The sequence below is a fragment of the Hylobates moloch genome, unplaced genomic scaffold (assembly GCF_009828535.3).
Source record: "Hylobates moloch isolate HMO894 unplaced genomic scaffold, HMol_V3 SCAFFOLD_17, whole genome shotgun sequence".
NCBI classification, from domain to species: Eukaryota; Metazoa; Chordata; class Mammalia; order Primates; family Hylobatidae; genus Hylobates; species Hylobates moloch.
Genome location: NW_026652292.1, coordinates 82,370,077 through 82,487,863, shown reverse-complemented (window position 1 = coordinate 82,487,863; position 117,787 = coordinate 82,370,077). Strand labels below are relative to the sequence as shown.

At 59.7% G+C, this 117,787-nt stretch overlaps 2 protein-coding genes across 11 annotated transcripts; one reads left to right on the top strand and one right to left on the bottom strand.

Moving 5' to 3' along the window:
- Positions 1–47,601: 47,601 nt before the first annotated feature.
- FGFR3 (fibroblast growth factor receptor 3) lies at positions 47,602–63,178 on the top strand. 10 transcript variants are annotated; one of them, XM_032135490.1, is made up of 18 exons: positions 47,602–47,783; positions 48,154–48,364; positions 53,605–53,874; positions 54,098–54,163; positions 55,727–55,896; positions 55,976–56,099; positions 56,191–56,381; positions 58,051–58,195; positions 58,675–58,865; positions 59,170–59,315; positions 59,701–59,822; positions 59,905–60,015; positions 60,096–60,286; positions 60,381–60,503; positions 60,589–60,659; positions 60,878–61,015; positions 61,160–61,265; positions 61,447–63,178. In XM_032135490.1, the coding sequence occupies exons 2-18, from the start codon at positions 48,256–48,258 to the stop codon at positions 61,591–61,593; spliced, it is 2,421 nt and encodes an 806-aa protein (XP_031991381.1). In that variant the 5' UTR covers positions 47,602–47,783; positions 48,154–48,255; the 3' UTR covers positions 61,594–63,178. The 10 variants fall into 10 exon arrangements, with proteins under 10 accessions (XP_031991381.1, XP_031991379.1, XP_031991384.1 ...); XM_032135488.1 differs by having other exon boundaries at positions 59,167–59,315; XM_032135493.2 differs by lacking the exon at positions 58,051–58,195 and adding an exon at positions 57,272–57,422 and having other exon boundaries at positions 47,620–47,783; positions 61,447–61,749.
- Positions 63,179–67,977: 4,799 nt separating this feature from the next.
- Positions 67,978–108,552, bottom strand: LETM1 (leucine zipper and EF-hand containing transmembrane protein 1). The gene is made up of 14 exons (XM_032135766.2): positions 108,180–108,552; positions 101,489–101,549; positions 93,814–94,264; positions 88,908–89,051; positions 87,268–87,405; positions 85,160–85,363; positions 79,762–79,881; positions 77,898–78,029; positions 77,223–77,366; positions 76,415–76,546; positions 73,552–73,686; positions 71,459–71,646; positions 70,412–70,550; positions 67,978–69,307 (listed from the first exon to the last, which is right to left on the bottom strand). Exons 1-14 carry the CDS (start codon positions 108,259–108,261, stop codon positions 69,158–69,160), a joined length of 2,220 nt encoding a protein of 739 aa, XP_031991657.1. The 5' UTR covers positions 108,262–108,552; the 3' UTR covers positions 67,978–69,157.
- Between the last annotated feature and the right edge of the window lie 9,235 nt (positions 108,553–117,787).

Genomic DNA, 117,787 nt, shown 5'->3' with positions numbered 1-117,787 from the left:
GGAAGTTCTGTCTCCACACGGCAGGGCTTCCTCCCCGACCCTAACCCTGTCTCCAGCAGTCCCGTCGTGCGGCTCAAACTCGGACAGGCGCACTGGGACCCAGGGAGCCCTTCTGGTCAGGCAGAGGCTTGGCCCAGCTGGGGCATCCGGAGAACCCTGGGCACCGAGTTGAGAGATGCTGGTCGCTGGGTTCAGCCATGGCACCTAGGACCCCAGCACCAGCCAGAGGGCCAGGGCCTCTTGAGGGGCCAGGCAGGACCAAGGGTTGACGCTGTAACCTGTTCCCAGGGGTCGGTGCTGCTGCTGTGCCCAGATCGTGCCGTCCAGTAAAGCCGTTTTCTCCCATCAGTGAAGAGTGGGGCTCCCCACGTAGGGAGGGACCCAGGCCGAGATCCGGCCGCAGTCACCTGCCCCCAGTAGTGTCTGAGCCTGGGGGTTGCAGTCCCAGGACCTGCTTCCAAGGCTCTGCAAGTCTGCCTCTGGGCCTGGTGAGCAGCACTCCAGTACTGGCCCTCAGGTGGGCGCAACAACACCCCCAGCCACCGCCAGGGGTCGCTGCCGCCATGGGCCATGCAGGGACCAGACCGGGTGGGTGACACCCTGAAGGGGCGGGGCTGGGGTGCCAAGAAGCCGCATGGACCGCCAGGGAGGCTGAGGAGCGGGTGGGGGCTTCGGCCTGGGTGGCCAGTAGCATGTCCCCAAGGGCAGGAGGGTGCGTTTGTTCTTAGCACATTTGGAGGAGGGAGCCTGGCCCAGGGATGGGCGGCCACAGCGGGCCATGGCCAGTCACGGCTGGGGCAGGGAGGGCAGGTGGCTGGGGCCACCTGGGCCAGGCCCCTCAGGGGGTCCTGGGGGCCACTCCCCTCCCCCTCCACGGCCCACCTGTGCTCCTGCAGCACCTCCTGACTGGCCTCCCGGGACCATCGCACCCCTCCCTCCCCTGCGCAGCAACCCCCATCTCAGCTGTGAGCCTGGGTAACAATAGGGTGCAATCCCTGGCTGAGGGGCCTCTGAAAGCCTTCCGTGGCCCACTTCACAGACAAGAAACAGAGGCCCACAGACCAGTGGCCATTGGCTGGGGGAGACGGGCCAAGCACAGGGTGTGGGGCCCCCTCTCCTGCTTGGGGTTGAGGATATGGGGGAGCAGAAGGGCCTTGGAGCCTCCAGAGCTCACCAGCTGCCCCATGGGCAGCACGGCCCGCCTCGGCCTCCCCGCTGCCCACAGGCATGTCCGGCCGCAGGACTCCCACCTCTCTCTGCAGGGTCAGCTCTGCTCTGACGCGGTCTCAGGACACAAGGCGGCTGCCAGATCCTCCTCCTCACTCAGCCCTGCCGGTCTGGCCTTCTGGCTCCTCCAGCAGCTGCCCAGGGCCCTGTCCCCCGCTGGGGCCTCTCTGAGCCAAGCCAGGAGCCTGCCCGGAGAAGGCCGTGCAGGGCGGCTGGACGTGTCAGGGCACCCGGCCGGGCCTGGGGCCGCGCCGAGGACACCGGCCACCAGGCAGCGTCCTGGGCCGGGAGCCTCTCTCCCAGGACAAAGGGGCCTTGTGTGGCTGAATGGGTGTTTATCCTGGAGCCTGAGTTAACTCAGGGCTGCGAAGCCGGGCGGGGGCCCTGGCACTGGCCTGCCTGGTAAACATGACCTGAGCTGGGCACGCAGCCGTGGCCTGGACTTCCGCAGCCCCGGACCCCCTGCACATCCACGCCGTCGCCTTGTGAGGGGCTCAAGGAAACAGGAGCTGTCCTGGGGGCTGCCTCCATGGGAGTCCTCATACACAGTCGTGGAGGCAGCGCTCGGCTCTGCCCTTCCCACAGCTCAGGGCAGGGCTCAGAAACACCCCCCCGTGCGCCCCATTGGAAGGAGGGGTGAGGGCTAGACGAGATCGTGAGGGTGAGGCCCTGGTCTGCTGGGATTAGTGTCCTTGGGGAAGGCGGCAGGCCGGGAGAACACTTTGGAGGAACTGACTCGCCAGCACCCTGATCGCGGACTTTGCGCCTCCAGAACCGGGAGAAACACGTGTCTGTGGTGCAAGCCATCTGGTCCCAGGCAGGATGAGACCCCACCATCCGAGGGGCTGTCCAGCCTGATGCCCACCCACTGCCCAGCTCCCCCTGCAGCCAATATCCGAGTCCCGAGGGGAGTGCAGGGCTCAGCCCACGTGGAGAAGCTAGGTCTGTGGGGCACCCCCACCCCTCTAAGGCCACCTAGGAGTGGAACCTGCAGCTGCTTCCCTGGGCTGGTCAAGACCCTTTCAACAGGGCTGGTGGGACTGTCCCTCCAAGCTCACTCCCATGCCCCCATGCTCCCTCCAGGGGCCGCCAGCCACCGGGCTGGATGCAAGAGGGGGTGGGGGGGAGGGAGATATGCCAGGACAAGCTGACCACAGCCCGAGCATTCCCTGCCAGGCACCCCCTCTGCAGCCCCCACCCTGCCGTATCCAACCTGAGCCCCGGGAGAGAGTTCACCCAGCCCGCAGGCAGACCCAGGTCACCCTCCCATGGACTCAGGGGCTGTCCCCAGCCCAGGCTGAACCCCAGACCCCTTTCGGTCCCCCAAGGTCCACGCCAGTGAGGGTTGTTGCAAGTCCACGTGGGTGCCAGAGGTCCCTCCTCCAGCCCATCACTCCACTTTCTGGGAAGGACCCCCGGAGGCCTGGGGACTAAGCCCTGGCGCCGGACTGCCCTGGTGAGCTAAGCGCACACCCCTTGTCTCTCTTAGGGAGCTCTGTGAGGGGCAGGACTGGGCCAGCAGCTGCCCAGGAAGCTGGAGCACGTTGGGGAAAAGCCCTGTCCCCACAGGGCTGAGGCTGGACGAGGTCCAAGGAGGGGCTTCTGCCCCAGCCCAGGCCTTCCTTGGGGTGTGCTCAAATAGCAGGTGCGCGTGCCGCCTGTGCCGTGGGTTGGAGGGGTGGAACGTGTACGTCCTGGCTGCCCCTGAGCTCTGCGGACCCCGAACTCCCGGGGCTTCTGCCTGAGCCTTTGGACCCCAACAGCCTGCAGGGGGCGCCATTGGGCCACCGGAGCCCCTTCTGCAGACCCGGCGCGACCGCACTCCTGCCAGGCCGTTCCTACCGCCCGGCCACAGGACTCCAAGAGGGGCCCCCACCCTGGGGCGACGAGGAGCCACCTGGGCCCGCACCAGGCCTCCCCACAGGGCCTCCCCACCTGCCCCCTCCCCACCGTGCTCCCTCCGTACCACGACCCCTCCCCAGCGCGCCCCCTCCCCACCTGCCCCCTCCCCACCACGCCCCCTCCCCACCTGTCCCCCCACCACGACCCCTCCCCACCTGTTCCCTCCCCCTGCCCCCTCCCCACCACAACCCCTCCCCACCTGTCCCCTCCCCACCTGTCCCCTCCCCACCTCCCCCCTCCCCACCATGCCCCCTCCTCACCTGCCTCCTCCTCAGCATGGCCCCTCCCCACCTCCCCCTTCCCCACTACGCCCCCTCCTCACCAGCCCCCTCCCCACCAGCCCGTCACTGCAACTTTGCCTCCCCTCTGTTCCCTGGACCCTGCACACTCACCAGACCCCTGGAGGTTTGTGGAGGGCAGGGCTGGGGACTGGGAGGTTTCAGGCCATGCAGGGCTGGAGGCAGCACACCAGGCACCCTCGCTAGCTGAGGGCCTGGCCTAGCCTGACAGGGGGACTGCAGGACAGGGGGGCCCTGGAAAGGCTCAATCCCTCCCTCCCCACCCAACTCTGCCCAGCTGGGTTCTGGAAACACACCCTGTAACTGGGTGGCTGGGGATACGGCACCTCTACAGCCTGAACCACCAGCGGTACTCACTGGGTCCTCCAACTCTGCAATTCTGCAGGCATGGACCAGACTCCAAGAAACAGCCCCGCAAACGCGCCTGCCCCAGCCCGGTTCCAAACACCAGGCTGAGGCTGCACGGTTTGCAGGTGTGTCAAATTAATGAAGAGACAACTGTCCAGGCTCCAGGAATCCCCGCCCTACAGTCCCCGCCCCCGGTCCCCACCTCCCTTTCACTCAGGCCCCTCCCTCCAGGCCAGCAGGGGTGAGGTGAGGGCTTAGAGCCCCTGCAGGAATTGGGGGTGGCGGGGCCCCTGCCCTGTGTCCCCTCTGTCCCTCGATGTCCATTCGCACCTGACATGGACGGCCCCACCTGGCTGAGCTCACAGGACCTCTGGAGCCCACTCTGCAGAGAGAGAGGAGGGGGCAGGGGGACGCACTTATGTTTGCTTCTGAGGGACAGTGGGCAGAGCAGGGCTGTTTGTGAGTGAGACACTCAGGCCCCGGGCCTCTGGACCCTGAAAGAAAGGGTTCCTGTGTGGGCCGGGGGCTGCCTCAGCTGAGAAGTGGTGGCCCAGCCACTTGGTGTCCAAAGGCCCCATGTCCGTCCACATTTAGGGACTGGGAATGTGGGAGGCTGTTCCGGCACAGCCACAGTGTGGACACCATCCCAAGGGGGCATCTGCAGGGGTGCACCTGTATGGGCAGAGCCGGGGCTGCTGTGAGCCCAAGGGGCTCCCAGAGGGAGTTCCTTCCCAGCCTAGTGGGGTGGGTCCAGGGCAGTGCTGGGCAGGCCAAGCTGCCAGCATCCCACAGGGCCCAGCGGCAGAGGGGAGTGTGAAGGCTCAGGGCTTCTGCCCAGGGAGTGGGGTGACCCACACTTGCCCCCTGCATGCCCGGTGGCTGAGGCCACACCCTACCTAGAGCATCCTGACAGCAGGAGCCCCGCTTGGTGCCAGGCAGTCCTGGCTGGGGTGGGGCAGCTGCCATACGGTTGGCCTTGGGTAGACCCTCACCCCGACCCCCCTGTGCCCACACTGAAGCCCAGTGTCTCCATCGGTCAAGGTGGAGGTAGAACCCTGAGATTCAAAGGTTTCTCCATGGGTCAAGGTGGAGGTAGAACCCTGAGATTCAAAGGTTTCTCCATGGGTCAAGGTGGAGGTAGAATCCTGAGATTCAAAGGCTTCTCCACATACACTCATTCGTTCACATGTCAAATGTGTACTGAGCAACATCTCTGTTCCCTGCACTGTTCCAGGCTCTGGGCATGGCAGGGACAGAACAGTCACAACAGGCCTGTGGTGAGAATCTTCTGGACAGGGGCGGGGTGGGGAGCAGCAGCATGAAGGAATCAGTAAACACACAGGCGCCGGCACACACACCCACTCCCATGGAACATACCGGTTGGTGACAAGGCTGTGGGGGCTGGGGGGTGAGGAGGAGAGAGAGTGAGCATCTTGGGTGGGTTCCAGATGCCCCTCAGAGGGGTCCTGCTGCTCCCATCGGGGTCCCCTGCCCCCACCCCACGATGGGGGCTCACCCACCTCTGTCATGCTCTCCGCTGGGGCCCTGACAAGCTCAAGGCCAGAGCAGCAGGAGCGCTCGGCGGGTGGGGCTGGCCTGCGCGGTCCTACCTTCCTACAGGTGTGGGGCTGCATCGGAACTGGCCCAGCTCACGGGGAGCAGATGGGAGCTGCGTCCACGCTTCGAAGGCCAGTGGTTGGGCTGGGCCTGGCTCTGTGCCCCCTCTAGGACCACAGGCGGCCCCAGGCCCTCTCTGTCCCGGGCCCAGCAACCCTGGGGCTCTTCTGGGCCAGGGAGGCGGCCTCTTTACCCCCAGGGTTCACCCACAACCCCTACCCCAGATGGACAGGGGCCGCCTGGTGGGTGGTCCTGCTCCAGGCCAGGCAGCCCGGGACACTGAGTGGGCCCGGGGTGGGGGCGCCTTGCACACGCACCGCGCTGGGGAGGCCTCCAGGAATCAGAAACACACGGCCGAGCAGCCCAGCGCCACGCCAACAGCCCACAGGTGCTCACCCACAGCCACCACAGAGCAGACCCAGACAGCAGGGACCTGCCAGGCGCTCCTCCCTCCACCCGAACCATCCCTGCTGGGGACGCCCATCTGTGTCCCCACCACCCCGCCAGGCTCACTGGCTATCCAGGCCTGGAGGCTCCTGCCTGTGCACCCAGCTCTCCAGGTTAAGGCGCACCTGCCAAGCAGGGAACTGCTCCCAGGAGAGGGTCCCCTTCCCAGCCCAAACCTGCGACCTGGAGGAGCTTGGCCTCCCTGAGGTCCACACCCGCAGAGCTCAGGGGCCTTCGTCACCCCCAATGCTGGTGACGAGGTGCAGGCCCCGGGGCAAGGACATGCTGCTCACTCGCCTCTGTGTGGTCAGCACTCTGGACAGCCCAGCATGATGGGGACGGAGGCGGCCCTCAGCATTGAGGGACTTCCTGGAGGTGGGGGCTCCTGAGCTGGGCCCCAGTGTGGGAGGGAGCATGGCCAGGCTGGGCCCTCTCCTAGAGAAGGCTGGGAATCCTGGTCAGTGCCCAACCTGCCCCACCTCTCAGCTGTCAAGAGGGTCCACAGTGTTCCCCTGGGAGGCCACACCTGGCCGGAGGGCAGCCCAAGCTGGGCGGATTCAGGCTGGATCTCCCCCGCCCCAACGTGCCCACGGCACAGCTCATTTCCCTCTGCGCCAGGTGCTGGCTCCTTTGCCAGGAACATGAGCTCATTTCATCCTCTCAGGCAGGGTAGGGCAAGGCAGACCCCAACCCTCAGGTGACGTGCCTCTCTGCCCTGCCCCAGGTAATCCACTCAGCTGGGGAACGGTGACCCCCCCCTCAGCCCAGAGGCGCTCTGATTCCGGAGCCCAGGACAGCGGGCAGGGTCCTGCTGGGCAGCCGGATGGGCACGGTGCAGGCACAGGCTCAGGGGCAACACAGGATGCCCGCCCTGCCCACCAGCCAGGGGTCAGGCCTCTGGAGATCCCGGGGGAGGGCGCCCTCCTCCACATAGGCCTGGGAAGAGGAGGGAGAGCGACGATGGTTGTTGTTGTTGACTGGCTTCTCCCACTTCTCCGAGCTCAGGCTGCAGAGGCCAGCCTCCTAGCCAAGCAGGAAGCGCCCGGGGCTCTCCCCTCGGGCTGCCGGCCAGGCCTCCTCGGCATTTCTGGGAACCCCCTCCCCACACGCCCAGAAAGCAGGAAGGCACCTCTGCCCCGAGCCCAGGCTTGTCTGGCCCCAGGTGCCCCTCCTCTGGCTGGGGACTGCTGGGTGTGGCTGATCTGCAGGGGTGGGAGAAGGCTTCCTGGAGGAAGTGCCCGGGGCCTCGCAGGGCACCAGCCTGTGGGGACTTGGGGTGCTGGTGGTGAGGCCTCTTGGCAAAGGGGAGGAGGCAGAGGAGACGGGAACCAGGTGGGGGTCTCTCCTGCTGTCCCCTCATCCATGGCCAGGTCCTGGCCTGTCTTCTCACTGAAGTCCCCAAGCCCCAAACTTGAAACCCAGGCCCCTGACTCCACCTGCGAGAGGAGACACTCTCCAGGCCAGCCACCACCCGATGGTGACAGTCATAGACCCGTGACCTAGGGCTGCAGGAGGCCCTAGCTCTACCTCCAGCAAAGCCACAGGACCTGCACCCACTCCTGTGGAGACCTCAGAGGGAAGCGTGGCAGGGTCCCCACCTGCTGGGGGCTGGGGGTGGGGAGTCTTAGAGGACCTCAGATCCCAGGAGCCCCTCGCTGGAAAAACCCACAGAGCAGTGCTGGCCCCACCTGGGAGCCCCTTCAAGCACTTCCTGCTCCCGGGCCCACGTGGAGGAGGGCGCCCTCCTGGGGATCTCCAGAAGCCTGAGACAGGCACCCTCCCCGCTTTCCAGCTGGGACCTGAAACTCCAGGGTCAGGGGCTCAGCATGTGGGCGGCAGCCCCTGGGCACTGGGACCCAGGTGGGTGCCCTGCCCTGGGACCCGAGTCAGAAGCAGCGAGTCTCCAGCCCATGAGGGGCCCAGGTGTGGGGCAAGGGGCACCCGGGGGTGGCCTTGGACAGTGGCCTTTGAGATCTGTGCTGTGGAGTATGCAAGGGGGCTGGGGACCCCTGGCCAGGGTGTGGGCACCAGACTGGCTTGGGGAAGGCATAGTGGGAGCCGCCACTGCCAGAGCCCGGGAAGTGGCCACTGGTCTCTGAGCCTCCACAGATAAGACTGGGCTGAGCCCAGCCATGGCCACACCGAGCCGTCACTGGGGCCACTGCCAGGTCAGGCATGCTGCCCCCAGCCCGACACCATGGGGAGTTGTGTGTCCCAGGCACCAGCTTGCTCCTCCCCGGCAGACGACTGCCCGGCCCCGTGCTCCTCCCCAGGGCGAGCCTGGCACCTGGAGTCCTCTGGGCTTCAGGCACTGCTGCCGGCAGGTGGGAGGGGACAGGCAGTGAGGATCTGTCACCGGTCCTGAGGTGGGACAGGCAGCTGGGGAGAGGAAAGCTGCCCATCCTGGGGGCATATGAGGAGCAGGGCTGGGGGAGCCCTGAGCCTACCACCCGGCACCCGGGAGAGCCCAGCCAGGCTCACGGCAGAAGCTGCCATCTCCTCGGGCCACGGAGCTGGGCTGCGTGTCTTTACTGGGGCCACTTGAGGCCCTGAGACGTGAAGGGAGACAGGGGCTGTGATGGGGAAGCCTTGGGCTCAGGCACAAGAGAGCTGCTCTGAGCAGGGCTCTCCTGGGCGCCACCACCCACAACAGGGAGAGGCCTACAGACAGCCCTGTGCTGAGGGGCTGGGAAGGTGGCTGCTGCCTGAGGCCAGGGAGGGGGACATGACTTGGAACCTGAGCTTTTAGGACAGGATGAGGGACGAACAGTGAAGGCCGAGGCAGGCGTGGAGGGCTCCCTGGAGGAGGTGTTCAGGCTGAGAGGCCTCAGAGCAGGTGTGGGCAGCCTCCAGGCAGCAGACGGCCAGGCGGGGCACAGATTCGAGAGACAGCTGCCGCTGGCTGTTCCACGTGTGGCCCGGCCCTGTCCCAGACCCAGCACCTGTCCCACACCTGTCAGAGGGCTCCCTGGAGAGCAGCCACCAGTTCCCAAGGCTGAGGTGTGGTTTTCATCAGCCACCGAAGCCTGAGGCCCAGCAGAGGCACTTAGGCTGGGGCAGGGGCCAGGCAGGAGCCAGCCACGGCGTTAGGTGGCCCTCCAGGACCCCCTTGAACTCCAAATCTGCCCTGGGCCCTCACACTCCCTGGGGGCCAGGGTGACTGTCAGATGGATCTCAGATGGGTCATATCGGGGGCATCCACCAAGGAGGCTTCCTGGGGGAGGTGGGGCCCGGAGGACAGAGAAGTAGAGGTCACGTTGGCACAGAGCAGGGCGGTCCACACGAGTCAGGCATGTCCTAGGAACTGGGCAAGGGCAGGCGTGGGAACAGGCCGGGTGCCTCCTGGGCAGCTCTGGGTCCAATCCTTGCCCCCCACCATGTAGCAACACTCCTGGAGGACACAGGGCAATGGGCGCAGCAAAGCCCCCCCACACTCGCCCCCACCGCCTCCTCTGTGCCACCAGCTTTCAGGGAAGCCACGAAGGCAGCTTGGGCGGGGGTCGGACGCCCTCCAAGTCCGCGGCCTCCATGCCCAATCAGCACGATCCGATTTCATAACCAGCCTGGATTCTGCCCCAGCTGAGGAAGGAGCATAAAACCCAATATATTTTAATTATATCTTTGAGGGCCATGAGCACAATCGTTTCCAGATGGGGGCCCCGCTGAGGGCCTCGCTGCCCGCAGGGCCTGGGCTGGGGGAGGAAGGGAGCACAGGCCACAGCCACGAGGCCACAGGGCCCCGGACGTGGCTCCTGCCCAGCACTCTCTGCGGGGCCACTGCCGAGCTGGGACTGTGATGGGTCATGCTTTCCATCTACAGATGGGGGAACTGAGGCTTGGGGAAGCTGGCTTGGAGCTGACTTGTTGGGATGGTACCGCCGGAAGCAGAGAGGCTAGTGCCCCAACCTGGAGGCCCTTCCAGACTGGGACATCTCGGGGGTGGCCTCGCCCAGGCCCTAAACCAGGGGCCAGCCAGCTAGAGCCCAGGGTGTCGGGATCTTGGGTCACACACCCAGGCCCCGGGGGCAGGGGAGGGGCCCAGGCCATGCCACGCCCATGGATGGGCCAAGTTGCCATGCCCCTGGGATGGCGCCGACTCTAGCCACACTCCAGGCAAGTGGGGGGCACGTTCCTGAGGCCCAGGCTGCTGAGTGGAACCCCAGAGCTGGACAGGGCCCCCAACACCCATGCTTCAGCTCCATCCAGGCCGGGAAAGTGCCCAGACACCCCAGGGCCTTCTCAGCCAGAGTGAAAACGGGGCCAGGCAAGGACCCAGTGGGGGCTTCCCCGGCCTGTTCAGGGACAACCTGGCCCCTGGGGGGTGTGATACAGGCACAGCAGTGGCGGCCTCAGGCTTCCCCCACAGCCAGGCAGAGGTGGAAGGTCGCTGGGCGGTCAGCGATGGGGCCTTCGGAAGTCTGCTGGCTAATAAGATTTGCCCACTCGGCCTTCCCGGCTCTTCCTGTGGTGGAGGCAGGCCTGGCGTCTGTCCGGAACCCCTCCCTTCCCCAGCAAAGCTGCACCCCCACCTCAGGAGGGGCTGATGACTGAGCTCGAGTCCTGTGGAGGCAGGACAGCCACAGGCCCCCGCCTGCGTGAGGACCGGCATGGGTGGCGCAGCAAAGGCTGAGAGGGGCCGAGACTCCATTCCTGCCTCTGTGCCAGCCGGAGCAGGAGCTCTGGCCCCGACCTGGGATAGAGGCGCCTGGGCATGGGCTCAGGGCTATGGAGTCTGCACCCCAGGCAGCCCCAGCTCACCCGCTGCCTGCCTCAGTGCCCCCACAGTAAAATGGGCATACAGCAGAACAGAGGCCTGGGGACTATACACCACGCCCACCAGGCACTGAGACCCCGCTCTCTCTCTCTCCTGACCCTGCCCTGGGTGGGGGATGATCCACCGCAAACCCCCACCTCTTGCTGCAGCCAAAGACCTAGAGGTGACCCCAGCCCTGGCCTTGCTCCTTGCAAGCCCCCACATGGACTGAAGGGATGAGAAGAACTTGGCCCTGGAGAAAGCCCGGCCCCCATGGCCAGTGTGGGAGCTCCGGGGTACCTCAGGTCCTGGCCAGGCTGTCCAAAGAGGGGTCCCTGAGGGCTGGACAGGTGGGCCAGTGGTGTCTCTATGCCATCCTCCTTCCTCTTGGTGCCCGCCTGGTGACCCCAAGATGGCCCAAGCGAGTGGAGGTGGGCAGGGGCAAGGACCTGCGAGGCCCTGGGCTCCGTGCCTCTGGCCCAGGGGCACCCTCAGCAGACGTGACCTCATCCTTGGGCCTCAGCCTGCTTGGAGCGGGAGGGGTGGGGGTGCCCACAGGGCCCCTTGAGGCAGGTGTGGGTGCTCATTCACACCGGGCTCCCCAGGGCTGGTGAACAGCTCGGTCCCACCGGAGGCAGCCCCCAGCGCTACTCCAGGCAGGGGGAGGTGGCAGCACACGGCCTGTGCCAGGACCCTGGAGGCTGGGCTCTGGCCCTGGGTGCACCCCTGGGGCCCCAAAAATCACTAATGCCAGCGGCACAGGCGATGATGAAGTGGATCCCCTTGATGGGTCCCCCTCCCACACCCAGCCGCCTGCCCTTAGGGTTTCATTTACAGAAGGGCTCAGAAAACCCCACACACCTTCTGGTGCCAGCTCCCAGGATTCAGGGAGACGCTGACTTCCATTTCAACTCCCAGCTCCACGTTCCCGCCTCCCACCTGCCCACCCACTTCCTATCCACCCATCTCCCTCCAGCCTCCATACATCCACCCTTTCCATGCCCCCATAATCCCATCCCCCCACCCAACCCCCACCCCCACCCTGTCTCCACTCCCACCTCATCCCCACTCCCACCCCAGCCCTCCCCCTTCTCCTGCCTTGAGCATGAGCATTCTGCCCTCTGCACACCAAGCGGCCATCCACAGACCTCTCGACTTCTCCAGGCCTCCGGCCACCGCCTCGTCACCTCGGTACCCCTCCCACCCTCCACTGACCCCCCCATTCTCCAGGGCCAACCGAGTGCCCTTCCCCCCAGGCATGCTGTCCATCTGACCCGAGTCCTGCACCACAATCCCCGCCCCATTCTGTCACTCCTCCTGTCCATCAGTCTGTCCGTCCATCAATAACCATTTACTGACCACGTTCCTTGTCCCAGGCATTTGGGGACATAGCTGCATTCTCACCAAGCTCCCACTCTGCCCCGGGGAGAAGGAAATACAGGCCAGGCAGCAGCTGGTGGTGATGAAATCGGGGGCGATGTGGGGGGCAGGAGGGTGACAGGAAAGAGCCAGTGGGGACAGCGGGCAGCAGGGCGAGAGAGCAGAAGGCTTGAGGGGGCCCAGTCGGACCTCATGGGCACCTGCCGCATGCTGCGCTGGTCTGAGAGCCAGAAGAGGAAGCTGAGGGCCCACTTGGGGCCACTGGGCATGGGCTGCGGGAGGGAACAGCGCTCCCATCTGTTGGGACCTGGCGGGTCTCAGAGGACACTGCGTTCCCGGCCAGAAACCACCCCTGGGGCAGGGAGGGTAAGGCAGGCCCCGGCTGGAATGGGGCGGGGAGGGGAGCGGCACAGCCCCAGGTGCCTCAGCCTCAGCCTAGGGCTCTGGGGACGCCCAGCCCGGACAGGCCTGGGCAGGTGGATGGAGGTGGGCTGACATCTTCATGGCACCAGCAACTGCCCCGCTGATGCCTGCCACCACCTAGTGGCATCTGGCCACTGTGAGCACCACAGAGCTCCAGCCATCCTGCATAGCTCAGGCTGCCTCAGCCCTGAGTCCAAAGCCACCATCAGGGAGGCCTCTCCTGTCTAGTGGTGAAGGGAGACTCAGTGTGACCTCAGTACGCCAGCCCCTTCCCTGCACGTCCCAAGGCCACTGGCTCAGAAAGCCCCTCCCTTCGGCTGCCAGGGCCCTGCCCGAGTGTGGGGCACTCCCAGGCCCTGGGCCAGCGGAAGCAGCTCTGGGAGACTGCGCAGGCCAGGAAAGCCCAGGTGGCCCTGGGAGGTCAACAGCCACTGGCAGCATCTACCCCAGGCCAACCCTGTGCCCTCCTCTGCTGGGGTCTGGGCTGCAGGCTACACGGTGGGGTGTGAGGCTGTGGCAGGTGAGCAGGATCTCTTTCTTGGCCTCCCTGTAGCCCCAGCCAGCTGAGATAGAACTGGAGAAACACAAGTTTACACCAAGAAGCTTGGCCAGGGTCCCCGGCAAGCATGGGGGAGCAGCAGGCTCCTGGAGTGGGAAGTGGGGTCCTGGTGAGGTTCCGGGCCCACCACTCCATTCCCCTCCCTCTGGGTAGGCACAGCGTTGGGTGCGGGGGTTGGGGGGGGGAAGGCTCCTCCTTCCCTGGCACCCGCTCTGTGTGTCTCATTGGTGCCTACCTGTCCCCCAGGCCACAGGGCAGCTCACTGGGGAGAAGAGGGACCCGGGATCCTGAGGGGGTCAAGCCAGTTTCCACCCACCAGTCAGGCTCCCCAGAGCTGACCTCGGGCTGGCGCCCAGGGCCTACGGAGTCCCCTGCCCTTTCCCTGAGAAGGAAGGACCTGCCCAGGCTCTCAACAGCCCACCTGGGCCCTTCTGGGCCCGGTTTCCAGGGCCCTTGTCCCACCCCTCCCCAGCTCCCAGAATGCTGGCCAGATAGACTGAGACCGTGTGACCAAGGCAAAGATAAACTGTGGCCGCCCCGGGCCCTGATTACAACAAATCCCAGGAAGTTTCCGCCCCATTTTCCGCCCTGTCCTGAAACCCCATCTCCGCAGCCTGACAGCTGTAATCCCACCAGTCACCCATTGGGCTGGGTCTGGGCCTCCAGCCGCCACTGCTTCCCACTGCACCTCAGCCGTCCCCACTGGAGGGGGTGATGCCCCCACTTTAGAGACGAGCTGACCGAGGGGCCGGGAGCCGACCCTGCCCACGGAGGCCCTCTCCACTTGGCGTTTGCTCTAACACAAGTGGAGACTCTCCAGGGCACCCAGCTTGGGAAGCCCTTCTGCGGCTGGGGCCGGAGCCCACGAATGCCTGGTGGACCCACGGGCCTGACGTTAGGGGTCTGTGAGAGAGCATGTGTTTCTTGAGGTCCCTCAGGTGCCGAGACAGCCTCCCAACCCCGGTGCCCCCAGGATCCCCACCAAACTGGAATCTTCCCTCCAAGTCGTGTGGGGGCGCCTGGGAGCCCTCAACTCCCAGGAGGTGGGGCAGGCAGAGCCAGCCCAGCAGAGGCCCCCGGAAGCGTCAGGAACATCAGGAAAGGCAGCCAGGGCACAGGGACTTCCCACACTCGTAAGCAGGGTGACCCTGCACCCACCCCAGCTGGCTCTCCTTAGCCCTCCAGCTCCGGGAGCTCAGGGTAGGAGCAGGTAGGAGGGGCTGCAGGCATCAGCCTCAGGCCTAGGGGAGGCGAGAGGACAGTCGGATGCTTCTCCAGCCGAGTGGTCCCTAGAACAGAAGGGTACACTGAGGCAAAGTGTCCTGGGAGGGGTGAGAGGGTGACAGGCCCTGGGAGGACATCGTGGGCAGCTGGTCAGTAGAGGCCACAGCAGGGTAGAGGGAGGCAGATACCCCCACCATGGCGGGGTGGACCGACGCCTGCTGCAGGGCCAGGGGGCCAGGCTGATGGCAGTAGCCCAGGGGTGTGGGCAGGCAAAGCTCTCAGCCATGGTTGGCTGGGCTGGGGGCGTTGGGCAGATGACTTAATCACAGGCGGGCTTTGTCCCTGGGCACCCGCCCCCTGCCCGGATCCTCCGCCTGGTCACACGCCCCCCACCCCTACCCGGCTCCTAGCAGCCTGCAGCCGAGCACGAGGAATCGAGGACGGCGGGGGGCTCTCCACCCTCGCAGGGCCTGGGAACGGCTCGGGGGTGGCCGTGGGGTGCGGCCAGGGCAGATCTGTCCTGGGCTGGGCTCAGGGGATGCCCGCCCAGCCTGGCCCGTGCCAGCCCCCAAGGAGGGCATCCTGGGAGTGGCTCCAGGCTGGCATCCTGGCAGAGGAGGCGCCAAGGCTGGGGGCCAGGGGGCCGGGGGCTTTGTATGCTGCAGGCCCCCCTCTCTTCCTGGGGCCCCCACCCTCCCTGGTCCTGTCAGAGCCTTAGAAAGTGAGACAGAGGCCCTGGGAGGCCCCGGACACAGGCAGGAGACAGAGTTTTAATGGCCGAGCTATCATGGTGGGAGCGGAGGCCGCAGGTTAACCCTGTCGGTCCCTTGCACCGGGCCCACCTGACCTCCAGCCGGGCCCCCTCCCACCGTGCAGCTGCCCATCCCCCACCCCCCGTCTCCTGTCACTGCCCCCGGAGACACTGGGAACAAAGTGAAAATCTTGCTCCAAAGAGATGGAAGCAAAGGTGTTCCGGGCCCAGCACTCCACCCGGCCGGCCACCTGTTCCTGTGAGGTGCTGGGCAGGGCACTGGCTAGACACTGCCCATGCACCCCGTGCACCTCGTCCACCCTGTCCACCCCGTCTGCCCTGCCTGCCCCGTGCGCCCCCCCACCCGCCCCGTGCACCCCGTCCACCTCATCTACCCCGTGCACCCCGTCCACCCTGTCCATCCCGTCCACCCCGTCCACCCCGTGCACCCCATCTGCCCCGTCCACCCCGTGCACCCCGTCCATCCCGCCCACTCTGTCCACCCCATCCGCCCCATCCACCCCACGCACCCCGTCCACCCCATCCGCCCCATCCACCCCATCCATCCCGTGCACCCTGTCTACGCCGTCCACCGTCACTTCCCTCTGTACTCTCAACTTTCCCGACTCTTGACCTTGGAGGAGCCGAACTCTGGCCTCGCCAGCTGTCTGCAGTGTGGGACCTTGTGCTCCTCCACGTGGGAGCCCCAGGGTGCCCACTCAGTGGGGCTCTGTACCCTGCCCCTCACAGGGATCTGCCATGCAGAGGTGGGTGGAGCTTGGAGCCTTGGGGGCCACAGAACTGAGGCGGAGACCCTCCAGACTCTGCCACCTGCTCATTCCCTCATGTTCAAGGGCAGCCCAGGCCCCCAGAGGACGTCCTGCCCCACCTCCGTGTCCTTACCTCTGACTGGCTGGGCATGGGCTGGGGTCTCAGGCTCCTTGGCACATGTGGTTGACCCCAGGTCTGGAGCTGGGTGGCACAGGACGGAGGGTGTGGCATCTTGAGTGAAAGGAACCTGGAGGGAGAACCCCGGCCCCCCGACCCTCCACCCCTCACCCTCCCTCAAGACCTCAGATTTGCATGGGACCCCAGCAGGCCCCTGGGTCCGTTGAGCCTTGTTTGGTGGAGGGGCCAGACGTCCAGGGACCCAGTGTAGAAATCAGGAGCAGGTACAGGGGCCCAGCACGGAAATCAAGGAGCAGGTAGAAGGGTCCAGTCAGAGCCCCTGGGCCATCCACAGATGGCACTTAAGGGCCAGGGTCTGGAATTGAACAGCCCCTACCAGGAGGCGAGCAGGCTGGGCCTGTCCATGCTGGGGAGACTGGGAGAGTGCCAGCCCTAACCCCAGGAAGCTCACAGCAGCCCTCAAGGTCAATGCCAAAGAGATGGAGGCCCAGAGAGGGCTCCTGCACTCACCCCCGAGGTTCCAGGCTCCTGTTCAGGATCTGCTTCCTCTGCCTGCACCCCCCGACCCCGGCAGGCATGGCACTGGGCGGGAGAGGGGCAGACTCCAGGACACAAGAGGTCCCCCTACCCATGAGCCAGGGCAGAGGGCAGAAGGCAGGGCTTCTCTGTTCCTCTGCCCCTTCCCTTGGGAGCCCAAGCCGGGGAGACAGGAGGGTGCTGAACAGAGGACAGTGTGCCCCACTGAGACCTGCAGGGGTCTAGACCTGGCAGAAGGGGGGCCAGGGCGGCACAAGGAGAGGTGGGAGGAGCCGCTGCCGTGGTCCAGAAGGGTATGGAGAAGGTCTCGTCCTGCAGGGTGCCCTGGCGGCTGGATGGGTGACCAGGAGCCCTGGAGAGGCTAGGCCTGGGCGGCTGGAAGGACAGACAGAGCTATAGGTGCCTGAGGCAGGGAGGGGCGGGGTGCTGAGTTCAGGAAGCCCGGTCAGGATGCCTGTTACCCTGTCCAGCACAGACACTGAGTGAGTGAGCTGCGTGTGTCTGGTGCAAGGTGTGCTTGTGAGTGCGGGCAGCCGTGTGTGTGCCCACCTGGGAGCCTGGGAGCCTGTGAGCCTGCGAAAACCCACACAGAGTGGGTGGGGCCAGGGGCTGCCCGGGTGGACCTCTGAGGGATGCCGGCACTGAGGCCTGCACCAGGAGCGACAGCCTCTCCAAAGGGTCGTTGCAGGCCATAGCACATGCCATCCGGGTCCCCGAGCTGTGGGTCACTAGGACCCCCAACCCCCATACTCTATCGGAGGTCTCTCCCACTCCCAGGAGGCCTGGTCCTGGTTCGGGCACCTCACCCCTTCCCCACGCCCCCTCGGGTGGGGGTCCTGGGGTGAGGGTGGCCTTAACAGGGGTCCTACACTCACTGGCCGCTCAAAGAGCACATAAGCTGCCACTCGGAGGGCAGAGATGCCTGGCCCGAAGTGCACATGCCTCTGCCTCGGAGCCCCAGACAGCACTATGCTTCCTGGGCCCCATCGTGTCCTTGGAGGAAAACTGGGTCCCACTGAACACAGAGAGAAACTCCAGCGCCTCTGCTGTGGCCTCGGTCTCCTCACCTGTGCCTGGGCGGCGGGGCCGGGGAGGGGCCGGGGAGGGGCCGGGCCAGGGGGGTCGGAGAGCGGCCGCCGCCACGGCACAAACAGCACAGCTTGTCTTCACCCACCGGGTGCCGCGGGGCTTCCAAACGCCTGCATGAGGGACGTGGCCAGGCGGGAGCCCGCGGCGGCCGTGAATGGAGCCTTGAGCCGCCCTGGCCCCGGGGCCGAGATAAAGGGCCCCAGTCATGCCGCCCTGGCCCGGGCAAGTGTGCTAAGTTGAGGCTATAAATTACCCGCGGCCAGGCCAGCGCCACCGCAGGGCGGGCGGGTGGGCGGGGTGCCGGGAGGGGGCTCCGGCTCCGTAAATCGGCCCTTTCACCACTGGAGGCCGCGCACGAAAGAAAAACTTTGTTTTATTAAAGCAACATCAGGGCTGTGGCCGCCGGCCGAGAGGCGCCGGCAGCGAGGCTGGGCAGGCTGGGGCTCCTGCCGCACCCGGCTTGGAGAAAGGCCCCTTCAGGAACGGCTGTCTCTGGCCACGGGGCCGGGGCCGGGGGCTCGGTGCTGCACCCCCGACCCACAGGCCCACCCTGACCCTGGCCCCAGAGCCCTCTGGGCGGCCTCGCCCTTGCCCCCAGACCCCACAACACCAGCTGGCCTGTGCTCATCCAGGAGTCGTGGCCTGGAGCGGGCGTCCGGGCCATCCACCTCCACAGTCAAGAGCCAAGTCGTCCCTTCAGGGGCTGGGCTGGGTGCCAGGATGGTTGGGGGCAGAGGAGGAGAAAGAAGAGAGACCCAGGCCCAGGGCTTGCCCCGCTGGGCTCAGGCCCCGCTCAGCAGAGCAGGCATTCGGCTCTGGGGGGCTGCAAACACAGGCCAGCCCTCAGGTGCAGCCCTGGGGAACTTCGAGTCGGAAGGAGGGGTGTGGGTCTGGAGCTGCCTAGGACAATATTTAGAGAATTTTTTTTTCTTTGAGATGGAGTTTTGCTCTTGTTGCCCAGGCTGGAGTGCAATGGCACAATCTCAGCTCACCGCAACCTCCGCCTCCTGGGTTCAAGTGATTCTCCTGCCTCAGCCTCCCGAGTAGCTGGGATTATGGGCATGCACCACCATGCCCAGCTAATTTTGTATTTTTAGTAGAGACAAGGTTTCTCTATGTTAACAGGTCAGGCTGGTCTTGAACTCCCGACCTCAGGTGATCCACCCACCTCAGCCTCCCAAAGTGCTGGGATTATAGGTGTGAGCCACCATGCCCGGCCAATATTTAGACAGTTTAAGTGAAACTGAATGAAAACCAGGCAGCTGGCATCTGTCCCTCTCGTGGCCATAGGCGATGGGGCCCTGCAGACCCCAAGGGCAGGTGATTGAGACCTGGGGGCCGAGTGTGAGCCTGGCTGGCCTCCTGAGCCTGCTCCCACCCATATCATGCCCCTGCAGGGGATCCCCCACCCTCCGTTCCTGCTCCTGCAGGGCCTCCCTGAGACCGGCCCTCTGCCCTCGAACCCCCAGCCTCCTTAGAGCCTCCCCTGCACCGCAGACCATGGTGGGGGCTGTGGCCTGAGGTTGGTACCGCCCCGTAAGGTGTCCATCCTCCCCTCCCTCCTCCTCTCCTCGGGGCAGGCCTGAGCCTCCAGCCCTGCGAGGGGTGCGGGCAAGATGGGTGCCTGGCACCAGAGCAGGGGCCAGCAGGACATCATGGCCTGGGACTCAGGTACTGAGGCAGGTGGCGGGGGGCTGCTATGGGGCTGAGGGCATCTTCTGACTTCCTCCTTTGAAGGTGTGGCTGGCTTTGGGCCCAGACCCCTCAGCTGAGAATGGGACTGGGCGGTCAGGGCTGGGTTTACACTGTGCGCCTCTGGGCGCTGAAACCCACCTCTCTCCAGAGACCCCTCTGCCTGCCTCTCCCCACTGGGGCTGCCTTGTCCCTGGCCCCAGTGCAGCTTGCAGCTAGGACACTCCTGTCCCCCAGCCCCGGCTCTCAGATGAGTGGAGTCTCCATGGGGCACAAAGAGTTGGGTGGCACTGAGGCCCGGTGCAGGGAGGGGACTGCCAGGGACTGGAACTTGATGTTTGGGGACAGTTTCTTGTCCCCAGGGTCCCTGGGCCACAAAAAGCTGCAGGGTCAATCCAGAGACCCCAAAGCCCAGGCCTCCTGCCCAGCCCAGTTCACATTGCCACCCCTGCATCCCTGGGGTCTGCTGGGCGCTTCTACCTCCTCCTCCATCCTAGCAAGCTCCTGTTCACCCCTGAAGACTCGGGCAGAGGAAGCTCCCCTGACTCAGGCTGGCCTCGTCCCCTGCCCTCTGCTCAGGCTTGTCCCCTGCCCTCTGCTCCTGAGAGATGGCAGTGTGCAGGGGTTCTGCAGGCAAAGCCCGTGGCGGGCCTGGGTGTGGACCCTCCTCTGTCTAGGCCTCCCTAGAGGAGCCAGCTCTGCACCACCTCAGCCCTGTTGTGTCACGTGACTGTGCCCTGAGGGGATGCCCAGAGGGGTGAAGATGAGCAAGGCACCTGCATTCCAGCAACGGAGGAGGCACAGAGTGGGGAGAAGGGAGGAGGGAGGAGGGCGTGGAGCACAGGACACTAGTGCTGCAGCCTAGTGGGCACCAGGGAGCTTTGGTTCTGACCTGGAGGTCACAGGAGCCACTGCAGGTGTGGGGTGGGGCAGGATGTGGGGGACCCCCTGGCTGCCATGGGCACAGGGGACAGGAAGCCACCCAGGACAGCAAGGTCCCTGTGGGGACTGGGGCTGGGGTCAAACGTGAGGAGGGTGTAATTTTACGCCTTTGTATGTGGCCTTGGGCCTAGGTGCAGGCTCACACCTTCCTAACCTCCCGCCCTGCCCTGGGGCCCCTCCCTGACATGGTGGGCAGAGCCCAGGCTGGCTGGGGTGCCAGGTCCCACCAGGGTATTAGGGGGCAGGGCCTGGGAGGCCAGTACCCCTGGAATCACTCAGCTCTGGGCCTGCCACCCAGGAGATGAAAGGCCCTGCCCCTCTCGGGGCCCACATGCCCTTTGAAGGCTGTGGGAATGCCCACAGGGCAGGCGAGTGCCAGGCGTGAGGAGGCTGCTGGGGCCATGGCGGAGGCCCAGGGGACGGCCCAGGCCTGCAACGCCTCCTGGCTGAGTCCCGGCAACCCTCCCAAGGCCACATTGTCATGCACTTCCCAGCTCTGAGGTGCCAGCTGAGGAGGGAGGGGAGGGGGCCGGGACGTACCCACCTTCTAGACCTGGGACCCTGTCTTCCATCTGGACCGCCTCTAGAGGCAGGGGCCCCGTGGGCGGGTGCGAAAGCAGGGTTCACCCACCCAGTTTGGGCCTTAGTGACCTGCGCTCAGCCACAGCCACAGCCACAGGGCCCTTGAGCAGGTCGCCCGAGACCCCTCCCCCACCTCCTCTCCAGTCCAGGGTCCGAGGACGGGTCTCCGGCCATCCCCTCCTCAGGGGTCAGCACAGAAGCTCCAGCGAGAGCCTGGTCCCTGCCCTCTTCAGACCAGGGCTGTAGGGGGATGTGCTGCCACTGGCAGGGGTCCGCCGCCTGCCCTCACCCTCCTGGCTCCGGCGGGCGCGGCTGGAATGTTTGCCTTTGCTGTTTGCCGGGGGAAGGGGGGTGGGGTGAGCGCGGCCCCCCGGGGAGCCCTGTCCCGTCCAGCTGGGTCCGCGAGGCCAGTCGGCCATGGAGGGGACCCTCCGGCTCCGACGGGGAATTCCAGGGCCGGCGGTGGCACAAAGGGTGCTTCCTGCCCGCGGTGGTCCCTCGCCTGCTCCGGCCCCTGCGGCCCCGACTGGGAGACCCAAGCCCAGAGGCGCGCTCGGCCCCGCCGCCCCCTCCGCCTGCCCGCCTCCGGGGCTCCCCGCGCGGCTCGGAGATTATGCAAATCCCCGGCGTCTCCTTAATTAAATCCCTAACGAGGCGCTGGGGCCGGGCCAGGGGCGGCGCTGAAAGCCGGGGTCACGCTCCAGAGGGGCCCGGCCCGTCTGCGACCAGGGGGCCCCCGCGCCCCTCCCGGCCTGGGAACCACGGCGCAGCCGGAGGGGGCGGGTCTCCCCCTGCCTCCCCCCTCCCCCCCTCCTTCCCCCTCCTCTCCCCTTCCTCCTTCCCCGCTCCGGTCTGCCCCGCTCGCCCGGCCGCTCCCGGCCTCGGTGTCCCCACGGGGCGGCGCGCGCGGACCCTCCGGGCGCCGAGGGCTGGGGTCCCGGGCGCGAGGCCGCCGGGTCGGGGGCGGGGCCGGCGGGGGCAGCGGCCCCCAGCGCCCCGCGCTCCCCTTTCAGCCGCCTGTTGTTGGGCCAACAGCTCGGGCCGCGGCCGCCTGAAAGGCCGGGATTAGCGAACATTAGCGGCCTTTGAGCGGCGCCCGGGGAGCCCCTTCCGCCCGCCACGCCCGCGCCGGCCGGAGCCCCCCGCCCCGCGCCCCGCGCCCGGCTCTCGACCCCGCTCGCTCGCAGAGGCCCGGAGCTGCCCTTTGTGGAGAGCTGGGGCGGCCCGTACCCTCGTGCCCTTCGGAAAGACCCAAGGGTGTTCTCCAGGTGGGAGGGGTGCCGCCCCCGCTAGGTCACGGCCGCCGCCCCCCAGCCCACCCCGCCTTCCACCCCCCACCCCCCACCCCAGGCCCCGGCTTCCAGCCCTTCTCCGCAACCCCAGCACCGCCTCCTCCCGGCAGCCTGCGGGAGTTTCCTGAGCTCAGCCCTAGGTCGCTGGCTCCCTGCACGCCTCCCGTCCTCCTGGAAGCCCTGGCTCCAAGGTTCCATAGGCAGGTTAGCACCCCTTCCCCACCCCCCACCTGGCCTCATCCTTTTCTCTCAAAGTAGTTTCTGGGCCCTGGGGCCAGAGGAGAGGCTGCTCATGAGATGTCGCTGTCCCCAGCCAGAGCTCGGGCCGGCTCACATATGCGGAGCGCTGTCTGAATGCCCGGCCCTATCCCGGGACGCCTGACCCAGATTACATTACAAAAAGGTGTTGTTATTACCCTCATTTTACAGGGGGGAAAATGAGGTGCAATGAGGCAGCCCAAGGTCACCCCACAGCAGCTGTGGAGGGGGAACTTGACCTCAGCCCCAACACCAAAGGTGTCCTCGCCCGTTCTCACCCGGCCCCGCCGTCTCTGGGGCCGCCTGTTTAGGGTAATTGCTGGCGCAGGAGCCCAGGGGCTCTGCACATCTGCCCAGCCCTGCAGGGGCCTAGGGCAGGCGTCCTGGCCTGGACCACACGTGCGTGGCTGGCCCTGCGGTCCGCAGGGAATGGCCTGGGCCGGGCTCCCCTCTTTAATCCTCCGTCTGTTCCTGCTCATTCTGGCCCAAAGCGCAGCTCGACCCTCGCTGCCGCCCAGGACCCGCTTCCAGCAACCCAGCCACAGGGACACGTGCACACATGCACACGCAGGCACACACAGGCACAGGCACCCCAGCAGGCGCCCCGGCCTCAGGAGAGTAAACATCTTCACCAGAGGAAGCAACAAGCCCTCTCCCAAGAGAAAAAATGTGGCCAAACCTGACCCAGGCAGGCCTGTGGGGGGCCGGCTGAGGGCCCCATTCCTGCTGCCACCCAGAGTCACGTTGGCCTCTAAAGTTTGGTGGTAAAACATTGACAGTCCCCTGCCCCCCACCCACAGGCCTGGCACCCACACTGGTTGCATTCTGGGAGGAGCGTGGGGCCAAGCAGGCCAGCACGGTTAGGCAGGTGGGCACCAGGTGGGCACCTACAGGTGCTGTTGCCCCAGTGCACGTGTGGGTGGGCTGCAGTGAGTCCCTGGAGGGCTGTATTGGCGGGCCCCCTCTGCCCCCCACATGCCCACAGCCCCATGTCTCCTGATGCCCCCACCCTGTGCCCAGATAGTTCAGGACCAGTTCAGGCAGGTGTGGGGCCTGTGGGGCTTCAGGGGGCGGCCGTGGCTGTAGGGGGCACCCGTTGGAGCCTATCAGTGCCCAGGGCAGAGGCTCTGTAGGTCATGCCTGCCAGAGTCCTCTGTCCTAGGCCCCACGGTGATGGCCCTGAACTCAGGAGCCCCGTCTTTGCTGGTTGGAGGAGTTTTTGGCCAGCTCTGACCCCTTTGCCTCTGGAAAGGTAGAGTCCCGAGTCCCCCATGGCTTCCACTCTCCTGGCCAGGACAAGGACAGGCCTGGCCGGATCCTGTGACTCTGAAGAAACCACAGGAGCCTGGGGTTTGCAGCGGGAAACCCGATCAAGTAATGACAGGGTTGATGTGGGGGCGACTGGCCAAGGGGGGCCGCTCCACCGTGGGGATCCCATGGCCTCCACTTCCCACTGAGACCAGGCAGCAGGGCTAGTTCTCTGCCTTTGCTCTTGTACCTTCAACCCTGGAACTTTCGGCAGCTTCTGGGTCAGTTGGGACTGCTCTTCCGGAGTCAGCCCCAGGAGGGGTGTCAGGCCAAGGGGATGCCAGCCTGCCTCTTTGTCTCATCCCTGAGCCACCTCCAGGCCCAGGTCCCAGGTGAGGGCTGGTACAGCAGGGAAGTCAGGTGGAGTGAGGAGGAACCACGGTTCCCAGGGGCCTGCACCCCTTCAGGCCCCCGAGGCAGGGCTCAGCTGGGCCTCCCAGAGGCCCCCCCTGAAGAGGCGGCCCCACTCAGGGTCTGGGCTGGACCCCTCAGGCCTGGTTTCTAGTACCTGGCCAGGCCTTTGAGCAGCTCCCAGGAAGCCCAGTGCAGAGATGGACGTGCAGGAGTTCTGGATGGTTCTGCAGTGGCTGGCCACACCCCTGCACCCGCTAATAGACCAGAATCCACCCACGACCCTTTCCCACCACCCCAAGACACTCCATGGCAGGACTATGTTCGCCCAGCTTTCTAAAGGGGAAACCGAGGCAGGCAGCAGCATGCAACGACTACCTTGGTCACCCTGGCAGGAAGGAGGAGAGCTGATGAGGAGGGGGATGTGGCCTCCCAGCACTCATGGGCGTGGGGCGCTACTGTGCAGGTTCAGGCGGGGCGGGCTCTGGGGTAGAACCGGGGCGGGCGCCAGAGCCTCCCTGGGCCCCGCGGCAGCCCGGGCGGGCAGCTTTAATTACCGCTCGCTGGGCCCATTGAGCCTCGTGCTAATCCGGGCCGCCGCCGCGGGCAGCCCAGGCGGGTGTCCCCTCCCCCTGCGGCCCGGGCACGGGGTCCCCGGGTTCTCACGTCCCGCCGGCCCCAATTAAAGCGAGCTCGGCGGGGCCGCTGCTGTGCTAATGAGCTCTGTAGGCCTCTGGGCTCTGTGCCGGGGGTGCAGAGCGGGTGGGGGTGGAGCTGGCTCTGAGAGGGTGACTTGGGACCATTCCTGGGAAAAAAGCCCCAAAGACTCCCCCACTCTGTGCCCACCCCCCAGGAGAAGCACCTGATGGGAGAAAGGCTGGCACAGCACAGAGCCCTACAGGGTCTGCAGGACTCGCCCCCAGAAGTCAGGACGCCCACCATCGGGCAGGGGCGGGGGAGGACGGCTTCCAAGAGGGCAGTGTAGCCAGGTGGGGGGCACCAGCCTTGGGGTCGGGTGGAGTCTGCCCACTGTCTCAGCTCCCTGAGGGCTTCCTCTCCTCCGGACAGTGGTGGTCGTGGGCATTGGTGGCCTAGGGACGAAGGCCATGCTGGTGCATGTTCTGGCATCCACCTGAGGCTTGACTCCTGTGGGACACAGACACTAGGAGGGGGCCCTGGGCTTTTCACTCGGAGGAAACCTAACCCCAACCCTAACCCTGGGACCTGAGAGGCAAAGGGCAGGTGAGGGCTGAGGTCTCTACGGCCCGGGGGCTCCAGGCTCTGCAGCTCTGGGTAGCGGAGGAGGCAGGGCAGCAGGACCAAGCACATCTCAGGCCCACCAGGGGTGCCCGGCCTCAGGCTGCACTGCACGGGGCAGCCCTGTGAGGTCCCTGGGGGCTCTGTGGGTTTGCAAACCTCTCCCCACCCAGGGCCTTCAGGTCACTCTGGAGCTGTGATCTGAGCAAAGACTTGGGCTCAGGCTTGAGGCCTGGCCATGGCGATGGGGAGCTATGGTGACGAGGAGGCCCATGGCGATAGAGGACCTATGTCAATGGGGTGGTGGCACAGCACACAGGACTCACCAGGGTGAGAAACTGGAGGGTCCCGGGAGGGTCCCTGGCCAGACTGCGTGCCTGAAGGCCATGAGGACAGCGGGTGGGGGCCGGGAAGGGGCTCTCTGTCTCGGGTGGCGCGTCACTGCCGGGAGCACCCTCTCTACTCGCCTGGCCTGGTGTGCTGTGTGCAGCCTGGGAGTGGCCACCCCTCTCTGGGTCCACTTGCCTGTCTGGAGGCCAGGCTGGGTGTGTGAGGACCCTGTGGGGGCTGGAAGTGTGGGCCGGGACCCCTCCTCCCCCACCCCAGCCGGCCCGGTGCTGGGCCTCGCGGTTTTGCTGGGGCCTCCGGGTCTGGCTTGTGGCGCAGCCCCGCCCCCGCCCTCCAGTTCTGCACCGCAGCTCGGGGCCCCAGACTCCGAAGGGGGGTGAACGGGGGCCTTGGCAGGCAGAGGCCCCAGCTCAGCCCACAGAGGCCCAGAGAGGAGCCACTGGCAGTCTACGGGGGGGCTCGGTGCAGGCATCGGGAGGGGCTGGGAGCACGGGCCTCGGTTTCCTGGTGCCAGCAACTTGTGTCCTGATCCCTAACCTTTCCGATCTGACCGCTTGCAGGGGGGCCTGGGGCCTGCTCAGCAGGGCACTACCAGGGACTCTGCCCTGGCCCCTCTGTGCACACAGACACACGTGAGCATATGCCTGCGGGTGTGGGGCACACCCATGAATACATGGCCCCTGGGCAAACATAGGCCCCAGCCCTGGGAGGGGTCCCTGGGAGGGGCCCTGGGTCTGGCCCCTGGCAGGGTCTGGGCTCAGTGGGTGTTTGTGGTGCCTGGCAGCGGTGGAGGCCAAGAGTATGCAAAGCGGCCTGCAGGCTGCGTGATGGCGGCCCAGGTTATTGGGGGAACCCAAGCCTCCGAGGAGGGGGGTCGGGGGTGACTGTGACCGGCCACCTCTCAGACTGGACCACAGGGATAGGGACTTTACCCAAAGCCAGCTCCATGCCGTGGAGAGGCGCGGGTACCCACACACCTGTGTCCAAAGACCCAGAGATGGTGGGGACCCAGGGACAGGTCAGTCCCTCCCCACCACCCCATCTCAAAGCATGGGAAACTCAGGCTACTGTCAGGGGGCACTTATGGCACCACCAAAAGATGCTTGTGGCCCTCTCTTCCCAGGGCTGGGCAGATGGCCAAGAGTCAGGCAGGGGCTGGGGGATCTGGGGAGTTGGCCCGGGTCTCCACCTCCTTCCCCCACATCCTCTCTGGCCACCTTGTTTGACTGGGGGATGAGGGAGGGGCCAGTTGTGTCCAAGGTGGCTTGTGTCCTGGAGAGGAAGGGACCCCTTGGGTCCCCCAAGCCTGCTCCACTCCCATCCCATGCCCCTCCCTCTGAGCCCCCTGAAGGAAGGCAGGAAGGGGGGTTCTCACTTCCAACTGGCCCTCCCCTGGGCCCTGGCCCACCGTGCCCACCTCTCTGCCTGGCCCGAGCCAGTGCCAGCCCTTGTTCCCTGGACAGCCGGTGAGCGCCGGAGGTGTTATCTCTGACAGGAGCAGAATGGACTCGTCGCGCCCGAAGCAGGTGTCGGCGCCTGGGATGGGGCCAGCTGGAAATCCTACCCTGCTCACCAACCCCCACCCGCTGTGAACCTGGCAGGGCCGTCCCAGGAGACGCAGAGATTAGCACGACTCTTGTCCCTGTCCCTCCCCAGCTGATCTGCCCCAGATATGGGCAGGGGCCGGAATGGTGGGGCTGGAGCCACCTCCAGAGAGAGATGGGCTCTGGAGGTTGGGTCAGGGCCGAGCGGGGCAGCTGGTTCTCTGGTGTTGGTCTCCCATTTGCCGGGTGTGGCCCACCCCTGCAGCATCTGAGTCTGTGGGGGCCCAATCTCAGATCCCAGCTCCCTTCCTGCTCGGATGGCAGCGAGATCTGGGTCAGGGTGGGGGCCAGGAGGGAGGCACGTTCAGGTTGGCTCCGCTGGCTGTTCTCACACCGGCCTCCCTCTGGGCATGGCGGACCCAGACCGTCCCCAGGGGGTGACTGTGAGCTGCCAGCTCTGACTGGCTGCTGGCCTCTGCCCGCCATGGCCTCCTCCCAGGGCCCTCAGGTCCCACCTCCCAGCCCCGCTGCCCTCACTGGCCATGCACTTCTGCTCTCAGACCCGACTCAGCTGTGGCCTTCTCTGGGAAGCCCTTTTAAGCCCCCCAGCCCAGGCCTCAGCCCCACCTCCCCTCCTGTTCTCATTGCCTGAGATGGGCCCTGTTGGCCCAGATGGAGGCTCCCCTCTGCCCCGTGGCTCTGTGCCTGGGGGTGCGGGCAGCTGCCGGACCACAGCCCGTGTCTGTTCTGACCCCTCATGGCTCAGTGTGGGTGATGGGGCGGTAGGCCCTGGGACAGGGGTGAGGGGATCTGAGGAGGGCATCTTCCAGCAGGCACAAATCCCAGCGGGTGCTCAGCTCGGGCCTGGGACGGTGGCTCTGGGCTCTAGGGCTCCTGAACTCACTGCTGGGCTTGTGGCCCTCTCCTCCTGGCCTGCTCTCCATGCCTAGGTGGACAGCCCCCAGGCCCTGCGCGATCCTCTGGTGCGGCTCAGCCGAGCCCCCAGCCTCACCTGTCGCTGGGAAGGCAGCTTCAACTTCTTCCTGGCCTTCCTGCCTCCATTCTCCTCCATTCAGCCTGGGCTGGTTCCTGAACCCCATGTCCTGATGGTGGCGCACTTCCCTCGGAGAGAGGCCCCCCCGCCGCCGGGCCAGGTCCTGGCTCACGGGAAGGATGGGGGTGTTAGGTGCGCCCGTGACTGAGGTTTTTGGTGCGGTTGTGTGAGGCTCTGCTGGAGCTGCTCTGCAGCCTCGTCTCCGACTCCAGACCTTGGGGATTTGCCCGAAGCCCCCAGGCTATCCACCTGCCTGCCCTTTCCTCGATACCCAGCCGTGTGCACATGGGGGCCTGACCAAAGCAGCTGAAGCTGCAAGAGCGTCCAACCTACACAGGCTACGTCTCCCAGACTCATCCCTGGGCCCAGCGCAGCCTCTTGGCCAGGAGCCCGAACTGTGAGCCCCACTGGCTACTATGGGCTCTTCCCAGCCATGAGAGAACCCAGGCCCCAGAAGGAGGATGGGATTCTTATTCCGCCCAGAAGAGGATCAGGGTGGGCCAATATTCTCAAGAACCCCACCCTACCTGGGCCGCCTACGGACGCTGGCCCGAGCGCATCAGAAGGACAGAGCTTTGGTTTTAGGAAGATGCGTCTTGGGCCAAGTCGGAGTAGGGGGCTGAGGCTGCCAGTGCTGTCGGGGTGGGCCACGGGGTCAGGGCAGAGGCTGTGGCCCTGGGGTGTCAGGCTATGTGAGGGCAGGCCACTTCCGAGCAGGGGGGGGGACCTTGGTGGTCTGTGGCCCAGTGTGGGGGCCTGGAGGGTAGTATTCATGGCAGAATAGGATGGCCTGGGACCCAACGTAGGTCACCCAAGGCACAGGGATGCCCCTCCCACCGCAGGCCAAGGGAGCATTGGTGCATGGGATGAGCAGACCCCACATTGGCAGGTTGCCCCCTGAGGTCCTTGGAGGGGTAGACCTCCAGGCAAAGGCTGAGGACCAAGTGCAATATTCCCAGAGGGAGCTGCCCTTTGGGGCTGCATTAGGAGCTCCTGGGCACCAGTAGGCTGGCCCAAGGGGGCCTCTGACATGGTGGCTCACACCTGCAATCCCAGGACTTTGGAAGGCTGAGGCGGGAGGATCACTTGAGGCCAGGAGTTCAAGACCAGCCTGGGCAACATAGCAAGACTCTATCTTTTTTTTTTTTTTTGAGATGGAGTTTTGCTCTTGTTGCCCAGGCTGGAGTGCAATGGCACGATCTCTGCTCACTGCAACCTCCGCCTCCCAGGTTCAAGTGATTCTCCTGCCTCAGCCTCCTGAGTAGCTGGCATTACAGGTGCACACCACGACGCCCGGCTAATTTTTTTGTATTTTTAGTAGAGACAGGATTTCACCATGGCCGGGCTGGTCTTGAACTCCTGACCTCAGGTGATCCGCCTGCCTTGGCCTCCCAGAGTGCTGGGATAACAGGCGTGAGCTTCTGTGCCCAGCCAAGACCCTGCCTCTAAAATAAATAAATAACCCAGGGGACCTCTGAGCTCTGCCCATTCCCATAGCCTCCAGCACTCCCTGTGGGGCAGCCCCAGCTGCAGATGTGGGGTCCCATGCGCCCTGCACCTCACATCCTGGATAGTGGGGCTCATTCCTCACCCTCAACTGCTCCTCCCATGGTGTCCCCAAGCTTCCTGCCCTCACTGCCACCCTTGCTTCAGAGACCACAGTCACAGTGGTTGAGAACCAGCCAGGAGTCCGGCTGCCCTGAGCCAGCCCACAAAGCCCATTGGCCGTGGATGAGCGGACATTGGACAAACAGCCACAGGCCCCATGCTCCAGCTGGGCGGGCCAGGCCACTGACATGCCCACGGCTGTGTCTCCGCGGCCCATGAATGGACCGTGTCTGTCTGGGCAGGCACCGGGGGCTGGCAGGAGCAGCGCCTGGGACACAGAGGACAGTGCTGGGTCAGCGCTGCTCGGCTGCCCCGGGCAGACAGAAACCTCCCACCCCTTCCCGACCCCCACTGAGCCAAGGGGCCAGGACTTAGCAGCAGGCCTCACCACACACGCCTGGGGCTGTCCGCTGTGCTTCAGGCCTCCAACTGCAGCACGCCTCCACCAGGAAGTCCTCCAGGAAAAAGACAGTCCCTGCCTGCCAGCTCCATCAGGCCCAGGCAGCCCCAGGCTCTGTGTGAGTCAGTGTGCAAGTGCAGCGGCCAGGGCTCTCTGCCTCGAGGGAGTTCAGACTGTGGTGCGCATGGGGAAGATGGCAGTGAGGGGCAGGAGGGCTCAGCCCGAGTCCTTCCCCTTTTCATAAATGTGCCTCCGCCCCAACAGCGGATCAGTCAGCAAACCCATGTGGCTGGGCCTTCCAGCCACACCTGGGCTCTGGTGCTTCCCACCCTCCCAGCCACCACCTGCTCAGCCACCACCTCTCCGCTCACTGGGGCCCGTACCCACCTTCCCCGGTAGTAGAGCCCCCATCCAGCAAACAATCTTTTGAAAACCTTATGTAGGTCACATGCCTCCTCCATCAGCCCCCTGAGCCCTCATTTCACTCCAATAAAAGTCTCAATGGCGGCTCACAGTGGCCTCCTCCCCTGTCCCAGGGGCCACTCAGCTGTGAGCCCGCCCTGCTGTCCTCAACCTCCACCCTGGCCTCAGGGCCCTTGCAAGCTGTACCCTGGGCCCAGGTGATGCAGGGACCTGGCCACAGCCCGTTCACCGGGTGTCTCTCAGCCCCACCCTCACTGGCCACCGTGCAGGTGGCCTGGGCCTGGCTGGCCACGTGAGCACAGCACTGCCCGCGCCAGGATGGCATCCGTTATTCACCCACAGCGCTCGTCCAGGCTGCGCTGGGCTCATGTCTGCTCACCGGCATCTGCCACTCCTGGAGGGCACACAGCTTGCTGGGCCATGCGGGCCGGGTGGGCGACAGAGCCTGCGGTCCCCTCCGTGGGCCTCCGGCCCAGCCCCCCCATCCCACAAACACACACACCAGACTCTCCCCAAACACGAATCCATTTCCATTTGTGCCATTGATTGTCTGCACGGACAAAGGCCCCTTTCAGACATGTCAGAGGTTCAGCAAATAAATAAATGAATGAAGTCCTGGCGGAGGAAGGGGTATGGGATGGGCTGGGGGGCGGCCGGCACCTCCTGTAGGTGGCCTGGCCCTCAGAGGGTGCCTGAGCTGGGCAGATGGCCCAGGGCACCAAGGAATGGGCCCCAACCTAGGGGGCTGGAGTTGTGTTTGGTGGGGTTTGGGGTGTAAGAACGGGAATTGGGGGTTTTACATGCTCCTGCAAAGGTGAGGCAGGCTCTGCGTGGAGTTGGGGTACGCGGTGACACACCCTGGCCGCTGTGGGAGGACAGACTCAGAGGCCCCAGGCCTGGACCAGGTAACGGTGTGGTGGCAGGTCCCTGTGTGTCCTCAAAAGCTGGGTACATCCCCACATGCCCCTTCCTAGGGTTTCTGCTTGGACTCAGACCCAGGGACCACCCTTAGTCCAGGGAAGTAACCCACCTGGTGCATCTGAGCTCCACAGTGTACGAGCTGGAATGGGGACCCCCATGAGCTGCCTTCCAGGGTGGGAGGCTAGAGCTTCACCTCTCTTCCTGGGACCTTCCAACTCCACAAGGCTGGAGCTCAGGGGGACACGTGCCCCAGGAGGCTCCTCCCAGCCCTGCCTGGGTCAGACCCCCTGAGAGCTCTGTGCTACCCCCAGCCTGGGCCTGAGGATGCCTTAGGGGTGGGCCCAGCATCCCACCCCAGCCTCTTCCACCAAGGGGGTCGGGGTACCCACAAACCTTGAGTGCAGCCCTGAGCTCCTTCTGCTCCAGCCCCCATCCTGGGCTCCTGAGATGGCTGGAGTGGGGCCCTTGGGAGGGTGAGGGCTACTCTTCACAGATGGGCACGGCCCAGCTCGTCTGGGAGACAGCAGGCCATGGGTGGGGCTCCCCAGGCAGGTCCTAGCCCAGGCAGGGACCATGTAGGAGCTATCCATCATCCTTCCCCCCAGGGCAGAAAGAGCCAGAAATAATCTGAGCTGGCAGCCGGAAAAGGGGGCTGGCTAGATGCAGGAGGACTGCCTGGAAGAGGGGGCTAAGGAAAAGGAATGCCAGAGGTGGATGGGCCTGATGGGAGCTGGGCTGGCCGGCTGCTGGATTGGCCACTCCAGTCCTGCCTGGCCAAGCCCCCAGGGCAGCGCTGACTCCTGGCCATTCTGGGGACAACAATAGCCGGCATTTAAATTCCAATTGAGTCGGCCAGAGTGGCCGCGGGCGTGAGAACGGGAGCCCCCACCCCCAGCCAGAGCCCCGCCCGCCACATTCCTGCCTCCCCGGAGATGGCCGTGGCCAGGGCCGTCGCCAGGGGGCCGGGAATGCGGCGCTCAATGGCTTGGGACAAGGGCCCATTGAGCAGTGACGGCCAGGATTGAGCCGTCAGCGCCCCCCACTCGGGACCCCTCCTCTGTCCCTGCCCCTCCCCCCAGCGTTACCGGTGTCAGCTGCTCCAGGGACCCTGCTGATACCCTCGTGGGCTGGGCCCTGATCAAGCGTGGGCCTGGGGTCCGTCTGACTGGCCGCTGGCCTCCACCTCATGTGCCCTCGCCACCTGGCAGCAAAGGGGCCTCCCGCTTCACGCCTCTCTTCTGTCTGAAGCCCCTGGGGATTCCCAATGTCCACCGGCATCAGAAGCCATGCTTCTCCAGCCACAGGGCCAGCTGCCTGTCACCTCCCTTGCTCTGCTTGGTCCTCCCCCGGCCCAGCCCTGTTCTGTGGCACCCAAGAGGCCTTGCCTGGCCATCGCCCACCCTTGCCAGCCCCAGAGGAAGGGACCCCTTTCCCTGCTCTGCTCAGCATCTGTCTCAAGTCTGGCACTCAGGGACACCTACCGTATTTGAGGGGTCGAGGTTTTCATGCAGCGTGGCCCGCAGGACCTCAAAGCATGATGACCTCAAGCCAGCCTGTTGGAAGCAAGGGTAAAGGAAGTGTGGCAGTGACCCCTTGCCCTGACCCTGCTCGAGCCCCGTGGTCGGAGGCCCATGCCAAGAGGCCAGCCCAGGCCCCCCGAGCCTGCATCCCACCTCGTGCCTGGGTCTCCCTCTCTCCTCGGCTCTGTGATGCCTGCCTCAAACCATCAGGTGTCCATCCCCCACCCAGACAGGGTCCCCGCCAGCCCCGAGCATGGCCAGCCCAGCATGCTTTGCTCAGTCCTCGCACTGTGTCTGGGCACAGCCAGGGCGGGAGCGTGTCAGGAGGACCAGGGAGCCTGGCCTGGGATGGGGCAGTCCCCAGGCTGGCGGGTGACAGGAGGCACAAAGGCCTCAGCTGCTGCGGCCTCACTTGGGAGAGAGCTTGGAGCTGGGGGAGGCTGGCACCATGCCCAGGGGACAGGCGTTGAGGGGCCCACCTGAACATCTCCTCCACTCTGCCTGGGAAAGGAGCTCTTGCCCCCATCCCCTGACCACCTCGATGGAGGGTGCCCTGGCGTGAGGAGAAGGGGGCATCCATGGCTGTAATGGGCAGCCTGCCAGGCCTGCCACCTCCCCCTGCGAGTGGCAGGATCCCCAGACAGGCCCAGCGATGGGCCGAGGGGCAGGGCCTGGGCTTCTGAGTGCTCCCAGGGAATGGGGGCCGGGGCTCCAGGCAGCATCAGCCCCTAGGTTCAGCCTGACCACCCTCATGCTCAGGACCTGGCCCAAGCGCTGCTCGGAGACCCCTGGGGCAGGGCCCCATGCAGGGCTGACGCACCAGCCTCCCTGTACAAAGTGCCCAAGGGCCCCACCTCCAGCCTGGGCCACCATGCGGCCTTCGAGGGCAGGGCCATGGCCTATGGCCCAGATGAGCCTCCAGGGCTGGGAGCAGCCCCAGACACCCAGGAGGTGCTTGCTGGGTGGCTGGGATTGAATGAATTAGTGAAGAGCAAAGGGCCAACGCCTGATTCACAAGAGTCCTGTAAGGGCTGGTGGCCCGCAGCACAGGACTCTGAGGTCCCCAAGCCTGACCCTGCTGCCCTGGGGTTCGGGGAACACAGGCCTGGAGCAGGGCCCTCTGCTGGCCTCAGTCTCCACACCTCATCGGCTGGGCTGGGGGTGGGGCAGGGCCCATGGCCAGGCCCCAGGGTCAAGGACGGCTACAGGAGGTTCCTCTGGGAACTGCCTACCCCTCGGGGGCCCAGCTGGCCTTGGTCCTGCTCTGGTCCAGGCCCAGGTCCCTCCCTGGGAGCTCACATGCCCCGAGGGGCTGCCACCTTTCAGCCTCCTCCCCAAACCCATGGGGTCATCTGATGCCTCCAGGCCTCTGTGGAGGCTGTGCCTGTGGTCAGGAGGCCCACACCTGGCAGGTAGGATTTGAGAGTAGATGGGGGGGCTGAATAGCCCTGGGGGGTGAGGTAGGGCTGTGGGGAGAGGATTCGGAAAGGAGGTGCACACCAGCAGGTCTGCAGAGCGGCCAGGGGAGGGTGGGGAGCCAGGTGGTCAGAGAGGTTGTTTGGAAGCCCTAGCTGTGCTGAGCTGGCCAGAAGCCCAGGAGCTGTAAGAGTCCCGAGCAGGTGGAAGGCTGAGGTGGAAGAATCGCTTGAACCTGGGAGGCGGAGGTTGCAGTGAGCCAAGGTCGTAGCACTGCACTCCAGCCTGGGCAACAGAGTGAGACTCCGTCTCAAAAAAAAGAGTCCCGCGCAGGAAGGGGACTGAGCCAACCCAGGTTTCCATGGGCCCTAGACGGTCTGGGAGAAGGGACTGAGGAACAGGCACCATGGTGAGGCTGTGAGAGGGTGCTCCGATGTCCAGTGTGGGCGGCAGGGCCTGGACCTCAAGTGGGCTTTGAAAAAAACAGCTCCAGTAGCGCTGTGAGGAGGGCTGGACCCACTACTGCCTCACCTCATTCCCTGGGGCCTGGCCTGTGCCAGCTTCTCCAGGCCCAAGTGGCCCTGCTCAGTGTCTCTCAGCTCTGGGGTCTCTTGGCAGGCGTGGTGTCCAACCCAGAGCCGGTTATGAGCCCATCGTGGCTCTGCCCTCTCCACTGCTCCAAGGCACATCTGCAGGGTGGGGGCCAGAGTCTCAGCCCTGGGAGGGGGAACATGGGCACAGATGCCAAGGGTGGGGGCCGAGCCCTCTGTCAGCCCACAGAATCTCGCTGCATTGCTCTCTGCTGAGCATGGGGTACCTTCTTTCTCTCTTTGCCCTGCCTGCCGGGCAGCTCCGACAAAGCCAAGGGCCCAAGGGCGGTAATTCTCTCTCCCCAGGTTCTGCAGTGTTTTATTTTCTGGGCCTAAATAAATCTGATGTATAGGGCCAGGGGCGGTGGCTCACACCTGTAATCCCAGCACTTTGGGAGGCCAAGGCGGGAGGATCACGAGATCAAGAGATCGAGACGATCCTGGCTAACACGGTGAAACCCCATCTCTGCTAAAAATACAAAAAATTAGCCGGGCGTGGCAGCAGGCACCTGTAGTCCCAGCTACTCAGGAGGCTGAGGCAGGAGAATGGTGTGAACCTGGGAGGCGGAGCTTACAGTGAGCCGAGATCGTGCCACTGGTCGCCAGCCTGGGCAACAGTGAGAGACTCCATCTTAAAAAAAAAAAAATTACAATAAATAAATCTGATGTATAAAAGCTGTGTCTTCTCAGAAGCTTAAAGCTCCAGCTGGGCATGGTGGCTCATGCCTATAATCCCAGCACTTTGGGAGGCCAAGATGGGCAGACTGCTTGAGCTCAGGAGTTCGAGACCAGCCTGGGCAACATAGCAAAACCCCATCTCTAAAAAAAATACAAAAATTAGCTGGGTGTGGTGGTGCTCGCTTGTAGTTCCAGCTGCTTGGGAGGCTGAGGAGGAAGGATGGCTTGAGCCTCGGAGGCGGAGGCTGCAGTGAGCTGAGATCGTGCCACTGCACTCCAGCCTGGGCGACAGAGCCAGACCCTGTGTCGAGAAAAAAGTAAAAAAAGAAAAAAAAACAGGAAGCATAAAGCTCCACTGTGCCAAAGTTGTGCAGGGTACACATCTCTCTGTTCCCAGCCCTGAGGTCTGGATAGCATGAGAGGACCCAGCCACCCTACCCCAGTGCAGCCCTAGCCCCAGCAGAGCCACCACCCAGACCTGCAGCCCCAGGCTGGACTGGGGGTGGGGCAGCCCTGAGCTTGGCCCGTGCTGTTCACAGGAACCAGCTGTCTGCTGTTCGACTGGAGTCCTGTCTCTCAGAGTCCCCGGTCAAGCCTGGGTGCCCTCTACTGCCTGTGAGCCACACAGCAGGTCCGGGGGCTTCCTGCCGCCTCTCCTGAGCATGCGGCCCCACAGGCGTGCCCGCCTGGGCAGCTGCTCCAGGGCCTGGGGGCAGCCCGAGGCAATGCCCAAGCAATAGCGGCCCAGCGCCTTCCAGAAGTCTCCAGACACTGAGGCCTCTCCTTGCAGGCCTGGTCGCAGCTTTATTGCCCCCACTCTACGGATGGCTGCATGCGTGAGCCCACAGCCATGCAGGGAGCCTGGTCCTCCGGGCTGGGACCGGCCTTGAGATGGGATGCACGGCCAGGAGGCGGGCGATGGCCGAGGTGAGGGGCTTGGGGAGGGGGCCGGTCATGGCATTCAGAGCCAGGTTACGATGGGGCCTGGCCATTGAGGACAGACGGGGTGATGACAGCGGGGCCCCAGGATGGAGCCTGCAGCCCACGACATTCAGAGCAGAGCATGGGGGATGCAGGAAAGGGGGCCAGAGGACCTGCTGGGTCTTTCCGGGTGTATGGTGCCAGCAGGTGTCCAGCACCTCCGGTCCCTCGTCTGAGGGCAATGGAGACAGGTGGGGGGTGGTGCAGGGTGGCTGGGTAGAACCTGAACTGAGAGGCCCTGGGGAACAGGCTGGCTGTCGAGTCTCCACCTGCCCAAGCCGATTTCTGGCACTACCAGTTCCGTGAGCTCCACAGTAGCAAGCAGTGGGGTCCTATAAGCTCTCCGGGCGGAGTGCCATGTCTGCACCCCTCACGGGCCTGCATGCACAAGCCGGGCAACTTGAGTCCAGGGCATCCTTAGGAGAGGGCGTGTGGGGCCGCTCTGGGGGTCCTGCCATGCTGTGGTGGGGCCACAATGTCAACGTTGCAGTGGGGGGAGGTCCAGCCGCCTCCCTGTGATCCCTGGGCAGGACTATTTTGTCTGGGGGAGCTAAGGGTCTTCCAGCAGTAAGGGGTGGGCGGGCAGGGTCAGGGATGGGGGTGGGATAGGGGTCTCTTTGAGACTCACCAGCCCCTGGTTTTGGAGATTTGCCCCTCCCGCTGCTCTTCAGTGGGGTGGATCTGGGAGGACCGCAGAGCCAGCAGCAGCTGGTGGACCGACCCTGCCCAGCAGGTGCACAGATTGCCCCAAGGCAGGGCTGGAAGCCCAGGCAAGCCCAGGCCTCTGTGGGGCCAGGGAGGAAGTAGGGAAGGAAGAAACTCTGTGGAGGGAGGTGCCTGTCCTTGGACCCTTGGCTTGGTCCGAGCTTCCTGGCAGCCAGGGCAAAGAGAGAAAGAAGGTGCCCCATTCTCAGGAGACAGTGGTGCAGCAGGGTTCTGTGGGCGGACGGAGGGCTCGGCCTCCACCCTTGGCACCTGGGGTGGGGGTCACCTGCAGCCTATCCCTCTCTTTAGTCCCTACCCTCCAGGAACCAGGTTAGAGGCTGGACAGGGGTATGGGGACCAGGGCTTCAGTCCTGAGGTGCCCGTGACAATGTCCTGCAGTTCCTGCACCGCCAGGAGGATGAGCCTCAAGGGCTAATGAGCCCCGCACGGTCAGGGCCAGCCTCAAGGCCAAGGCACAGCTCTTGGGGAACCCTGGCAGCTTCTCTGAGGCAGCCATGCGGAAGATGGGGGTGTGTCCTGGTGCAGCAAGCTTGGGGTTGCTTGGGAGGAAGGACGAGCTTGACCCAAGGGAGAGTGCTCGATGGGCAGTGCTGAGGCGCTCAGCCAGGAAGCGCCTATGCTTGATTTGCTGTGCACCCAGGGCAGGGGCTGTCCTCCCGAAACTGAGCTTGTTCACCTGTCTTCTGACTCACTTACCTCCCCGAGCCCCGGAGATACAAGGATCACAGGCAGGGGCCCTTTCCTGAGCTGGTCAGGGCTGGGCAGGATACTTGGGGCACGCAGCTTTTGTGGGCTAGCCTGGAAACTGGGCTATCCTGGACACCGCACTGGCAACAGGTTGTCGGGAGCCAGGTCGGGGCACGTGGGGCTGGGGAGAGGCCTGAGCCAAGGCTGTCGGCTGAAGCCTCCGACATTACTTGTGTCCCTAGGACAATCACACGTGACCATGTGAGCACACCGGCACGGGTTCGGGCCCCAGGCTGTGCTGCCACCTGAAGCCCCTGCCCTGGCTGTGGACGCCCATTTGGCTGGGCACAGCAAGGCGGCGGCCTTGGCACAGGGAGCCTGCCCAGCCTTGCTCTGACCCAGTTTTCCATGCCCAGGCAGGCGGGCGGCACTGGTGTGGGGGCTCCCAGACCTTCTCTTTGGCAACACCAATCCCCTGGGCCCAAAGCAGCTCCGCAGGGACACCTGGCTGGCTCCACGTGCCCTGGGCACGTCCTCTGAGAGGGTGGGTGCCCCCCCCCCGGGATGTGACCACCCAGGCCCAGCAGTTTCACACCCTAGAACCAGTGCCACACCCCTGCCTTCTGCCTGTGGTCCCTAGGCACACAGCTGCCGCTGCCTGAATGTGCTCTGCCTGCCCTGCCCTCTGCCTCCAGATGAACGGACCTGTCATCCAGGGACCGATCCCTGTGGCCTCCACTCCAGACCTGCGGGCTGCTTCCTTGCCCACTCCTGGGGGTCAGTCATGGCCTGGCTGGAGACCAGATCCTTGAGGGGTGAATCTGGGGATAAGCCTCAGAGCCACAGGGCCTGGGCAGGCCTCAGAAGGCATCCCAGAGAAGGGAGGGTGGAAGGTCCCCATGGGCAGGGAGGCGCAGGGAGCAAAGACTGCTGGGAGTGGGGAGGGGAGCTAGGCGGGCGGAAGGGCGGCCGTGGGAAGCCAGCCCTGGCCTGGCTGGCCTGATAAGCTGCCCCTTTGATCCGCACTGAGGCAACACAGACCCCCATCCTGAGATAACCCCGGGTCCGGGACCCAAGGCTCTGGTCAACCCGCCCTCCCGAGTGTGCACTGCCCTGCTCATCCAGCCCTGGGTGGACCCTGGCCCTGACCGTGACTGGTCCTTGCTCAGCTGCAAGCTGGGTGGATGCAGTCTGAGCCCAGGCCTGGCGGGCACTCCACGTGCCCCCCACCCCAGGACCTGCTGGTCCTCACCCTGCCTTCAAAGCCTCCCCAGCCCCAGCCTCTCTGTCCAGCTCTCTGTCCCCTTTGGTTGGGAGGGGGCACCTCCCCCACCCCCCAGTTCCCATCCCCTTCACTGTGCCCCTGGGAGGCCCCTGAGGCCTCCACTCCCCAGCTGGGGCTCAACAGCTTTGGGCAGCCCTGTCTGACCGGGGCTATAGTGGCACAGGTATGGGCACAGGTGTGGCATAGGTGTGGGCACCAGCTATGTGTGGGGTGGGTGTGCACTGCGTAGGCACCTTCTCCCGGGCGCCTGCCTCTGCCTGGCGCCGGTCAGCACCCCCATGCCCTCAGTCCCTCCCCTGCCCAGGTCGGTGGACAATGAAGCTGTCAGCAGACCGGGGCTGGGGGAGGCAGGCAGGCGTGGTGGGGGAGGGAGGCCTCAGGAGGCGAAGATGTCTCTATTAGGGGCTGCAGACCTTGCTCCCACTGACCTGCCCAGCCCTGGGGCCTCCGAGAGCTGGAGGCAGAGGTGGCCCCAGGCTTGGGGCAGAAAGGCTCATCTTGTCCATCAGGGCCCCAGTCAGCCTTGGGGCTGGGTCCCTGGAAGGGCAGGTCCATAGTAGGAGGAGCGCAGAGCGTGGGGCCGGCCACAGGTGGCAGGGAGGGTCGGAGCGTGGCTGGGAGCTGCACAGGGATGAGGTGTCGATGGCACTGACCCTGCCAGCTTCCTAAGGCACCCACGGCCCGCATCGCCCAGCTGAGCGGAAGCACTGGGGGACACTCTACCCAGTGCCTGAGCAGACCCTCAGCCAACGGCTGTTAGAATGTACCCTCGTGAAGTGCTTCACGACACCCAGCTGTAAAATGGGGCAGCCCTGTAGCTTCAACAGACACCCCTCCCCAGTGCCTGAGGCTGAGCTGCAGTGGCAGGAGAGCTTCCGTGGGAGCAGGTGGCAGGAAGCATAAGGGCTGGGGGACCTGCAAAAGCTCCGTACCCCCGGGAGGCTGGGGCCAGAGCAGGCTTCTTGCAGGGGCCCCGGTTTCGGCCCTCACCCTGACTGCCCTGCTGGATCCGGGCAGACAAGGCCCCACGCACACCGCAGCAGGGGCCCAAGGCGCCAGCCAGGCCCTCACCTTGGCAAGAGGCAGCTTCTGTTTCTGACAGAAAGGTCAACAGCTGGGCTAGGGGAGGTCTCCAGGGACCAGCCACGCCCCACTTCCTGAGGGCTGGAGAGGGCTGGGGAGGGTGGCCCGGGGTCCGCAATCATCAGGGCCTGGCCAAGGCCTTCTCTCCCAGATGCCCCCAGAGCTGGAGTCCCCAGAGCCACGCCCCTTCCCTGGCATGCGCTGGTGCCTGGGCCATCTCCTCCTGGGCACCTGCGGAGGTTGCCCCTGCTCTCCCCACTGCCCTCTGAGCAGGCGTGAATAGAGTCCCTCATAACTTGGGAGACTGAGGCCCCTAGCAGGTGCCTCTTACCCAGGACCTTGGAACTGGGCGAGGTCCCCCGGGCCCACCAGGACCCGCCTCAGACATCAGGCTTTGCACTTGCAGCCCCGAGCCTCCCGACCCCACTCCCAGGCCAAGGGCCTCTCTGGCTGCAGCCTCCGCCATCATCTGCCGGCTTCCGGGGCTGAGCGTCAGGGCCCTGTGCCCCTGCTGAACGTGCCGGGTGGGGGCCTGGCTGGAGGCTGCACCTGGAGGCAGGGCTCCTGAGGAGGCCGCCCAGGGAGTCAGAGCCAAACAGCTGCCTCCTCTAGTCAGCCCCATGCAGCCTTGTGGGGGCAGCGCCCTGCAGTGGCTGGGGGTGGGGCGGGGCGGGGCAGGGCTGCCCTCTCTCATGCCGCTGGGCACCTGGCCTGGGGCAGGGGGCTCTGGCCCACTCTCGGGTCTCCCTAAATACTGTGGCGAAAACCCCACCCTTCCTAAGCTCAGCTGAAACCTCCCTGGAGCAGGGCTGTCGCATCAGGCCACTGAGCGCCTCCTGCTGCCTGTGGCTCCGTGCCTCAGTTTTCCCACCTGTCAAGTGGGCGTTGGTGATGTGGCTGGCATGAAGTTTCTGTTAGGAGCCACCAGCACTCTGCACCTTGCCATCCACTGGTTCTCAGCCACACAGGGTGTGGGGTTGCCCCAAGCCAAGCCATTTGTGGGGGTAGGGCCATCCCTACACCCCGGCTGCGCTGGACGGGGTCTCCAGCCTCTCGTGGGCAGCTGCCTGCTGGGCCCAGCTGGCCACGCTGGACTCTTGGGCCCTGGCCGGAAGCACGACTGAGGTTGTCCATAGTCTGGGGACGGGCGGGCAGAGGGTGGCCAGGTGACACCCAGAGTGGCGGGCAGGGCTGAGAGGATGGGGCATCCTGAGGAGGGCGGAGGCCACGGAGGGAGGAGGGTATGACGTGGGGTTGGACCGGCGGCCCCGAGGCCTGGATTCCTAATTCAGCCGGAGCCTGTGGAGTCGGGGCTTGTTTATTCTTGGCAGGAAGGCTGGTGCTGGGGGGGGGGCAGAAGTGGGGAGTGAAGCCTTTTCAAAAAATAATAATAATAAAAACGCTCATTTAGAGGGCTCCCAAGGCGTGCTGAACTCCAAAAGGGTCTTGGAAAAAATGCTGAGAGGGTTTAAGTGTAAATGGACCCAAAACACCATAATTAAATTTCCCTTAAATTTACCAGAGTTTGGGGTCAAAGAAAAAATAAAACTTAGGGAAAATACACTTGAGGTTTCAGGCAAATGCCAAGTGCTTAGGAAAATAGATTCTGAGCTGCTCAGCGGCTACCGGCCTGGCCCCCGCCATCCTGGGAGCTGCCCAGCCTTAACCCCTCCCTGGCCAGCCCTCCACTGCCCGCCCCACCCACCCCCGTGGGGGACCCCACCACCACCTCCTACTGCTTCTGCACGGTTCGAGCTGCCCTCCTGTGCCAGATTCCAGGCAGGGAGCTGGGGACCCCCCACTCCCAGGCTGGGGCAGGAGCCCAGGGGGAGCCTGAGCATTCACCCCCGCCCCCATCTCTACACCTCTCTCGTGTCTGCAGACAGCTCTGGTTTCCCTTCTTTGCTCATCTGGGAGCAGCCACATTTTCCAAACCAAAGTCAGAACTTGAGGTCTAGTGGTCTGAGTGAACCAAACGGCAAAAAAATCCAGAATGTTTGAACTGGGACTGTCCCGGCATATCCAAGACGACAGGCTCCCAGCAGTTCATGACTCACAGTGTTACCCTTTTTCCTCAGCCTGACAGGAAGCTCAGAGCTAAAACTAAGGGTCTTGCTAGCTGCGTTGGCTTAGGGATTTTGGAATATTTTTTCTTCTTCTTCATGTTCTTTTTTTTTTTTTTTTTTGAGACGGAGTCTCGCTCTGTCACCCAGGCTGGAGTGCAGTGGCGCGATCTCGGCTCACTGCGAGCTCCGCCTCCCGGGTTCACGCCATTCTCCTGCCTCAGCCTCTCCGAGTAGCTGGGACTACAGGCGCCCGCCACCACGCCCGGCTAATTTTTTTGTATTTTTAGTAGAGACGGGGTTTCACCGTGGTCTCGATCTCCTGACCTCGTGATCCGCCCGCCTCGGCCTCCCAAACTGCTGGGATTACAAGCGTGAGCCACCGCGCCCGGCCCATGTTCTTTAAAATTTCATTTCTGTTATAATGAGCAAATCAAAGTTTGTTTTTTTATTTTAATACTTTTCAAATTTTGTGAGAATAAATTTAAAAAGAAAAGTCAGGCATGGTGGCACATGCCTATATTTGGGAGGCTGAGGCAGGAAGATTGCTTGAGCCCAGGAGTTCAAGACCAGCCTGGACAGCATAGTAAGACCCTGTCTCAAAAATAAAATAGGGCCGGGCATGGTGGCTCACGCCTGTCATCCCAGCACTTTGGGAGGCCGAGGCAGGTGGATCACGACGTCAGGAGATCGAGACCATCCTGGCTAACATGGGGAGACCCCGTCTCTACTGAAAATACAAAAAATTAGCCGGGCCTGGTGTCATGCGCCTGTAGTCCCAGCTACTCCGGAGGCTGAGGCAGGAGAATGGCATGAACCCAGGAGGCGGAGCTTGCAGTGAGCCGAGATCGCGCCACTGCACTCCAGCCTGGGCAACAGAGCCAGACTCTGTCTCAAAAAACAAACAAATAAACAAATAAATAAATAAATAAAATAAAATAGAAGGCAGAAACTATCCATAAACTATAACAGCTATAACCCCACTAACAGCCCAGCCCAGTTCAGCAGGGCTACCCAGGGGCCCTTCTTCCTCCATCCCATGGTGGCCTGCCCTGATCCCTGGCACCCAACCCTGTGCCCTGCCAGTGTGGAAGGGCACTAGTGGTTCCTGGGGAAGGTGGTAGGAGATGGGGAGCTCCCAGGGGAGATCGTGTGGCTCCCAGGGGGTCCCATGGGTAGAAGGGACTTGATACCCCCTCCGGACCTCCGTGTCCCCTGTCCTTCCACTCAGCCTCATGGCAGGGCCGAGGGAAGCTCCCCGCAGCGGCCCCAGCCCTGGGCCAGGTTCTCATCACAGAGGGGAGCTGGGCAGGAGGCTTTCTCTGGCAGCTCCCCTGCCCTGGGTTCCAGGTCTCCAAGCCTCGGCCTCCCTGCCCACCACCCTGTCGGGAACGGCGGCAGCTGCCTGCCTGGAGCACTGTGGAGAACAGGTGGTGCAGATCTGTGTCTGTGCTGGGAACGTCCTCTCTGCCGAAGGCGCCTCTGCCATTTTCCGAGTACCTGCAAGGGAGGCACAGGAGAGGCGGGTGTGAGCAGGGCCATGGGCAACCTGCTGAGGCCCTGCACCCAGGATGGGCCCCCCTCCCAGGCACCCTCTGCCACTCACCCACACAGGCCCCAGCAAGCCAGGCCGCCCAGCTCTGAGTCACCGCCAGGGCTGGGCTGGGCCGGGCCGTCAGCTCCACGTGCCGCTTGCCTCGGCCCCTGCCTCCCACACTCAACTTCAGGGGGGACCCCTGGGTGTGGGCCTCAGGAGATGGATGGGGGTGCAGGGGGAGTGGGTAGTGTAAACCAGAGTCCAGCAGATGGGAAGTTCCTGTCCGGCCAGCACCTGCTTGGAGCCTCCTGCACATGCGGACCCTCAACAGGCGCCTCCAATCCTCGCCTGCCCTCCCTGCCCCAAGGGCCCCAGAAGGGCCTACCTCATCAGGTGCCAGGAGGATGAAGCCAGGTAATATTGCAAAGGGTCTGTGGAAACGCTTGAGCAAGGGCGCTGTGATGAAATGGTGGCTACTGACAGCTAATGTGCAGAGAGAGAGTCACCGAAATTCAGGAGTCAAGCAGCCAGCCTGGCCTCACCTCAGTGTCGGGGAAATGCCACCTGCACCTGTGGGCTTGGAAGTGATCCATTTGAACAATACGATTATTCAGACAATACTAAACCAAGCTTTCAGGCAAGACCTCCCTTGGCCCTGACGGCCCTGGGGCAGAGTGGGCAGCAACTCCTTGCCGGTGGCCGTGGTGGCACTAGGACCCTTTTGAAAGCAATTTGGCAAAATTAGCGGCACCACAGAAATGCTCCTGCCCTTTGACCTAACTGCTCCCAGACAGTGCCACTGGAGAAGCCATTCAGAATGTGGAGGGTGCCAGAGGAGGCAGCTGCCACGCAGTGCTTAGTGGGCAGAACGGCGGTCCCCAAAAGACATGGTCATGTCTTCACCCCTGCATCCTGTGAACGTGACCGTATTTGGAAAAAGATCTTTACAAGTGTAATTAAGGTGAGAATCTTGAGATAGGGGATCCTCTTGGATTATCGAAGTGGGCCCTATATCCAACAACAAGCGTCCCTATAAGAGAAGGAAGAGAAGATGGCAGAGTGGGAAGCAGAGGCTGGAGCAATGCGGCCGCGAGCCAAGGGACACTTGGAGCCCCCAGGAGCTGCAAAAGGCAGGAAAGATCTTCCCTGGAGCCTTCAGAGGCAGTGCAGCGCTGCCTACACCTTGATTCCAGACATCTGGTCTTCCAGACTGTGAGAAAGTAAATTTAAGTCAACTAGTGTACAGTAATTTGTGAGGGCAACCTAGAAATACAGGATGCTACTCAACAAAGGAGTTCCCGGCTGCTACTGGAGGGAGAGGCAGTGGGCCTGGGCCACGGCTTCGGGGACGAAGGGAGGGAGTGGGCTGTGAAAGTGTCTGGTCTCCAGTCCCTCCTCCTGCCAGCACTGCCCACTGGCCAAACCCACCCAGAAGCTGGAGAGCAAGGGACCCTGAGAGACAGGGTCTGCAGGATCAGGCTTTCAAGGACAAATGGGAGAGGGGCTGGGGTAGGGACACATGGGGAACAGACCCCTACTGGGCATTTCTGCCAAGGAGAGGATCCTGGTGAGGAACAAAGCAGAAAGCGATGTGTCCACAGATACACGGATGCTCCCCTCCCAGAGACCCATGGCCGTGGGTGCAGAGGGAGTCAGTCCTTCTTGGAGGTACTGGGAAAGGAGCCTACAGCTCCACTGAGCCCTTCTGCCTATAGGAGGGGCCCCACTTGGCAGCTTTTCCCTGAGGGAGACCTGTCCCATGCATGAGCTCCTTCCCACAGTCCCATTCAGTCCCCCAGGGGAAGGGGCAAGACGGTCAGGTCAGGACCCACACGCACACTGGTGCTTTCAGAACCTGATGACTTAGCTGGTTAAGAGAGCTCACACCTGCAATCCCAGCACTTTGGGAGGCCAAGGCAGGTGGATCAGTTGAGGTCAGGAGTTCAAGACCAGCCTGGCCAACATGGTGAAGCCCCGTCTCTACTAATAATACAAAAATTAGCCCAGTGTGGTGGTGCGCACCTGTAATCCTAGCTACTTGGGAGGCTGAGACAGGAGAATCACTTTAATCAGGGCGGCGGAGATTGCTTGAGCTGAGACTGCCACTGCACTCCAGCTTGGGTGACAGAGCGAGACTCCCTCTCAAAAAAAAAAAAAAAAAAAAAAAAGCAGGGCCAATGTGCTGCTGTGCCTTGGGGAACGGTGTCCTGGGAGGGGGCCTGGCTGGCAGTGACCTGGGGCTGTGCACTGGATGGGACTGGACAGTGTACTTGGAGGTTAGTGAGCCTGGGCCCCAAGACGGTCTGGGAACACAGGCTTGGCCAGAGCAGGAAATGAGGGTGGCCGAGGACAGGTGCTGAGCCATCAAGTGGGCACAGAGGGGTGGGCATGAGGGCTCCCTGGGAGCAGGGCCCTTCCAAGTCCCTGAGGTCAGCCCAGGGACACTCTGGCCTCTGGGAGATTCAGGGTGGGGCTGTGCATGGGCTGGGTGGGGTCAGTAAGCAGCCAGTCAGAGGGGCTTTCAGCGCCCATTTTCCTCATGAGCACATCCAGTCCTGGAAGCCACAAGCCAGGCAGGCAGCAGACCCGGCCGGCCCTCCCGGCCAGCTCACTGGCTCCCATGGGCCCCGGACCTCCTTGGGCTTTGCCTGAAGGTGGGAACAGATGGCCTTTTCCTTGTGAGGGTGGACACAGAAGCCAACAGTCATGTGGGGTGAGGGGACCCAGACACCCCCAGCGTCCCCCGCAGGGCAGCACCTTCCTCTCCTGGGAACCCACCTCACCAGTCCCAACCCTCCTCAGCAGGACTCTGAACCCACCCCGTGGAGCCCAGAACCTCGGGCCAGCTCAGGCTCTGCACCAGCTCTCTGTCATCCTCCCTCAGGGCCGGGCTGTGCTCCCCAAGCCAGGGGTATCCAGCCCCTGCTCTTCATTCTACGCCCGGCAGTCAGCCAGCCCAGGCCTGTGTCTTCCTGGGGGGGCGGGGGTAGGGACCCCTCGGGCGGGGCACTCAGGCGGCTTAGCTGCCTGCGGCCACAGGTTAGTCAACGCAGCCTCTGCATCTCGCCAGTCAGGTACGCAGGCCGCGCCGGGCTGCCCCAGGCCTGCCGCGCACACGGGAGGCTCAGCCTGGAATGCCGTCCTGCCCTCCTCCACCTGAGGAATTCCCGCTCACACCACAGGGTTCAGCTGCGCAGCATCTCGGCGAAGCGTCCGGACATCCCGACCCCCGCCGAGACCTCCCCTCTGAGCTCCTGAGCACAGCCCCAGGGGACCCGAGCTGCGCGCTATGCAAACAGACGCCTGCCCTCGCCCTCGGTGCTCCCCGTGCCCGCCGCCCCCTGGGCCGCCCCGCGGTGGGTTTGGGGGCCTCGCCCGCCTGCCCCGGCTCCCACGCCCTCGAGACCGCCGGGCGCCCCCGCCCGGCCACGCCCCCTCGGATGCCCCGCTCCACCCCGAGGGGGCGTGCCCTGCGCCCCCGCGAGCCGGGCGGGGGCCGGGCGGGAGGGGGCGGGGCGGGGCAGGGGCGGGGCAGGGGCGGGGCGCGGACCGTCCCCCACTGGCTGCGGCGCGCGGGGCAGCCCAGGCTCAGTGCGCACTGGCGGCGGCGGTGGCGGCGTAGCGGACAGCTGGCGCCGCGCGGTCCTGCTCTGCCGGTCGCACGGACGCACCGGCGGGCCGCGGGCCGGAGGGACGGGGCGGGAGCTGGGCCCGCGGACAGCGAGCCGGAGCGGGAGCTGCGCGTAGCGAGCCGGGCTCCGGCGCTCGCCAGGTCGGTGCCTGGGACCGGGCAGGCGCGCGGAGGGGTCCAACCGTGGTCGCGGAGGGGCCGGAGCGCGGCTGTCGCGGAACCACAGAGGTCCCTGCGGCGGGCCGGGCCGGGGCGCGGGCTTCCCGCTCCGGAAAGTTTGCTGCCGCCGCCGCCGCCCTGGGAGGGCTCTGCAGCAGCCAAGGAGGGAAGGGGGAGGAGGGAGGGACCGCGGCGGGGAGGAGGCGGCCGGCGCCAGGCGGCCCGGGAGCCCTGGGCGGCGGCGGCGGCGGGCGGGGCGGCTGGGGGTCGGAGGAGTCGGGACGCGGGAGCCCGCCACCGCCGCTTTCGTCCCTGTCCGCCCCTCTAACGAGCTGCCTTCCTCCTCTCGCAGTCTCCCGAGCGGCGCCCGCCTCCCGCCGGTGCCCGCGCCGGGCCGTGGGGGGCAGCATGCCTGCGCGCGCTGCCTGAGGACGCTGCGGCCCCCGCCCCCGTCATGGGCGCCCGTGCCTGCGCCCTCGCGCTCTGCGTGGCCGTGGCCATCGTGGCCGGCGCCTCCTCGGAGTCCTTGGGGACGGAGCAGCGCGTTGTGGGGCGAGCGGCAGGTAAGAAGGGACCCACTAGGCACAGGAGAGCCCGGCCCGTGCGGGCAGAGGCGTTGGGGACGGGAACCGGACCCGGGTCGGAGGGGGCGCCGGGTGTGAGTGACGCCCGGGGGTCAGCGCCGGGATTCCGCTGCCTCCTTCCCGGAGAGCGCGGCCAGAGATAGCGCGGCGACTTGTGGGGCGCCCGGAGCCGCAGCTGTTCTCCAAGTGCGAGGCCACCATGGGGAGCCAGGCTGGGGGTTGGCGTCCGCAGCCCCGGTCCCCTGCGGCTCCCTAGCCCTGGCCTGTCCGGAGGGCGCGGGGGGCCCCATTTCCACGATTCCCGCTGTTGTTATTCGTGTTCTGCGCAGACGGAAAGTTCCCATTGTTGGCGTCTCCCTCCCCCGGGCCCCAGTTTGTGGCCAGTTTCGGCCAAGGCGAGAGGCCGGACTTCTAAGGGTGGGTGTGCGCGTCAGCGAAGCCCGGCCCCTGCCCGCCCGACGAGGCCGCAGCCTCCAGCGTCCCCGCTGCCCACCCTGCCCGTGCCTGGGGGCCGAGGGCGCTTCCCCGTGGGTGCGCGCCGAGCTCCAGGCAAGCGAGGGGCGCGTGTCCCAGCGCCGCGGGCCCTAGACCGGGCTGGCGGTCCAGGTCCCGCGGGACGTCGAGGGTCGGAAGGAAGGTCCCGCGGGGCGAGGGGAGGGGAAGGGGTGCCCGGCCCGTCCTGCACACGCGCCGCGGTTTCTCGTGGGCCGGGCCGAGAGCTCCGGTGCCTCCGCCCCGTACACCCGTTGCCGGCTCCGGGCGGGCGAGGGGGGCGCGCACAGCCCAGCCCGGCGGCCGCGCGGAGGGAGGCCTTGGCCCGGTGAGCTCGCGCCCCACCCGGGCCCAGGCCCGAACAGCCGCTTCTTTGTACCTCGGCGCGGCCACAGACCGCGCATTGATGGTGGCGCAGCGGCTCGCGGGGAGGTGTGAGCGGCTGCGGGCGCGGCGGGCCGGGGAGGGCGCCTGGAGGGCCGAGGCAGATGGCGGCCGCCCCGCCCGCGCCCCCGTGCCCCTTTCTCCGTCGGCGGCTGCAGCCTCCCGGAACAATGTCATTTTTTTTATGAATGAAAGTGGCCCGGCGCTTGAATGTGCGTGTCATTCAGCGGCGTGACAGGGGCCGTCGGGAGGTCAGCGCGCGCTTTTAGCGCCTGCTCGGGCGGCCCCGCTTCCAGGGGTGCCGGAGGGGCGGCCGCGGGGGGAGCCTGGCTTTAGCATTCTCATTCAGATAAAGATATTACTCCCTACGGCCCGGGAATGTCAGCCAGCCCCGGGGAAGGGCGGCGGCCAGGCTGCGGAGCCTCTCCCAGACCCCCTGCGGGCGCGCGGGGCCTCCGCGACTCGCTCCTGGAACGCCCCGCCCCCCCCCGGGGCGGCGCCCCCGCCCGCACTGGAGCTGGTGAAACAGGTAGTGAGTTGATCGGTCAATAAACTTAATCCGGTTCCTTAACAAGATGGGCCGGGCAGTAAAAATACAAAGACCTCGTGGAATGTACTGAGGTCTAGGCTGGCGCTTGCCCGGGAACATAAATTATGGAGCCTTGGCTGGTAGGGGTCAAGGGCGGTGGGGAAGGTTTTGGCCACTGGACTGCCCTGGCCACCCCAGGCCCTGCCAGGACAGCCCCCATCTCCCCAGGGGGCCATGTTCCTGGTTGGGACCTGGAGGGACCTCCCAGGGTGCAGGGAGGTAGACAAGATCGGCTCTCCCACAGCCCCACCCCACCCAGCAGGGGTCTGGGGGTGCAGGGCCTTTCCCGAAGGTGCTGGCTGCAACCTCCCCTACCCCTCCTCTGCAGGGCTGGACTTTGAGCCGCGTGGGCCTCTGGGTGGTTCATTAACCTGGGCTGAGCCTGGCCTCCAGGTCCTTGTGTGAGCCTAGGAACCCCTTGTTACCCACCCTCCAGCTCCCCAGCCCTCAGGTCTCACTTGGGGCTAGATCTGGGGCTGGGGCACCTCTTGTTACAGTTGAGCTTGAGTGGGAGCCCGGGGGCTTGGGGTCTCCTGGAGGAGGGGGGTCTAAAGTCACCTCATCTAGGGAGGCAGGCAGCCCTCACCTGAGTGAGTCGGGAGTGAATGAGCCAGGAGTGGGGCCACCTTTGGCGGGGTAGCGGTCGGCCTAGACCTCCAGGCTGCCAGCTCAGGCTCTGGTGCCCTTTTCCAACCTCAGTTTCCTCACCTGTCCAAGAGAACCGATAATGGCAGGGCTGTTTGAAGGATTAGGCCAGATAACCCTGGCAAGCCCTCTTTAGCCTGCCCAGCCTCCGGATCCCTTTTTTCCTGACTTTATTGTGAAACTCCAGGTGGGGAGACAGGGAGGCTGGACTTTTGGGGTCCCCTCCTCTTAGGCTATTTTATAGCCCCTACCTGGCAATACCTCCTGTACCCCAGAGAGCTGCAAAGAACTTCATTTGCATCCCAGACCAGAACGTGTTGTTCCCTGACCCCAGGCCCTCATGTCACCCCAAAACCCAAATAAACCCCTGGGGCAGCTCCGGAAGCGAGGATTTGATCCTTGTTCTCTGGGGTCAACCCGAGGGGCTTATGATGGATCAAGGCTCCCCCACCCTCTCACCCATGCTCCCTCACATGCACTGGGCCTCCACTGCGGAGACCCAAAACCTGGAGAAAGGTTCCCCAGGCCAGAGTTTGGTTGTCCCCAGCACCCTGGCCTAATGGACATCAGTCTTGGGGCCAAAGACCCAGGGCAGGGAGCACCTCTCAACCCCCACTCTCACTCCTCCAGCCACTTCAGGGCGTGGTGCCCTCCCGGGGCTCCTGGGCCTGTGGGGTGGGAGTTTTACATTGTGCCACAGTGGGGGAAACTGAGGTACAGGACCAGTGAGTGGCAGAGTGGTGGAGACTCTGGGACTAGGAAACGCCTCCCAGGTCCAGCACAGCCCCTCTAGGACACAGCAGAGGGCTGTTGTTGGCATGTGGAGCTCAAGTGGAGGTCGGCACTGTGTGGGGTTGGGGCGCCGGCGGGAGCACGTGTTGTGGGGTCCATAGAAGGGTGGGAGGTGGGAGGCGTTGCCTCCTACCCTGCCTTGGGTACAGCAGGAGTTTTGTCTACTATGTGTTTGGGCACCAGTGTCTGTGTGGTGTCAGTGGGGCCTCCCTTTTGTTGATCAAGAAAGAAAGAACCCTTCCTGGGGCTGCTGGGGGGGCTATAGCTCTCCCCATGCCTGGCAGCTGGGTGGGGTATGGGGGCTCCACTCAACTGCTGACTCCCCAGTGGGAGTCAGACCCGAGTTCATAGTGCCCACTCATGCCCCATGTCACACTGTCCTTCACCTGGTGCTCCCCACCCAGCCCCTGCTGGGGTGCCCTGGCCTCTGCTGGCACCTAGCAGGCAGGCAGTGGGGGGCAGTGAGGGCTTCACCCTCCCCATCACACACGGGCAGATGGCCACCGGCGTGGCTGGCCTGGGGCTGCTCTATCCCCCGTCCCCCCGCGCTGGACCAGGCTGAAGCGAATACTTGTGCGGGTGGCTTGACCTGTTGTCGCCACTCAGACCAAACCGGAACCAACCGGCTGTTGCCCTTGGGCCAGGGCCTGCAGCTGAGGCTGCCATGACCAGCCTGTTCTCGGCCTTCTGGGGGGCCTCGAGCAGCTTCCAGCTCTGGGTGGTCCCCACAAGACACTGGCCAGGACTGGAGGGCTGGAGGTCAGGCCAGGAGCCCCCCTGACTGTGGGGTCCCCACAGGGGCAGTCCTTGAGCTGTGGGTCCCTGTGGGGCGAGGGCTCCTGCGGATGCTTCGGGGGATGAGTGTGGGCTCTTCTGGCTGGCAGGGTCTCGCTGGGCACTGGGTGTGTGCGGCTGGATTAGGTGGGTTGGGCAGAATAGGGCCTGGCCAGGCAGCCAGGGACTGGTGTGGCCAGAGTGGGCAGCTGGGCCCCCGAATCTAGGCCACGCGTCTGCAGAATGACAAGTGATGGCGCAACCCGCCCAGCTGGGTCTGAAGAAGGAGGCTGCCTGGGGGACCACCCACCCCCGTCCCGGCCCCAAGCCCAGGACGCCCGCCTGCACGCATTGTCTGGCCCTGGCAGGGAGGCCTAGGGGTGATTGTCCCCCCAGCCCTGCCTGTGGTGTGTCCTTGGGTCACAGGCTTTGGTGGCTCTGGGGAGCTGGGCAGCTACTGGGGAGGGACCCAGGGGCCACCTGCACATCTGCCCGTGGGTGGGCCCCCACCCCAGCTTCTCAGCCCCCAGGGAGGGGCCAGGGCTGCTGACCTGCTCTGGCTCTCACAGCTTCCTGCCCCCAGCCTGGTCCTCCTCTGTGAGGGGGCCCCAGTCCCCCTGCAGGCATCAGGACTCCACCCCCAGGCCCCCTTGAGGGCCCGCCTGGGCCTCCCCGGTCCCCGGCTTGTGAGACCCACTTGGCTGGACCCAGCGCCGTGTTTGTACTTTGCTCTTCTCGGTGTGTTTTCTGTCATGACCGCTGTGTGGAGCTTCCACAGGAGCTGCAGGATACAGAACCTTGCCCGCCCCAGGGAGCCCCCACCCCCGCCGTGGCCCCCTCGAGCTGCTCTGGCCTGTGCTCTGCCCGGTGAACCTGCGCATCACCCCCCAGAGCCATCCCCACGGCCACGTGACCCTGCACCTCCTTCCTTCTCGCCTGCTCTGTTCCCTGGCTGTCCATCTGAACTGCTCTTCCGGCCCATATGGGGTGCGGGGGCTGCTGAGAGGGACGGACCCCTCCTGGGGTGAATCTGCACCACGAGGGGGCTGGCTGGCCAACCCTGGCACCCTTCCTGAGCTCCATTTCAGCCAGAAGCCAGCAAAGGGCAGCCTGTCCCCTTTGCCCACAGCACCTGCCCGTTGTGGTGCCGCCTGTGAGCCAAGCACGGATTTTATGTTTTCCAAGCAGTTGAACAAATTAAAAGAACGAAGAGTCACACTTTGTGACACTTTGAGATTTGAATTCTCCGTGTCCATAAGTGAAGCGTTGTGGGGCCACCGCCGTGGGGTTGGCTGCAGGTTGTGTGGGGAAGGCGGCCGTCACACCGAGGCAGACCGGAGTCCTTGGGACAGACTGGTTGGCAAAGCTGAAGATAGAGACCTTTGGCCCTTTTGGGACACAGTTTCCAGCCCCTGGTCTGGTGGGACCCTGGATCTGGGTCAGAGCCTTCCTCACTCAGGACCGCTGAGGCCTCCACCGCTGTGTCTGTAAACGGGGCCGGGTTTGGGGGTACCTGCCTCATGGTCGCCCATCTTGCCCGCAGAAGTCCCGGGCCCAGAGCCCGGCCAGCATGAGCAGTTGGTCTTCGGCAGCGGGGACGCTGTGGAGCTGAGCTGTCCCCCGCCCGGGGGTGGTCCCATGGGGCCCACTGTCTGGGTCAAGGATGGCGCAGGGCTGGTGCCCTCGGAGCGTGTCCTGGTGGGGCCCCAGCGGCTGCAGGTGCTGAATGCCTCCCACGAGGACTCCGGGGCCTACAGCTGCCGGCAGCGGCTCACGCAGCGCGTCCTGTGCCACTTCAGTGTGCGGGTGACAGGTGAGCCCTGGGGCCACGCCAGCTACAGAAAGGAGCCGAGTGCTGGGCTCCCTGAGTCCCTGCGTGGGTCAGGAGTGGCTGGGGGTCTCTCTGGTCATTGGTGGATTGGAGGGCACCCCCAAGAAGTGCTGCCCACATGGGGGACCCTGCCCCGTCTGGGAGGGGCACCTGGGGGCTTCCTGGGGCAGGTCGGGCATTGGACGCGGCCATCTCTGCCTTGCAGACGCTCCATCCTCGGGAGATGACGAAGACGGGGAGGATGAGGCTGAGGACACAGGTGTGGACACAGGTGGGAGCAGGGTCCAGGGTTCAGGCCGGCGGGGGTGGGGCCTGCTGCCACCGCCAAGCCCTGCCCTCCACAGGCAGCTGAGGGACTAAGGCCCCGGGACAACCTCCCTGGGGTCACCCCAAAGGCCCGGTCCCCTCAGGATGCAGGAGAGGCTGGGCCACTGACATGGCTCTAGATGCCCAACCGTGGTGGCGGGGCTGGGGTGCAAGGGGACACCCGTGTTGCTGCTGGGGGGACCGAGGCACAGGGCCCTGGGGGTTCCAGGAGCAGGAGGAGGCCAGGGCTGGCCTGTGGGGCTCTGGTGTTGGCTATAGGTGAGGTAGACCCCGCAGATACGAGCGCAGCAGGGCAGGGCGCTCAGATGGCTGCCCTGGGGTGGATGGACCCAGGGTGAGGGCGCCAGGAGCACCTACCACAACCAGTGGCGGGGAGGGTGGCTGGCAGGAGGGTGGTTGGTGGGTGGGCTGTGGCTGTGGGAGAGCAGTTGGGGATGATGCCTGGTGTCCTGGCCTGGAACGGTGGCAGGTGGACTTTGCCAAGTTGTAGGGCGGGGAGGTGGGGCTTCTGGTTTTGGAGGGAACTCTGAGGGGAGTGCGTGCAGGTGAGGGTCATCGTGGCACAGACATGGGGGCAGTTACGACTTGCGGACTGATGGTGTGTGGGCTGGGTCCCTGGGCCAGTGGGGTGAGCAGGTGAGGCGGGGAGGCTGAGTCCATAGGAGAAACTGAGCTGGGGGAACTCACCCTGGGGGTCTCCAGGAGGCCTGGGAGGGAGCTCAGCACCCTGGGGTGCCTCTTTCCAGCCTCTGTCCACACTGCTGCTTGCTGGGCCTCAGTGCCCCTGATGGGCGTGTCCCTGGAGGGGGCTGGCAGTGAGGTCACTGAGGGGAGGACTGCTTCCCTCCTGGGGAATGCCAGCCCATCCTTGCCTGGAGTCCCGGCAGGAAGGCAGCACCAGCCCTGAGGAAGGAGAAAAACCAGTTGGGCTGTGAGGGAGGGGTGGTGGGAGCCCTGGACATCGAGATGGGAGGAGGCAGGGCCTCCAGGGTGCCACCGTCTCTGGGTGCCCACCAGACGTGGAGCTCTGCAGAGGGTGGTGTAGGGTCTCTGATTCCTGTGGGCCCGTGCTGCCCAGCTGCCTCCAAGGCTCCTGGCTCTGCAGGCGACTAGGCTCCTCTCCTGGTACACTGCTCCCAGGTCCTGGCTTGTCCACTAGATGGGCCTACCCCCTGGGTCTTCAGTCTCCCTGTTGGTGGGCCTGGCCCCTGGCATGCCTCTCTGGGCAGGTGGGCTCCCCTGGACAATGCCCTGTGCCCCGTGACTTCACAGGTCTGGGCAGAGCATCCTGGAGGGAAGGGGAGGGGACACATGGCCCAGCTCTGAGAAAGCCCTGGGGTGGGGACAAGATGTGGGAGGCTCCTGGGAGCTTCATCCCGCTCTCGTCCTACACAGGACGGGAAACTCAGGCTTGGGGGTGGGCAGGGGCAGCTTTGGGAAGGGGGTTGCTCAGAGGGGCCTCTGCTGCCACTTGGGTCACGGCCTTCACATGCACCTCGGCCAGCAGGGGCCCCTTACTGGACTCGGCCCGAGCGCATGGACAAGAAGCTGCTGGCTGTGCCGGCCGCCAACACCGTCCGCTTCCGCTGCCCGGCCGCTGGCAACCCTACCCCCTCCATCTCCTGGCTGAAGAATGGCAAGGAGTTCCGCGGCGAGCACCGCATCGGAGGCATCAAGGTGGGCGCGGTGGGGCGGCTCTGGGCCCGGCAGGCGCGGTGGTTGCTGCCTCCGCTCGCTCACTCGTGCCCCGCTGCAGCTGCGGCACCAGCAGTGGAGCCTGGTCATGGAAAGCGTGGTGCCCTCGGACCGTGGCAACTATACCTGCGTAGTGGAGAACAAGTTTGGCAGCATCCGGCAGACATACACGCTGGACGTGCTGGGTGAGGGCCTTGGGGTGGCGCGGGGGCGGGGGTGGCAGTGGCGGTGGCAGTGAGGGAGGGGGTGGCCCCTGAGCGTCATCTGCCCCCACAGAGCGCTCCCCGCACCGGCCCATCCTGCAGGCGGGGCTGCCGGCCAACCAGACAGCGGTGCTGGGCAGCGATGTGGAGTTCCACTGCAAGGTGTACAGTGACGCACAGCCCCACATCCAGTGGCTGAAGCACGTGGAGGTGAACGGCAGCAAGGTGGGCCCTGATGGCACACCCTACGTTACCGTACTCAAGGTGGGCCACCGTGTGCACATGGGTGCCGCCGCTGGGGCTCCTGGGCTGGCCCCAAGGGTGCCCCTTGGCTGGGGATTGCGTGAGGATTTGGGCCTAGGGGTTGGAGCTTCGGGGGAAGAAGCTGTGGGGGTGCTTGTGGGGCCAAGTCTCAGCCACCCCACACCTCAGGGCCATAGACCGCTGCGTTGGGACCTGTCTCCGTGTCTGCAGAGGGCCAGCCTCAGCCACAGAAGTCCCTCACACGGAGCTGCCCACAGGGGCCTCTTGGGGGTGGGTGCGGCTGGGGCAGCAGTGGTGCCCCAGGACAGGAGGGCAGTGTGGCCAAGCCCTCCAGGCCCCCTCTGGACCGCAGAGGCGGTGGCTGAGCCCCGACCTGGCTGATTGGCTGTCGTCAGCTGTGTGCAGTGGGGTGCAAGCTCACTGTCTGCCCGCCTCCCGAAGCCCTTAGCTTTGTTCCCACGGCTGCCGGGTGGGGGCCATTGAATCGGGACGGTTGCGACACTCAAAGACCAAAGAGAAACATCTGTTCAGAGAGAAGACGGTCTCATGGGGGCGGGGAGCAGGCGCAGGGCGAGGGTGGAGTCCAGACCCTGCCCAGAGAGGCTGCATCGGGACTTGTCCAGGGTACAGGTTCCGCAAGAGCCCGGGGGAGGGCAGGCCAGTGACGAGAGGTTGTCTGAGGGTCTGGGCTGGGTTGTCGGGGTGGAGGCAGAGACGTGCATCCTGTGAAACCACAGCCACCGTGAAGTGCCTCCACGCCTCCTCCAGGCAGCCTTCGGGGCTGACGCAGCCCAGCCTGGATCTGTACCTTGGGGATCTCCCACATCCTGCCTCGTGCCCGGCGGGGCTGCCTCAGGGGCGTGCCTGAGCCGGGTCTCTTGTCCCCGCAGTCCTGGATCAGTGAGAGTGTGGAGGCCGACGTGCGCCTCCGCCTGGCCAATGTGTCGGAGCGGGACGGGGGCGAGTACCTCTGTCGAGCCACCAATTTCATAGGCGTGGCCGAGAAGGCCTTTTGGCTGAGCGTTCACGGGCCCCAAGCAGGTAACGACTCTGTCCCATGCCGGCCGGCACAAGAGCTCCAGCTCCAAGGCCCTGGCCGCGCGCCCTGCACGTCCCGCACGCCCAGCCCTGCTCGCTCCCGCCCCCGGCTCGCGCTCTGCTCGTGGCCGCCTCGGCAAGGCTGGCAGCTCCAGCCTCCATGGTGACCGCCCGCTTCGAGCCCCGTGGCCTGCGCCGACCCTTCCCGCACGCCTGCGCCCCCCACAGGAGGTGCCCGGTGCCCACCGGGCCGGCTCTGTGGCATCTGTGAGCGCCCCTTTGCGCCTCTCTCCGCCCCTGCCCGCTGCCAGCTCGCTTCCCCAGCCTGTGTGTCCGTGTGTCCATCCTCCACCTGCACCCGCCCGGCTCTGCGCTAACCCGCATGCTGCCTGCCCGCCTGCCGCTCACCTGGGACAGAGGACTCGCCGGTGGAGGGGCCTGGCTTCGGGCTCAGTACCGGTGCACCAGGCGGAGGGCCCTCGGCCGCGTGGCGGTGACCAAGTTGGCGGTGGCTGAGGAGTTGGTGGTGGCGGCGTTTTCCTTGCAGCGGCTGGATCCTGCCATGTGGACTCTGTGCGGTGCCCGCAGGGCGGTGCTGGCGCTCGCCTATCGCTCTGCTCTCTCTTTGTAGACGGCAGGCGCTAACACCACCGACAAGGAGTTAGAGGTTCTGTCCTTGCACAACGTCACCTTTGAGGACGCCGGGGAGTACACCTGCCTGGCGGGCAATTCTATTGGGTTTTCTCATCACTCTGCGTGGCTGGTGGTGCTGCCAGGTACCGGCTTCTGCTGCTGCTGCTCCGCACTGTCTCGGGGACGCTGGCTCGGGACATGCCAAAGCCGCCAGGACGGACGGGAATCCTGTGGCTTATGGCCGTCCCGCTCCTTGAGCCCTCACACCTGGCCCTGTGCCCAGTGTGGGGACAAAGTTGGCCTGGCCCGGTCCTGGTCCCAGAGGGGCCTCCTCAGCCCCCTCGAGCCCCCTTCCCATCTGGGTCCCCAAAGGCCCCTCCTGCGGCTCTGGTGTCTCCCGGGCGCCTGGTGGCGGTGTGGGACTGGCTGGCTCTGCTGGGCTCCTCCTCTCCAGGGTCTGGCCCTCTAGACTCACCGGCGTTACCGCAAAACCCTCCAGACAAGGCGGGTGCTGAGGTTCTGAGCCCCCTCCCGCGCCCATGGTGCCTGTGGCTCTGGGCCGGGGGCATCCATGGGAGCCCCGGGGGGGCCAGGCCAGGCCTCAACGCCCGTGTCTTTGCAGCTGAGGAGGAGCTGGTGGAGCCTGACGAGGCGGGCAGTGTGTATGCAGGCATCCTCAGCTATGGGGCGGGCTTCTTCCTGTTCATCCTGGTGGTGGCGGCTGTGACGCTCTGCCGCCTGCGCAGCCCCCCCAAGAAAGGCCTGGGCTCCCCCACCGTGCACAAGATCTCCCGCTTCCCGCTCAAGCGACAGGTAACAGAAAGTAGATACCAGGTTCTGAGCTGCCTGCCCGCCGGGCCACCTGGAGCCCCCCTCGGCCCACGCTGGTCCTGGGCTGTGTGAGTCCTCTCTGCAGCCAGGCGGGCTCCCCTCTCCTTGTCTCTGGTCACCATGTAGAGCCTAGCGTACTTTGGGGCACAAAACATTCTAAAAATCTTCATTCAATGCTGGTGGAAGTCAGAACGCCCCCCCCTTTCTGGCCCAGCACTGACCCCCGGCCGTACCTCCACACCCTGTCGCCCACACGGCACCAACCTGCCCCTGCTGACCCAAGCAGGTGTCCCTGGAGTCCAACGCGTCCATGAGCTCCAACACACCGCTGGTGCGCATCGCAAGGCTGTCCTCAGGGGAGGGCCCCACGCTGGCCAATGTCTCCGAGCTCGAGCTGCCTGCCGACCCCAAATGGGAGCTGTCTCGGGCCCGGTCAGTGGTGCTGAGGGCCGGTGTTGGCTGTAGGGGGCTTGGTGGTGGGGGTGAAACAGCCACCAGTCAGAGGCCCGGCTGGGTTTAGGGGCCATCAGGGATATGGCGGATGTTGGGTGTGGCTGGGGCTCTGTGGAGATGCTCCTGGGAGGGGTGCATGACAGGGACTGACCCTCTCAAGGTGCCCTGTCTGGAGGGGCAGCAAGGGTGGGAGGCTGTGGGTGACACCCTTCGTCCTTATGAGCAGGCTATGGGGGGGGCATGGAGGACTTCCTGGAGGTGGTGGCTCTGGGCCTCAAGGGCTGGGCCGGGCTGGGGTGGGGACCGTGGTGGGCTGAGAGTGGGCGAGTTTGCACACTCATGGTTCCTCTGCCTCCACTGCCAGGCTGACCCTGGGCAAGCCCCTTGGGGAGGGCTGCTTCGGCCAGGTGGTCATGGCGGAGGCCATTGGCATTGATAAGGACCGGGCCGCCAAGCCTGTCACCGTAGCCGTGAAGATGCTGAAAGGTGAGGAGGGGGCGGCCAGGGGTGCAGAGCAGGGCTGGGGGCACCGCTGCCGCCTGACACAGGCCCCTCGCTCCTTGCACAGACGATGCCACTGACAAGGACCTCTCAGACCTGGTGTCTGAGATGGAGATGATGAAGATGATTGGGAAACATAAGAACATCATCAACCTGCTGGGTGCCTGCACGCAGGGCGGTAGGTGTGGTAGCGGCGGTGGTGCCGGGTGGGCGGCCGTCCTGGGCCTGGCAGCCCCTCTGAGGAGGCCGTGCCCCCAGGGCCCCTCTACGTGCTGGTGGAGTACGCGGCCAAGGGCAACCTGCGGGAGTTCCTGCGGGCACGACGGCCCCCGGGTCTGGACTACTCCTTCGACACCTGCAAACCGCCCGAGGAGCAGCTCACCTTCAAGGACCTGGTGTCCTGTGCCTACCAGGTGGCCCGGGGCATGGAGTACTTGGCCTCCCAGAAGGTGAGCAGGGCAGCAGGTGTGGGCAGAGTAGGCTGGGCACTGCCCTGAGATGCTGGTGGAGAGGCTTCAGCCCTGCCTCCCACCCCTTCCCCAGTGCATCCACAGGGACCTGGCTGCCCGCAATGTGCTGGTGACTGAGGACAACGTGATGAAGATAGCAGATTTTGGGCTGGCCCGGGACGTGCATAACCTCGACTACTACAAGAAGACAACCAACGTGAGCCTGGCCCTGGGGTGGGGGTGGGGGGGCGCCATGCCAGGAGGACGCCTGGCGTCAACACCGCCTTCCCACACCCTCCCAGGGCCGGCTGCCCGTGAAGTGGATGGCGCCTGAGGCCTTGTTTGACCGAGTCTACACTCACCAGAGTGACGTGTATGTGTCCTCCAGACCTCTGGCTTCAGGGGTGGAGGTGGGAAGTGGGCACAGCCAGGACCTCAGCTGCAGCCCCCACGCCTGTGCCCTGGAGCTCTTGGGTGTGGTTTCTGCCCCTCCCTGGGGGCAGCAGCGCAGCCCTGGCCTATTCCCCTGGTGCCCGCCCAGGTGTCTGTCCTGGGAGTCTCAGGACAGCCTGACCTCGCCTCCCCCTACAGTTGGTCCTTTGGGGTCCTGCTCTGGGAGATCTTCACGCTGGGGGGCTCTCCGTACCCCGGCATCCCTGTGGAGGAGCTCTTCAAGCTGCTGAAGGAGGGCCACCGCATGGACAAGCCCGCCAACTGCACACACGACCTGTGAGCGGCATCCCTGGCCCTCCCCTGGGTCCTCAGGGGTGGGGTCCCTCCAGGGCTGGGCGGGGGAGGGACTGGCAGCCCTTCAGGCTGTTCTCGAATAAGGTGGGAAGCGGCGGGGCTCCCTCCTGAGCGCCCTGCCCGCAGGTATATGATCATGCGGGAGTGCTGGCATGCTGCGCCCTCCCAGAGGCCCACCTTCAAGCAGCTGGTGGAGGACCTGGACCGTGTCCTTACTGTGACGTCCACTGATGTGAGTGCTGGCTCTGGCCTGGTGCCACCCGCCTATGCTCCTCCCCCCGCCGTCCCCGGCCATCCTGCCCCCCAGAGTGCTGAGGTGTGGGGCGGGCCCTCTGAGGCACAGCCTGGGCACAGAGGTGGCTGTGCGAAGAGGGGCTTGGTGGGACAGCGCTCACCCCGCCTCCCACCAGCAGGAGTACCTGGACCTGTCGGCGCCTTTCGAGCAGTACTCCCCTGGTGGCCAGGACACCCCCAGCTCCAGCTCCTCAGGGGATGACTCTGTGTTTGCCCACGACCTGCTGCCCCCGGCCCCACCCAGCAGTGGGGGCTCGCGGACGTGAAGGGCCACTGGTCTCCAACAATGTGAGGGGGTCCCTAGCAGCCCACCCTGCTGCTGGTGCACAGCCACTCCCCGGCATGAGACTCAGTGCAGATGGAGAGACAGCTACACAGAGCTTTGGGGGTGTGTGTGTGTGTGTGTGTGTGTGTGTGTGTGTGCCTGTGTGTGTGCGCATCTTGTGGCCTCCAGGTGCAGAGGTACCCTGGGTGTCCCCACTGCTGTGCAACGGCCTCCTGACTGGTGCTGCAGCACCGAGGGGCCTTTGTTCTTGGGGGACCCAGTGCAGAATGTAAGTGGGCCCACCCGGTGGGACCCCTGTGGGGCAGGGAGCTGGGCCCAACATGGCTCCGGCCTCTGCCTTTGCACCACGGGACATCACAGGGTGAGCCTCAGCCCCTCCCACACCCAAAGCTGAGCCTGCAGGGAAGCCCCACATGTCCAGCACCTTGTGCCTGGGGTGTTAGTGGCACCGCCTCCCCACTTCCAGGCTTTCCCAGTTCCCACCCTGCCCCTCAGAGACTGAAATTACGGGTACCTGAAGATGGGAGCCTTTACCTTTTATCCAAAAGGTTTATTCCAGAAACTAGTGTACATTTATATAAATAGATGCTGTGTATATGGTATATATGCATACATATATATAAAATATATGGAAGAGGAAAAGGCTGGTACAACGCAGGCCTGCGACCCTGGGGGCACAGGAGGCAGGTGTGGCCCGGGGCGGGGCGGGGGAGGGAGGCCCCAGGGGGTCTCACCCATGCGAGCAGAGGAGCAGGGCCTTTTCTGGCACCGCGGTTTTGTTTTAAAACTGGACCTGTATATTTGTAAAGCTATTTATGGGCCCCTGGCACCCTTGTTCCTACACCCCAACACTTCTAGCATTTAGCCAGCCACATGGCGGAGAGTTTTAATTTTTAACTTATTAACAGCCGAGAAGGTTTATCCGCCTATAGAGGGACGGCCAAGAATGTACGTCCGGCCTGCCCTGGAGCTGGAGGATCGCCTCGGAGCCTAAAAGGTTGTTAATAGTTGGAGGTGATTCCAGTGAGGATATTTTATTTCCTTTGTCTTTTTTCAGGAGAATTAGACTTCTATAGGATTTTTCTTTAGGAGATTTATTTTTTGGACTTCAAAGCAAGCTGGTATTTTCAAATTCTTCTAATTGCTGTGTGTCCCAGGCAGGGAGACGGTTTCCAGGGAGGCGCCGGCCCTGCGTGCAGGTTCAGATGTTATTAGATGTTACAAGTTTATATATATCTATATATATAATTTATTGAGTTTTTACAAGATGTATTTGCTGTAGACTTAACACTTCTTACGCAATGCTTCTAGAGTTTTATAGCCTGGACTGCTACCTTTCAAGGCTTGGAGGGAAGCCGTGAATTCATTTGGTTTGTTCTGTACTGTTACTGGGCCCTGAGTCTGGGTGGCTGTCCCTTGCTTACCTGCAGGGCCATGGCTCAGGGTGGTCTCTTCTTGGGGCCCAGTGCATGGTGGCCAGAGGTGTCACCCAAAGCGGCAGGTGCGATTTTGTTAACCCAGCGACGAACTTTCCAAAAAATAAAGACACCTGGTTCCTAACCTGGCCCTGTGCTTTCTGCCTCCAGTTCTTCTGGGATAGGGGAGGGAGGGGGCACGGTCTGCCAGGTGGTCCCAGTTGCGTGGGCTGGATGCTGGCAGCAGCACCGAAGGTCACTGGTGGTCTGGGAGCCCCAAGGGCAAGGAGTGTTTATGGGAGGGGCCTGGGGGAAAGGAACAGGGTGCCTGGGGGTGCACCGCCCTGGCTGCTCCCAGCTCATGGGTTCCTGAGGTGGTGGTGGTGGGGAGGGTCCTGTCTCACTAGCTCTGAGGCAGACCTTCCCTCATCACCTCACCCCTGGCATCCGCCTTCCCAGTCAGCTGGGGAGCTTTCTGGGCATCCCCCTATGGAGCCAAAAGTCAGCAAAGCCCTCATGGGGCCCTGGGGGCTACACAGGTGGCCACTGTCCTCCAGATCAGCTCTCTGCCCTCCCAGGCCAGGCAACCAGTGCCCCCACTGCCTTGGGCTCCATCAGGGTCCCCCACAGTGATACAGCACCTTTGGGCAGATGAGGTGCTGATGGGGGTGCTGAGAACCCAGAGATGGAACCAGGCCCTTGCCCAAGTTCATAGCCCTAGCAGGGTGGGAGGACAACATGGTGAGAGCAAGTCTGAGAAGGCTTCCTGGAGGAGGCGTGCCGTCTCCTGACTCCCCACCAACCTCTCTGCTGTCCTCCCTTCTGCTATCCTCCCTCTCGTCCTCCCCTCTGCTTTCCCCATCTCTGCTGTCCCCACCTCTGTTGTCCTCTGCCATCCTCCTTCTGCTCTTCTCTGCTGTCCTCCCTCTGCTCTTCTCCCCTCTGCCATCCTCCTTGTCTCTCTCTCCTCCCCTCTGCTGGCTCAAGAGCAGGGCTTCCCAACCATGGGCTGCATGAACTTTCACTCTGGCTTCTAAAATACTCTGGCTACAAACTCACCTTTCAGGTCAGGGGGCGTTTCTGGCCCATTTCCTGGGCAGGCAAGGGTTTAACTCAACCCTGTTCAGGGAAGTATGTGTGGGCGCGGGCCTGGTGGAAGCGGCACAGTGACCTCACAGGGGACTCTGCATCCCTAATTCCCCCGCTTGCCCAGAAACCCCATGCTGGGCCCCAGAGGCAGGCCTGGCCATGGGACGCCTGGTGACAGTGGCAGGATGGGGAGGCCCACATGGGCCTGAAGGGCACAGGCTGAGGCCTGCAGGGCAGTGGGGGGACCAGGCCAACAGGCAGGCAGTTCCAGCATCCACACCAAGGCAGGCAGAGCATGGGACTCAGAGCGCAGGCTGGGAGCGCCCCCTAGCGCTGGCTGGGCAGTGTCCCTGCTACAACCTAAGGCCCCTCTCCGGTCAGGGCCCTGGTGGACCTCTGGTGGGCACAGTGGGACCCTGAATGGGTACTGGGGACCAAAGGGCTGGGCCACTGGGAGAACAGTGGCCCATGAAGGTGCTGGTGGGCCAGCCCCCTCCTCCTCAGAGTGCTTCCTTAGCGACCCCAGGTGGCAGGGCACAGTCCTCAAAGCTGCCCCACCAGGGGCTCCCTGGCTGCCTCCCCCTGTCCCATAAGAAGGTGAGCCCATAAGAGACCCCAGCTGTCAGCACAACTGAACCTCCACCATCAGGGTACCCTCTAGTGGTTGGGTGTGCTCTAGGCTGGCAGGGTCCCTGCCCTTGCTGTCTGCTGATGGCTTTCTGAGGGGGACGTGTCTCATGGGAGGCCCAGCTTCCAGAACACAACTGGTGGCTCCTGGGGTCACCAAGGGCACCTGGTTTGTTCACAGCTCTTTGGGCGCTGTCCCCATGAGTGAGTACCTCCCACCCCAGCTGTGGGTCCATCATTTCCTCTGATTAATTACGGCCTGGGTGTCAAGGGAGGCACCGAGGGAGGACCCTTAGTGTGAACAAACCAGCAGCCAAGGCTGCAGAGAAGCCCATGAGGTGCCCACAGGGCCTGGTCCCAGTGTGGGCAGAGCACCTAAGGGATGGCTTCTGTCCACTGAGAAGGGTAGGGAGCCAAGACGCCACACTGCTATCCTGGCGCTGGAACCATCCACGCACTCCTGCAGCAGGGCCACGCTGAGGCAGGTAAGCACCCAGAGGTCCGGGCTGGGGGCTGCCCTCCACGGCCCCAGGCCATCACACATCCCTCAGGGCGTCTGGGCCCTGCCTGTGGGCTGGACTACAGGCTGAAGGCCCTGCCTCGTCCAGGACTCCCTAGGGCCGTACTTGGCGCTCTTTCCCCTCAGCTGCCTGAGGAGTCTTTCAGAAGAGCTGGCCCTCCTGGGTGACACCTCGGCCAGGGTCCCAGCCCCTAACCCCAGGACTCCCAAGAAGTCACTGAGGTCCCCAGAGCAGGGAGAGCATGACCAGGTGGCAGGGCCACTGGCCTGGAGAATGTCCCACACTGTTCCATGAGCAGCTCATGCTGTCACAGGACCTGGGAACGTGGGTCTCCTGACCCTGCAGGCCCATCCTGCAGGGCAAGAAGCGTGAAGCCAAGGGCTGAACCCATGGAGGGCGGCCCAGCACTCAAACCCCCAGGGATGGTGAGGCTCCTTCTGGAACTGGCCTCACAGCCACACGCGCCCCAAGGCCCAGCCCCTGCAGCCACGTGGACAGCTCTGCTGGCTTCCACTCGCTCCTGTGTGCCCAACGGTTCAGAAATATTACTCTGCACTGTTACAGGAACACAGATTTGATGTTTTAATAAAAATACGATTTCTACAAAAGGTGCTTAACACAGCCCAGGACGGGCTGTCCGGTGGAGTCAGCCTTAGGACCCCTGAAGGATGCACAAAGACAGAGCCTGCTCCCCAGCACGTTCCTGTCAGCACCGGGACCCACTGCGAACAAAGACAAAGCCTGCTCCCCAGCACGTTCCTGTCAGCACCGGGACCCACTGCGAGCCACTGCGGGGTGTCCTTCATTAAAAAAAAAGTCTGGATTGTGACATTGCAAAAGGAGTCTGAAAGCCATATGCCCAATTCCTGAATCCCTACGTTAGAACTGAGAGTTTAGGCTGGGCACGGTGGCTCACGCCTGTAATCCCAGCACTTTGGGAGGCTGAGGTGGGTGGCTCACCTGAGGTCAGGAGTTCAAGACCAGCCTGACCAACATGATGAAACCCCGTCTCTAATAAAAACTTGCCCGTAATCCCAGCACTTTGGGAGGCTGAGATGAGCGGATCACGAGGTCAGGAGATCGAGACCATCCTGGCTAACACGGTGAAACACTGTCTCTAATAAAAATACAAAAAAAATTAGCCAGGTGTGATGGTGGGCGCCTGTAGTCCCGGCTACTCGGGAGGCTGAGGCAGGAGAATGGTGTGAACCCAGGAGGCGGAGCTTGCAATAAGCCGAGATTGCGCCATTGCACTCCAGCCTGGGTGACAGAGCGAGACTCTGTCTCAAAAAAAAAAAAAAAAAAAAAAAAAAAAAAGCTGGGCATGGTGGTGCATGCCTATAATCCCAATTACTCAGGAGGCTGAGGCAGAAGAATCGCTTGAACCCGGGAGGTGGAGGTTGCAGTGAGCCGAGATCGCACCACTGCACTCCAGCCCAGGTGACAGAGCAAGACTCCGTATCAAAAAAACAAAAAACTGAGTGCTTAGCTGGAGTGAGGAGGAAATACTGAATTCCTAGATCAGGAATTCGTTTCATTTTCACCAGGCGCAGATATCCCAGCTCCTGAAAAAGGCCAAGACCGGGGGTCTGGCACTGGGCAGGTGTAAGAAAGGACTGTTTTACGAAGCTTATTACACAAAGCTCTTATTTCTGGATCCACCACTGCTTACATTTGCACCCAGACAGCACTTTTAGGTGCAAGAAGAAAGGTCAGGACAGAGAGAAAAATGCACACAGAACAATGAGGGAGGATGACGAGGGAGCAAGCCTGCATCAGAGCACGGCTGATGTCGCGGAAGCCACCAAAGGCAGAGCCTTCCCCACCTGCCAAGCCCCTGCGGCACCCGGAGGGCAAGCCGGCTTTCTGAGGCCACGCGGAGTCCAGGGCAGAGGGGACAGTGGGACAGGCTGCCTCTGGCAGCGGCTGTTCACATCAACAGCGCTCAGCCAAGGCAGTGAGGACGGGGACGAGAGCCGGGGCAGCTGAATGGGCCCGGGATGCGGCTCACAGGAGAGGCGTCTGCACACACCTGGCAACTGCAAGCCTTGTTCTCGAGGGTAAGTACACTTGGACAAACGAACACCAGGCTACTTACACAGGGTGAGAGAATTCATAAATATTAGTTAAGGATCTAAAACAAACTTCTCAATTAACTGAAATCTGAAAGCCTCTGGAAGCCAACTGTCCCTGCACGAAGGTTTACAATTGAGAAATATCTCCTGTTCCTATTTTGTCAAGTTTCTTTAATGGCTGAACAGAAAGAAGCTTCAAGTAATGGAGAAGGCATCGTCTGAGCGCAGCTGCTTTCCTGGCTGCCTGTGCCGTTCCTGTCTTCCAAATCCTATGCTTGGAGGCCCCCGGAGGGACATTTTTGCCAGGAACCAACCTGACCTTAAAAAGATGAGTGTGGGCCGGGCACGGTGGCTCACACCTGTAATCCCAGCACTTTGGGAGGCCGAGGCGGGCGGATCACGAGGTCAGGAGATCGAGACCATTCTGGCTAACGCGGTGAAACTCTGTCTCTACTAAAAATACAAAAAATTAGCCGGGCGTGGTGGCAGGCGCCTGTAGTCCCAGCTACTTGGGAGGCTGAGGCAGGAGAATGGTGTGAATCTGGGAGGCAGAGCTTGCAGTGAGCCGAGATCGTGCCACTGCGCTCCAGCCTGGGCGACAAAGCGAGACTCCGTCTCAAAAAAAAAAAAAGGCTGGGCAGGAGGGTGGAGGTGCCACAGGACACCACCTGCCCACGCCCTGGCCAGCCTGACCATGCTGCCGAGTGCCGAATGCAGGGAGGCCGCCCCACCCAGAGGGCACAGGGCAAACCCTAAGCACTGGGGGTACTGCCCTTGAAGCCCCAGGGAATGCCCTGTGCCGGATCCTCGTGCCTCGTTGACCAGCCTGCTTGCTAAAGGAGCCCAGGGGCCTGAGCCTGCAACACCGTAAGGAGTGAGGAGGGCATGAGGAGGGCATGCTGCTGTGGGTGCACTGGACTCAAACCTCACATTAGAAGCTACAAAGAACCCCAAATGCGCTTCAGAGCCCCACCAACCCCCGAGCCAGGCTCATCCCTGACACAATGAATCCACTGCAGCCCCCGTGGCACGCAGCCCAAGCACCACCCAAGGGAGCCCCATGGCCAGGGCTGCATCGGAGTCGCACGGCTCTTGGGGCAGGCAGACCAGCGTGGGAAACTCTGTGCCAATTGACTGCTTAAAGAACTGGGGGAACTAGAAAGCCAAGAAAGAGCTCCGATACACAAGGAAAACCGCACGTGAGAACCAGCACTCCCAGCAGGAGGACGTCACTCTCCAGAGGCCACAGAGACGGCAGACACCTCTGTCTCCAGTGACCCAGATCCAGCTGAAAGTGTGCAGGAAGACAGGTCTATTGACACTGAAATCGAGAAATCCAGGTCCACAGGCGAATGGAGGAGGCATCTTCAGCCTTGAGGAGGCCAGGCTGTGTCTCCTGACGCCCCTGAGGGTGGGCACAGCAGCCAGCTCCATGTGGGCAGAGTCTACGTGGTCCTTATTCTCTTCCCTGGGGACAGGGCAGCACAGTCAGACGCTGAGACTCGAGGCCACACGTGGGGGGGTAGGGGGGGCGCTTCCTGCCTTGGCCCGGCCCAGCTGCCTCTGGAGCCAGGAGGCCGTGGCAGCCACACCACAGTGTGGATCCAGACACGATTCTGTGGAGGGGTTCCGGGATTCCAGACAGGTTGAATCTCCGTGGAATGATGGAAATTAAAATTTACTTGATTATAGAAGTCTCTGATTTATTCCAGCCAAAATATTAGATGAGCCACTAAGAATCACCACAAAGCAATCGCCCTCATGGCCCTTGCCAGGGTGGTGGCACAGCAGGAGGACAGGTGCCCAGGCCGGTGGTTCTAGCTCTTCACCTCTGCGACCTCCTTCTCCGCCTTCTCTTTGGCCTTCTCCTTCTCCTCCACCTTTTCCTCTTTTTCCAGTGTTGCTACAATCTCGGCCACCTGGCTGGTGGAGATGTGAACATCTTCTTTGTCCACCAGCTCAATCACCTACACACATGGGAAAGGGAGAGGCTTGGGTGGCTGCGCCCTACAGCACAGTGAGGCGGAGGCGGAGGCGGGGCCAGTGCCATCAGCCGCCCCAGCTGGGGTGGCAGCAGCATGCACGCAATCACTGCCTGAGGGCCCCAGGGTCTTCAGAGCACCAATTCCTCCAAGGGGTGCCACAGGCCCTGGGGAAGGGGCTCAGAGAGTGAGAGGACAAAGGAGCCAGGGGGCTGCCTTGGCAGGTGGCAGACAGCACAATGGGGCTGCCAGGGTCAAGTTCCTGCTCTGGCCGGGAACCTGGGCCATGGCTTCCCAGGGCAGAGTGGGGTGACATGCAGGGACCTTGTCCCCACTCTGCCACCCAGACTAGCAGGGAAGGGAAGGGCAGCTGTGCTGTAGATACCTGATCCTTGCTTCCAAACTGAACTGCAAGAAACCAGCCAACACTTCTGTTAGACGTCTGGAAAATCACTAACCTGACGCATGCACCGGGAGCCACGAGGCAGCTTCCCCTCAGAGACGTCAGTGATTGGGAAAATTGGTGTGTGCGCACCCAGGCTAGAGCCCTGCCTTCCCTCCAGAGACTGGATCCTGGGCCAGAATATCCTGGGCTACCCTGGAACCTGAGTGGCTGCACTTGGGAGCTCAGCCCAGCAGTCGCCTCTCAGCCTTGGGGGGGGTGCCCAAGCTGCCCCCCCTGCTCCCCTATGCAGTTGCCTCTCAGCCTTGGGGGACCCCGGCAGGTGTGAGCCGCCCCCCAGCTCCCTGTGCAGTCGCCTCTCAGCCTCGGGGGCCCCTGAGAGGTATTTGCCGCCCCCCCCCCCGGCTCCCCAGTGCCACCAGCTGGGGGCAGGGTCCAGTGAGACACGTGGCCACTAGGTGCATTTGTTATCTCAACACTTGAGTTGTAACTTCAATAATTTCTCACTTCTGATGTTTCAAATGAGAGCGGCGGCTTAAAGGAACAGTCGCAGTGACAGACCCAAACCCCTGACAGGAGGGGGTAGCTGCCCACGAGGGTGCCGGGCATGCAATGCACAGTCTCCCTGCCCCACCCCACCCCAGAGCAGGTGGTGGATGGCCTGCGCGGTCCCCAGCGAGGCCCACCTTGACGAGGTCGTCGATGTTGACCTTGCCATCCTTGTTTTCATCCAGTGCTGCGGCCAGGCTGGTGAGCTTGCTTTCGGGAATGTGCTTGACTTGCTTCATGGCGTTGATGAGCTCGGCGACACTGATGACGTTCTCCCTGTGGGAGCACAGCCTGCATGTGGCCACGGGCAGGCATCCTGCTACACGGGGCCTCACCGCCCACACCTGTGGCTGCAAGTGGTCAGCACTGACACAGGCGGCTCCGCGTGAGCCAGGCAACTTCCAGCATGGACCCCCAAGGCATTATCCCATCCTGCATACACTGCCAAGAGCTCCCAGGGCCAGCGTGGACACAAACACAGAAACACCACCGGGTCCAGGGTTTCCACGGGCATGTCTGCCCCTCTGGGGCCATGGCTGCTGGGCGGTTGTCCTCAGGCCTATGGCCACTTAGCAATACTTTCATGACCACGGGGGCTGCGGTGCCCTGGGCAGATGAGGGCCTCCAAGAGCAGGGACGAGGGCATGAGCAGGCTGCCACGGGCAGCCCGCCTACAACACTGTGGGTGTGGGGGTGGAGATTTGGAGCCTGCAGGACACCAGCTGTCACCCAACAGCTGTTTCATTCACCCAGAAGGGACTCACAAAACGGCAGCTCCCTCAGCCACTGCTGCAGGAATCTGGGACATGTTGGGCACAGAGAAGGCCGACTGCCTGAGCTGGTGTCATTACTGAGTGTGGGTGGGGTCAGGAAGAGGGAGAGGCAAAAGAGAGCCTGGTAATTAGAGGAAACAGAAGCCAAGAGAGGCGGAGGTTGGAGTGGGAGGGGAGAGGGCTGTGGGAAGAGGAAGAGGGGCCAGGAAGGGACGAACTGCTCTCGGAGAGGCAGAGACTGACATGTCAGAGGGTTCCTGGCTGGGACTGCTGGTCAAAGGTGGAGAGGCAGCCAGGCAGAGGCTACGACGTGCCCTTTGGAGCCAGAAGGGCCCAGCTCAGATCCAGCAAAGAGACCAGCCTCCCTGTGTGAGTCTCTGATCCCTCTCCCGCGCCCGCCACCCTACTCACCCCGTGGGCATGCCGTTGGCCGGGGCCAGCTTGCCAGCCTGCTGGTCCATCTCCAGCTGCGAGATCAAGCCGTCGATCTGTCCGATCATCTGCTGCACCCTTTTTGTCAATCTCTTGCTGGCTTTAGATTCTTCCACGTATTTTTCTTCACCAGTCTTTGAAAGTTCCTTCTTGATCTCCTGCAAGTCCTAATAAAATTATTTTGGTTGTAAAAAGTTTGTCTTAAAAGAAAAAGGGGGCCGGGTGTAGTGGCTTATACCTGTAATCCCAGTACTTTGCGAGGCCAAGGCGGGCGGATCACCTGAGGTTAGGAGTTCGAGACCAGCCTGGCCAATGTGGTGAAACCCCGCCTCTACTAAAAATACAAAAATTAGCTGGGCATAGTGGCGGGCACCTGTAATCCCAGTTACTTGGGAGGCTGAGGCAGGAGAATCGCTTGAACCCAGGAGGCAGAGGCTGCAGTGAGCCAAGACCATGCCAATGCACTCCAGCCTGGGCAACGGAGCGAGACTCTATCTCAAAAAAAAAGAATCTGGTTGGCACGGTGACTCATGCCTGTAATCCTAGCACTTTGGGAGGCCAAGGCAGGAGGATCACTTGAGGACAGGAGTTTGAAACCAGAGCAGGCAACATAGTGAGACTTTATCTCTACTAAAATTAGAACAAAAAATTAGCCAGGCGTGGTGGTGCACACCTGTAGTGCCAGCTACCCAGGAGTCTGAGACAGGAGGATTGCTTGAGCCCAGGAGGTCGAGGCTGCAGTGAGCCAAGATCACACCACTGCACTCCAGCCTGGGTGACAGAGCAAAACCTTACCTTATCTCGAAAAAAAAAAAAAGGTAATAAATTAACTTGTAATTACACCCATTAATTCAAACCAGAGAAAGTCATAAAATTGTGTTTCTATCATACCAATTTCTTATTTTTGTACACTGCCTTGCAAGCAAAAGACATAGAATCTACTCTCAATCTCAATTTCCTTCACATTTGTTAAAGAAAAATTAAGTGAACTAATTAATCAAGGAAATTAAGTGTCTTTGTTTTTTGAGATAGGGTCTTGCTCTGTCGCCCAGGCTGGAGTAAAGTGGCATGATCTCAGCTCACTGCAGCCTCCAACTCCCAGCCTTCCACTCCCAAGCGATCCTCCTGCCTCAGTCTCCAGAGTAGCTGGTAGTACAGCCACACACCATCATGCCTGGCTGATTTTTGTATTTTTTGCAGAAATGGGGTTTCACCATGTTGCCCAGGCTGGTCTCAAACTCCTGAGCTCAAGTGATCCTCCTGCCTTGACCTCCCAAAGTGCTGGGATTACAGGCCTGAGCCGCCAGTGCCCAGCCTTAAGTGTCTTTCTAAATTCCAAGGTTATTTTTCCCATGAGTAAACATCATGAGGAAGAATGGGGGAGGCGAGGGGAGGGGAGGGAAGGAACAGGCTGAGCTGGTGATAAGCACCTCACATCCAGTGGAGAACCCACATGACATGAGGGCTGTCAATCTAGAAATGGCAAATTATTTTTGCCAATTGAAAAATCAGTTATCACAGTTTTTAAAAAATTGTATTAGGGGCTGGGCACAGTGGCTCATGTCTGTAATCCCAGCACTTTGGGAGGCCGAGGTGGGTGGATCATGAGGTCAGGAGTTCAAGATCAGCCTGGTCAACATGGTGAAACCCTGTCTCTACTAAAAATACAAAAAATTATCCAGGCGTGGTGGCACATGTTTATATTCTCATCCACTCGGGAGGCTGAGGCACAAGAATTGCTTGAACCCAGGAGGTAGAGGTTGCAGTGAGCTGAAATTGTGCCACCATACTCCGGCCTGGGCAACAGAGCAAGACCTTCTCTCAAAAAAAAAAAAAAAAAAAGGTGCACACACATCTGTGGCCAGAATGGCACACAGTCACACTATAGAGGATTGGTCCAGCCAGAATGGCTGTGGAAAGGTTACTGAATAAGGTTTATTTATAATTTGCTTTCCTCTCCAAATACTCTTATCAAGTATCTGACGGAAGTATTATGTAATATACTTCTGGGGCCAGTACCGCGATTTTACTTGTCTTGCAGTCTCAGAGTCCAGGGAGCAAACCCCACCCACCTCGCTGTAGTCCTGCACGTCCTCCTTCAGCAGCTCCAGCTCCTCCTTCTCCTTGGTGAGTGACTTCTTCTGTTCCTGCAGCTTAGAGCAGGCATCACTGAGGATGTCGATTTCCTCCTTAGTGATCTCTTCCTCCTGGGACAAAAATGGGCAAACAACAAAGCCTGAGCCAAGGGAAAGAACTGGCCTGTTCCCAAGTGACCAGCTGCTCTGCTCCTATTATACGGGCAGCCCAGGGCAAGAGTCTCACTGGACACTCATTGGTAACAAGAGACCAGCGGGGTTCAGGTTCACTGCTATGCTGGCTGCAGGCATGCGGTCACTGTCTGCCCTCATATGCCAAACTGCATTTGTTTAAAGCGTGTCATCTATGAATTGACACGTGTACTGTGAAACCTTCACTACAGTCAGAGTCACCTCCAAATGCACCTTTGTGTCCCTACTGGGTCCCGCCACCGACCCCCAGGCAACCTCAGGTCCACCTCCTGCCACTGCAGACTCGGGTGCACTTTCTAGCATCTTAGACAGACGGATCATCCAGCGCGCGCTCTTTTTTTGTCTGACTTCTCTCACTCACTTATTTTGGGATTTGCCCCTGTGGTCGTGTGTTTCTTGTCTTGCTTTTTGAGACAGGGTCTCACTCTGTCGCCCAGGCTAGAGTGCAGTGGTGCAATCATGGCTTGCTGCAGGCTTGATCTCCCAAGCTCAAGCAATCTCCTGCCTCAGCCTCCCCAGGAGCTGGCACTACAGGCACACACTGACATATCTGGCCAACTTTTTATTTTTTGTAAAGACGGCGTCTCACTATGTTGCCCAGGCTGGTCTCAAACTCCTGGACTCAGACGATCCTCCCACCTCGGCCTCCCACAGTGCTGATATCACAGGTGTGGGCCCCGTGCCCAGCCCCTCTGTTTGGTTTTTCTTTCCCTCAGCAACATTTTACAGTACTCCGTGAACAGCGCTTGCATATCTTTTTCCAAATTTATCCCTAAGTAGTTCATTTCGGGGGGTGCCATACTGTTCAAACCTTCTCTGACTACTCATTACCATAGTGAAGCACAATTGATTGTTCATACCATTTGTGAATAAAGAGTTTTCCTTTTTCCTTTCTGATCTATATGGTTTTGTTTTCTGTATCCAACTGCCCTGACTGAAACCCCCAGGCTGATGCTGAGCTCAGAGTGAGGACAGACAACCTCATCAGCGTCTCACCACTGAGGGTGACGGCAGCTGGAGGTGTTTCTGCAGATGCTTTTGATTGGGCTGAGAAAGCTGCCTGCGTGTGCAGGACATCTGCGTATCAGGAACGGATACTGGGTTCTGCCACAGGCTCTTTCTGCAGCTACCGAGATAAACATTCCCGGCTTCTCTAATTTAGTCTGTTAATATGGAAATTACATTTTAAAAATTTTGGTCAGGCGCAGTGGCTCAAGCCTGTAAACCCAGCACTTTGGGAGGCCAAGGTGGGAGGATCGCTTGAGGTCAGGAGTTTGAGACCAGCCTGGTCAACATGGTGAAACCCCATCTCTACTAAAAACACAAAACTTAGCCGGGTTTGGTGGTGGGCACCTATAATCCCAGCTACTCGGGAGGCTGAAGCAGGAGAATCACTTGAGCCTGGGAGGTCAAGTCTTCAGTGAGCCAAGGTCACGTCTCTGCACTGCAGACTGGGCAACAGAGTGAGATCCCATCTCAAAAGAAAAAAAAAATTCAAGCCAATTTGTATTTTTTGCACAAATCCCATGTGATCATGATTCTTTTTACAGAATAGTTCTATTTGATTTGCTAAAAAGTTTGTTAATTTTTTTTTTTTTTTCTTGAGACAGAGTCTCACTCTGTCGCCCACTGCAAGCTCCGCCTCCCAGGTTCACGTCATTCTCCTGTCTCAGCCTCCTGAGTAGCTGGGACTACAGGTGCATGCCACCATGTCTGGCTAATTTTTTGTATTTTTAGTAGAGATGGGGTTTCACCATGTTAGCCAGGATGGTCTCGATCTCCTGACCCTGTGATCCGCCCACCTCAGCCTCCCAAAGTGCTGGGATTACAGGCGTGAGCCACTGCGCCTGGCCAAAATTTTTTTTTTTATGGCTGGGTGTGGTGGCTCATACCTGTAATCCTAGCACTTTGGGAGGCTGAGGCGGGAAGATCACTTGAGGTCAGGGGTTTGAGAGCAGTCTGGCCAAGAGAGTAGTGAAACCCCCTCTCTACTACAAATACAAATATTTGCTGGGTCTGGTGGTGCACGCCTGTACTCCCAGCTACTTGGGAGGCTGAGGCAGAAGAGCTGCTTGAACCTGGGAGGCTGAGACTGCAGTGAGCCGAGATGGCGCCACTGCACTTCAGCCCGCGAGTTCGAGATGGAAGGCACCAGGAGGCGTCCCATGTAGGCAGCACAGGCGCCTGGAGGCTGCACCTCACAGGCTCGCATGGGGAGTCTGAAGATGCCCCAAGCCCAGATCACCCCACAGGAGGTGACAGCAGGTTGGGCTGTGGAGGAGGCTCCACCTTGAGGGGCCACATTGGCTTCCACACCCCTTCACTGTCTGGGCAGGCTGAAAAAGGGCCCTGAAACCTGCCGACTGGCATCTCTACCTGCCACACTGCGGGCCAGGGTGCTAAGTTCACAGCAGCCTCAGCTGCTGTGCACCCAGGCACGGTGCGGAGCCCGGCCGGACTCACTCTCTTCCTAACCACCAAGCCTCCTAGGGGCCCAGTGGCCTTGTCCTCAACCCCTTGCACCATCTCCTCTCACTGAGGGCTATAGATGCCCCAGCTAACCTGTCCCCATCCCTGCCCCACAACTGTCCACAAAGCCAGGCCATGCCCTCCTCAGTCTCCAGGGCCCCAGAACCTGCCTCATTACCTTCAAGCCCTCCAGCACAGGGGCAGTGTCCTTCAAGGTCTCTGACTGCAGGACTGTATCAGGCATTTCTGGCTGTGGCTCGGTCCCTGGCCTTTGGGGAGCAGCTACCACACGTTCGGGCTCAACATCCTTCTGAAAGGCAAGGCGACACCGGCCCGGCACCTGCCATCACACAGAAGCAGTCTTCCCGCTCCCCAATGCTCAGAACAGATGGCAGAGGCCACACTGGGACCAGGCCTGCAGGTGAAAGCGGGCAGCACACCTGCCACAGAAGGTCCCTAGGAAGGCTCCATGCAGCTGCCAGGTCACCTGGGGCCCTCTCTGGAACAGGCTAGAGCACCTCATCCATCTCTGGTCTCCCCAAGACTCCACCAAGCTGCCCTGTCACTTGCAGAGCAGGAGGCTGAGCCTGTGGGTGGGCACCATGCATGTGACTCAAGAGGACCACAGGGCCCGCGTTGAAGAGGAGCCCAGAGGCTGGGGGAGCCTGAGGCTCCTCTGCCAGCACCCCTCACAGCAAGTCCCTGAGGAGAGGGTGGGCACTGCCATATGCTAAGCTCGCCCCTCTGCGACGGCTAAGGTATATCTCCCATGAGCACCACTGTGGCCATCAGGGAGTCCCCATGTCAGAGTTGCAGCCCTCACACCCGGGCACCCGGCCTCCCTGACCACTCCAGGAGGAAATAAAAATGCAGGACAGAGCTGCAGGGCCAAGCACGCAGGAGGCCAAGACTGTGGGCTTGTGGGGGTTTCTAGGGAGGCTGGGTCAGGACAGCCCCATGCCCCACGGAGCAGGGCCACCGCTTACCGCCGCCTCCGAGCGCTTCTGCAGCTCCTTCTCACGGTGCTCCTGCTGGATGGCCGCCTCCTCCTGCAGCGTGGCCTCCAGCTTGGCCTTGTTGTCCACCTGCTCACCCTCCACCTCGGCCGCTTTCACCTGCGCTTCCTTTGCCTTCAGAAGAGGGTACACCTGTGGGTGAGCCCAGAAGCCGCCAGAGGCCCTTGCTGCCCCTCACCTCTGTCCTGTGTCCTGTGTCCCCTGCCCCTGTCACCACCTGGGCTTCACACACACACAGGACAGAAGGCACTGCCAAGGTGCTGCCCGCAATTGCTGGGAGGCCCCTGGGCCGCCCTCTGCGCTCGCCTGATGACTCCTGATGTGTGGGAAGGAGCACAGGCGCTGCTGGCATAGCTCCAAGGGCCGCGGCCCAGATCCACAGCAGCCAACACGTGGCCAGGTTGGGACCACTGGCAACTGTGCCACACGGGGGATGGCAGGCAAGGGGCTAGTGAGGAGGGATGGAAGGAAGAGGACAGGTGGCTGGGTGGGGGCACTAGCGAGGGGGTGGGAGGGAGGCTGGGTGGATGGGGGGCTCCTCGCCCATGGTTGAGGAATGAGTGCGCTTGCACACCTCCCCCCACCCCAGAAAAGCGGGGCCACCTATGAAGAGATGAGGTAAAAGGGGTCTCCGACAGCACGTACAACAATGTCTGGGAGGGTCTGCAGTGTGGACTTGAGCTGGTCGGCTGGAGAGAGGGTGTCCGGGAGGTACATGGCCCGGGACAGGATGAGCAGCGATGTGGGGATCTCCTGATGCAGGTGCAGGTCCAGCCACTGCAACCAAGGCCAGATTCAGCAGATGGGCAGCCCCCCAACCCTGCTGGCACCACAGCAGGTCCACCCATCTCATCACCAGAATAGCTCTCAGAGAAGATGGTGTCTCAAGTTCTACAAGGTCTGTTTGTTGCTCTGCTGTGTGACCCGACGACGGCCTTAGTAAACAAAACACCAGAGAGGCTCGGGGCTCAGCAACCCCCACAGCAAGGACCCCAAGGGCCTCAGAACAGGGCACCAACTCTTCACTTAAAAGCACCCCAGGGGCCGGGCACGGTAGCTCACACCTGTAATCCCAGCATTTTGGGAGGCCGAGGCAGGAGGATCACCTGAAGTCAGAAGTTCAAGACCAGCCTGGCCAACATGACGAATCCCATCTCTACTAAAAATACAAAAATTAGCCAGGCATAGTGGTGAGCACCTGTAGTCCCAGCTACTTGGGTGGCTGAGGCACAAGAATTGCTTGAACCAGGGTGGCGGAGGTTGTTTCGAGCCAAAATCACGCCACTGCACTCCAGCCTGTGTGACAGAGCAAGACTCTGTCTCAAACAAAGAAACAAGACCAGCCCAGGTCAACATATAATGGGCCCGCAGAGGCAGTGTCACTGAGGCCCGTCAGCACCTGGGCCCTTGCAGGCTCTGCACAGGCCAGGTTCTGGGGCTGGCTGCTTGAGTGACACCAAGACAATCTCCAAATGGGCAAGAAAGACCGTGACAATGTTTGGAGACAAACTGAACACGGGGCAAAATATGAGAACAAACCCTAAGAGAAGAAAGGCAACGGTGAGGAGAAGTGGGTAGAGAAGGAAAATGTGAACACGACACTCGGGCCCCCAATGTGCCACACTCCCCTGGGGGCCGAGGGGCCTGGGCAGGGACAGCACCTGCCCCCCCTGCTCAGACACCCCTGTGTGTGTGGCCCATGTCCCCACGGAGCTCCAGAAGGCTGGACAGAGTGCTAGGGAGGTCAGCACCCATGCCAGACACAGAGAAGGCTCTGCTGGGGAATCCGATGGAAGACACAGCTGTGGAAGGCAGGGGGTGCCACAGGATCACGCCATAAATACTGTCTGTGTCGAGAGGGAAAGTGTGTACACACACCTTCATCTACACTTGCAGGTTGTGAGAAAAACTCGGCAGGAGATGACTGCCAACAAGGGCATGCCAGTGCCAGGGCACCGAGAGAAACTGGCTGGAGCCCTGCACCCCTTAACCTTTCCATGTTAAGAGTGAGTGGCCGGGGCTGTCACTTTCCGACCTACAAGCCACTCAATTTGATGGCATTGGGAACCAGGCACCAGATCAGGGCGTGGCCAAGAGAAGGGGTGGCTCCAAAGTCAGACCTCGCCATGCCACCCAAACCTTCCATGGCCCCAGTTCAGAAAGAGTCAAAATGTGAACACGTCCAACATCTCAGAGGTGAACTCCAGTCCTCATCTGACTACAGATAACCAAAATAGTAAGTTATTAAGGTCTTTAAAATCAACTAAAAGCAAAGAAGAAAAATCAGAGCAATATTCAAAAGGCAATGAAAGGTGAGAATTCAGGGGTGTGAATGTGGTAAGAGCAGAAGGGCGAGAAACAGCCCAAACATCCTAGCCGTCCCCAGAGAGGTCACAGTGTCGCCTCGCCAGGCCGGCCCAGAGTTTGAGAAGAGCCTCCAAGTGGCCTTTCAAGGCTGATGTTTCCTTTGAGCAAATGCTGGCCTGGCACAAGGCGAATATTCACGCACCTGCTTCAGCTGACCCCTCAGGCGGTCTTCCGTGACGCCCAGGGCGCGCATGCCTCGTGCCCGACACGCTGCCTGCAGCTCCTTGACATTCAGGCTGTCCACCCCTTCCTCAGCAATCAGCTAGGAAACAAGGGAGTGAATTATCATCCAGTTGCTGGTGGGTCACTGTGTCTATGTGAACACCCTCCAGAGCAAGTGGCTAACAGATTTTGCCAAGCAAGAATCAAACCACTGCCACCAAAGCCCAGTTCTAGGTTTGAAGTGACTGGAAGCCAGTGACGGAGGGTCAGGATCTTGGGAAGTGCTGAACGGCCACGACCAACCCCCTGAGACAAAGAAGTTCACCTCCAACCCTCTGTCCTGACGGCAGAACCAGCCCCACCCTGGCCACTCCTGCCACCTGCTGTTTCTCCTGATCCCCCAGTCCACCATCTGCCAAAGTGTACCCAGGATGGAAAAGGAGGGGACGGAAGGCGAGGGAACCAGATACTCCGAAGATATATCTTGACCTCATACCCAAAGGGCCCCTCTCTTCTGCTCAGCCCGAGGTCACTGTGACCCCAACTGGAAAAGCAAACAGGAGTTCCAGAGATAGAGGACACCAAGGCATACAGGGAGCAACAGGTGAAGAGAGACACGGAGAAGTAATGACAGCTACTGCTAGGCAGATGCCGGCAACAGGGCTCCCACACCAGGACTCTGCAGCAGGGCCCACCATTTCAGAGTTTACTCCACATCACAACCACCCTGTGGGGTAGGCAGTACCACCACTTCCACTTCTAAAACCAAACTTGACATAACTGTGGACGCACATCCAGTTTTAACAAGTAACAAAGCTCCCATGCATCAGATGCCTCCCCTAGCGTAATGTCTCACCAGCAGCACTGCAATTAGCACACACCACCCACCCAGTCAAGACAGAGGCCACCTTCCCCAGCTCCCGGTGCTGCCCGTTCACAGACGTGCTTATCTCCATGTCTGCAGCTGTCACCTGGAGTGCTCTCTGAACAGGATCGTGCAGGACGTCACCTCTGGGGTTCCCTGAGGACCCACTGGGGGTGCTATGGGTGTGCCGGGTTAGGCCTCTCACTGCCACGCAGCATTCTGCGGCATGTGTGCCCTCCTTAGCCGAACCCTTCGTGCACTGAGCTGGGCTCTGCCAGTTGATCAGGAATGAAGTTGCTTTCTGTCTGCTTTCTTCTCCCTGTCCTCCTGTGGGCTGGCTGGCCTCCGTTTCATTTGGCTCTGGTGGTCTGGAGTCTCTGTGCAGCATTTTCAGTGTTGCTCTGGGGATCATGGTACACAATCCATGGACGCAGCTCACTGTAGCGCAGTGGAGTCGGTGCTCCACCCACAAAGGCAAGTGCTGAAGCTTCCCCTCCATCTGTTCTGAGTCTCAGCCGTCGCCTCCACCCACACCACGGAGCACGTCCCTCAGCCCCGCTTGCTGCAGAAGGCGCAGGGAGAGCGCAGCCCGCCATGCCGACCCTTGCTCTGGTTGCTGGGAACTCTTCCTGCTGCGCTGAGGTACTTTCTCTTACTGTTTCCTTTCTGGTCGAGGAGCTTCCCTCGGCCCTTCCTTTAAGGGAGGTCTGCTGGTGACAGTCTTAGCTTCCTTCCCTCTGATACTGCCTTGGCTCCCCATCACTGCTATATTTTTGCTGGTTCTAGATCCCGGGTTGACAGTTCTTTTAACACTTGAAAAATAATGCTCCACTTCCTCTGGTCTCCACAGTTCCTGATGAGAAATCCATTGTCATTCAAATTTTCCCCTAATGGTAAAGATGCTGTTCTTGACCAGGAACAGTGGCTCACGCCTGCAATCCCAACGTTTTGGGAGGCCAAGGTGGGAGAATCATTTGAGCCCAGGAGTTCCAGACTAGCTTGGGCAGCCTAATAGTAAGACCTCATCTCTACAAGAAAAATAAACAAAACTAGCCGGTGTGGTGGCACACGCCTGTGGTCCTAGCCACTCGGGGGGCTGAGGTGGGAGGATGGCTTGGGTTCGGGAGGTCAAGGCTACAGTGAGTTGAGATTGTGCCACTGGACTGCACTCCAGCCTGGGCAACAGAATAAGAGACCATCTCCCCCAAAACCCAAAAAAAGACCTGGCATTCATAAATGAAACAACAACAACAACAACAACACACACACACACACGATGCCTTTCTCTCACTGCCTTAAAAACCCTTTGTCTTCAGCGTTCATTAGTTTGACTCTGATGTGACTTGCTGTTAATTTATTTGGATTTATCCTACTCAGGGTTCACTCAGCTTCTGAAATTGGCAGATTTACATCTTTAACTGAGCCTGGGAAGTTTTCAGCCAGCCATTATTTCTTGAGGTACTTTTTCAGCCCTGCTCTATCCTTTCTTCCCTGAACAACAGATAACACAGAGGGTCGACACTTGTTACAGCACAGGCTGTGGGGCTCTGTTCAATGTTTTCCACTATTGTCTCTCTGTTGTTCAAACGGGTAATTTCTATCGTGTTATCTTAAAGTTCACTGGTTCTGTCTTTTATCGTATCCATTCTGCTGTTGAGCCCACCCAGGTTTTGACTTTGGATATTGTATTTTTCAGTTGTAATTTTTCATTTGGTTCTTTTTTTTTTTTTTGAGATGGAGTCTCGCTCTGTCCCCCAGGCTGGAGTGCAATGGCGGGATCTCCGCTCACTGCAAGCTCCGCCCCTGGGTTCACGCCATTCGCCTCAGCCTCCAAAGTATCTGGGATTACAGGCGCCCGCCACAACAAAAAATATATATTTTTGTATATTTAGTAGAGACGAGGTTTCACCGTGTTAGCCAGGATAGTCTCGATCTCCTGACCTCATGATCCACCCGCCTCGGCCTCCCAAAGTGCTAGGATTACAGGCTTGAGCCACCGTGCCCGGCCAGGTTCTTCTTTTTTAAATTTTTTTGAGACTGAGTCTCCCTCTGTTGCCTAGGCTGGAGTGCAGTGACACAATCACGACTCACTGCAAGCTCAATCTCCCAAGCTCAAGCGATCCTTCTGCCTCAGCCTCCTGAGTAGCTGGAGCTACAGGCGCAAGTCACAAAGCCCAGCTAATTTTTAAAATTTTTTGTAGAGGTGGGGGTCTCACTATGTTGCCCAGGAAGGTCTCAAACTACCGGGCTCAAGCAATCCTCCCACCTTGGCCTCCCAGAGTGCTGGGATTATAGATGTGAGCCACTGTGCCTGGCCTTAACATCTTCTCCTAATATCTTTTAATATTATTACTATTTAATAACATATTTCTTCTCTTTCCTTGCCCAGATCTATTTTTCATGTGTTCTACTCTGTTGTGGCTTTTGTAGCTCTGCGCTGGTGGTTGTTTGAGGCCCAGGTGCGGGGTCTCTAACTGTCATCTCAGGGTTAGTACCAGGCGTTGCTTTTTCTCATTCACTGATACCTTCCTGCTTCTTGAATCTAGATCTGACTTCCAGTGTGTCGCAGCTGACCTCCTCTGGTACGTGGTGGCATGGGCGGTGGGTATTCTAATTTGCACAGAGTTTGCAATTGATGATCTGGCATCTACCAACCCCATGAGCCAGCTAACAAGGCCAAAGCTGTTTCCAGCTCCCTATGGTCCAGCTTTCATGGACCAACCACAAACCCTAACGTCTGTGTTTCCCTTCCTTGCCCAGTCAGACATGTCTCCACCTGCTGCACACAAGGAAGGCAGGCATCGTCTGCCCCAGCTTACTGCTCCCCATGGGTGTGGAGGCTCTGTGGGGCCGAGTGACAGGGGAGCTGTGGGTAACACATTTCTCTCAATGGCACTGACCTCTCCATGTTGTCACTCACTCACATCCATAAGCTAAATCCCAGGCATATTTTAGAAGTGGTGGGAGCGCTGCCTTGTAAGAAGTGCAGGCTCCCCATCCAGCCTCCACAGACATCTGCGGGACAGCGGTGCTGCTTGCTACTGCTGGGAGCGGGTGGGTGGGAGCTCTGGCTCTCACAGGTGTCTCTCCCAGCAGGAGGGCAGAAGCATCTCAGTACTGTCTCCCACCTGGCTCCCACTGGCACCATGGTAGACGTGGCCTTGTTCCTGCTGGGCAGTGGTTAAAGTCCTAACTCTCCACTGGGCCCCCAAGGCCACCCCAGCGGTGGGGGAGTGTGGCGGATACACTGCCAGATGAGAGGAAAGCTCAAGCCCCCACCTGGTCTCCACTGACACCACAGGGGCTGGCCCCTCAGCCTTCTCTGATACCATCACCACCAGGGCTGGGGTGCCTGCTGTGTCCAGGCGAGGGCGGGATACAGGCTCCCCACATGGCCTTGCCTTGATTCGTGGAAATGACTGGCCCTCAACCTGCTCACCAGAGATGCAGGCAGGCTCCTCCTGGAAGAGTTCAACACTGCCCTGAACCTCTTTATCTTCCACAGACAATGCCTGCATTCAGGAAAAACTAAACACTACAAACAAAATCAGAAGGGAAAGCAAAAGAAAAAGGCCTACGGACCACCCAGTTATTAGAGTAATCAATGTGAACTAGGGTTAGTGCATTCAAAAAGACAAATGACAAGACGAACAGTTTTACCTGAGAACTGAAATCTTAAATTAAGAGCTCCTAGTAGGAATAAAAGAGTAACCAGCCGGGCGCAGTGGCTCACGCCTGTAATCCCAGCACTTTGGGAGGCTGAGGCGGGCGGATCACTTGAGGTCCAGAGTTCGAGTCCAGCCTGGCCAATGTGGTGAAGCCCTGTCTCTACTAAAAAATACAAAAAATAGCCGGGTGTGGTGGTGTGCGCCTATAATCCCAGCTACTCTGGAGGCTGAGGCAGGAGAATCACTTGAACCCAGAAGGCGGAGGTTGCAGTGAGTCGAGATCTTGCCACTGCACTCCAACCTGGGCAACAAGATCGAAACTCAAAAAGGTGGCCGGGGGGTGGTCAGTTGTAATCCCACCATTTGGAGGCCGGGGGGGGGATCAGGTCAGAGTCGAAACCATCCGAAAAAAGGAGTAATCAGACCTAGAAGGAGGGTAGCGCCCTGAAAGCACAAAAGGGCATGAAACACACAGGCAAGCACGTGCAATGGACAGGACAGGGCAAAGGGGCAAGTGGACCCTCGATGAGGCCCTCGATGGGAGGAGAGAGGCACAGAGGCACTGTCATCAATAAGCAGGATGAACACAAAGACAGACACACCTAAGCAAGTTATTATAAATCTGACGAAATCCAAACAGAGAGATCATCCGAGAAGCTGCCAGAGAAAAGACATCCATCTTCAAAGGATCTGCAATCTGTGAGTGGCAAGACTCCTAGTGAGCTTATTTTCGATCCTTCAGCATCTTCTAGAGTTTCTACAATGAGGACATGCTGCTTTTGTCATCAGGAAAAAAAAAAAAAGGTAAAACAGCATAGCTGTGGCGCGAGTATGGCCCAGCTCACCTTGTCATCTGCCTTTATGGAGCGCAGCCGCATGGTAAGCTGGAAGCGCAGGAAGTTGTTGGTGCCGATGGACTGTAGCTCCAGCAGCTTGCACAGGGCCACCAGCTGCGGCCGTGTCAGGTTGTCCAGGGTCAGCTCGTCCTCAAATAATTTGGAAAAACGCATGATTTCCTCATTGCTGGGCCTCTCCCCTGTCTCCCGGATCTGCGGAAGTGGTCACAAGGGTCATCCCCGGGACACGCGCCCACCCAGCTCCCTCCCACGACCAACCACATTCCCAAAGGGTGCTGCCTCTCATCCTCAGGGACTCAAACCACTGACGACTTCTTTTTTGTTGTTGTTTTTGTTTGAGACAGGGTCTCACTCTGTCACCCAGGCTGGAATGCAGTGGTGTAATCTCGGTTCACTGCAACCTCCACCTCCTGGGTTCAAGGGATTCTCCTGCCTTAGCCTCCCAAGTAGCTGGGATTACAGGCTGCGCCACCACGCCCAGCTAATTTTTGTATTTTAGTAGAGATGGGGTTTCACCATGTTGGCCAGGCTGGTCTCAAATACCCGAACTCAAGTCATCTGCCCAGCTCGGCCTCAAACCACTGACTTCTGACTCCAGTGCTGGGCTAGCCTGGGGAGAGGCGGTGTCTGGCCTGTGGACTTCTCCTGCCTGAGCCAGCAAAGCTGAGGCTGCTGTCTGCTGGGGGAGAGGCCCGGGCCCACAGGCTGCTGCATGCAGGTCCTGTGATCTTCTCTCTGCCACAGAAGTGGCTGGGACCCTGCTGCTCTGGGGCAGGAAGAGGTGCACCTGTGTGCACCTACATCTCCTACAGATGACTGCCTGAGCCTTGGGGGAGGGGTGGCCATCTGGCTCTTTAGGGAGAGCTAGAGTCCCTTAGCGCAGATCACTCAGGGCCCTTTGGGTGACCCTCTGCAGTTCCTCCCACCTGAGGGATTAGCCACCAGCTCAGTCTCTGCCAAGAGCTGGGCTAGGAGGGTACCTAGCAGAGGGGACAGATGAGGGAGGACGAGCCTGACTTGGTGCCCAACTCAAATTGGAACATGCAGGATGCCAGCTCTGAGACACTGTTTCAGGTGTGCTCCTGGGGGCCGCCCTACGCAGCACACCCCAATGCAGGTGACTGCAAGCACATCCTTCTTGGCAGCTGGGCGGCCCAGGAAAGGTTGCGACAGGCCCCTCCTCCTGCTCTGCAAGCCGCAACGTCCTGGGTGAGGCTCCCAAAGTATGGCTCCCCCTAGAACATCTTGCTGGAACCACCACCCACTCCTTGGGGGGCTCAGCAGCCCCATGGCCGTGTTGCCTCCTCCCGAGAGGCTTCTCTGTGGTTAGGCCTCGGCCTGGTAGTCTTTTCTGTCAAGGGCCAGAAAGCAAGTATTTCTGGCTTTGCAGCCATGGAAACCACTCGCCTCTGTGCTGCAGTGGGAAAACCCCACAGACAACGCACACGCATGGCTAGAGTTTCTAGCCCCTGGTTTAAGCTCTTCCTGCACTTCAGACACATCCTTCTCACTCCAAAGTGGCACAAGTCCCTCAAGCCAATGATACTGGCCTCGTCAACCCCATCTAGTCCTCAGGGATCTCGTCCATGGCACCTACCCTCTCCTCCATCCTCACCTCACTGGCCACATGACCGCAGGAAACCTCAAGGGCCGCTTCTCCTCTCCAGCCCCCACTGCTCCCACAGTCCAGGCCTCTGACCAGCCCCTGGGACCTGGGACCTTCTTGACTGACTCCAGCCAGAGGGCAGTGCCCAGCAGAGGAGCCCAGCCAAGCCACCCACACCTCACAACATCAGGGTCTCAGGCTCCTCATGAGTCAGATTCTACTGCTCCTGGACAGCTGCAGGGTGACGAGACACAGACACCCATAATTCTGAAGGCTGACGAGGCGCAGCCACCACAGCTCAACTCACTGGGAGCTCATGGGGGCCAGACTCCTGACACTCCACTGGCCCCCGACTGAGCCTCCTGGGTAAACTCTCAAGCGCCAGCCAGCACCTGGGGGAGCTGCACTCTGCTGAGCACAGCGAAGGGGAAACAGAAAATCAGGGGAGGCTCCCTGGTGAGGTCACAGGGACTCAGACATATCACAGCACCTTCTGGAAAAACACAGAGAAGTCTTTGGTGGCACTGCCCTTGGCTGCCTTGTTCTTCAAGGCCATCTCCTCAATGGTGTCTTGGAGGAACTTGGCCAGCTCCAGCTTGACCCGAAGCTCCTTCTTCAGCCTCTCCTCCTGCAAGGGCAGAGAGGGCACTGCACTCCAGGCCCCGGCCTCTCCTGCCGGCAGCTAGACGCTGGGGCCTCCTGGAGGGTGGGCTCAGGAGTGCACTCCAACTGCTCAGACTGTGGTTCGGGCAAGGAAAACATCTCACGCCTGTGCCCGACCCCCACTCCCAGAAACATTTCACAAAACACTGACTCTCATCTAAGCGCAATACATTCTCAAACTCTTTTATTTCATGGTTTTAAAAAATACCCATGTGGGCCAGGCACAGTGGCTCATGCCTGTAATCCCAGCACTTTGGGAGGCCAAGGTAGGTGGATCACCTGAGGTCAGGAGTTTGAGACCAGCCTGGCCAACACGGCGAAACCCCGTCTCTACTAAAAACACAAAAATTAGCCAGGGATGCACACCTGTAATCCCAGCTACTTGGAAGGCTGAGGCACAAGAATCGCTTGAACGCAGGAGGTGGAGGCTACAGTGAGCTGAGATGGCACCACTGCACTCTCTAGCCTGGGCGACAGAGCGAAACTCTGTCTCAAAAAAAAAAACAACAAAAAAACAAACAAACAAACTCGTGTGATTCCCTAAAGCAAGGGTCGGCACACTTTCCATAATGGGCTAGACAGGAAAGCATTTGGCCTTCATGGGCTGTGTGGTCTAAAACAACTGCTTAACTCTGCTGGTACCTCACAGACAAGACACATGACTGGGCATCGCAGATCCCCACAGGGCTCTACTGAGAACAGGCTGAGTCCTGATCTGGCCTGTGGGCTGCAGCTGGCTGACCCTGCCCTAGAAGGACCTCACGACTCCCCTACAGCACTGGTAGGGTTTTCTAGGTTTAATGTATTTTAAAATACATTGAGCTGGAAGCAGTGGCTCACACCCGTAATAACAACACTTTGGGAGGTCATGGCAAGAGGATTACTTGAGCCCAGGAGTTTGAGACTAGCCTGGGCAACATAGCAGATCTTTTCTATAAAAAACAAAAAAAAAATTAGCCAGGCGTGGTGGCTCAGCCTGTAGTCCCAGCTATTCGGGAGCTAAGACAAGAGGATCACTTGAGTCCAGGAACTTGAGGCTGCAGTGAGCCATGATCGCACCACTGCACTCCAGCCTGGGTGACAGGGCGAGACCTGTGTATGGTGGCACACGCCTATAATCCCAGCTACTTGGGAGGCTGAGGCAGGAGACTCGCTTGAACCCAGGAGGCAGAGGTTGTATGCAGTGAGACAAGATCGCACCGCTGCACTCTAGCCTGGGTGACAGAGCAAGACCCTGTCTCAAAAAAAAAAAATAAAAAAAAATAAAAATAAATAAATAAATAAATAAATAAATAGAAACAAATCCAAAACCCAGCATCCACTAAACAATTATTGCACAGCATAAGGACGATATGAAGATACATAAAGTCTCAAAAATATCTAGCACCTGAAAAGTCACAAACAAGGAAGTTATCACAATGAATTTCAGACTCATTCTAAAACAAGCAGTTGGGATGCTGCCCTTACCTTGAGTGACTGAGTCTCAAATGTGGATGGCAACATGTTGGGGAAGAGTTTCACAGCAACAGGCAGCAGAAACTCCATGAACGGCACCACCACAAACACAAGGAACGGCACCAGGCGGAAGAGGTCAGCGCAGATCCGGAGAAACTGGAAGGGGCGGAATCCATCAGAGGGGAGCAGAGCACATGTGGGAACAGGGGCAAGGGGTGTGAGCACTTCTCCTGTAATGGTTTATAGGCACAACCTCAGGCAGCGACTCACAGGACCCACTGAGGACTCTAAGTTCCAGAACCACTTAGCAGACCACTCCTGAAACCCAATTCTTTCTCAGGGTCCAAAGCAGGTACCAGCAGCCTCCAGAAAAGCCGGGTATGGTGCTGACACCAAGGGCCACTGGGTGCTCCCGGCGATCCAGTCCTCCAAGGACACCGGCCAGCACTCCGGGCTCAGAGGCCAGCAAGTGAGGGCTGCAGGCTGAGGACTGGGCATTACTAGCGTGGTGGGGGGTCACCAGGATGGGCTGAGCCACACCTTCTCTTGGAGGGTGCTCTATAAGGAGGGCTTCTCTTGTGTTTCCCAAGACTGTACTACAAAGCAATCATTAGGAAAAAACCCAAGTATTTCATTGACATAAACAAACTAGTACTTGATGCTATTAAAGAAACATCCAATTTGAAATAATCAGAAATCCCTGTGAAGCCTGAACAAAATGCTGGAAAACAGCGTGGGTGATGCTGCCCCTCCTCGGTGCTGCTCACAGGGGTCCCTTGGCCAAGGTGTTCCATGTAGTTCCTACGTTTCCTACGTTTCCACTGGCAACAAGTGAGCGTTCCCAGGGAGACGCCCTGAGAGCAGCAATGTCCTCCTCCTCATCAGCCTCTCTCCCCCGACCCCGCACTCATTGAGCCAGCCTCCACTCTCATGGGCACACAACAGGGGCTGCCTAACTCTCCTATCTGTCATCTGTAGGAGGGGAGAACCCTGCCTTCCTGTACATTCATTTTTCTATTTATTATCGCACTGGACCCATGGACTCCTGTATTTTTTGACTGATTTACAATTTATGGCTGTCTTTATTCCCAAACAGTGCCATATTTGGGCAGGACATATCCTTAAAGCTGGCACATGTGTTTTTTGATATGCCTCATTAATTTTTTTTAGCAGTTCTACTGAGGTGTAATTTACATACCATAACATTCACCTATTTTAAATAAGTTTGATGGTTTTTGGTAAATTTATACATTGCAAAACCATCACTAAAATCCAAATTTACAAGTGTGTGTGTGTGTGTTTTTTTTTTTTTTTTTTTTTTTTTGAGATGGCGTCTAGCTCTGTCACCCAGGCTGGAGTGCAATCGCGCGATCTGGGGTCATTGTATCTCCACCTCCCTGGTTCAAGCGATTCTCCTGCCTCGGCCTCCTGAGTAGCTGGGATTACAGACATGCGCCACCATGCCTAGCTAATTTTTTATATATTTTTGGTAGAGACAGGGTTTCACTATGTTGGCCAGGCTGGTCTCAAACTCCTGACCTCAGGTGATCTGCAGCACTAGCCTCCCAAAGTGCTGGATTACAGGCGTGAGCCACCACACCCAACCAATAAAATAACTTCTTAAATGTTTGTAAACACAAAAGCAGAACTACAAATCCCAACCTTTTAGAGCACATTTAAGTGCACAGGATTACCTTTATTTTTTTATTTTTTATTTTTTTGAGATAGAGTCTCACTCTGTTTCCAGGATACAGTGCAGTGGCACGATCTCGGCTCACTGAAACCTCTGCCTTCCGAGTTCAAGTGATTCTCCTGCCTCAGCCTCCTGAGTAGTTGGGATTACATGCACCCACCACCACGACCGGCTAATTTTTATATTTTTAGTAGAGACAGGGTTTCACCATGTTGGCCAGGATGGTCTCGATCTCTTGACCTCATGATTGGCCCACCTCGGCCTCCCAAAGTTCTAGGATTACAGGCGTGAACCACTGCGCCCAGCCAGGATTATCTTTAAAAAGGAAGGCTGGTGCCGGGTGCAGTGGCTCATGCCTGTAATCCCAGCACTTTGGGAGGCTGAGGCAGCAGGACTGCTTGAGGTCAGGCGTTTGAGACCAGCCTTGGCAATGTAGTGAGACCCAATCTCTACAAAAAATTTAAAAATTAACCTGGCATGGCAGCATGCGTCTGTGGTCCCACCTACATAGGAGGCTGAGGTGGGAGGGTCCCTTATGCCCGGAAGGGCTGAGGCTTTGGTTAGCTACGAGGGTGCAACTGCACTCCAGCCTGGGTGGGGAAGTGAGACCCTGTCTCAAAAATAAAAATAAGTAAATAAATAGTAGAGCCACAAAAACGTAATATAAACTCCAAGAGCTAGAAACCATGAGGTGTTCTTGGGAGGAAAGGATGGAGCGGACAGGAGATGAGGCTGCACCTGGGAGAGAGTGGACTCGATTCCCACACAGGGCTGCACCCTCTGAGGCCCATGCTGTCCCATGGCTCTCACAGAAGCAAACAATATCTGTGCTGAAGAAACTAGCTCACCACCTACATCACACAAGGTTTACCCCTCTGAAGTGAGATTCCATCTCTTTTAAATTAAAAAAATTAATTAAAAATAAACTAATTGAGTTTCTAGAGTTAAAAACATAGGCACTGAAAATAAAACCTCGGTGGCTGCATTAAACAAGATTACTTCAACTGAAAACAGAATGAATAAAATAGAAAGAAAACATCTAGATTGCAGCCCTGAGACAAAGACAGAAAATGGAGAATCTTTTTAGAACCGTGAAGGACAGCAGGAGCTGGTGCACCAGAGGACAAACCAGGAGCCCCGAGAGCCTAGGCACTGGTGAGCGAGCAGGTTCTATGACAGATGGCAGATGTGGAACCTTGGGGTCCGGAGCACGGATCCCAAAAATAAAAACAAACTCACCCAGAGGGACACACGCAGCCCTCCAGACAGACCTTGAAGCAATGAGACAGAAAGGGCCTGCACCTGCACCAGAGGTGCAACTGGGCAGATGCAGACCCCTCCCAGGAAACAGCAGTGGGGATCCAGGGAATGGCATCACGAGGGTGAAGGCATCGAGTGGGTGGAGGTGTGTGCTGAAAACTGCTGGTGGGAAGAGTCGAAACATGAGCAGATGGTGTTGCAATTCAATTCGGTGGCGAGGTGCGCCTTTCCATAGGTGTGGTGTTATGACAGGTATTGGTTCCTGGCTCAACTGCCCTTGTTACAGTCTCTTGTGATAATGTTAGGTGTGTCAGGCCTCTGACCTCTCTACCCTCCTTTCACCTGCCCTAAGGCAGGTCACTAATCTTCCCAACTTCCTGACTCTGGGTTTTAAGACCCTCCCTAAAGAGGGCTCCACCCTATTCCCTGAGGGAAGGAATGCCCAAGAGGACTGGGTTCAAGGAGCTTCCAGAAAGCTGAACACGGTAGAGGTTCACCGGGGGTTGTGCCCTGGGAAGCATGCAGCTCCATGCCCCTTCCCCGTACATACCTTGCCTTTCGATCTCTTCACCTGTATCCTTTGCACTATGCTTTATAGTAAACTGATAAATTTAAGTGTTTCTCTAAGTTCTGTGAGCCGCTCCAGCAAATCAATCAAACCCAAAGAGGTGGGGGGGGCGTCACACCTCATGTAGCCCATAAATACATATACCTACTATATACCCACAAAAATAAACAAAACAATTTAAAAACAAAGAGGGGGCCAGGCACAGTGGCCCACGCCTATAATCCCAGCACTTTGCGAGGCCAAGGCAGGTGGATCACTTGAGGCCAGGAATTCGAGAGCAGCCTGGCCAACATGGTGAAACCCCTCTCTACTAAAAATACAAACATTAGCCGGGTGTGATGGTATATGCCTGTAATCCCAGCTACTCAGGTGGCTGAGGCAGGAGAATCGCTTGAACCCAGGAGGTGGAGGTTGCAGTGAGCCGAGATTGTGCCACTGCACTGAGGCCTGGGTGATAGAGTGAAACTGTCTCAAAAAATAAAAATAAGGCTGAGCGCAGTGGCTCATGCCTGTAATCCCAGCACTTTGGGAGGCCGAGGCGGGTGGATCACGAGGTCAGGAGATTGAGACCATCCTCCTGAGGATGAGACACGGTGAAACTCCGTCTCTACTAAAAATACAAAAAATTAGCCGGGTGTGGTGGCGGGCGCCTGTAGTCCCAGCTACTCTGGAGGCTGAGGCAGGAGAATGGCGTGAACCTGGGTGGGCAGAGCCCGCAGTGAGCCGAGATCGCGCCACTGGACTCCAGCCTGGCGACAGCAAGACTCTGTCTCAAAAAAAATAAATAAAAAATAAATAAATAAAAAAATAAAAACGAAGGAGGGGGTGCTGGGAACCTAACTTGAAGCCAGTCTCAGAAGTTCCGAGAGGCCTGGACTTGAGACTGGTAGGGGGCATCTTGGGGACAGAGCCCTCACTCTGTGGGATCTGATGTTATCTCTGGGTAGACAGTATAGAACTGAATCAGCGAACACCCAGCTGGTGTCTGCTGCGTGGTCTTCTATGTTGATGACTGTTGCGGTGGAGGGTAGAGGAAATACACAGGTAAACCGAGTTTTTCCTAGGCAATAGGTTTTACTGATTTTTATTCTCTACCAAACAGAAAGCTAGCACTAAAAATATTTTTCAAGCAATCTATAGAGTGAAAAGAATTTGGGCACGGCCCAGCACGGTGGCTCACACCTGTAATCCCAACACTTTAGGAGGCTGAGGTGGGAGGATCATTTAAGCCCAGGAGTTTGAGACCAGCCTGGGCAACAAAGTGGGTCTATAAAAAACAATTAGCCAGGTGTGGTGGCACATGCCTGTGGCCCCAGATACTCGGGAGGCTGAGGCAGGAGGATCGCCTGGGTGATAGGGCAAGGAAAAAAAGAAAGAACTAGACATGTCCCCATTACCTGCCTGCGCTCCCGGCGGGTCAGGGTGTGGCCGTTGAGGATGCGCCAGAGCATGCGTGCCGCGATCTTGGTGTCGATCCATAGCAGGCGGAAGCCATGGTAGTAGTGCTTCAGCTCGTCCAGCACCCTCTGCCCCAGAGACTTCTTCACCACCACCTCTGCGGGGGGGCTGTACACTGGGCCGCCTTCCTCCAGCTTCTTGTTCTTGTCCTTCAAGGACTTGAGGGACTTCTCTACTACTGAGTCATCGCCAACAGGGCGTGAAGAGTGCCAGCCACGCACAGGAAGGCACCGAGGTCCCACAGCCACAAAACCCACAGAGGTAGAGGTCCATGGCGCTCTTGACACCGTGCGAAGGCACTCGGGCCTCAGAGTCCAACAGCCGAGGTGATCGCCTCTGGAGGACGGGTACACAGGGTGGATGGGAGTGCAGCAGCCAAATGGAACATTCCTTGAAAAGGGAAGAGTGGAAAACAGTAGTAAGAGCCAGCACCAGCCTTTGACAGCTCAGCACCAAACACCAACAGTAGCAAAACCCACATGCCCCATGCCATGCCATGTCACAACCACACACAATCCCACCTACTTCCTGATGTTTGCACTGCCCCCGGGGAGCCCTTCGGAAGGGAGGCCGGGACAGTGTGCAGCCCCTCAGCCCCACACCACGTCGGACAGCAGCATGGGCTCGCGATCCCCACAGAAGGGCAGGCAGGTCAGACACAAACACAATCAGCAAAGGCTGGATCCCTGGGTGGGTCTCTCAGGCCCACTCCCAGAGACTTGGGGAGGTAGGGTGCATTGCTTTGGCACTTCGTGGGGGAATGGGGTGCAGAGCAGAGACTATGTTGACTTTGGAGGTCCTCTCCTCCAACAAGTGACTTTCTGGAAAGACCCATGGGCTCTTGAACAAGTCCTGCGAATCAGTAAGGGCGCTCGCTGACCTCAAACCTCTACACTAGCTGCCCGCAGGCACCAGAGCAAAACAGCAAAATCCAAAGAATAAGGGCCAAGGCCCATCTCCTCCTCCTCTACCCACCTGCTCACTCTGTCTGGCACCAGCAGGCTCCAAGCCCAGAGCCTCACACCTGCCCCCACGCCTGGACATCCCTAGCTCATGCCCTTGCTTCACTCAGACCTCCCTAACCACTCCACCGCTCTGGCCTCTCATCCACAGTGCTGCCTCCTAGCGGGTGCCCTGCTGACATCTGGCCGTCTTAGAGACCAGGTGCACACTGTGTGCACCACATTTGCTTTCTCTCAACTGGAATGTGGGCCAGCGAGGGCCAGAGAGCAGGCTCGAGGCCTCACAGGCAGCAGTGGGAGGCTGGCACTAACCCAGACCCATCTCGGTCCATGCTGCATCGGCCCCAGCGGCCGCCTGTGCCATATCCACCCACAGAAAGGCCTTGAGGAGGCCACTGCAGCCTGAGCTTCTGCAGCATGGACCGTGCGTGGCCCAGAACCTATGCTTTGTGTGCAACACAGAGACCATCATCTGACCACAGCGTGGTGCCACACCACCATTTACAGTCCAAAATTCAAACAGCTGACCTGTACGAGGCCCTTTCAGGCTCACGATCTCCTGTGTGTCTTGCCTGGCACACTAGAAACTCCCCTGCTGATTGGGCACAAATCCCCCCTGGGTGGCCCGAGCTCACCTAAAAGGCCATGTGTGTCACATAACTTCACATCAGCTCCTCCTGTTCCATCAGCTCTCTGTGCCTGGCCTGACGCCAGCAGCAAGGCCCGAGCTCCGGAGCAGACTGTTAGAGCTCAAATTCCAGCTCCACTACTTACTGCTGTGTGACCCTGACTGAGTAATTTCATCTCTCTGTGCTTTGGGAGCATTCCTTGTGAATTCGTGTGTTGACAGATACTAAGTACCCAGACGGTACCTGCAACATGGGAACACCCACCAACGACGTGGCTCCTGTAATTACCACCGCCTTGCAGCCTCGGAGAAGCCACCAATCAGGGCTGGAAGCCAGGCGGGAACTCTCTGGACCTGCTGCTTGTTTCTCAGATGGGGATCCTGGAGGCCTGCAGGCACAGGCCTGCCTCGGCTTGCAGCCCAGAGAGGGCAGTGCGGCTGGTGCAGGGCACTGTCAGCCCAGGGCAGCTTACAGCGAGCACACACCAGGATCAGAAGCCCGAGCAGCAGGGGCTCCACTCTGCACCAGTAATGGTCTGGGGACCTCCCCCGAGAACTCTCCTAGGCTCAAAATCTTCCCTCAATTACAGACATGCAAACCCAACACTGACCTCACAGAGAGGTTCTTAAGAATACGGGAAATAGACACGTGGAAGGTGCCTGGTGGACACGAATGAGGCCTGGGAGGGGTGGGAAGGGGGACAGGCACCCCCCCTCGGTCACCTCCCCAATCCCTGTGAGGGCAGCTGCAGACTCTTTCCAGGGCTGGCCTAGCCCCATCCACCATGTCTCTAGGTTCTCCCCAGCTCTGGGGTCACCTCTGAGACAGGAAGAGGCCCCTGAATCCATGCAGTCTTGAGTCAAGGCGTGCCGAGGGCCGAGCCACACAGAACGCAGCAGAGCCCACGCAGGCTCAGACTGCCCCCTGGCCAGGCTGTGTTCCTTCTGTGAGGTGGGCTCACCTCCCGGTGTGGGTGATGACAGTGCCCACGCATGGGAACACACCTCCTCCCTGCATCAAGCTGAATTACACAACTCCACAACTCTCAGTTAGCAAGGAGGATGGTGGCTTCCACAAGAAGGCATGATGCCAGCAGTCACGGGGTGTCGACAGGCAAAGACGAAGACTCGGAAAAACAGACCAGGCAGAGACGCACACGGCGGACTCAGTGAAGGCAGGGAGCCATCCAGAGTTGGGCACACCTGCAGGGGCCTGGTCCTCACCACAGTAACATCCCCTGGCAAATCCCATCAGCATTCACACTAAGTACAGATTTAGAAATGAAAATAGCCTCACATCAGCTGAGGTCTCCCCACTGAGTGAGATTCAGGTTTGCTGGGTCTCACAACTGCTTACAGTTTGCTTGGCCAAAGTCTGGGTGCTGCTTCTCTGCCTTGTTTCTATGAGAAAGAAGGGCTGGAAGCTGCTACACAATGTCCACGACGTTCTCTTGGATCAAAAATACGCCGGCAGGGCGCGGTGGCTCACATCTGTAATCCCAGCGCTTTGGGAGGCCAACGTGGGTGGATCACTTGAGGCTGGGAGTTCAAGACCAGCCTGGCCAACACAGTGAAACCCTGTCTCTACTAAAACTACAAAAATTAGCAGGGTGTGGTGGCACACACCTGTAATCTCAGCTACTTGGAGGGCTGAGGCGTGAGAACTGCTTGAAGCCGGGAGGTGGAGGCTGCAGGGAGGCAGAGGCTACAGTGAGCCAAGATCGTGCCACTGCACTCCAGTCTAGGTGACAGAGTGAGACTGTCTTAAAAAAAAAAAAAATGCTCTATCAGCTGGGCACCATGGCTCACACCTGTAATCCCAGCACTACACGAGGCCGAGGCAGCAGTGCTGCTCAAGTCCAGGAGTTCGACCTCAGCCTGGGCAACACAGTGAGACCCTGTCTCTACAGAAAAAAAAAAAAAAATAAGGCCGGGCACGGTGGCTCACGCCTGTAATCCTAGCACTTTGGGAGGCCGAGGCAGGCAGATCATGAGGTCAGGAGTTTGAGACCAGCCTAGCCAATATGGTGAAACCCCGTCTTTACTAAAAATACAAAAATTAGCCCGGCGTGGTGGCACACGCCTATCATCTCAGCTACTCGGGAGGCTGAGGCAGGAGAATTGCTTGAACTTGGGAGGCGGAGGTTGCAGTGAGCCAAGATTGTGCCACTACACCCCAGCCTGGGCGACAGTGAGACTTTGTCCCCCGCACCCCCCCAAAAAAATGATCCACCTACTCACCCTCAGAGATCTGGGCCATTTCATCTGAGGATTACCTGCATCTGTAAAATAACTGTTTACAAAAACTAATGTAAATGGTTACCATTTATAGCTACTTATCTGGTGACTACAAGGCTCACACCTGTAATCCCAGCACTTTGGGAGGCCGAGGTAGGTGGATCACCTGAGGTCAGGAGTTTCAGATGAACCTGGCCAATGTGGTGAAAACTTTGTATTTTTGTACTAAAAATGGAAAGGTGTTTATATTGTGTGACCAAATAAAAAGTAAAATTTTTTGGCTGCTGAAACATTACCACCATCCATAATTCTTTTTTCTTTTTTTTTGAGACACAGTTTTGCTCTGTCATCCAGGCTGGAGTGCAGTGGCATAATCTGGGCTCACTGCAACCTCCACCTTCCAGGTTCACGAAGTTCTCCTGCCTCAGCCACCAAGTAGCTGGGATTATAGGCATGTGCCACCACACCCAAGTAATTTTTGTATTTTTAGTAGAGACAAAGTTTTGCCATGTTAGTCAGGCTGGTCTCGAACTCCTAACCTCAAGTGATCTGCCCGCCTCGAATTACAGGCATGAGCCGCTGCACCTTGCCTCATCCATAATTATTATATTATTATTTTTTTTGAGACAGACTCTCCCTCAGTTGCCCAGGCTGGAGTGCAGTGGTGTGATCCTGGCTCACTGCAACCTCCACCTCCTGGGTTCAAGCGATTTTCCTGCCTCAGCCTCCCAAGTACCTGGGATTACAGGTGCGCACCATCACACCCAGTTGTTTGTATTTTTAGTAGAGAGGGGGTTTCACCATGTTGGCCAGGCTGGTCTTGAACTTCTGGCCTCAAGTGATTTGCCCACCTCAACTTCCCAAAGTGCTGGGATTAGAGACGTAAGCCACTGTGCCCGGGCTCATCCATAATTCTTGATAAGTAAACAAGTCCATCAAAACAGCTGTATAGTCCTCATTGTTTAAATTTTTAAGTAGATGTTCAAAATTGGGAACTTTAAAAAAAGTTATGTGAATAAAGTACAGCTTTTATGTTTTGTTGTTAGCCCAGGCTGGGGTACAGTGGCGCCATCTCGGCTCACTGCAACTGCCACCTCCCGGGTCCCGGTTCAAGCAATTCTCCTGCCTCAGCCTCCCGAGTAGCTGGGATTACAAGAACATATCACCATGCCCAGCTGATTTTTGTATTTTTATTAAAGATGGGGTTTCACCATGTTGGCTAGGCTGGTCTTGAACTCCTGACCTTGTGATCTGCCCGCCTCAGCCTCCAAAAGTGTTGGGATTACAGGTGTGAGCCACCATGCCGTGCCCGGCCAGCTTTTATGTTTTAGTATGAAATTTAAATGCTAAAAATTTGCTTGACAAATTCAACATCCATTCCTAATAAAAAGAGTAACAGACAGAACAAAGATTACTTAAACCCAAAAGCTAACATCATATGTCACAAACGCTAGATCCTGTATTTTCTGCTATTGTGATACCGCATGACTGACTACAGCTTTTCTGACACAGATCTGGCTACTGAGCTAAGAAATGAAACCACCTCAGAAGCAGAAGCCCTGGGAAAGAAGAGGCAGATGATTACTATGTACTAAGATCACAGCCATAAACTAAACCTGGGCTGCTACAAGAGCTGAACAAATAACAGGAAAGGGGCCAGATACAAGAAAATTGTACAACTTAGCAACTTATGGGACAGCAATAATCACTTAGAAAAGATAATGAAAAGAAATAATGAAAATAATAAACATCTGGGAATTATCTAAAATGCAATGCATGTGGCCTATACAAAGAAAATAGGCCGGGTACAGTGGCTCACACCTGTAATCCCAGCACTTTGGGAGGCCAAATGCAGGAGGACTGCTTGAGTCCAGGAGTTCAAGACCAGCCTGGACAACATAGTGAGACTCCCATCTCTACAAAAAATACCAAAAAGAAAAAAATTTAGTAAGGCGTGGTGGTACATGCCTGTAGTCCCAGCTACTCAGGAGGCTAAGGTGGGAGAATGGCTTGAGCCTGGGAGATCAAAGCTGCAGTGAGCCATGGCTGCATCACTGCACTCTAGCCTGGGCAATGAACAGAATGAGATCCTGTCTCAAAAAAAAAAAAAAAAAAAGTAATATTCCTTCCCAGCTGGTTTAATGACACTTCAGATACAATCCCAAAAAGACTGTTTTAGAAGTGAAATGGTTCAGCTCATCTAGAAGGACAGACAAAAAATCAAAGGAAGGTCCAGACTGATGAGGTTTGGGGGAACTGGTCCCCAGGGAGGAACAGCTGCTGGAGAACTCACTAAAGAAAATAACAGGAGCAGCTGGGCGCAGTGGCTCACACCTGTAATCCCAGCTACTCGGGAGGCTGAGGCACGAGAATCTCTTGAACCTGGGAGGCAGAAGTTGCAGTGAGGCAAGATCACGCCACTGCACTCCAGCCTGGGCAACAGAGCAAGACTCAATCTCAAAAAAAAAAAAAAAAAAAAAAAAAAATTCCAGCCTGGCGCAGTGGCTCACACCTGTAATCCCAGCACTTTGGGAGGCTGAGGTAGGTGGATCACCTGAGGTCAGGAGTTCCAGATGAGCCTGGCCAATGCGGTGAAAATTTTGTATTTTTGTACTAAAAATGCAAAAATTAGCTGGGTGTGGTGGTGGCACCTCTAATCCCAGCTACTAGGGAGGCTGAGGCAGGAGAATCACTTGAACTCGGGAGGCAGAGGTTGCAGTGAGCTGAGATCGCGCCTTTGCACTCTAGCCTAGGTGACAAGAACAAAACTCGGTCTCAAAAAAAAAAAAAAAAAAAAAAATTAGCTGGGTGTGGTGTGTGCGCCTATAATCCCAGCTACTCCGGAGGCTGAGGCAGATAACTGCTTGAACCCAGGAGGTGGAGACTGCAGTGAGCCGAGATCATGCCACTGCATTCCAGCTTGGCTACAGTGAGAGACTCTGTCTCAAAAAAAAATAATAAATAAAAATAAATAATAAAAAAAAAAGAAAACGCAACCTTAAGCAAAAAGACGTAAGAAAATCAATTTTTTTTTTTCTCATCCAAAGTTATAATAAAATGTTATTTGTGGACCTTAAAGTTGCAGTTTCTGCCGGGCATGGTGGCTCACACCTATAATCCCAGCACTTTGGGAGGCTAAGGTGGGCGGATCATGGGAGGTCAGGAGTTCAAGACCAGCCTGGCCAACATGGTGAAACCCCATCTCTAATAAAAATACAAAAATTCGCCAGGTGCAGTGGGGCATGCCTGTAATCCCAGCTACTCGGGATGCTGAAGCAGGAAAATCACTTGAACCTAGGAGGCGGAGGTTGCAGTGAGCCAAGCATGCACTACTGCACTCCAGTCTGGGTGACAGAGCAAGACTCTGTCTCAAAAAAAAAAAAAAAGTTGCAGTTTCCAGGAACCTACAGACATTAAATGAGACTTGCTGTACATCAAAATACTGACCCTGGGCACTTTGAGGGCGCAGTGGCCAGTGCCCACTCCAACTGGGAGTCCAACAATTAAATTCCATTTAATTCCTGTTAGGGGACAGGAAGGCTTCTGTCCCCAGCTCTCCAAGCGCAACTGGGCACTGAGGTTAGGAATGTTTCTATACTGCCTATAGATTCACTGAGGCATGTGACAATCATTTTCAAAATGGAAAGATAAAGGTCTAAAAGAAACAAAGAACAGGAAAGTAGGATACACTGTTTCCCTCAAAAATCAAGAGTCACTTGTGATTCTCCACCATTTTCAAACCCTGTTTTCAAACAGACAGGTGCAGAGTGATACTGATTTACTCACAGGCAGCTCCTCAACCCCAGGGTGTTGGCACAGCTGAGATGAGCAGGATCCCCTGGACTACCTATAACAGGAACGGGGAAAATAAATGAGTAGTAAATCAGGGTTTATACTCATACCTTTTTCTGTTGTTGGTTTTTGGAGTTTTGCTCTTGTGCCCAGGCTAGAGTGCAATGGCATGATCTCGGCTCACTGCAACCTCCACCTCCTGGGTTTAATCGATTCTCCTGCCTCAACCTCTTGAGTAGCTGGAATTACAGGTGCCCACCACCATGGCTGGCTAATTTTTTTTTTTTTTTTTTTGTAGAGACAGGGTTTCACCATGTTGGCCAGGCTGGTCTCAAACTGCTGACCTCAGGTGACCCGCCCGCCTTGGCCTCCCAAAGTGCTGGGATTACAGGCATGAGCCACCATGCCCAGCCTTTTGTTCATTTTTATTTATTTATTTGACTTTGCCCAGGCTGGAATGCAGTGGTACAATCACGGCTTACTGCAGCCTTGAACTCCTGGGCTCAAGGGATCCTTTTGCCTCAGCCTCCCAAGTAGCTGGGACTACAGGCATGCACCACCATGCCAGGCTAATTTTTGTAAAGATGGGTTTCGTTTTGTTGCCTAGGCTGGTCTCCAACTTTTGGCATCAAGCGACCCTCCTGCATTGGTCTCCCAAAGTGTTGGGATTACAGGCTTGAGCTACCATGCCCAGCCTGAAATCTTCTTTTAAGTCTGAAAGAAGGTGAGGTGCCGTGGCTCAGGCCTGTAATCCCCACACTTTGGGAGGCAAAGGCGGGCGGATCACCTGAGGCCAGGAGTTCAAGACCAGCTTGACCAGCGGTGAAACCTCATCCCTACTAAAAATACAAAATTAGCCAGGTATGGTGGCATATGCTTGTAATCCCAGCTACTTGGGAGGCTGAGTCAGGAGAATCGCTTAAACCCGGGAGGGAAAGGTTGCAGTGAGCTGAGATCGCACCATTACACTCCAGCCTGGGCAACAAGAGTGAAACTCCGTCTCAAAAAGAAAAAAAAAATAAGTCTGAAAGAGTACAGATCTCTTTTGCAGAAACCTCTGTGTGTAAGTTTCTGGAAGCCAGTTCTGAGTGTTGGAAGGTTTCAGAACATTGCTAAGTGAAGGGTCTGCCCCAGTTAGGAAAATAGTATCTCAAAGGAGTCCTAAAGAAAGATGGGGAGCCTCAAGTAGACCCTGACTCTAGACACTCCAAGAGGGAAGCCAAGCAGGCTAGCCCTAGGGAGGGAGCACTCCTACCGGTGGCACCATTCCCACTCACTTCAGCTGGCTCTGGTGGAAACATGACCTCTATGCAGACAGCCCTACAGAGCAAGCAATGATCCCAAGGGGCAAGAGCTGTAAGAATTACTAGAACTGGACCGGGCGCAGTGGCTCATGCCTGTAATCCCAGCACGGAGGTGAACCCGGGAGGTGGAGCTTGCAGTGAGCTGAGATCACACCACTGCACTCCAGCCTGGGCGACAGAGCAAGACTCCGTCTCAAAAAACAACAACAACAACAACAACAACGACAACAAAAAACACAATTACTAGAACCACAGGCCGGGCGCGGTGGCTCACGCCTGTAATCCCAGCACTTTGGGAGGCCGAGGTGGGTGGGGTGGATCACCTGAGGTCAGCCTGGCCCACATGGTGAAACCCCATCTCCACAAAAATAAAAAGAAATTAGCCGGGCCTGATGGCAGGTGCCTGTAATCCCAGCTACTCGGGAGGCTGAGGCAGGATAATCATCTGAACCCAGGAGGCAGAGGTTGCAGTGAGCTGAGATCGCGCCATTGCACTCAAAAAAAAAAAAAGAGTAGAACCACAAAAACACCAAAAGTAAGCCATTTCTTATATAAACAACAGTGATAAGTGTACAGCACATTTTACGATATTAACACGTTTTTGATGCTTTCCCTAACTTGCTCTAGTTCCTGGAAGCATAAAGTCAGAGTTCATTCATACTACTGACATTCAGAGCCCATTGTGATCAAACTTCATGCTGGGAACAAGACAGGAATAGGAGCGGCAGGGCCAGAGGCACCAGCCCACGGAGGTGTCAGGCCAGGCTGTGCAGAGGCTAGGTGGTGCCAGGAGCCAGCAGGTAGCACCCTGAGATGCCCAGTGGCCTTGAACCTCCAGGCAGTGGGGTTGCAATGAGTCCTCAGCCAGGGAGCAGCAAGTGCAGCTTTAAGATGGGGGGAGCTCATTCCAGCCGACCACGAGAGCCACCGTGAGCGGAGGGACAAGATGGGGAGGGCAGGCACAGACCCTGCTCCTAGTGGACCCATACGTCACTTCACCTCGTTTAACAGGAGGCAACTCTCACGCTTCTGTGGGGTAGGAAATTCCTACCATGTGCCACATTTAGGGCTTGTCACAGTCTGGTCTGTAAATTGGGAGCTGGGTTAAGGGAAAAATGTTAGCTATGTTCTCATACACATCAAGTTACATTTTAAGTTAAAATTTAAAAGCACAGTGCAAGTGAGCGTGCCAAGACCCTTCTTACTCCAGCTGAGACTAGCTTTGGCACCCCACCTTTCTCCACATGAAGAGGGCCCGGCACATTCTCCGCTATCCTCCCCACACCATGGCACCTTCAGCCCCTCCACCCCTGCCCTGGCCAGCTCCTGCGCCTCAAGGGCTCAGCCCAGCAAGCAGGCAGGCTGGCAGGTCTCCCAGAGCTCCCTGATCTGCCCACCAGTGACCCTACCTTCCCTCTAACACTGCCTGTCCCACTGGTTCCCTTACTAGGCTCTCCCCAAAACCTGTTCTGACGGCTTCTGTCCCCAGCTCTCCAAGGAACCCCCAGTCAAGGCCGTCCAGGGTGACGGGGATCATTGCTCCATGTCCCTCACGAGCACAGGTGTCATCTGTGGCCAGGCCCTGCTGGGAGCCCTTCTGTTCTTTTTTCCAACACCAACGAATTTTCCAACTGGGAGTCCAACAATTTAATTCCATACTGACACTACCCAGAGTTAGTGCAGGCCCCACAGGGTACAGGCTCAGTCCCACAAGACTGCCCCCACTCCATGTACCCAGGCTACCCAACTTCAGCTGACTACAAATTTGAGGGTTCCCATGACTGCCTTGGTTTTGATAATTCACAAGAATGACTCAGATGTTGGCAATGGGCTCTACTATCAGTTTATTATAAAGGGTACCTAGGAACAACCAAACACCAAGGCCAGGGAGGTCCTGAGCACAGGATCCTTCGCCCTGTGGAGCCGGGTGGACACCAATGGGAAGTTCTCATCAAGGCTTCATGATTGATTACAGTACTGGCCCACTGGCCATGGGGACTGAACTAAATCTCCAAACCCTCTCCCCTCCCTGGAAGGGGCAGGAAGTTCCCACCCTCTAATCACAGCATGGCCAGCACCTCAATCTATCTAAGGGCCTGCCTGGAGTCACCCTATTAGCATAAACTCAGGTGCAGTGATAATGAATAACAGAAGACACTCCCAAACTCACGCCTGTAATCCTAGCACTTTGGGAGGCCAAGGCGGGTGGATAGCTGTTGAGCTCAGGAGTTAAGCCTGGGCAACAGAGACCCTGTCTCTACAAAAAATTTAAAAAATCAGCTGGCAGGAAGATTGCTTAGAGGCTGCAGTGAGCCATGATCAAGCTACTGCACTCCAGCCTGGGTGACAGAGCAAGACCCTGTCTCAAAATACAAACAAACAAAAAAAGACACTCCCATCATTTAGGAAACTTCCAGGGTTTTCAGCCCTTAGTGCTGGTGCCAGGATCAGGTCAAAGAACAAACACACCTTTCTTCACCTGGCTTCACCCTTGCTACTCCTGGGAGATCCTCCCTACCTGACCTCCACCTCCTCCCCAGGCAATCTCTTCCCTGACTTGAATATACACGCCCCACAGGTCTGATGGGCAAGGCACAGTCCACACCTCCAAGAACTCTCAACTCGCGCCCCTCCTCATTCTGCTCCTCCCCAAGTCCTCCCCAGTTTCGACAAATGGCACTGTTGTCCCAAGGCAGCTCAGGCCAGAGGTCACCTCTCCCGCACAGCCCTTAGAGTCAACCCTGCTTCTACTCATAAAGCGACTTCCTCCCAAAGAGGACAACATGGAGAGGTGGGAGAAGAGGAACTGCGCAGTGAAAAACCTGACAAACACCACTTCAGCCTACTAATCGAGGTCAACATCAACAGTGACAAATCATTTGGACAGCATGGAGCCTTGACATGATGTGACAAGGATGCTTCACCTCTGTAGTCTTCCTCCTGAAAACCCATCTTTCCCAGCTTAATTATGAGGAAACATCAAGAAATACCAGTAGGGCAGCACCCTACACTCCACCTGGGCGGTACTCCTCAAAGCTGTCAAGGTCACTGCAGACAAGGAAAGCCTGACAGGCAATCAAGAAGGGTGGTGCAGATGGGTCCTGGGACAGAAAAAGAACCTCAGAAGAACGGGAGAGTAAAGAAAATCTGAATATGTTATGGACTTTAGTGAACAGTAACAGATCAGAGTCAGTTCATTAACCGTGACAACGAACCCTACTCATCTAAGATGTTAATAGCGGGGGCCTGCAGCACTCCACTTGCTGTATCACTCATAAGTTCAGGGACCTCCTCCACAGTCCAGCCCTGGGTCTTGCTGGCTCTGAAATCCCTACTGTTTCTACAGCAGACCTGCCAGTGTCCCTGTCACAAAGCACAGTAGTAACCGCAGAAGACATTTGTGTTCCTGAAATGACAGAATCGCACATAAAAAGCTAATTATTATTATCAAAAATCTGCTACATAAGCACGAAGTGGCAAAAGTACTTTTATCACCATCAAGAGGTCCAGAGAGAGCTCTAACATCTAACACAGCAACTGGAAAGACCAAATGCTGAGCTCCACCTTCAGACTGTGCAGTTCCATCACTCAACATCCTCTCACCACTCCAAAAGTTTCAGTGGCTAACCAGCCATTATTGTTAAAAATTACAAGAATTGGCCAGGCGCGGTGTCTCACGCCTGTAACCCCAGCACTTTGGGAGGCTGAGGTGGGTGGATCAAGAGGTCAGGAGTTCAAGACCAGCCTGACCAACATGGTGAAACCCCGTCTCTACTAAAAATACAAAAATTAGCCAAGCATGAGGGTGTGCACCTGTAATCCCAGCTACTCAGGAGGCTGAGGCAGGAGAATGGCTTGAACCTGGAAGGCAGAGGTTGCAGTGAGCTGAGATCATGCCACTGCACTCCAGCCTAGGTGACAGAGCGAGACTCTATCTCAAAAAAAAAAAAAAAAAAAAAAAATTACAAGAATTGGGGGCCGGGCACGGTGGCTCACGCCTGTAATCCCAACACTTTGGGAGGCCGAGGTGGGTGGATCACCTGAGGTCAGGAGTTCAAGACCCACCTGGCCAAGATGGAGAAAACAGTCTCTACTAAAAATACAAAAATTAGCCAGTCGTGGTGGCGGGTGCCTATAACTCCAGCAACTCAGCAGGCTGAGGTAAGAGAATCACTTGAACCCAGGAGGTGGAGGTTGCAGTGAGCCAAGATCACACCTCACACCACTGCACTCTAGCCTGAGCAATAGATGGAGACTCTGTCTCAAAACAAAAACAAAAACAAAAACAAACAACAAACAACAACAACAACAAAAAAACCACACAAGAATTGGGAGGATACATGGATACATTCAGGGCAACTTCAATCTATCTCTCTGGGGGTGGGGAACAGAGACAAGAATTGAAGCTGGGTGCCTGGGCATGGTGGCTCCTGTAATCCCAGCACTTTGGGAGGCCAAAGCTGGAGGATCAGTTGAGCCTTGGAGTTCAAGACCAGGCTGGGCAACATATCAAGACCCTGTCTCTACAAAAAAATTACAACAAAAAAAAAATTAGCTGGGTGTTGTGTGGCACAACTAACAACTTGGGAGGCTGAGGCAGAAGGATAGCTTGAGCCCAGGAGTTTGAGGTGCAGTGAATATGATTGCACCACTGCACTAATTATTTTACTTGAGTCCCTCTTAGCAAGTTTTATGTTTATTCCAATTTTACAAATAAGGACATAAACTCAGATAAGTTGGTTAATTAGAGAGAGAGAGGAGGTGGGCACACCCTGGGACAGCATTCACTCCAGACAGCACCTTAGGCTAGGGGGACTAAGGCCACGCACCCTGAGGACCCTCAGCGGCTCCGGAGTCCCCGTGTCGCCTGGGTGCAGGTCGCGGCCTAATCACACCACAGGGGTTTGTAGGGGCTGGCATCACCTCATCAGTGACGGACCAGGAAGGCTCCTGCAGCCCAGCAGGTCCTGCTCGCCGGTGTCTGCCCTGCCCACCCAGTCGCGTCTCCGGGACCCCAAACGTGACCGAAGGGCACGGCCGTCCTCGTGCGTGGACGACACGTTCCACCAAGCTCACTCGCGCAGGGCGCGCCAGGGCTGCCCAGCCCTTCAGAATTTTCCCAAGCAAGTCTCGGAGGCAGTGACCCGCGGGGACCCGGCCGCCTAAGGTCACAACACGAGGCAGAGGCCCAGCGGCTCCGCCCGGCGCTGGAGGCCCAGCCCGCGACGAGATCTGGGGCCCCACGGGCCCGCAGGGGCTCCGGAGGCCGGGACCACCGGGCCCCCCGCATCGCCGTGACAACCAGCCCGAACCCGCGGGTCGTCCGCGCTCCCGACCCACCAGCCGGGAGCCGGCCCCGCCCTGGGGCGCCCGCCGCTTACCCCGCGGGACAGTGACCCGAGGCGGCGGCGGGAGGCGGGCGGGCGCCCGGCCGCGGCAGTTCCTCAGTAAGATGGACGCCATGTGCTCGGGCGCGGCGGCCGCTCCGGCCTCCTGCGCTGCCTCCTTCTCCTCAGCGGCGGCTGCTGCTCTTCGCCGTCCCGGAGGCGCCTCAGACCCGGCCCGCCGGACGGCTGACAGCGGCGGCTGGCCTCGGATGGGAGGCGCTCTGCTCAAGGACCCGGCACTAGCGGCGGCCTTGTCCCGGCACAGACGTCCCGAGGCGCGGGGCGGGGCGGCCAGGCCGCGGCTCCCATTGGGCCCCTCAGCGCCCGCCGCCGGCCAGGTGAGGGGCGGACCGCGCCACCGCGGACTACCGGTTCCGGCGTGCACCGGGACGGCCTGCCCTCTGGGGCGCGGACTACCGATCCCGGCGTGCACCGGAGCGGCGGACTACCCTGAGGCGCGGACTACCGGTCCCGGCGTGCACCGGGGCGGCTGGCTCTCGGGGCTCGCTGCATCCTGGTTCCCATCGTACCGTGGACGCCGGGGCTCGCAGCGTGGCGGCCGCAGGAGCTGAGGGAGTCGGCCGCGCTTGCGCTGGGATTGTCTTTTCGTCTCCGGGTGGCGGCAGCAGCGGGTGTGTCCGGAACTTTTCTGGGAATAAGTCCTGCACCCACGAGTAGAAAACGGCGCCTGGGAGCTTGGAGCTCCAAGGGCGAGTCAGGGGACACTGGCGATGGAGGGGCGCCTTTGGCGCCCTCGGCCGCGGTCCCTCGCTGGCCCCCCCCGCTCTGTGGCTCTGCCCTCGGCGGTCTGCACTCTGGCGCGCGCAGCCCTGAGTGCCTCTTCCCTGCGTACCGGGCGGCGCTCCCCAGATACGGCGCTGCTCGGCGTCGGGGGTCCCGGCCACCACTGGGGGACGGGAGCGCAGGGTCCCGCCCCGAAGGACAGGGCCATGCCGGCCCCGGGAGGCGAGGGCACTAGGCTGGGTGGCGGCGCAGCCAGCATACCACCCCCCATCCCGGCACACCGCGTCCTCCCGTCTGAGCGGGAGGGGTGGATATGGGTCCTGCGTGGGCGCGGGGGGACCCCTCGTTTCGCTCTGGCCCCTGGGGTCCCGCGCGCCGCAAGAGCGCCAGGTTTCCTAACCTGGGCCATACTCTGTCCGCGCCACCTCCCAGTCCAAGAAGGAACAGCCGAAGCCCAGGAAGCCAAGGGCCTGGCTCGGAGTCTCCAGAATTCCCGCCAGAGCTGGGCTGGGCTCGCGGACCGCTCATGCGCCGTCTCCCAGGAGCCTCCTCGCAGCCCGGTTTAACAGCCAGCCCTGATCAGTCCCGGGGAGAGAGACCATGCAGCCTCCTAGCAGACCGTGACCTCTGAGCTCCACCATCCCCTTCCTTCCTTAAGATGAGGATCCCTGAGTTGGGGCAGACAAAGCAGGCAGGGAGAAATATGGGGACCTGCAGCGCTGGGGGCCCAGCTGGTGGAGATCTCCAGCTAGGAGATGCCCAGCACAGCACTTGCCCTGCCCTCTGTCTTGTTCAGGGATGTAACCTGCCTCCTTCTGCTTCTCCGCGGCACCACAGGGCACCGCCTGGGGAGGGTCTTGTAGTGCACACTCAGCATCTCTGTTCCCTGGAGCGCATGGGGTGTGAAACGCCTGATGCCAGCCAGCTCCCCAGTCTTGGGAGGCTGGTTGAATGTCACGTCTCCCTAGGAGGCTCCCTCCCCAGGGTCCCCTCTGCCCCTGCTGTTCGTGCAGTCGGTCCTCACCCATCAGGAAAACGTAGCCTGCTTGCCTGGGTGGTTTTCCCCAGCAGGAACTGCCAGGTACTGGGCCTGGATGGGCTTGGATTCCCCATCTCAGGTGGGAGAAGGGGGCATTGTCTACTGCAGGGCACTTTGAAGCCGTCTGTAAGTCCCTGTGTCCACACCGGTCAGTGGGCACTGCAGACATCAAATGCAGACTGAGTTTAAGCACAACTAGGCCTGAACCTAGGCCTGTGCTGCCAACAGACATGAAGGGGCCCCTTCTCCACCCATCCCCCAGGAGGCAAGAGGGGGATACAGGATAGTCCTTGTCTCCCCACCCAGGGTTGGACCTGAGCTGGAGTGGACAGTTGGTCACAGTCAGAAAGAACTGGACATTTTATGGCCCAGCTGTAGGACACTGTCCTAGTCCTGCTCTGGACATTGGTTCTGAGCACCAGATGACCCTGCCCGATGCTGGCTAGGGAGGGTGACCCTGGGGAGGGTGCAAGAAACAGTGCTCCTCCCGTTAATGCTGTGGGGTCCCAGGTGTCCCGGCAAGGCCAGGCAGGAGGTGGTGACTGCCCCATCTGTGCTAGTGCCTGTTTACAGGACTCTGAATGACACTGGAAGTGGGAGGGAAGCCCTCCCCGCAGCCTCCACCCTGCCCAAAGTGCTGGGTGTGAGGAAATGTGGACCACACCCTCGCCTGCAGTTGGGATGACCCACCATCCCTGGACCAGGACAAGGAAAGCCTGGCAGCGGAGAGCCAACAGCAGGACTGACACAGGCAGGTGCTGTCTGCGATGCTCGTGCAGCCTAGGCAGGGTGGGATCTTAGATAAATTAATTTTCAACAATTAAAATAGCTGTGGTCAGGCGCAGTGACTCACACCTGTAATCCCAGCACTTTGGGAGGCTGAGGCGGGCTGATCACATGGTCAGGAGATCGAGACCGGCCTGGCCAACATGGTGAAACCCTGTCTACTAAAAATACAAAAATTAGTTGGGCATTATGGTGCATGCCTGTAATCCCAGCTACTCGGGAGGCCGAGGCAGGAGAACTGCTTGAACCAGGGAGTCGGAGGTTACAGTGAGCCAAGATTGTGCCACTGCACTTCAGCTTGGTGACAGAGTGAGACTCTGTCTCAAAAAAAAAAAAAAAAAAAATAGGTCAAAAGAAATAAGTAGAAATCTGGCATCCAGCCAGCTGACTGTGCACCCTTAAGGCTGGAATGAGGCCTTCCAGTCCCGCATCTCTATATGCAGCAGAACAAGGGCACAGAACCATGGCGCAGTGGTTTAATAGCAAGCACTGTTTTTAGCCTTTTTCTCTTCTCCTTTTTTTTTTTTTTTTTTTTGGTTGGGGAAACTTCCTTTTCCTTCTCCCTATGATCCTCACAAATCACACATAACCTTCCATAGTCACTCAGTGTGTATACAAGTGACAGTAGAGAAACAGGGCAGGAAGCCCAGGCAGCACATGGGCCCCATTTAGGGAGGTTAGGGATCCAGTTAGGGAGGGGGGTTAGGGATCTAGTTAGGGAGGGAGTTAGGGATCTAGTTAGGGAGGGGGGTTAGGGATCTAGTTAGGGAGGTTAGGGAACCAGTTAGCGAACTAGAGGAAGACTTAGAAGGGTTGTGTGCTGTACTTGATCCATGCTCTGGTGCAAAGCAGCCAGAGTGGCATTTGCCCAGATTGGGGGTTTGCTGGGAAGTATGATGAAGGAAGAGAGACGAGGATGTTTGCAAGAGACTATGAGGCTTGTCCCAGGAATTTAAACTGGGGAGAAGGAAAGGGAAGAACAGGAGGGGGCAGCGGGAGACAGCAGAAGATAGCAGGATCACTGGCCTGTGGGCTGAGAGGGGTTTGGAGCCAGGTACCAGAGCAAGTAAGCTGACGAGAGTGGGATGCTTCACCCAGGGTGCTTGCACTTACTGGTGATGGCAGGGGCTAGGGTGACAGCCCAAGAGAAAAACCTTGGATACCAGGTCACCTTCCTGCAGCTGAGAGAAGCTTTAGCCAGGTACATGCAGCAGGAGAAGTGGAGGTCAGCCTCCAGCCTCCTCTCACCCCACTGAGGTACCACCTGTACATAAAAGTGGTGGTTTTGGGCCAAGCACGGTGGCTCCCACCTGTAATCCCAGCACTTTGGGAGGCTGAGGTGGGCAGATCACGAGGTCAGGAGATCGAGACAATCCCAGCCAACATGGTGAAACCCGTCTCTACTAAAAATACAAAAATTAGCTGGGCGTGGTGGCGCATGCCTGTAATCCCAGCTGCTCGGGAGGCTGAGGCAGGAGAATCGCTTGAACCTGGGAGATGGAGGTTGCAGTGAGCTGAGATCGCACCACTACACTCCAGTGTACGCTACACTACATTGCACTTTTTGAGACACAGCTAGACTCCGTCTCAAAAAAAAAAAAAAAAAGTGGTGGCTTTGGGTTGAGACATGGGAGGGCTGTGCATTTGGATTTTTTTTTTTTTTTTTAGTAAAAGAAACTCACACTCTGGTGCCGACTCGGCGGCACAGGGACAAGCATGGCTCACTACAGCCTTGACCTCTGGGCTCAAGCGATCTTCCTGCCTCAGCCTCCTTGAGTAGCTGGGACCACAAGCATGTGCCACCATGCCTGGCTAATTATTTAATTTTCTGTAGAGACAGAGTCTCACTGTGTTGCCCAGGCTGTTCTTGAATTCCTGGCCTCAAGTGAGCCTCCTGCCTCAGCTTCCCAAAGTGCTGGGGTTATAGGCAAGAGCCACCATGCTTGGCCTAAATTTGTTGTTGTTGTTTTATGTATTTTTTTTATTTTTTTATTTGAATCAATGGACATGCACCTGTAGTCCCAGCTACTTGGGAGGCTGAGGTGGGAGGGTCCTTCGAGCCCAGGAGGTCGAAGCTGAAGGGGGCCAAGATTGTGCCACTGCACTCTAGCCTGGGCGTCACAGTGAGACTGTTTCCAAAAAAAGGGAGAGAAAGTGTTGATACAAAGCAAATGAATGATGCTGTTTCTTGCACACCTGTGAATTGAGTGTCATATCCACTTTATTTATTTTTAATTTAATTTTATTTTTAGACAGGGTCTCGCTCTGTTGCCCAGGCTGAAGTGCAGTGGTGCAAAATCTCAGCTCACTGCAGCCTCCACTTCCCGGGCTCAAGGGATCCTCCCACCTTAGCCTCTAGAGTACCTAGGACTATAAGCACATGCCACCATGCCTGGCTAATTTATGTATTTTTTTGTAGAGATGGGGTCTCGCCACATTGTCCAGGCTGGTCTTGAACTCTTGGGCTCAAGCAATCCACCTACCTCGGCCTCCCAAAATGCTGGGATTACAGACTCCCTGCTCCCTTTTGGATATCCACTCTGGGAACAGCCAGCTGCCAGGTCATGAGGATACTCAGCCTGTAGAGACCCACATGGGGAAGAACTGAGGGTAATCCATTATGCAGCAATAGATAACTAAGACAGGATGTGCCTAGAGAATCTGCTCTAGGACACAGTCCCAGTTCCCAGGGCATGGGTCCTGGTGTCTCAGCTGCATACCAAGCCTGTGGGCTGAGAGGGGTTTGCAGCCAGGTACCAAAGCATTCATGAGGGACACTGATGAGGTTAGAATGAGGTCTCTCTATGCAGGCTGGGCCAGAATTCCTATTACAGTTGCTTCCTGTTAAGTCCAGGTGGCCTCATCCTGAGCAGGTGCAGCCTACTCCTCAGCCAAGGACAGTGGGACATCTCAGACTTCCCTGCAAACACTTTCCTCTCCAGGGCCTTCCCCACAGATTCCATCTGTGCTACTGCCCCCAGTTCAGTGGGGTGCTGCACACTGGTGCTCTGGCTGGGCTCCACCTTCTGCACATAGATTTTTTCTTTTTAAATTTTATTGTACTTTAAGTTCCAGGATGCACGTGCAGAATGTGCAGGTTTGTTACATAGGTAAACGTGCGCCATGGTGGTTTGCTGCACCTAGATTTGCTTTTTATTTTTTATTTTTTGAGACAGAGTCTCTCTCACCCAGGCTGGAGTGCAGTGGCATGATCATAGCTCACTGCAGCCTTGAACTCCCAGGCTCAAGCAATCCTCCTGCCTCGGCCTCTGGAGTAGCTAGGACTACAGGCATATGCCACCATGCTCGGCTAATTTTTAAATTTTTGTAGAGATGAGGTCTCCTTAATGTTGCCCAGGTTGGTCTCCAACTCGGGTTCAAGCCATCCACCTGCCTGGCCCTTCCAGAGTGCTGGGATTACAGGCGGGAGCTACTGTGCCTAGCCAGATTTGCTTTTTAGATCCTTCTACATTTGTGGGAAAACTGGTGAACTCTGAATCGACCCTGGTGATCAGTTAATAGTAAGGGACCAGTGTTGGTTTCCACAAAGGTACCCTGGAAATGTAAGATGTTACCATTAGGGGAAACCAGGTGGGGGAACCCTCTATGATCTTCGCAGCTTTTCAGTAAATCTAAAATTATTCCAGTAAAAAATAGTACAACATCTGGCTGGCTGGCAGAAGGGAGGCAGCCTCTGTCCTGCGTGGCTGTCCCAGACTGGCTGGGGTGGCACTCTGGCTGTCCCTGGTCAGTCCCTAACTCAGGCTGCCAAAGACGGTCGCCAGTCCAGGGAAGAAGTGGCCCAACACGCTCCCCAAAGACGTCGCTGCAGGCACAGGGTTTAGGAAGAACTTTTATTTTCTTCCTTTCTTCCTTCTGCTGCTGTGGGTTTTAATTTCCTGCCATTTTCGTAATTAAAAAAAGAAGTGCTATTTTTGCACGAAACAATGTTTCTTTAGCCAAAGCCAGAGTGAGTGGGCAGCAATGGCCGCGCGCCCTGCTCTGGGTGGTCCCGACCCCGGGGAAGTCCCCGTGGAGAACGGGGGCTGCGGGAGCGGCAGGAGGAAGTGGGGGGCGCGGCACCCAGGCTTCGCTGTCTTCCCTCCGAGGGACCTCGCGCTGCAAAATCCGAAGAGCCCGGCTGGGGCGGGGTCGCGGGGTGCGCGGGAACCGGGGCCTGGGACGGGGCGGGGCCTAGCCGGGGCCTCCACGGAAGCGAGGCCAGGACTGGGAAGTGTGGGGTGGGGAGGTAGTGGCTGAGCGGGCACCCTGAGGGCGGTCGAGGAGCCCGCGGGCCTCTTCTCCTGCCTGGACACTGCGCTGGCCTGGCTATCACCAGTCCCAGCCCTGCCGCCCTGGGGAGAGGGAGAAGGCGTGCAGGTGAGCGCCACGCCCTGGGCCTGGCTCTGACTTGACACAAGGTCCCAACTGTAGTTGCTAAGGTCCTGCAACTAGTTAGAGAGGTGTTGTAGAACCAGGTGCTGCTCACGGTTGTAATCCCAGTGCTTTGGGAGGTAGAGGCAGGACGATTGCTAGAGCTTAGGAGTTTGAGACCAGTCTAGGCAACAAGCGAGACCGCCCCCCGCCAAACAAAAAAAAACCCGAAATTGGTCGTGGTCTTATGGGCCTCTAGTCCCAGGTACTCAGGAAGCAGAGGCGGGAGGATCGCTTGAGCCCAGGAGGTCAAGGCTGCAGTGAGTCGTGATCGTGCCATTGCACTCCAGTGTGGGCAACAGAGCTGAGACCTTGTCTCAAATGAGAGATTTTCAGGCCCTAACCCGGTATCTGTAAGTGCGAGCTCACTTGGAAATAGAGTCTTTGCCCATGTAGTAAAGGTAAGATAAGGTGATTACAAAGGGCCCTACTCCGATAGATCTGCGGCCCTCCCAAGAGAAAACAGACTCACGCGATGCGCAAGGCAGAGGCCACGTGACTACGGAGCCAGGGATCAGAGGTTGCCACCAAAGGATTGAGGCAAGCACCGGAAGCTAAGGAGATACCAGAGAGGACCCTCCCCAAAGCCTCCCACCCTGCTGGCACCTTGTTTTCAGGCTCCTAGGCTCCAGAACGATGAGGGTAACTTTCTGGCGTTTTGTGGTCCTAAGAAACTGGTAGGAGGGGGAACCTGGCCTGGGAGCCCCCCAGTCCAGTCCAGAGGTAGTGTTCATGGGGCTATGGGGGATGAAGGAGGGCTCTGGAGGAAGTTGCCCCTCAGCTTGAGAGCTGGCACAGCAAGAGGGGTAAAGTTCAGATTGGTGCTTGCCAAAGGTGGGTGTCTGTGACTGTCCAAGGGGTGACACCAGTGGGGGTCACCTCTGAGACCTGGGGCTCTGCTTGCTTGGGTGGCCTCTCCAGGAAGCATCTTTGTGGGGAGATGGATTTCCAGTTGCCCCCACGACTGAAGCCTGGTCCTGATATGTGGTTTATTCCTGGAGGTGACCACTGGGACTCAGCCAGGACACAGGGAGGGAAGTGGGGCTCCTCAGCTGGATTTCAGCCCCCATGTCCATCACCCCTACCCGACTCAGTGGAAGCTCTGCTCACATGGCCCCAAGAGGCCTTGCAGTGCTGCCCGTGGGCTTCCAGTGGCTGCAGCTGTCACTCCCATGGGCCATCCCAGGCCACCAATGTGGCCTTTGGGCTGAGTGGGAGCTGGGACAGAGCCAGAACTTGGGAAAGGTGAGGTTCTAACCCGGAGACCAGAGTGGTTAGACTGGGAAAGGGTTGTTGGGAGGGCCTCGGGGCAGGCCGTTCTGGCCCTAGCTGCGACTCTGCTTCAGCTCTGGACCTGCTGGGCCCTGAGTTGAGGGGATGGGGCCCCCTTCCCTCCCCTCCTTGGAGGCAGGAGCCACCTGGGGCCTGGGAGGCGGGGCAGCTTGAGACTGCTGGTTTCCACTTGGAAGCCCTCTTTATCTGGCCTGGGATGGAGAGAGGCTGGGGTCAGAGTACACACATCTCCATGGAAACGGCAATGAGCCTGGCCCCTGGGGGACCCCAGCCCTGGTGGGGGTTGGGGAGGACAAGCCGGGGCTCGGGGGCTCCTTTGGCAGCATCCTTTATAGGGAGGTCAGGGCCAGGAGGTGCCAGACATGCAGCCATGAAGAGCCACATGGAGGGGAGAGAGGACTCTCCCTCCTAGGGCTGTAGGCCCCAAGTACGCGGTGACTATACGGCTGACAGCCAGATACGGAGCTTTTCGTTAGAGAAAAGAGGAGAGTCATAAAGAGATTAAAGAGCCAGGCTCCGCCTGGCTGCTACTGTCCCTGACCACCTGCTCAGGGTCACTCTGGTCCCACCCAGGACCCAGGCCCCCCTCCAATGGCCCCTACCAACCTGCCTGAGGCCTGCCCTCCAAGAACAACTTCTCTCAGCCTTCAGGGATGGGGAAGCAGCCCTGGCTGTCAGAACAGGCTGTGTGCCCAAAGCATTACCCCGCGGGGCTGAAGCACCAACAGCCCACCCTGGAGCCTCCCACATGAGCCTGGACCACACACCTGCAAATAGCAAGCACCTCAGACGAGGGCCTCCTTTCTCCAGGGACCCACCTGAGGTGTCTGGTGTGGACCTCTTCCTTCTTGCTCTTTTTTTTTTTTTTCTTGAGACAGAGTTTCTCGTTCTTGTTACCCAGGCTGGAGTGCAGTGGCACAGTCTCAGCTCACTGTACCTCTGCCTCCCAGGTTTAAGTGATTCTCATGCCTCAGCCTCCCAAGTAGCTGGGACTACAGGCATATGCCACCACACCCAGCTAATTTTTGTATTTTTAGTAGAGATGGGATTTCACTATATCGGCCAGGCTGGTCTCGAACTCCTGACCTCAGGTCATCCACCCACCTCGGCCTCCCGAAGTGCTGGGACTACAGGCATGAGCCACCACCCCTGGCCCCTTCTTGCTCTTGAGAGCAACAACACACATCGCCTTTGGGGAGAGGCCCCTGGTGTGTGTGTGGGGGGATTGGGGTGCAGAGCTGGCCAGACTCAACTGGAAGGGGCTCAGGACCACCTGAGAGAGCTTGTCTGGGCTCAGGGAGGCTTG

What these genes read in the sequence shown, in the direction of transcription:
- LETM1 (XM_032135766.2), bottom strand. Translation starts at nt 108,261, where the DNA reads ATGGCGTCCATCTTACTGAGGAACTGCCGCGGCCGGGCGCCCGCCCGC. An exon ending in TTGAGACTCAGTCACTCAAG is followed by an intron (nt 87,406 to 88,907) that starts GTAAGGGCAGCA and finishes CTGCCCTTGCAG; the next exon opens with GAGGAGAGGCTGAAGAAGGA. An exon ending in CTGTGCTGGAGGGCTTGAAG is followed by an intron (nt 73,687 to 76,414) that starts GTAATGAGGCAG and finishes TTTTTGTCCCAG; the next exon opens with GAGGAAGAGATCACTAAGGA.
- FGFR3 (XM_058430072.1), top strand. Translation starts at nt 48,256, where the DNA reads ATGGGCGCCCGTGCCTGCGCCCTCGCGCTCTGCGTGGCCGTGGCCATC. An exon ending in TGGGAGCTGTCTCGGGCCCG is followed by an intron (nt 59,316 to 59,700) that starts GTCAGTGGTGCT and finishes CTCCACTGCCAG; the next exon opens with GCTGACCCTGGGCAAGCCCC. An exon ending in AGCCGTGAAGATGCTGAAAG is followed by an intron (nt 59,823 to 59,904) that starts GTGAGGAGGGGG and finishes CTCCTTGCACAG; the next exon opens with ACGATGCCACTGACAAGGAC.